At 39.9% G+C, this 128,252-nt stretch overlaps 4 protein-coding genes across 4 annotated transcripts; all 4 read right to left on the reverse strand.

Moving 5' to 3' along the window:
• Positions 1-4,565: 4,565 nt before the first annotated feature.
• Positions 4,566-20,806, reverse strand: LOC103760816 (cytosolic phospholipase A2 epsilon). Its single transcript, XM_018082230.1, has 20 exons — positions 20,720-20,806; positions 17,962-18,034; positions 16,871-17,007; positions 16,346-16,477; positions 14,844-14,884; positions 14,082-14,124; positions 13,386-13,458; positions 13,021-13,169; positions 12,800-12,880; positions 12,020-12,057; positions 11,204-11,351; positions 10,394-10,530; positions 9,754-9,976; positions 8,951-9,065; positions 8,480-8,617; positions 7,211-7,318; positions 6,464-6,655; positions 5,828-5,994; positions 5,282-5,468; positions 4,566-4,779 (listed from the first exon to the last, which is right to left on the reverse strand). Exons 1-20 carry the CDS (start codon positions 20,762-20,764, stop codon positions 4,571-4,573), a joined length of 2,436 nt encoding a protein of 811 aa, XP_017937719.1. The 5' UTR covers positions 20,765-20,806; the 3' UTR covers positions 4,566-4,570.
• A 4,377-nt stretch (positions 20,807-25,183) lies between these two features.
• Positions 25,184-58,216, reverse strand: LOC103760826 (cytosolic phospholipase A2 epsilon). The gene is made up of 21 exons (XM_008927369.3): positions 57,611-58,216; positions 56,266-56,355; positions 47,949-48,021; positions 43,373-43,509; positions 42,763-42,894; positions 41,679-41,719; positions 40,255-40,297; positions 39,405-39,462; positions 38,807-38,973; positions 38,604-38,690; positions 37,597-37,634; positions 35,612-35,759; positions 34,597-34,733; positions 33,539-33,761; positions 32,200-32,314; positions 30,962-31,099; positions 29,913-30,020; positions 28,530-28,721; positions 27,600-27,766; positions 26,148-26,334; positions 25,184-25,392 (listed from the first exon to the last, which is right to left on the reverse strand). Exons 1-21 carry the CDS (start codon positions 58,214-58,216, stop codon positions 25,184-25,186), a joined length of 3,096 nt encoding a protein of 1,031 aa, XP_008925617.3.
• Positions 58,217-66,188: 7,972 nt separating this feature from the next.
• On the reverse strand, positions 66,189-86,016 carry LOC103760129 (cytosolic phospholipase A2 epsilon). Its single transcript, XM_018082107.1, has 19 exons — positions 85,978-86,016; positions 84,663-84,824; positions 81,527-81,658; positions 80,389-80,429; positions 79,940-79,982; positions 79,201-79,264; positions 78,470-78,630; positions 78,117-78,209; positions 77,568-77,605; positions 76,792-76,927; positions 75,158-75,294; positions 74,460-74,682; positions 72,913-73,027; positions 72,254-72,391; positions 69,609-69,716; positions 68,536-68,727; positions 67,985-68,151; positions 66,620-66,806; positions 66,189-66,397 (listed from the first exon to the last, which is right to left on the reverse strand). The coding sequence occupies exons 1-19, from the start codon at positions 86,014-86,016 to the stop codon at positions 66,189-66,191; spliced, it is 2,385 nt and encodes a 794-aa protein (XP_017937596.1).
• Positions 86,017-100,337: 14,321 nt separating this feature from the next.
• LOC103760140 (cytosolic phospholipase A2 epsilon) lies at positions 100,338-125,417 on the reverse strand. The gene is made up of 20 exons (XM_018082233.1): positions 125,391-125,417; positions 123,403-123,475; positions 115,488-115,624; positions 115,010-115,141; positions 113,733-113,773; positions 112,777-112,819; positions 112,132-112,195; positions 110,619-110,779; positions 110,313-110,405; positions 109,636-109,673; positions 108,939-109,095; positions 108,336-108,472; positions 107,615-107,837; positions 106,316-106,430; positions 105,466-105,603; positions 104,515-104,622; positions 103,513-103,704; positions 102,887-103,053; positions 101,436-101,619; positions 100,338-100,576 (listed from the first exon to the last, which is right to left on the reverse strand). The coding sequence occupies exons 1-20, from the start codon at positions 125,415-125,417 to the stop codon at positions 100,338-100,340; spliced, it is 2,469 nt and encodes an 822-aa protein (XP_017937722.1).
• Between the last annotated feature and the right edge of the window lie 2,835 nt (positions 125,418-128,252).

The following is a 128,252-nucleotide window of genomic DNA, read 5'->3' on the forward strand; positions in this document are numbered from 1 at the left end:
GCTGCTAAGGTAGGAATGTTAATAAAACATTTTTATTCCATATTCAGAAAGAAACCACTTTACGTTTCATCAACGAATATGAACTGCTTTACAATGCATAGTCATATAACACATATTAAGACTGAACAGAGATCATTCTTACCAATTAGTGCCTAAAGTACAATCTAAGATTTTTGACTGTCTATGGTTCAGATATTTTAATTCTTGGGTTACCACATAACTGCAGAAAGACAAAAGAAAGTGAATATTGTGCCAATTTTCAAAAGTAGTAAGAGGAATATGGTAATGTGCCAGTAGTTTGTTTACCCTGGCTGCCATTGTCATAATGGGCCCAATATGTGACTAATTAAAAACCAGTTATCATATATTACCACTCCTGGTTCTCTTCTATTTCTCAAAATGTGGGCTGGCAGTCACACACACCAAATGCTCCATCATTCCTGAAGTAGTTAATAGCAATACTTATTTTAAGTCAAGAGTTTTTTCGAGTTGAACACATTCTTAGCATTTATGTTTCATACATTTTGTACAGCATTTGTTAATATGCATGTTTATATTACATATAGCTTTCAGCATACATAGCAATTATACACTGAAAACTGCACTCAGGGAGTATTTTCCCAAAAAAAGACTGTTGATATGTAATTACTTGGCCTTAGGCCAGTCATTAACTAGTACAATTTAATGTCTGGACAGCAGGTGGTTCCACCCAGACTAATTCCATATATGTATGTGTTATGTGTGTGTGTGTGTGTATAAAAACACCAGGGGAGATTTGAAGCAAAGATTTTATGTCTGAAACCTTTGCACGAAGGCAGAAATGAGGTACACACCTCACTTGCATATGAACTGAATGCCTAGCCATATGGTTCAGTAAAGAGCTTAATAAACATGGAAAATTTTTAAAAGAGCAGGGAAAAAGGACAGGAAAGCTGTTAGAAGTTGATATTAATAAATACAGATATAATTGTGTCTTTCTTTTTATTTTCCTTTTTTTTTTTTAATCTATTTCTATTAAGCTTTGGGAAAGTCTTACTTATATCTGGATTATGCACAGAAATTCTTCTTTACTTATCTTAGTATATGTTGTAGAGGTGATGCTAGCGTGCTGCCAAAACTGATGTGTGGTGTCCTATGAATGTACATTTCATCTTGCAAAGCAGAGTACTGAATCTGCCTCTAAGTGACCGGAGTGCAATGAAGCTGCAAAAGATGTCAAAGCAATTACAGGAAGTTCTACCAGTAAGGTGCATGGGATAGTAAAATCTTGATGCAAGGTAACTGCATGGAAAAGAAATCTTTCTGGAGTTAGCATTAGCCAGAGGTTCCCTGAAAAGTGATGAGCAATTTTGGTAAGTCCTGAACCATCTCTGGAAGCCAGTCAGTAGAAAGTAGTGTTTTTCAAGACAAAGAAGGAAATTTTGTTCTATCCTGCAATAGTAGATTTTTTTACTAATAGTCTATTGTGCAAAGATAGTAAGATTTTGTTATGCAAAGATTGAAAAGAAAGTATATATTACTAAGGTTAAGAATTTGTTTTCTAACTGATTTCAGAATTAGTTCTCAGTGAGAAACATGTCTGAAAAAAGTTTTCTTCTGAGGAATTTTTAAGAGTTTACCAGTCTCAAACTCTATCTGTTTTTGTGAGTGTTTTAGACATAAACAAGGCACTCTGACTGCCAGATTTGCAGTAGAACAAAGATTGATGGAGTAATACTGTGGACAGGGCAATTATAGAGAACGATCTGACCTGCTTGATAAACTGGCCTGATTAACCATGGTAAAATCTAATGCACTGAAGTGCAAAGTTATGATTAAAGAAACGTCAAATGTATGTTACAATTACTCCCCCTTACAAAAGAGAAGAGTGTACTGTGGAAAACACTAATTCACCAGCTTATGGAAGGCAAACAACTTGTCAGAAGTCTCTAAAGGTAAATGAGGACAACTGGATTCTGTATATAGAAACTAGTAACTCATATGTGAGAACAGAAGAATAACAAAGCAATGTTGATCTCAGTGTATAGCAGTAGTGGAAAGGGTACTGAAGTCTACAGTTGATAAAGGGACAATGAAGAGTTGAAGGGAGTGCAAAAACAGAAATATAGCTGGATATAGCAAATAAAAGGATTTTTGTAATCAGAACATGAATGGTTGAATCTACTGGTTTGACAAAAAGAAAACTGTGATATAAGGTTGGTATATTTTATAAAATTGATCCTAATGAAGAAACAGTCATTATGAGATAGCTTTTAAATTACTAGGAAAATATGTAACATATGCTAATGTCTGGGCTCTGGCTAAATTAAATGAGGATGGAAACAAGGTGCATACTTACTGCTGGCACTACAATGTACCTCCATAAAATGTGGTGACTTCACCATTTCTGATATTTGTAGAAGAAGAGGGATCCATTTTCTTCAAGATAGTCTTTGGTCAGCCACAGGTGATCAGGATTAACATTTAAGTAGCTGCATGGCAGGTAACAGGTCTGACATCTAGCAAGTCTGACAAGATGATCTGATGGTAATTCTGGACTTTATAAGTCATGGAAAGAAATAAGATACATGTATAATCTAGTGCAAATACAAAACTGCATTTGCTATTTTACTTTGTTCTTCCATGGCATAGTAGGAGCTAATCAGAGCTAAACAGTTCAAGAGCTCTGTGCTATAAAACAGACTTACTAAAGAAGTGCAAGGTGGTAGGACCATTTAGCAAGCAAGACTGGGAAAGCCCAGAAAACTGTCCCCCAACATTTTGCTAAAGGCTTATCATGTACTTGCAAACAAGGAGTGCAAAGGCAAAGGATGCAAAAACCTAAATATCACTCTAGGCTTAGTTTTAGCCTGCAAAAGCTTTGAAGGCCTTCTTCACATCTCCTAAGACCTTTCAACCTTATTTATTGCCTTATTTCAACTTGTTGAAATTCCTCTTTGGGTTTCACATGTGAAAGGTGTAAAAAGCCTCCTTCGAGCTTGTTGAATCTTGAGATAAGCCTAACTGAGCAATACCGTGCCCCAGAAAATGTCTAAAATGACACATTTTTAAAATTACCAGAGTGGTTTCAAAAAGCCTATCCATTTGGGGGGAGGGAGGGGGCGGGGAGAGTAGGATCCTAGAAGAAAAGGTAAGCACAGAACCACAGGGGAGATACCCAGCTCCCCGCTGGCATGTGAAGGGCTGAAGCATGAGTGATACTCTGCAAGGAAATTACATCTGACATGCTTGTAGTTGTAAGAACCATTCTTTGAGATGTGCACACTTACTGTGCAAAGAAAGTGAACTGGTCATGAGAAGATCAGTCCAGCCTGACTACCAGAAGATCAATTCTTAGACTTTAATTCTGGGAGAATAAATGTAAAGTAAAGAAGAGCTGAGAGCCAGAACCTGTTTGTAATCCACAAAAAATATCTTTCGAGAATCTACCCTGGATGAACCACACTGTTATATCTGCAACTTGTCAGCAGGACAGAAATAAAAGCATAACTATATCCAGAGAGCTCCCTTTCAGGAACAAGGCAGACATTTCCCAGACACCCCTCCCAACCACTGACACTTCTTCCCTGTAGTCCAAAACAGAGAGGTGCACAGAGCACTATTGTCCTTGGCTGGTGTGTCGTTGCAGAAACACTGTCCCACTCCCTCTGCCAGACTGATGATGCTATTTAAAGCTTCAGAGTGAAACGATTCAGCCAAGCACACTGTGGATATCTTCATCTTTTTGTTGGGAAAGTAGAGGTACATTTCTCCACGTTAACCTGACCCTCTGTTTTCTCTTCTTCTCTAGTCTGAACAATCCAAGTGACCTCAGCCACTTCTCATATGGCTTCCCCTCAAGACCCTTCACCCTCTTTTAGCCCTCTTTTGGACACTTTCTAATAGCTTCATATCTTTCTTACATTGTGGCGTCCAAAATTGCTCACAGTGCTCAATGTGAAGCCACCCCAGTGCACAACAGAGCAGAACAATCACCTCCATCGACTGGCTGGTAATGCTTTGCCTGATGCCCCCCAGGACATGGTTGGCCCTCCTGACTGCCAGGGCACTGCTGACTCATATTCAACTTGCTGTTGACCAGGACCCCCAGGTCCCTTTCCACAATGCTGCTCTCCATCTGGCCTGTGCCTTTCTTTCTCTAAGCATTTGCATGCAATGTGCCATGCTGTTTGTCTCACCACCACCTTGCAAACGCAAAACACAAGCCGAGTTCATAAAGTATGCATTTAATGTGGTCTGCCCTGAGCACATTAAACTTAAACATTTAAAGCTCTTCTTCAAGGCAACTAGCACCATGTTTATTATCATCTTAGCACCTTCTTCTTTGTGGCTGCCCATCCTCTGTACCGTACAATGACACATACTCCACGGTTGTCGCTGAATTGCAATGAATTACTGCAGTGAAATTCTTTGGAGAAAAAAGTTTTTCTTCAGTCTCTTTTTTGTTCATCTGAGATTACCATTTAATAAGGTTGAGCAGGAATCCTTTGCAGCCTGCTGGCTAATAGTAAGAGAGCTTCAGTCTCTCTGCAAGTTAAGGGACATAAAAGCATCCCCGCCTTGTCTGACATTACTTCTTTATCTGCCTTTTCCGTGCCACTGCTGTGCGCAAGGCCTGCATAATGAGGTCTTCATTATTCAGGATGTTGTATTCACTCAGCTGAACCAGACGGTCATACGCCTTCTCAGTGTATTGAATTGAATATGTTGAATAAGGGGAACAGCAGCCATAGAGATCAACTTTGCCATCTTCCATCTCTGACTCTGAGCGTTTCTGACCTAGGAGGAAGGAGCGAGAATCACTGCTGAGAGAAGGGAGTTACTCTGCTCATAAAAAAGTATACTCTTAACAGAGGAGGGAAAGAAGATTTCTCTCCAAAGAGAGAGTTCGCAATCTAAATTACTCATTTATGTTTAATTTAGAAAAACCCCACCAAATAATTCTTATTAAAATTGACAGTTCAGTCCCCGGATAAGGTGAATATCAGCTGCTTCACATGAGGGGAAAGAAAATGGTGATTATTACTCTTACACATGTCTACCCAAGACTTACATGGGTACATCAAAGTTATCTGCAAACTAATTACTTGCAAGCTAAATAGCTTAGGGACTGAAACAGCATAGCCCTGGCATTGAATCTGACATGGTAAAAAAAGTAACTTTTAGCAGCAGAGAGGTTTGATGTACTGAAAAGAGCCAACAGTGAAGTTCAAGAGTTGGAATATTAAATACATTCCTTTTAATAGACTGTCCATGTTTTTTAATATGTTTGATTACTTACCTGGTGCTTTGTATTTTTGGAAAGTATCATTAATTAGTGGGAAAAATAACAGTATTGGTGCTCCTGGAGTCTCAGCACCATCAAAGAGGTAACACTCCTTCAGCTTTTTCCTGTCTTCTTCACTCAAGTCCACCCTGGGAAAAAGGATTCCCTGCTCAGAGCAGTACTTGCAGGTCTGGTCCAAAGGCTGAATGAAGGAATAAAGCAGTATTAAGACTTACAATAGGATTACAGGGCTTGGAGTACAGCAACAAAGCAGACACTTTCCAAACTTGTGTGAAAGCTCTGAAACCCCTATTGGAAAGCACTGTGTAACTGGAGAGAAGGCTTTTGATTTTTCTGAGTCTTAGCACAATACAGTTGTATCATACAAGAAAAAAGAGAATATATACAGCCTATAAATGATATATCACACTGCAGCATTAGGCTAAAAATGTTGGTGGTTAAGACTTTTAGTAAGAGCAATATAGAAAGCACCTAAGTGTTAAAAAATTTTAGGTATACACATGTTGAAGAAGAAATAAGGACTGCTTCAATTACTCTCACCTGTATCTGGGATCCTGCACTATAATTTAAATGCAGGATGACGTCCACCTTTCTCTCTGGTTTTAAAAGTGGCATTATGCTTGTATTGATGAAAAATCCAGTATCCACCAGAGACAGGAATTCATCTGATTGTGTCAGCTGGTTGGGAAATGTGTCTAACACAGTATCTAAAAGGAAAGATTTTTCTTGCTGTAAGTGCAATAGTGAAAAACTAGTTAGCCTGTTTTCTACCCTTACACCATGGCCACAGAGCCCTAACTTGTTACCATCTTTGGGGAAGGGAGATTTGCCAGATCCCTTCTCTTCTGCCCTCTCAGCTCCAGTCACATGCAGTTCTGGACAGTAGCAACATTCATGAAGGAGGTTTATTATGCTTCTCCACTGAGTGCATCTTTGAACAGAGGAAAGGAGACCCACTAGCAGGACCTGGTGGCCCAGCCTGAGGAGGTGTGCCACCAGTAAACCACTGGCATGTAGCTCAACACTACACCATATTAAGTCCTGAAACATGGCCAATCACAGATTGGTCTAATAGTGATTCTGCCCAAATCTGCCCTCTAATCTTAATATCAAATTTGATGTTTTCTTTTATTCACTTTGTTTATTCTCTCTCTAGGCACACAGGTCTACATTTACCTTTCCATCTGCAGAAGTGCGTGTTGTCCAGGTAGTCATTATGGATATGGAAACCCTTTAGGAAGTTGTGCTCCTGGGAAATGCAGAGGCGGTCAGTGAGAGCACTACGAAGAGTGTTGCCGAGGGGGCCCGGAGGGGTGAACAGACGAGTCTGCAGCTCGTGCGGCTTCAGTGGTAGGAGAGGTTCCTCCTCTGCACAGGAAAAAGCTGTTAAGTTCTATCTGCCTAGAGCAAAGTCATGACTCAAGAAGTCAGGGTAAGTAATAAAACCTAGTGCTTTCTCTATTTAAAAGACCTAGGATGAAAAGAATAACAAGCACAAATGACCAAATGAAAAAGAAAATAAAAAGCTACTCTTACTACTCAAATAACTTCCTTACACAATCCAGACTTGGATAAAAAACAAGATCTGGTATCAGGCAGCAATGAAAATCTGCTCCAGACATACACACATTCGTGGAACAGAATGAATTCAGGCTTTGGAAAAGGACAACTGATGTCCTTCTTTGTACTACCACAGCTCCTACTCGAAGCAGTCAAAATCATTTTGCTTTATTAATAATTAACAGACTAATCTTATTATTTCTGAACATTTTAATAATCTACCAACATAAGTGTTGAGCCCCATCTCCAGATCACAGGGCTGGAGATTTTTAAATTTTTCAATTGTGCTTTGCAGTATGAGACATCTAACATCAAGTCCATCTAGCAATAAATACACAGTAAGGAAAAAGTATGATCATTTACCTATATTGTCAATTTGGTCCCGGGTCCACCTGTGCCAGAAATCTTCTGACGAATGGGACAAATTCCAGATATACAACACATTGAATGAAAACAAACTACTCCACATGCCTGTAAAAGGAAAGAGCTTTCTAATTCAAACATTCACATACCACGAATCTCAAAACTGTTATAGTGAATCTCAAAACTGTTACCATGAGATGAAATTTGTGAAGTTTATGCTTTTCCATAGTTTATTTTAAAAGGATGAGGTGTAATTTTTATTTGGCTGCTGATTGTTAAACCTTTTTTTTGATATCCAGATTTTGTTTTATGGTACTTAGGGCTGGAGATCTTTTTGAAATAATATATTTAAAGTTTTTAGGAAAAAAATCCAAGTATCATGAGGCTTTTATAAAAAAAAATAGATGAAAGGTTGCAATCTGAGAGATTTGATGAGAAATTATATTGATAAGGGCTAATGATCTTGTAGCCTCTAAGTTTGTAGGATTCTCTTTTTGAGAATAAGCCTGTTAACACATCGAGGCATCAGTTTTGACTGTGTATTTTTGAGCTTGAGAAGCAATTTCTTTGGTTACCCCTTAGGGTACAAGTTCTTGCTGTTTTTTGACTCAGCAAGTGCAAATGTATGCACACGCAGTACAGACTGAGGCTAAAATAGTACAGTACATACTCCTTCCTGCTAAGTGAAATGGCCAGTCAAAGAGAAGTTTGCATCTCAAATCAGTCACAAGCTGACAGCTTTTCTCTTTGACTGGAAAACACATATCCACACTCCACTTAAGTCGACAGCAGAAATGTTTTGAGTATGGCTGTGCCGTTTTCCCTCCAGTCTTGCCTGGGCAGTGTGGAAACTAGAGGCAGTGACATGCGGCCAAAAGACTCTCTGGACCAGAGGGGGCCTGGTATGCCCAAACACATCCCAATGCAGTGGAGAATCAACATGAAGGCTATGGAAAATGTCTATAGGGAGCATATGAAATACTGACTTATTGTTAGACTGGAAACAATACTTCATTATTATTCAAAACTTACTTTAAAAATGTAAATAACTATTTGACTGTCATTTTGAATTTTCTTTTTTACTGTAAACTGAATCCATTACAGTAAATATTAATTCAGCAATGAGATATTTATCCTCTCTGGTAAAACTGCCCTGTTATTCATGCACCAATATTTTATTAGTGCTTAGTTTATATAGCTCAAAAATAAAAAACAAAACCCCCCCAACAAAACAAACAATAAAATCATTTGATGTTTTTGATAGCTTACCTTCCAAGAAGCAGATCCTGGATTCAGGGACCTTCTTCATCAATCGTCCCATGAAGAACTCACTTCCAAAATCCTCAGTGCGAACAAAAACTCCATATTTTTGCAATCCCACCTCATATGGGGTGAACTCCACCCATTCTGTGAAAAAAGAACACAAAGAAGGGAGCAATGCTCTACTACAGCCCTCAAAATAATTTTTGTAGTTAATTCTAATATTTCAGATCTATAGCAATGAGTTGTAAGCAAGGTACAAATGAAAACTCACGAACCTGAAAAGGCTTTGGAATGTTTTTGAGTCTGTTGCACAGGCAGTCACATTTTACCTGACCACAAGGACATTATATGAACACGCATCAGCCAAGGTTCTGGTCTTTAAATGAGGGGGGAGGGTTTAGGCTATCTAAAAAGACAGTCTCAGGATTTATCACCTTAAATACAAAGACAAATGACTCTCAGAAGTGTCTTAATTACCTTTGAAATCCAGAGTGCTATAGTTGTTCTTGACATTGACTGCAGTATAGATTGGAAGTGGGTTCTGACCATGATCAATGGCCCGTTGCTGATCAGAGAGTCTATGGTTGTCTTTCTGTGATTCCAGAAATATGGTTAAACCGAGACAAAAATTAGCATGGGAACATTTTCTCTGCATCTAAGCTTGTAGGGCAGAAAAATTTGTGCCTCTAATGTATAATACGTGCTGGGCTTATATTCTGAAATGTTCCATATTTTTCAAAATTCCCATAAGCATCTGAAATATCTGCAGACATGCAATTTGATGACAGATTATTTGATGATTCATTAAGATGAAAGTGAAGGGAAATAATGAAGAGCAGAAAGCAATACTTTTGGTATAAAACATCTTAATTCATTATGCTGCAAGTTTATGTAAGACCTCTCACATCTTTCAAAAGTCTGCAGGTCTGTTTTTTAACACCTTTCATGGGTGTGCATAAAGTCTGCGGTTTTGTTATTTCTAAATAACTAATTTGCAGAATACGAAAAAAAATTAAATTATAATATTTTTTTCAGAATGTTAGTCTTGGAGTTTTCTCAGAAAAACACATCCAAAATCTCACAAGCAAGAATGTTGATTTCCACCGTGGGTGAGTATATAAAAGGCTGGCACCAAATGTTTTGGAAATGGCCATGCATTTGTATACACACAGTCTCGTAACGAACTACTGCTCTCAGAGGAAACAGAAAAATATCTTCTCCAGAAACAAATTTTCCAAAAATTGTAAGCCCTGTAAATGCTGCTTTATGACATACTGTACCCCATCATGCAACAAAGACTCCAGGACAAGACCCCAGAGGTCTATAAAAGTTGTTCTGCGGCCCTCTCTTTTCCGTTGGCACAGCTGCTTTTTGTAATACTTCACATACTCCAAGGAAAGGGAATTTATTTTGCATTTTGTCATATGTTTTCGAGCCTCACTGATTTGCTTGTCGAGATCCTTTTGTGACCAGTCAGCATCTCTGTACAAGTTTGACATGGTCCTAGGAAGAGGAAATACATATTGAAGAGAGGAAAAAAGCACACCAAGGTTTGAAATAAGCAGTAGCCACATTTTATGTTTCTATTTCAAGTTCTTAATTTGAAATTAAGCTTTCCTGTCTTCAGTTCCCTAAGAAACTGTCATGTTCCCTTTGAAGTTACAGTCATCATCCCTGTCAGAACAGCTTGAGTGATTTTCCATAAACTGTTCTTAGAAGAAGGCTTGTTTTTATATTTTTGCAAACTATGTGACTTTCCCCCACGATAAGACTTTAATCTGCCAATTTTGGAAGAAGATCAGAAAAGTAGGACTGGTGAGAAGATATTATAGATAGACTCCTGTACATCAGCCCCAGCCTACTTCAGCACATCGGAGTCATGAGGAAGACTCTGGCCAAGAGCTGCCCAGTCCTACTTACCATGTAGTACCAGACAAGCCAGTCAGGTACGTGGCACAGTCCAAGACACCGAGTTTCTTGAGTCCCCGCAGGCTGCCATACAGTGCTGTTAAGGACCTCATCCCTCCTCCTGTAGTCATGATGGCCACCACTGGGGTCTGTGCAACACATGGACAGAAAGGGCTAGTACAGTGATCTGCAGCTGACTGGGGCTCTCAGCAGAGACCTCATGATACATAAAGCCTGACACCACCACACATGCCCAGACACAGATTTCCTTCTAAATGATTTCTACTGAAATATAGGCTACCATTCATTTCATAAAGGAGAACAGGAATAAAAGCAATGACAATTTTTGCTGAGGTATCTGACACTTGTCTCCAATGTGTTCAACATAGATGTTTGGTAAAAAACAAACAAAAATGCATTAATTCTAACCAAAAAAGAGACAGTGAGGGAAAAAAAAAAAAAGCAGTTGAAAAGGCAGGAATTAAAAAGAAATCTCACAGGTTGAAGAGAGGAGAAGGATTATCAAAAAGGAAGACAGTCATAGGGTAGTGATGTGGAAGAGGCCATTTCTATATAAGGAATATCTAGCCAGGCTTGCAATGAAGGGGTAGAAGGAGAAGGGTTAAAATCAGGATAGCAATAGCAAGGGGCACAAACAGCAGGATGATTTCAGAGGTATGGCATTATTGAAGGTGTACATAAGTTTTAAGATGAGGAAAGACCAGGAAAAAAATTAGCTGGGAAGAAAGAGAGGTCATATTATGCCATTATGCCCTCTCTGCTAAGCACTCATCAGAGGTTTTGAATATTTGCATGACAGACCTCATGGTTCAGCAGATCCTGTTGCAGCTGCAGGACTTTCTTCAGAGCAGGAGCAACGTAATTCCACCTTTTGCATAGAAAGTCTTGTTCCTGCATGCAGAGATCAAACCCTAAACGCACATCAAGGTGGTCTGGGCTGGAGCAGAGATCAGAAAAAAGGAATATTCTGTTCTACTATTGGTAGACAAGCTCAGAGTTTCCAGTACAATAAAATAAATCAGATCCACAAAGCACCACATTTGCAGGAGAACCCTTTTCTAAATTCCAAAGCAGGTATAAAATGCAGCATGAAAGAATCACAGAAAAAGGGACTACTAAATTTCTCAGCAGCTATCAAAAGAAAACCTAAGGAAAGACATTTCTGCAGCTAATTTCTGAGACATCTGCTGTCTGTATTATCTCATATTTTAGCCTGTACTGAGAGCTGCTAGTAAAAACTTCTGATATTTGTCTTGAATTTGGCAGAAAAGTTTACATACTTCATGATCAACAGTGCTAGGTGATCAGCCATGCTCTTGCACAGTGTAGAAATGGTGAAAGACTATGCTGAGCATAACACTGGGTAGCATGATTGGCTTGTAATATTATTTTTTCTATTTTATGCATCTTTTTCATTATTCATGTCTCAGTATGGGTTATCTGCATGTATTACATTACATTACATATAGTTGCTTTCAGCTTATGTGAACATCACATCATTTGATCACATAACCTATTGTCCTACTGTGAGTTCCTCCTCCTCATTAGTAAAGAGCCAAGGGTGAGATGAGTTCAGCAAAGTACAAGTTAATCTCCAAGAGTGGCCAAGTCTCTTACCAGTCTTCTGCCTTCGCATATAAATCAAATCCTTTATCCTGGAAAGCAAGAATGTGAACAATGTGAGTGTTACAACCTGCTTTAGCACTTCACCTCTGCAGCCTCAGGAGGAATTTTAGCTTGTGCCATTCTAGCAATGCATAATTGAATAATCCAGCAGTGTATGTGAATTGACTGTAGTGTTTTACCAAAAGGGAGGCTGTTAAGTAATTCCTAATGTTTTCTAGTAAATGTAACATCTGAGGATAACTGCTGCTTACAGAGTAATGATAATACACACCTTACCCATTTTTACTAACAGTACCTCTCTTAGGCAGACAGTCAGGCTGCAGCCACAACACCATTCTACACAGCAGCATTTGCTTCTCCCTTTCTGTGGCTTGTACCCCAGAACAGCCGTGGTCCTTTCATTCTATACGGATTTTTTTTAACCATGAGTCTAAAAGTGGTTTTGCAAAGCATGGTCAGAATCAGCAGGAGACTGAAGCTACCTCAGACAGTTCAGGTGCCCCATGGGTGTGTTTTTCTCAAAACAGAGCCTCAAAATTTAGCGTGAAGTAAGATCAGGGTGTAGTAACAAGATGCCCCATATTCCCACATCCATTCAAATAGAACGAGGCACAAGCTGAACGAATTGCCAAAAGATCTACCACTGTTTGGTTGTGTCATTTTTGTCTGCAGGCTTTCATTGTCAGAATCAGCCCCCTGGTAATCATTAGGGGGCTGCAGACTTTCACATCCAGGTTTCTCAGCCTCTCCTACACAAAAGCAGGCACTCACCTCTGCTAAGATCATGTTTTCTCCACTTGGAATGGAATGAAGTTCCACGTTTGGAGAGCCTGTATCATAAACACGTGAGCACTGACAAAATACAAATACATTGAAGTTTATATTGTAAGGAATGTTACTATCTGTCCACAATGCCAATTAATGTTACTATATATGGCTCTTGATATTTTACATGCCATTATTATGTTTTATAAAGCTCAGTTGTAACATACTAAGGAGGGAGGTCGTTTCTTCCCTGGTAGTGTAACATCCAGCGTTGGCTGCTTGTATCTTGCATAGTGGAATTTGGCAGGAGAGGAGGAGCTGAAGACCAGATCAGATCCCAGCATAATGTCTTGGGTGCCCTCGTAAGAGCCTTGCACTCTAAAGGAGAATCGTTTCTCTAAGGAAGCAACATAAAAGCAGACACAGAGTAGTTTTATCATCAAAATTGGTAACAAAGATTCATGCAGAGACTATCACAAGGCTGTTATCATATTTTGGATTTATTGGGGTTTTTTTCATTCTTACATTAATCCAACTGTCTTCACAATATTAGCACATCAGCTAAAAATAGCTGCTGGAGAAATAACCTTACTTGATAAAGACTTTTTCTCCTTTTTCTTCTTCTTCTCAACCACCTGAACTTCTAAGCAGCAGATTTTACGAGACTGTAAGAGATATGAACAATAAAATACCTTATGACAGAGAATTTTCCAGTCTGACATTCTGTTTCCTAATCTAAATGGGATACAACCAGGACAAGGTAGGGGTGGCAGGGTGGATGAATATGGCTTACAGAAGGGAGAAGATAAGGGCAAAATGAAAAACAGCACTCTGAGGATCCCAACAGAGATTCAGAAGACTGATCTAGACAGAAATAATGAGGAAGCAAAGCTAATAAATGAGCAAATGTCATGGTTGGAAAGTCCTTGTGTAAGAACCACAGTTATGAAGGCAGGAAATGACGTGTGCCATCGCTTTGGCAATATGGGAATTTCAGGAAGAATTCTTCTAAGGAAGAATTCACTGCTGCACTGATGTCTCAGATCTAAACCACTTCCATGTGCCGCCCTTGCAACAGCAACGGGATGTTGGCATGGGGATCTCCCTGCTATTCCAGCCTCAGCCTCTCCAGCAGTGCCTTCCACAAGGATGTGTTGTGATGAAGTGGGAAATGGCAGTGTTTCGGTGCTGGGTTTGCTCAGTCAACGGGTATGTTGTACTATGACTGTGAGTCAAGTGAAACAAGTGTGGCAACAGGACAAGAAAGATTATGAAATACAACACTCACCACTAGTACTCCATTAGTAATGATGGTTTCAGGAGGACCTGAACTAGGAAACAGAAAAATACATTTATAATAACTCACTAAAATTGCAGTATAGTTCATGAGCCACACCCTTCTCCTGATCTTCCTCTTGTTTATTTTTAGCTGCACATTGGATTTGAAAGAAAAGTCCCAGGAGAGTCATGGTACAAATTTTCTCACTCTACTCTGTCAAGGCACAATTGTCATCCTACTGACTCATCCAGTCCTGGAGTCAAGCAAAAAAAAAAACAAAACCCCAAAGGTTCTGCAAGGCCAAACCATGTAGGGATTTTATACAAAGCCCAAGCTGAGTCCATGGATGGTTTCATGGAATCCATTTTTTTAAAAAATTACAGTTTGTGGGAGGATGGGACAGTAAAAGCTATAAATCAGAAATCCAGTGCATTATTCCATGTTGTGCTTCAAGGGAGGTGAACCCTCACGCTGATCTCAAACACAGATGCATAACAAATCAGCAATATTTTGGTCTTAAATAATATTCACTGCACTAGACAAAGAAAAGGTTTTAGGATGCTTTTCCTGTCTCCCTGAAGTTCATGGGAGGTCATCCTGGCATGCACTGATTTGTTACACAGCTCATAACACAGATTCCTTTGGAAACCATGTTCATCAACAGCATCATCAAGGAATGATGCACTGCAGACAATTAGACTAGATTATTTCATGCCTCTAAATTGTTGATTCTTTTTGCTACGGGTTATGTTGCATTTCAGGTTTACTCACATATTATCCAAGGCAAATCCCACCTCTAACTCCTCTTGTCTCTGGAAAATGAAGAAAGAAAAATGTTTTTGGCACTAGTTTACTGGAAGTCTTCATAATGCAAGTTCTCATTCTCATTGTATAGGTATGCATGCATTATATGTGACTGGTAGAGCATTTAAAATAGAAGCACCTACCACTTCACATCTGTGTGTCTTGAGCCTCAAGATTCTTTATTGATAGGAAGTTTGTGGATGGCTGTGATAGCTGTTTTTAACAAAGAAAATGTTTGGCTTGCCTGCTTCTGTGGAGCACAAGGGACAGACCTAGGCAGAGATGCTGTCTCTGAGAGAAAAAGGGGATCGGCCGAAGGGACCGATCAGTCTAGGGAAGAGAAATGGTGACATGCAAAGCAGCTATGGAAGAGGAAAATCACTTTGTTTGGCAACATGTTGAGGGCTTTGGGTCAGAGGTAAATCTGACATTAAGGCCTGAACTGTGGAGTGGTAGAAAAGAATATGATCCCTAGGGGGAAGAAAGTACAGGCAAGAGGAAAACGAAAGTGAAGGCAAAGAGATGATGAACAGTGAAGTGAGATCATACTATGGGTTACTTAGTTGCTCAAATTACCCATTGAATTAAAGACAACAAAAAGTTAATAATACAGGAAAAAAAATTTACAAAGGCTTGAAGTGTATGAGCTCTAACTGCTGTAGCTGTGTGAATACTATAACAAAAGGCTTGAATATGGCGCCTGTAACCACTTAAATAGTAATTAGGTGGGTTACAGCTAGCCAGAATTTTAACTTTACCAAGGGTTAGTGGAAGTCCACACACTACCCCTCTGGTATTTTGCAAAGAAAGAAATTCTCAAATAAGGTATTTAAAGACAATGAACTACCGGGTGGAGTTCGGGTGCACGTAGATAAGGTAATTCCTCAACTGAATGGTGCATGACACGCACAAGAGACTAGGAGAAAACTGGAAAAGGAGAATGATAGACAGAACATACCGGGAGGCGAGATGTACAACTTTCAGTCTCCCTGGACATTCAAAATAGGATTATTTCTTGCTGCCAAGCTGAGAGGCATGGCTTAGAAACCTTATTTAAACACCCATGCCACAGTCCATAATCAGGAACTAGTCTGGTTTGACACTTAGTTCTGATCACAGAGTTATTACTTCCTAATTACTAGGTTAAGTAATATGGTATGAGAAAAGCATCAAGTACTGGCATGGACACCCTCCTCAATCCTCAACTGGGGCAATCTTAGCAAAGTGAGAATTTTGCCAAGACACCTGAAATTCATGAGCCTCTGTAGCCAATATCAAACCCTTCAGTGTGCCTACAGATTCAAGTGTGAAGAGGTTTTCTCATGTCAGACTGAAAAGCAACTTCTTTTATGTGGCTGGGCAGCCCATATACAAGAAGAAAAAAAGAGAAATTTTACAAACAACATTTTAGACAGAAAAGCAGACAAACATTCTTGCCAAGCAATTCCATTTCTTATTTCAGACCTCACCTGTGAATCACACTTGAAGTGCATGAAGACTTCCTCTCCAAGGGAAAGTTTGGCTATATCAAAGTACACTGTGAAGAGATGGTCATCTTGAGTAATGACATCCTTATCATAGAGCGCCAGCTCCAGCACATTCTGGGAAAGGAAAGGAAGGACTTTAGAAATGTGTAAGGTTTTATTAGAAGCAGGAGGTCCTGGGGACAACTGTTTTAAGAGTTGTGAGGCATGAGAGGACATAAAAAGGACAAGGGAAGGAGGTGGAGAGGAGATCAACTCCATGTTGGCATCAGCCTATGAGGTGGAATGAGATGAAATCACAGACATCTCAGATGCCATATTCTACCCATGGCTGAGAGAAACAATCATCTTTCATGTCATGGAAAACCATCATAAGGACACGTCTTATTCTCACATCTTTCTGCATCCCTCCTTGCCTCTTTAGAAAATTTCTTACGTCCCCTTTGCAGAAGGACAAAACCTGGCAGTTGCTCTCTAGGTCACAGCAATAGGGAAGTCCTAGTTCAGTACCTTGACCTGACTCTGGATCCTGAAGTAGAAGGTTTCGTTCCAGACTGGATCTTTGCAATTCTTGATGGTTTTAGTCTGAAATTTGTCATTTGAAGCGGTTGGCAGCCACACGCTCACATAGCAGTCAGTCTGGCTTACTGTATGTTAAAAAACAAAAACACACCCAAAATGAGGATTTGCTCTAGAAGAAAGAACGAATTGAACCACATAAAGTTTTGTTTTCAAAGCAGGGCACTATGATACATGATGGTATATTTTTCCAACATAAACATTGAAATTCAGGTAATAGGAATGGAGAAAAAACAGAGTGACATGATTCTTCTCTGAATAAATGTGATCAGAGATATAATAAATATGTTAAAATCAAAGGGGTTTCTCCCCCTTCTATGTAATCAAGCAATCACTTTAGCCCAGAATAAAATAATCCAGGACAAACGCAACAAGGGTTAAAGAAACAAAGTGATAGTTTCTCTTTTAGTCAAACAGAATGTTAAAGAAAAAAAAAAAACAAAAACAAAAACACTATAAAAAAGCTTCCTGATTTCTGCATAAGTCAAGATACAATCTTCTCATATATTTTAGTTGCAGGCCAGCATAACAGAAGTTACAAAATATAACAACACCTGATGGGCTTTTGTCTGGGAAAGCTGGCACATGGGAAATTGTGGTATTACTTAGCACTGAGGAAGCTTTGAGGACAAACTAAATTTGAAATAAGGCTACTCAATTTTCAGTATTTACTCCATTATCCCAATTATTTTGTCTTCTTTGTTCCATAAATATACTCCAGAGGATAACATGGGAGATCTTTCTGCATTTCTTGCTTTCAAGAGACTGCAGAGCTTTCACTGCTTCCTTTAGGGACACAGAGAAATATGTGCAATAGGCACAGTTGTGACCTTATAGAGTTACTTCTGCACAGAACAAGGGCTGATGCAAAGAAGAGCTGTGTTCCTTGCTGGAACCAGCACACCAATGAGAGGACTTTCTCTGTCCATGGAAGAAATCTAGAAAGTACTTTTTATTGAAGCAGGACTAGCTAGTAGCCTGTGAAGGCGAATGGGACCCTATAGAGCACTACAGATACTTACAGACATCTGCCTGGTGGATATTTCTTGCTCGTATGACTCTTACAGTCAGTAAGTAGCACAGAGATGATTCTATCTGCAGGAACAAAACCAAACATACAAAAAACAGGAATGAATGCTAAAGGTAGGTAGCATTTAGAAAACAGAAGTGATCAAGAGAGATAAACACCCAACTCATGAACAACTTATTTGAATTTTCTACGCAGTTATGAAATGGCCAGTAGGTTTATTCCTGCTAATATCTATATCAAATACTAGACAGAAAGACTTCTCTACATCTATAGCATGATATGAGGATTTGTCTTATTAGAGAATTTATTTGCTTCTTATCTATAATCTAGCTGTATAAAGTGACAAAATTCAGACCCAGCTTGGGAGAAGATTTACTTTTGACATTTCCAGCATGGAAAAGATGCCTTAGCCTTTTTGCAAGTGATAAAATTATCATAGTGGTAATTACCTCCTATCCAATTATTACACATATTTGGTCTTCTGGGCTATGGGATATGATTTTTTCATATCCCTGCTCTTTTAAATGTACCATACTCCCAGAGTGAAATGCTGGCCTCTGATCCCCCAACTGATTTTAAGGTCAGAGAAAGAGATTGTTGCTTTGCTTTGCTTTTCCACCATGCTATGCACTGTGTATGTGTTTTTCATTTACAGTGTTATAACTGCCCTCTGGAGCTAAGGTCACCTCTGATTTTCTCTCGTGAGAAGTTTATCTCTAGTTATGAACCTCATAAACTCTTCACGTCTGGAGTTTCTTTGCACTGTTTTGCATAAGAAATGCAAACAGTGTTTTACACCTGATAGGAAACTCTTGTTTGCTCCCTTTGGCTTTCCTCTTTCATATCAGCCCATGTCTCTGACCTCATGACCTGCATGACTTCTTAGCCTCTCATATTGCTGCTCTGATCTCATATTGGAGTCCAAACATGAGTTCATATCTCTTCTCCTTTTACCATAAAATAAACAAATAAATAATTTCCACTCAACCTTTCATTTCTACTGTCACATACAGGAGGAAAGACACAACATGCTGGAATATAAATCAGCAGAAAAAATTTGCTCCAAAAGACCTAAAAGGCATTTATCACAACTACAGGACCATGCACAGGTAGTGACTCCACCTATACTCCTATACTGCAAAATTACTATAAAAGACAACTGCCTGTCCTGAAGTGGCATTAGCATGACACTGACCTCATTAGACCCATCGAGAAAGGTGTGTGACACAGGTACTGCAGGAAAGGAGAGCAGGACTTTTGCTCTAGTTGGTCTGAGCAGAGCAATTTGGTATGTACTCTGTTAATAATGTGCTAGGCTTACCATTCGTAAAAAGTGAAGAGCATCAGTGTTCATAGCCTTTGTGGAATATATGTCCATTTGATGTCTCTCAAAATGTTTAACCTAAATGTATTAACGCATGCAACTGGGGCTAATGAATATATGTTGTTGAGATTGGGGGCAGTTAGCAAGTAAACTAATGAAAAAACAGGAAAAATCAGCCTCTAGGCAACTAAAGTATTCCCTTCTAGGAAAAATCACCAATGACACTCATGCTGTTCAGCTGCACAGCAGGTCACTGTTTGTGTAAATCAAGGATGTCAAACCACTGCCAAGAGTCCAAAGAGTAGCTGTGGATCAGACCATCAAGGGCACTTGTATTCACGTCTAAAACCTAAGGCACAGAAGTGAGGCAGGTACAGAAGGTGTTCAGTAATTACAGAGCCTATAACTGATGCTGCCAGTGGCTGGCTTTGGAGAAGGCAGTTCTTGGAAAGGCTTAACTCGGTGTCATGGTTCAGATCCCTTGCACCCACCTTCATGCTATGTGATGAGTCCAAAGTGCCAAGAAGGCAGTACAGACTGAACAAAATACTCAGGCTTGTCGATGTGCCCTGTCATGACCAGGGAGCCTTAGCTTAGACATCACAGAGCTATAAATAACAAATGGCCAAAATCCCTTCAGCATTGTGAGTTTTGCCTAAAAAATTTTAGATGTTTGATGCCTTCTTCTGAACCTATGACCCCAGACGTATAGAGATTTGCATTTTAAGGTGTATTTTCTCATCTTTGGGTTTTCCATTCAACTAATGAACAGAAAGTGTTGGCTGTTCCTTAAATTGTAAGCACAGTTGCTCAGCAAATTAACTCATCACAAAACAGAACAAGGGGGAGTTCCTAGTTATTACTAAATGGCCTCGAACTAGAGAGAAGGACAAAAAACTTTTCTAGCATATCTAGTCCTCTGATTTCCTAGAGGAAAGATGTCACGTCTGAAGTCTCCTTGAAAACTACTAGTTTTTTGTGGAAGCCAGAGAAGGGATCAAATTGAGGAAATCAGCTGTTGAAAATCCACTTCAACATTCTGCCATAGTCTTTGTGAGAATAAATGGCATAATTTCCCAGCTATTACAATCTACACTGGCAGTAATTTTGCCCTTGGGCCTTAACAAGACATATGTAGAGAAAGCCTATTCAAACTCATCCTTTAAAAGATATTAGTCTTGTTAAAACAGAAGTTGTTTCCCATGTGCCAAGGACAGGAAACCGCATTATGACTTTAACATGAAGCAAGATTATGTAAGTGGAGTGATCAAAATGATAAGCAGGACTTTGTTTCATGGAGGGAACTGGATGGGTTAGAGTAGCTAATTAGACTGTTTGGCAGATGCTGAACCCTGTTTTCACCCAGACTCCACCCAGCTGGAAAGTCCCTTTTATAGTTTCCTTTTGAAATTCTCCTTTGTGGTACCTTTGTCAGAGAAGTCCACTGTTCCCCTTCAGAATTCAGCCACATAGTTCTGTCTCCTGGCCGAGAGGTTTGAGAGATCAGGTCCTGCAACCAGAAGGGCCAACGTTATCTCTGGAAAAACCATCCTGTCTCTTAATGGTAATCCTCATTGGGAATTGAGAACTTCAGAACCCCAGTGACAGGGAGCCCATGATCAGTGCTGGCTGTAGAGCCTTGGCAGGTACAGGGGTTTCCAGCAGTGCCTGGTGCCACTGCCTATGCTGTGCTTGCCCCAGTAAGCCTGAGCAGAGGCGTAGCAGCCAGCTAAGGTCCACCCTTTGCATGACACACGGGGAGGGGAAGCAGCTCCTGGCTCCGGCTGTTAAAGGAACAGCAAACCTGTCTCCCATAAACACACCCTGCCATTAATCTTTCACCTTGAAGTACACCTCCATGTTATTTAATACTTATTCTAAGGTTGCATATATTACATATCCAAAATTAAGAAAACCCCTAAATTTTCAAAATGCTCCCTTTGTAAATAAGTTCTTATTCCCCAAGGAGTTTTCACTTCCTTCCTATGGTTTACTATAATTTTTAAATTTTCAATATTGAGATCTTGAAGCACTGACTTTCTTCATCCTATGCAGAATTATTATAGTCAATGGTATCCCAAGAAAGTAGTATCATCTTTGCAGTGTAACCAGTTGAGATCCCAGATGCCTTGCTTTGCTCTGTACCTTTCTTACCTGAGACAAAAGGCCATCTTGTTCCATTGTGGTTGCAGTCACATACAAGTCCTGTGTTATCTGCAGCAATGCAATTTCACATCTCTCAGCTTCCACAGACACCAGTAGTTCAAATGTCTCATATGCAGGTGAGCAACTATTTTATAAACTGACTCAGAGCCCCACCTCTGACTGGTTTCTTAAAGCCAGTTAAACCCTCCCATTTTCTTATGGTAGGAAGATGAATCCTGTGGTCAAATAAGTAGGAAAAAATACTTTTGCCTGTATAGCGTGTGGAAGTATGGTATTTGAGTCACTTTGCTCCATACTGGTCAATGGCAGGTTTATAACTAATGGTAAGAGAAGGATGCCCTTTTATCTGAGCACTGAACTTTCAAGTGAGCAAGACCTCAAAGTCTACAGAAGTACATACTCTATAATAAGATACAGCAAAGTACATAAATTGAATTTAGGTTGTCTGTGACAGTAAGCAGATAGAATAAAACATCTAATGAAAAAAAAGAGACACAACACTATTGCTCTGAGCCTAAACAGGTTACTGCAAAAACCAGTTTAAGACTTTCTGAACCATATGCCCCTACAACCCCAGGTCTAGGCATGCAGGACAGATACACTTGCATGGTGGTTTATATCTACTCAACCTAGGTTCAGCAGGGCTGGGTCTATCCTAAAGTCACTGTATTCCTTCCCTCTTCTTTCTTATGGCATGTTATTATTACTTACATGCTTAGATGTAGAGTCCTGAAGCAATTACTTTCCTCAGCTTAGCTTCACCCCCATGAATATTTCTGCATCACTTTCCAGCTCAGACTGACTCCAGCTGCAAACTAGCTGCATTTAAGTGCCCACATCTGACCCAATGAAATCTGCCAGCCAGAGGCAAAACTCAGCACTGACCATGTGCTGCCTTCCTAAAAGTCCTCATCACACCTGTGAAACCACTGCCAGAGCAGTACACCTGCCCCTGTGAGCACCCAGCTGACTCCTATGCCACCAAAACTGGCGTGACTCCCAACTCACCAGAAGAAGATTAAAAAAGACAGCCAAATACTGTTGCATCTACAACAGGTCAAAACAGGACAAAATCTGGGGGAGGAGCTTCCTTTGTTTCCCTGCTCCCCCAGTACATCGTCTATGAGCAAAAAGTGCTCATTCTCTGAGTATTCTTCAGCTTACTGGTTAAATGCTGCCACCAGCCAGTTCCCCTTTGCATATTCCCCTGCAAAATAACATCAACAGTCATCGCAGTCAACTTGGTAGCATAAATTTTTGACATAGGCTATGGTATTTCATAACACCACAGAGGGTTGTGTCTACATATATGGCATGTTTCATTTGTGTGCCAGTTGCAATGATGTAGCTTGATGAAATGCATTTTTCATTAGGTCACAGAAAACCCTTGGCAACATCAGCATCTTTCAGTCATAGTTAAAGATGGTGCTTTATAATGACACTTCCTTGGAGGGCAAAGCTATAAACCAAACTGTCCTCCAGGACTGGGAATCTGAGGCTGTAACTCCCACAGTGCCAGGGGTCAAAAAGCTCTCATTTTCATGAATAGTGTTTGCAATCCACATTAGAGACAGCCCCTACAGGAGGGAGGGACCATGGCTCACTGTGTACCCCTGCAAACTGTCTCTGATACATTCCTTTATCCACAATGCTCACAGTAAATATTTTGTGTGCTCTTTGCAGAGATAACAACAGTTTTGTTTTCCAGGAACAAGGAACATACTGTGAACCTGGAGCACATTATTGAAATGTCTGAATATGTGGAGCAAGGCAGAATTTTCATTTTGCAAACAAGCCTTTATTGTCTGGTACTGTATACACAAAGTATTCTCGTGTAAATAACATTTCGTCTGAACTGGAGGCGGCATGAGTTTATGGCTAAAAACTGTGTTTATATTTTCACAACAGGATTTTCAAGTAAAAATGGAGGCAATTCCCAGAGTTATATGCAGAACACATAGCATCCTATTTCTGATTATGACTAGTGAAACTACCATAGAACAAAAAAGATACCAGCAGAAGTTCAGAGTCATTCAAAACCTAAAGTTTTGAACGTTAATATTTATCCTGTGATCTTTAGGCTTGTAACATTAGGCTAAAGTTGCACAAAAACATAAGGTTCGGTTTGACATCATGAATGACAAAAGTGTTGGCAAAAGTCATTGTGAACCAATTTGTAAGATAATTTTTCATTGCTTCTTGCCAAAACAAAAATCCTCAGAGAGTCATTTTGAAACAAGCCAAATATATTATTTGGCTGTAAATGAAACCTGTTCTTTTCAGGTTGGGTTCCCTGGGCTGACGAGGTAGGCAGTCTATTAAAAAGAACTTATGTTTCAAAACAAAGATGTTTTGTAAAATATCAGCATGAAATGTTTCAACTTACCTAAGCATTTTACCTGGTTTATTTTAGCCACATATTATAACATCTAGTTGATAGATTTTTTTTTTTACTGAAGAGACTCTTTATTCAAAATTTTTGCAGTTGTTGCTAGGACAACAAAGTGTATTTTTAATTTTACTTGCTCCTGGAATGCGAAAGTTATTATGGATTTATAGTTTTTACACTCTCAGCACAGTTCAGAACAGTTCAAAAAAGATACTTTCCATAAAAGGAAAGAGGAAGAAAGTTTAAAAATGCAAAACTACAACAAATATTATTTATGATCTTGTGCTAGATCCCATGGATGGTCTGTGCAGATTAAGATGGTCTTAGTTGCTGCAGACTACTGATTCACTCCCACACAGTTTGTACAGGCAGAATTGAACAAATAAGCAGTCTTGTTGATAGGCATATGTCCGAAACTGTTTGCATTGAGTAAGACAACAAAGTTTTCATTATCTATTGGAAGTAAAATATTTTCAAGCACCTTTTCTTTTTAATTTAAGAAGGGTATTTTAATATGAGATGTAATTCAACTGGGAAAAAAAATTAAGGGTGTTTTATTTTGAAAACTTTGAAATAAAATGTTGAGATTTTATATACTGTCTCGGTACAAAACAAAACTGACATAAATTCACAGGAAATTTTGATGTGCCCAAATTACACCCTTTGCTGTAAAAAAAAATTGTGTGAAAAGTGTTATGCCACTTCCTCCTAAGTTGTTCCTTCCCATCACGTATGATTCATTCACAGCCCAAGAGAGCCCAGGATGTGGATGCAATTCATAGGGCTGTCTGTGTTCACACATTCGTCCCTCCTTCCTCCTTCCAATCTCTGTGGTTGCTCTTTGGGATGCTCGCAAAACAGAGTTGACCCAGGGATCCAACGCTAGCTTCCAGTTGTGTCTCAGGTTCTCTTTGTTTTCCAGGTTGTACCTTGTGTTCCATGAAGAAGAATTGTGGGAGCAGAAGTTTATACTCCCTTCTTATGGCCTGTAGGTGTGTTGGCTGCGTTGCATAACTGCAGCACTCTGGTGGTAAAAAATTATTTTCCTTTATGTCACATGCTATAATCAGTTAGGCCTAAAACACTCTATTTTTAAAATCTAACAAGTATTTTCAATAAAGAATGTTCTACAGACAATCTTACTTCAGAGAACAAAACATATGTAAAAATTTCTCAGGCAATATCTTTGCCTATAGATGCCACTTCTTGGAATAAAAAAAACTCTCAACAAACCACTGCACCACCTGGGTAGTTTCTTTCTGTAGTGCAGAATGGCCAGTGTTGAAAAAGCTATGAAAAACCCCTCTGAGAAGATAAGGGCAGTTGGATGGGTGATCAGCACATCTTCTGCCTTCTCCTTTGCATTGCTATCTGCAAGGCCTGCATAATCATCTGAGAGTTGTTCAGGATATTGTATTCACTGAGATTCAGCAGCTTGCGGTAATTGTCATCGGTGTACCTGACCGAGAACATGCAGTAAGGGGAACAGCAGCTGGTCAAATCAAGTTGTCCTCCCTCCATCTCTGAGCAACAGCGCTTGACACCTGGAGAGAAAGAGTTGTTATTGCTGTAACATAATGTTCATCTCAGTCAGTGTCAGGCTGCCCACAAAAACTCAGAGGGGACTTTTCTCCAGAAGAAAATTTATAGGGTTTAAATGCACAAACAATGTAAGTCATGTATACCCACCCCTAGTCAAGAGAATGTTGTGGGCCTGAAGTGAGGGCAGAAGGGAGAAGTGAGGGATTGCATTGTAATGGTTATCTACAGCTTACTCCTAAACATCTGTCTCATTAAAGCCATGGATCCAGCAAGGATGTCAGCCTGAAAGGGCACTTCAAAAACCACTCCTGGTGCACTTCAGGTCTTATTCTGAGCAGCTGGGATTTCTATGAAGCTCAACTGAGGAAGAAGTTGCTAGCAAGAGAATAGAATTTAAATAAGAAAGGATCAATAGAAACATATGGAAACTTAGAGTTCCTGTGATCCCAAATGTGGTTGGATGGATGCCAGCAGGATCCATCTTTTTCTTTCCATTTCCTGTGTTGCCCGAATTCCACAAAAGCAGAATTTTAGACTTAACCTCCCTGCTGCCAAGGAACAGAACAAATGCATTCTAGTAATCCGTGCTAAAGAAGAGGAATGCAAGGCAGGTGGCCTGGAAGAAAAAGAGTGACAGGCCCCCCATTAACCCAGTCAGTAAAGATAGCCAGCAACAAAGAAAAAGGCTCCGTGTGAGTCAGGGAAGCAGGCAGTGTTGTCTTTTTTTTTTAATGCTTTGCCACTACTTGTAACTTACCAGGTGCTTTGTACTCTTGGAAAGTATCATTCACGAGGGGAAGAAAAATCACAATCGGACATCCTGGCAAATCTGAATCATGGAAGAGGTAGCACTCCTTCAGATTTTTCTTATCTTCGTCAGTCAAAGAAATTTTTGGGAATGGGATTTTCTGCTCTGAGTAGTATTTACACGCCTTATCTAGAGACTGGAGGATCACAGACATGGTCAGCAATGAAATTCAACTTTGTTGTCTAAAGGCCCCAAATTGTCATCTAGTATTAAGGTTTAGTGACTCAGATCCATTGGGTGAGCTCTTTCTTATCAAAAGTTATTCCATACATAAGTACAGAAGATAGTAACAACATTTCTAATCACAAGATGTAAACAAAACTTCAGAGTTGGAGAATTCATCAAGGACAATGCTTTTTTCAAAAAATTGAAGCAATTTGCAGACGTTTAGGGTAAAGCATGAGTTTTAGCAAATAAAAGAGCCTATGTTTAATATATTGTATAGAATTAACTAGAAAAGAAAATGACAGCAAGAAAATCTTTTAGGCATCTTATTATGTACCTGGAAGCCAGAAGATCAGAAAGTTAATTTTAAATGCGCAATTATGTCTCTGCCTGTGCAGGCACAGTGTTAATTGAGATTGACAGTTTACTGAGAAAGTCTGAAGTTCTAGGCTATACTGTATCTTTTCCCTGAAATGTTTAGTAAAATACCACGTCCTAATATGTACTGTGTTATTTACTCTGCACCATCTAATAGTGGACACTATCAAGCAGAAAAATTTTCTCCTAAAATGTTTAAAACTCTAGCAAACTTTCTTCCTAAATTTTATCTGACAATGAATGAGATTGAAATTAAACTTCATTAATTATATGTCTCATGCAACATACAGCTTATTAGGGGTAGTGCAGCTGTTCTCATTCAGAAAAAGAAATTCCATTTAGGTAGGCCAAGATGGCTAATAATGAGTTTCCAATTAACCTCAGTTTCTGACATATAAAGGCCCAAACTTCTTTACTGCAAGCCGTTATGGATAGCTAATTTACTTCATCTCCATGAAACTGGGGTTTCTGCAGGAAGATGCTTGTCACTGAATTTTACTTGTAGCATCTTCTTTGTCAGCTCAGAAATTATCTGTTTCTGATATCCATTTAACCCTTTTTATATTCTAATTTAAGTCAGAAGAAATCACTTCCTCATCTTTATGAATATTCCTGTGCAGGGTCTGGAAACCTGCTTGAGTCATGTTCTCTTGAATAATTTGATGTATTCATAAACCAGAAAGAAGGATTCCAGGAGTGACAGGAAGAAATAAGAACAACATTAATCCCTACGGTGAAAAACAGGGGAATGCAGACATCAAAAACTGAAGAGTTGAAATAACCAGCAGTTCTAAATGTTACAGGCTGGACATTTACAAGTAAAGGAAACACAACACATGGTAACAAGAATGTCCTCACCGATGTATGTGATCCAGTTGTATAACTTAGATATATGATGACATCTACTTCCCTCTGTGGCCTTAAAAGGGGTGCACTGCTGGTATTGATGAAAAATCCAGCATCTATCATGCCCAGTTGATCAGGGTTTTGCACCAGCTGGTTGGGACGTGAGTCTAGCACAGTGTCTAAAAGGAAAATATTTCTCAGAATAAGAATTGATCTGCAGGTATTTTGACTGGAAAAAAAAAAAAGTGTGAAGTGGAACTGACCATCCCAGAGGCCTGGTTCAATTTAATTGCCATACTACTGGACTGTCAAACAAGTGCAAGTAGGACTGCAAAATGCCTAAACTCCTGTTCTAAAAAATCTTCTGTGTTGAGTTTCCAGGCAATATATTCCACGAGCATGTCATACTCGTTAGTGCAAGTAAGCTACATCTAATGATTAACCTAAATCTGCCTTGCTTAATTTCAATCATTGTTTCATCTCTTATCTATCACTGATTTGGAGAACACAATATTCTCAATCCTTTGTACATTTGGATTTGTGCCTCCCCCTCAGTCCCCTCTTCTTTGGACTACGAAGTCCCATTCCTTTCTCGCTTTCTCTCGTAGGTGACATTTTCTTGGATATTCCAGTTGCATTTGAAGTTAGAGGCATAGTCTTGCCAAATTAAGCTTTCTCCCATGTTCACTCTGCTCTCTGCCACTTTAAATTTGATTCTGCCAGCCGCAAGCCTACCCTATCAGTCTGGACTGCAAAGGACTCAGCCAAGCAAATAAACACATACGTTTAAAAAGAGTGGCAACACTGAAGCCTTAGTATCTTATTTCTGTTCAGAAAATAAGCATTCTCTCAGGAGGTTCTTTTCCACTGCCAAGCCTGACAGGCTTCTTTCCTAAATTGTCCACCCTGAAATTACCCGAAAATTATGCCAGTCCCCATCACCTTTCCATTGACAAAAGTGCTCATTCTCCATGTAGTTGTTATGCAGCTGGTAGCCCTTCAGGAAATTGTGGTGCTGGGCGACGGAGAAACGATCTGTCAACGCTCCCCGTAGGGCACTGGACAAGGGGCCAGGAGGAGTGTACATGCGAGTCCTCAGCTCATGGGGCCTGGTGGGCAACACGGGGTCTTCATCTAGAGGAGGGCAGAAAAGCTGGTGAAGTGCTTGTTAAATAATGTTCATTTCTGGCTGCCCTGGTGTACAAGGTCTGTTCTGGGATGATTCACTACATACACACAACCTATTCCAAAGGAAAGGAGTGGCTGCTGAACAAAGCTCTGCTGATGGTCTTAAGCTTTGGCCTAAAGACAGTTCATCAGAAACAGTCTTTTGTCCTGGAAAAGAGACACCTTGGGAACTAAGAAATTCAGAGAATGTTCTGTCAGAAGGAAAGTTACATGTCCTCACAGGAAGGTATCAGAATCAAAGGTAAGCATGGAGAAAATGGGGCTGACGCATATGCTACTCCTCAGTCAGATGGGCAACAACAGTAACCACGGGGTCTATTGCAACAGTGACAGCTGCTACCTGATATTCACTCCGGGCAGCATGAGCATGTGCTTAATCAGCAGAGTGAGAGCAGGAAAACCTGGGGCATGCATTCATATTCAGAAACTATGTCTAATTTTTAGGGTGGGTACCTGTCGTACTTCAGCAAGAGGTGTGGTTTTTTGAAATCACAACCTGCTTTGCTGGACCAAGAGGCTGACAATGCAGCAGGAGAGACTTGGTGGTTTCTATGATTGCACAGATGTATTTCTGTATTTTTCAGGATGTCTGTAATTATAGTTACTAACATATTAAATGATTTAGCAATAAAATCATGGTTTCTATATTGCTTCGGAAAATACCCTCTGGGCCTTATTTATCTTTGTGCCGGGATGAATCCAATGCACTAATTACTCTACTGAATAATAAAATAAAAACCCAGGAAATATTATTTACCAATTGATATTCAGGTTTATTTTCTGCACAGGCAGTAAAAATAACCATATTTTCTGCCACTGGTTCTTGGTTCTGTATAGCTGAGAGTGGGCAATGCCAAAACACTTCTTGAGAAATGTCTGACCCCTCTAAAACTTCTTTTTAAGGAATCAGTAGAGCTTTAGTAAGTCTTTTGATTACAGGAGCCTTTCTCTCATTACCCCCTATTAGTCTATAAAGCATGAGGAGAAGTTGCTATCTCTTAGGAAGATCCTATGATACTAGGTTCAACATAGTTGAAACGATGATGCCAAAAGTTATCCAGAAGAGTAAATGCCAAAAGTTATCCAGAAGAGTAAATGCCTAAACGTCCATAAATGAAAGGCTTAATAATTTCTCACCAACTTCTTCTATTCTGTCTTGTGTCCATCTCTTCCAGAAGTCCTCTGAATTGTGGGAAAGTCCCCATATTTGTAACAGGTTCACAGAAAATATACTGCTCCACATACCTGTAAAAGGAATTAGTGAACACAAGGACACATTCTAACAAGAAAATGCATTTTTCCTTCTATTTTGACCTCCTGGCTTCATTTTTGAATAGGCTTAATACAAATATGTCTGAAGTTTCACACTGTTAAATTCCTCTTTCTTTGGCATTATTCCAGGTCATGCTACCATTAGCTTTGAGTCTAACCTACTGCATGGCTCTGCTACATGGTAAAGAGAGAAAAGAACGTGAGACGAGTAAAGGAGAAAAGACATGACTCACTCAAGAGACAAAATAAAAGTTTATATGACACAAACATCACAAACATATCCTTTCCATTCCTATCTTTCTTACTCCAGTTTTTTTTTTTCTTCGCATATTTTGATCACCTTCCACACACCCTGAATTTTTTCAAAGTGGAATGAACTGGGTCTTCAGATGTTTGGTTTACATGACAAGATCTCACACCGCAGTTTGTAAAGGCTCACAGATGCAGTGGACTCTAGCTCCACTGTGCACTCTTTTCTCCACCCAGGATTGCCCCTCTCTGCTTCCCCACTGGGGCACTGGTGGCTTTATTGACAAAACACAGTGCCATCATTTCATCTGTCATTTTAAATTTAAATCTGACTACCACAATTGGTCTTAAGTTGGAGTGCATTCAGAGAGGAATCAGAAGAATAACCAAAGAAGTGGGAAATATTCCTTACAAGGAAAGAATTAAGGAGCCTCATCTATTCCATCTCAAAGACACAGATATCTCATCTACCAAGACAGTGACAAGAAACTGAAATAAGACTTCAGGTTTTTTACTGTACTTTTTTGGACAGACTACTGTTCCCATTTCCTAGCAGGCAATATCATAGCAGTCCTCAGTATGTTAGAACAGAAATATCTACCCTCTGGTTAACAGCGTTGCATCCCTCCAAAGTGCTTCTGTGACAGGACAATGCAATACATTACCTTGAAGGTAGCAGATGCGGGATTCAGGGAGCTTTTTTAACAATCGTCCCATGAAGAACTCACTTCCAAAATTCTCTGTGCGAACGAATGCGCCGTACTTCAGAAGTCCCACCTCGTAGGGGGTGAACTCCACCCACTCTGTAATGCAGCCACAATGGGACACTTAGAGGGCTCCCACATGGGTGTGGAGAGAGGGGCAGCTAGGGTATAAGTTGATTACTATGCATTTACTGTGTGTTTACTATGTTGAATTTTCAAAGCCTCATTTATAAATGACCCTCTCCAGGACAGGCAGCTGAGCTCAGACACAGTGGCAATGGGGAGGCAGGAGCAGTTTACTGTTAATGATGGTGTTGCCTAAGGCAAAAAGTGCACACTGGAAGCAAGGCAAGTCTCCAGATCTTACACATTCTGTGGGTTTTCCAGCATGTACAAGGTTTTGCTCTGCCTTTCCATACACCACATCTAGCTGACAGTACTTCCACTGTTACCGATACAGTCAATTTAACTTCCTTTAAATAATTTGTTTAGGTACAAAGACAGGTACTCAGCTCTTCAGAAACTGTATTTTTATAAGAGACCAATTCTACTCTTTATGTGCTGTACCAAGGAAGAGGAAACTAGTCCTTGACTTTATTGGATATCCTCCAAATGAAGCGCAGTTGTCCGATATAACTGCAGTGTGAATGAAAACTGGGACAGAAATGGCGTAGACCATAATTTCCTTTTCATTCAGAAGTGGTTCAATTTTTCACCTCAACCATAACAAAATTTGATCTTAATTTTTGTTCTGCTTCTTCTCCTCATCTATTTCCCCTCATGGAAAAAAAAATAACCAAAACAAGGAGAGAAGAAACAGATTTAGTAGGGAGTAGGTTGGAAACCTTCCCAAACTTTATCATAACTATGTGGTCATTATTCATATTGAAACTATAACTGGGAATTAAGAAAAAACAATTCTCAGATAATTCCAATAGTCCTCATTCTAGGTAGGTCCAATAATATTTCAAAAATGGCATTTCTGGCAGAATTTCTACAGTGTATGTCTAGACAGTGAATGTTGCTCCCCAAACCCCTTGTATTAAAACTGTAAGGCATGGAAGTGAAGGTTATTTTCTCCAAAAAGCAGAAGAACACACCACAATTGTTTTCTCCAAGTGCTACCAAGCAGAGAAGAGGAAATCACAGGAACGGAGATGCCTGTTTTAGCCTCACATAGTCTGAACCACCATCCTTACCTTTGAAATCATTGGTGCTGTAACTGTCCCGGACACTGACTGCCACATAGATGGGCAGTGGGTTCTGGCCATCACAGAGTGCTTCTTGCTGCTCTGAGAGTTTGTGAGGGTCTTTCTAGTTTTGAAAGGTAAAAAAGAGGAGAGAGAAAACTATTTCTGCATACGTCTGTACATCCTAGAAAGTATTTCCCTGACAAGTAGGAGGAGAGGTAAGCTGCTCCTTAGGCTGAGGAGTGTAGTAAGCCATCCTTGTTCTCCTGAATCTGAAAGAAGCCCTTGAATATGTTGATATTTCAGTTTCCTTTCTTACTACACAACAGCAATCTCAATCCAACCTTGCAAGGGGACTGGAATTTGGCATTATTTGCATCCCACTCAGCTTCTTTTCTGAAAAAGCATATTCTCATTGAAGAGGTTTATAGAAAACATATGTCATGAACTACTGAAAAATTTAAGAGTAGCTAGTTTTGGAAGATTAGCGAGAGGTTAATGGTTACACACCTATAGTAAGCACTGTTCAAAGGGAAAAATGCTTGGCTAGATTGTGAGGGGGATCTCATCTAGCTGAGAGTAAAAGGGAGGCATCTATCTAGTTTATACTTTTGTTTGATACCAAGTGTTCCTCTCTGTATGTATTTTTCTGTTTACATATATATAATGCTATATATGTGCTTATATAAAAATAAATAAACAAACACAAATGAATGGTTGAATGACTGCAGCATTTCTGCCTCCACTGGAGGACACTACTGCCCAATCCTCAACCACTCACCTTTTTTCAATTTCCAACTGCCAAAGCACATATCTTTGAATTGTGATCCAGATAGGAAGGAGAGAGAGTGGACTGTTGTTACCGTAATGGTAGAAACCACTTCCAGTTACAGAAAAGCAAATTTGTAATTACTTCTAAAAATTAGTATCACTTAAACCATATGAATAGTGCTTCTCAGTAAAAGCAAAATATGTACTTGCCTCCAGTGTACTTGCAGATCAAGTTACCTGCCAGTGTATGCAGTTCACCAAGAACTCCAGTTGTTTCAGACTTGCATTTTGAACTCTTTCTGCACGAGTAATTTGCATCTTAGACAGACTTCCTGAAATTGCCTTCACTTCTAATTAAATATCAGCCAGAGTTCAAATGGTTGCATCCAGAACCTAATTTATTAACATATAGGATGCATTTATCCCTAGGTAAACTAATAAAGGAAATCAAAAAATCTGGTATTTGTTTAATGTGGAGAATGATACTATATTGAGGTACATTCTCTGAAATGATGGACTAGTTTCCTCTCTATTCACTAAGGGAAAAACACATGATTGAAATGAATATACATCATACCCCATCATTTAGTAAGTACTCAATCATGAGACCCCAAAGATCTATAAATGATGTCCTGTATCCCTCTTCTTTCCGCTGACAAAGCTGCTTGTTGTAGTACTTCATGCGATCCATAGAGAAACAGCCCATCTTGCATTTAGTTGCTTGTTTCTGGGCTTCACCAATATGCGAGTCCAGGTCCTTCTGTGACCAGTAGGCATCTCTGTATAAGTTGGCCATGGTCCTGGAGAAAGATAATACAGACAGCAAAAGTCAAAAGGAACAGAGGTTTACATTCAGGGATTTGCTCCTGCTTGTACATACTCTGTTTTTGCTGCTCCATCTAGCAGAATGAACATTCTAGAGTTTCTGTGACTGTTTTTAAAGATGGTCCTGAAGAATAAGGTGTGGTTTTTTATATTCTTGACCTGTTTTTTAAGTAGAACTGGCAGAAGCCACCAGCTGCTCTCTCTTGGCTTTGATTCACTTAGTGTTAATCTTATGATACCTTATGATATGGCTATCCTTTATAAACACTGTCCTCTATTTTACCAGCCTCCTTTGTATGAGATAATCACATATTAGGCAGCTGTAGGTCCTATGAGCAGGGAATAACACTGCCCAGGAGAATCTAGTCCTTTCACAAACTGGCAGGTTGCACTGATAAGTGTGCACTATCCTGCTGTTTTTTCCACATGACTAGCTAGAAGTCAGGACAAGTCTCAGAAGTTAATGGGAACCATAACAGCTGGGACATCAGTGGAGAAATGAAGAGGCATGATGCTATGGCCATCCACAGTTACACCCACGGTAACTACTTAATTAGAAAACACTTTTACAAGTGTAGTTGTCATATGCACATTTAACTGCTGCAAACATGGAGTTGATAAGTGCAGTAAAGAACTCTATAAAAACAAGAGTTCATGAAATCAAGGTAATATTTAATGGCCTGTTACTGAGAAACAGCTTGTTTCTATGACGTTTGAAGAAAATCTGATCTTGTCCACTTTTAAAGCTACTCTCTGCAGCAGTGCCACCCTCAAACGGCCTGGTCAAGCCTCCTGCTTGAGCTGGCTTACCATGTGGTGCCGGACAGCCCACTGATATATGTTACACAGTCCAAGAGATTTAATTTCTTGAGTCCCATGAGGCTGCCATACAATCCTGTCATTGACTTCAGTCCTCCACCTGTCGTGATGATAGCCACAACGGGGACCTGTTGGGCAGAGGGAGGATGGGACATTCACACTAACAGCATTCAACACTGCATCCCAAACTGCACTGAGGCCTGGTCACCACACTCCACCCAGGTCCTGATCACAGAGCCCAGATGCATTTTCAAAGGATGGACTCCAAAACCAAGCAATGACTGCTACTGCTGCTTCCCTTTGGATAAACATGGGTTCGGATATTAACCCAAATCTGGGTTCTTGCCCATCTCTAGGGCAAACAGGGGCACAGATTAATAAGAAGAAACCCTTCTGTAGAAGGAAAAATGTATTTTCTCTACATCTCCCACTCCTTCACCACTTTTTTTCTTATTTCACACATTGACTACTACTGTATGAAAATCTCCATTCCAATCCCATGAAGAAATACACTCTGTTCACAGCCACTGTTGTTAAGTTACCCTCTTCTATGTCGTTATTCTTCAGTATCATGAAGTTACTCTCAAATAAATTATATTTATTTTAAGAAATTTCAAAACTGCAAGATATAAGAAGATATAAGAAGCGCTCAGAGATGTTTGCCCTAAACTCCTACAAACTAGTGAAATTTGAACAAGGGAAGAAATCTTTGCTGTGTAATATATTCAGCCTTTCTGAACCAAGCCAGTAATAGCATAGCATGGCAGGAACGAACACACCTCAAATATGACAAATTCCAAATTGACGGTAATGAAGGATGAAATTACTGCAAGTAGTGATTCTTGCAATAACAAACCTCAGCAGCACAAGTAAAATGTACTTAAGACATACGGACAATCTGGTACCTGCATAACAGATGCATGCGGCCCATTTTGCTGATCACTCATTTAGAAGCGTACATGAAGGCACTAGGGATTCAAGTTCTACCCCCTCAACACAAACATACCTCTTGATCCTGCAGTTCCTGTGGCAGGTGAAACACAGTTTTGAGGGCACTTGCTACATATCTCTTTCTTTTCCCCAGGAAAGCCCTCTCTTCTGAACACAAGTCAAACCCAAAGCGCATGTCCAGGTCTTGGTGGCATGAACAATTGCTAAGATAAAACCAGACATATATATTAAGTATTAACACACTCACATCAATCTTAGGACTTTCACTAAAGATGGACTACATCACCCTTCTCTTCAAACAGGGTGATGCAACTTGACAGGAGTAAGAGAGATTATTCTCAATTTTTTTTTTTAATTAAGAAACTTATATCAATTAGTAAGCCTAACTAGTAACATTATACTCCGTTATTACTAAATGATGAAGAAACAATGTACAATACTTACGAATAAAACAAAATATTACAATAAATATTCTAAAACTAAAACAGTGACAAGTTTAGAAAATCTATTCCAGTGGTCAAAAGGGAGTGTATTGATTCCCATTTCACATGTTATTTTCTCATTTTAAATCTAAAATAAATCCCAGTTTTCAAATGTTGGCGTTTCCAACGCGAAGGAAAATTCTCCTTTTAAATAACCGTAGTGGGAACACTTCCCCCTCTAGCGGTGAGCATCGCTAGGAACAGTGGCTGCGGAACTTGGCTTGCTGAAGGAACCTCGGTGACATCCAGCCCTCGGATGAGCGTAGGCGGGTCACTGAGTTTAGTGGGGCAGCACTTCACCCTCGATACTCTGTTGTGTCCGCACTTGCACAAACTGTGTCACAGGTCAGTGCTGGAAGTTCTATTTCACATCAACCTTGACTCAAGGCACAATATTTCTCAGAGGAGATTTCATTGGTGTCTCTTCTGAAATTTAGTTAGTCATTCCTCAAGACCCCACTGTTGCAGTTTATTTTCCTGGGCATTTGTGCTCTTCCTCTCCTGCACCTACAAGCCATCAACGGGCAAGATATGGGGTTATGGTCAGGTCAGAGCTACCCATGGACTGCCTGGCTGGCCAGCTAGCCCTGGCCAGGCACTGTCAAATGGCAGGGGCTTTCTTTTTCTTTCAGTGACAGAATTATCACTTCTACTGTGTCCATAATTCCAATTAAACTAGTAATGAAATATATTTATGAGTTTTCTTCACCATCAGATTTGGATAAAATCAGCCAGATTATTATAACCTTATCCGTAAATGAAGACATACAAGGGGAATTGAGTTAGGTGGAGCTGCAAAAGCCTTTCTCCATTGTAAATCAAGATGCAAACAAACTGTTTTTAAAGTTCTCTGAAAGTAAAATAAATCAGCAGGAAGTGTTTTTCCTGTCCTGGAACAACACTGGTTTTCCTGTTGTCATTGATCACTTGCCTTTCTGAAACAAATGGTAGAAAACACTGTTTGAATTCAAAATTAGCTCATTTTCCCCTTTTATTTCTTAAACAGGCACACAGAGAGAAACATCCGTTTGCCCAGTTCTGTGTGTTACAAGAAATATCTTCATGTTTACTGATGAGTATTAATGAGCACATCTATAGATGTCAAATCACAATCCGTATTGTTTACCTTATCATTATATAGTATAACTGGACATAACAGAATACAAGGTTTGTTGCTACTGAATATTGACAGTTAAGCAAAAAACAATTCATAATTTTTTATCAAGTTAAATGTTTACTCATGTCTATTCTTGTTTGGGTTTTTCAGATTGCTTTGTTCTTTTTGTGAATTTCAGAGACTGACATTGACCAAAAACAATATTTTGTGGTCAGAAGGAGAGGGATAATGCTAAAATAAACACATGCTTATCAATGTTTATTGACTAACACCAAATCTTCCTAAGGCTAATTATGTATAATATATTGTGCACGTATTTTATGTTTTATTATAACCTCATTCTAGTTTTCAGACTGAGAGTGCTGGTTTCTGTCATTTCTATGTGGCTAAAACAATAACAAAATTGATGAACCAAGTCTTTAAAAATAGGAGATCTCTTACCAGGTTTGTGCTGTCACATTTAAGTCAAATCTTTTCTCCTGGAAAACAAGAGCATGTACTGTAATTTTTTAATTTTAATAAGACAGAAATTTCTTTTATCCCTTTCTGTCTTGGGGTCAGAGCTTGATTTATACCCCAGCAAGTCTGGCAATCACAAAGCTAAACGTCTGAGCTCTCGGCATATATTTCCAAAAGCATTCACTTACCCTTAGTGTAATATCCCTACCTACAAATCCCAAATCCCTCCAGGATGCAGAAACCATTAACAATCCTAGTATAGGAGGTTACCCAGACTCATGCAGAAGGTCCCATTTCATGTGTTACTCGTAAGCTTTTTGCAGCATCCCAAATTATCGTTTTTTGTGTGTTTCTTGTTCTTTATGTTTTAATACACAGCATATGTTTGACATCCTGGCCATAGTCTCACAGTGAAGAGATTGCAAGTCTGCATTTGCTTCTGCCAAGGCTTCATCCTGTCTTAAAATCATTATTGCAATCTTCATATTAACTGACAAAAAAGTGCTTTGTTCCGAGAATGTGTTTTAATGATCCTATTCAAGAATTATTCTCATTATGTTCTTTAAAATCCATGCTCTGCCTGATATTTTCAGTATATTTTAATATATTGTCATTTGAAGTACATGGTTGTCTAAGGGCAGGTTTATTGACATTTTCCTAGCTTGTGCTCAAGGAGCAGCTTTCAGTTTGGACCCTAGGCAAAAGAGCAATCAGTGAGTTTTTGGGTAAGCTGAGAGATGTACTGAACGAAGCATCTTATTTTCTGACATCCTTGTTGGTCTCCATATGCACTACTGGCACATAATGGAGAGTAGTAGAGTAGTAAAGAGTAGCCTCTGTGGAGAAAACATCTGGAGAAACAAAGCTCCTGTTTGTTCAAATTCCAAGAAAAAATCGGAATGCTCTTAGCAGCTACCTGGGACAACATTATGGGGAATGGTTTCTACTTGCATGACCTTTTATTCCCAACAGCTAGAAGTGATGCTTACCTCTGCAATGGTCGTTTTCCTTCCCATGGGCAGTGAATTCAGCATCACGACTGGGGAGCCCGTCTCTGTACTGAACTTACAGGACAACTGGAAAAACAACATGCTTTAGGACAAAACCAGTAATGAGTTTACCCTCTCTTCCCACTCCCACTTCCTTGAGAGACACTCATAATCACTCCATCACTGAGGCCACTCAAACTTACTGGGTGGTAGCGCCTCTTCTTTGGCAACATGACATCCAGTGTTGGCTCCGCATACTTGATGTAGTGGAACTTGGTGGGACATGATGGGTTGACCACTCCGTTGGGGCCCAGCGTGATATCCTGTGTCCCCTCAAAGGAGCCCTTCACAGTGAGGGAAAGTTCTTTCTCTAAAGTAGCAAAACAGGTTGTGAGAAATGTTAATATGATTTTACCAGAAAATTGTGCTGGCTTGATTAAAAGTGGGGTGCAGGTAGCAGAGCCGTAGAATTTGGACCAATTGGGAAGCCCTCTAAAGGGAATGCTGGCAGGACAGGGAAAGGAGCAAAGCAGATGTTATTTTCATAGAAAGGTGACTCTGAACGTTCTCACTGTGATATGGAACCAGTATTTCAACTTTAATGCAGATCTAATAGGCCTAATTGACATATATCTAGATGCAGTCACTGGAGTCTATAACAACTTAATGTGTTTACCTGGCATTAACTTCACTGAATGCTGTAAGTACTATTTATTCCACTAATACATTATATGAAAGGGGCATTTCCTTATCACTAAGCATGCAATTATTGGTAAATAGATAATAAAACAATAACTTTACTTGATTTTTGCTTCATCTTCTCTGCCACTTCAACTTCCAAGCAGCAAAGTTCACGACACTGTGAAAGACAGAGTGCAGGAATCTGTGAGAAAGATCACATCTCACTCTCATTATGGAGAGCTATGAATCCCTGAGCTTTTGGCCATGTCTAGTCACCTGAAATTCTTGATTTCCTGACATTTCTGGGCTTTTTTCCCATGAGCCACTAAGGAAACGGAAAAGCTTTGGAGGGAGATGTATGCATCCTCCAGTGACAAGGACACAGTGAGAGGAATTTACAAAGGAAGAAAATCAGGAGCATTTTCAGGATAGTAGCATAAATCCAATGGGTTAAACTGGGAAAAAAATGTAGAAGAAAGATGTGTTGCTGAGAGATCAAGAGTCAGTAGTAGAGGAAGGGCTTTCTGAAGAAGGATTGCTATTAATGTTTTGTGTTGGTTTCTTTTTTGTTTATGACACTCACTCTTCTTTAACATAATACAATTATGATCGGTTAATATTTAGTGCAGAATTTACCCACAGAGCTTGGTTCATCTGCAAGTGTAGGAAAGGGCAAGAGAGGTTGTCAATAAGTGGCTGCACAGCATTTTTACCATTGTTCTCTGATAGACAGCAGTACCTATTTTGAAGTACCGGCACAAGAGGAAAAGTCTGTGGTGTGTAGAAGTATACAATAAATAGGAAATAATGGAATATCACCAACAAACAGGTAAATTAAATACTCCATTCTCAAAGTATCTAAATAGGAAGAGGGAAGAAAGAAGAAGAAGGGGTTTCTCTAACCCCCACCCTGCCTTCCCCTTTATGTTCAGGAATCACTTAAGGAAAATATCTTAGGAAAGACACGTACCACCAGCACTCCGTTGGTAGCAATGGTTTCATGGGGACCAGAACTGAGAAACAAAATGAAAAACATGTATTTTTTAGATCAAACAAATTCCACTCATCCTTGCCCAGGATGTTGCCCTTTCTTCCCTCTTAGAAGAATGACAGAGGGATCCCAGTAGGTATGTAACAAGCAGGACCCCAGCAGGTGTGTAACAAGCTCCTTTCCATGCTTGCTTGGACTGACCACTGCTCTGAGGGGACTCATCTCTGTACCAAAGCTGAGCAATATGTATCATGGCTATCTTTTTGCAGTTCAATCTCATGATCACCAAACATGGAATCTGCAGTTAGGCAGTCAAATTCTTCTCATTATAACATGTAAAATAAATGTATTTCAGCTGTAACATGCTAATACACCAGCATATTCCTGATGGGAAACCAGTTATATGTATTTGCTGGTATGTAAATTATAGAATCATAGAATATACTGAGTTGGAAGGGACCCACAAGGATCACTGAGTCCAACTCCTGGCACTGCACTGCTCCAAGAATCCCACCATGTGCCTGAGTGCATTGTCCAAACACTTCTTGAATTCTGGCAGGCTTGGTGATGTGACCACTTCCTTGGGGAACTTGTTTCAAAGGGGCACAGGACAGCGGGTACCAATTATATGGGGGGGAAAAAAGCTTTCCAAATCATTCAGGTGAAGTCAGGAGATGGTGTGGAGTGACTTGACTTCTGGCCTTGGCTCTCTGCTAGTATGAGGGAGCCATGCCTTATTTATCTTGTTGTAACACAGAGACAAAAATACTCATTCAAATGGATGGCAGGCTGACCATGCTGGAGGAAGGGCCTTACACTAGAGTTTCCAACACATTGTCATTATGTTGGGCAGAAAGAAAACAGAATTACTAGGTCCCAAACAGTGCTGCAAGGGAAAATTGAAGGAATCAGAGATACACTGGAAACCTAACCGGAATGGTTCAACACTAAGAGTCTGTACTATACATAACCTGAAACAGGTAAAGAAAAATTGATAGACATTAATGCTCACACACTCAGAAAGCATTCTGTCCACAGGTAGACAAATCAAAAAATTATAGAATGGTTTGGGTTGGAAGAGACCTTAAATATCACATAGTACCAACCGCCCTGCCATGGGCAGGGACACCCACTAGACCAGGTTGCTCAAAGTTCCATCCAGCCTGGCCTTGAACACTTCTAGAGACAGGACATCCACAACCTCTCTGCGTAACTGGTAGGTGTGTCTTTGAAAGCAGCTAAGCTACAGAACAAGCTAATCAGTCAGTTGTTGGGGACTGCAGTAATGATGTAGGAGAAGGGTGGCACATTTTTACAGAAATACCACAAAGCATGACTTCTAACACTGTTTCTTTATCATATAATGATTTTTGCATTTTTAAAATAATATCTATATCACTTACGCGGGCTCCAATTTGAATTCAACCTCTAGCTCCTCCTTTGCCTGAAAGCAAGAACAAGATATTAAATGAAATAGCTACATATTGTTTTTCCTTTGTCTAAACCCAGGTCCCTGATGGGCAATATTGAAGTGATTGGTTGCAGTGCATAGCCTCTGATATATATTTCAGACTGAGTGGTCTGAATCAACATTTCAGCCAGATAGTTTAAGGATTCCTTCCTCACCTCCTTCCTTCCTTGAGGCATCATCAAAACAACCTGTAGTTCTATTTCTTAGTGTGAAGCTGCTGCAGAAAGACAATTTGTAGCTTCCTTTATATTCTGAATTCTATCTTTTTCTGCCAACTATTCCTGGCACTGTCCTGCCATGACTTACTGTACTTGCTATTATCTTGGAAATTTAAGATATTTTACACCCATCACTTTAACCTAATAAACAGAGACTGGTAATAGTGAGTGATTCAGAGTTAGTGTTGTGTAACCTCCCATAAGGCAGTGTTGAACTGCATGAGTTGGTTGTGAATGACCTAGATTGGTTACTGGAAGCAATTTGTACATGGTAGCAAGAAGTTACATGCGAAATATTTTGCTTATCTCATCCTTAGATCTCAAAGGGAATCAAGATTCTTTTCCCCATTTTATAGATGGTAAACTGAGAAACAGAGTGAATCAGCCTTTCAGTGTGGGATGCACAGCATGGCAACTTCATCTTTGCTTTTTGGGGTGAAAGTAGATACAAGAAAAGGGGCAGTGGTACTGATTATGAATTACATGGGGAAAAAAATTACAGATTATTCAGCCTTCAACAGTTGCATAGCCTTGGTCTTGCTCAGAGGTAGCTCACAGTAACAGCTCCCCTACCTACCACACTGTTTCAGTCTTATGGTCTTTAATAATTTATAAAAATATTTGGAAGAGTGTCTCAGGCTCTCATTTTTTACAACGTTTTTTGTGCTTATATTTTGAATGGCAATTCAAGTACTCATTATTGGGATAAGTCATCTATGGCAGGTTCAGAAATATTTTTAAGTGTTGTAAAAGTCTCCACTGGTTTCTTGATTGCTTTAGTTGTTTAATTGCTCTCACATTTGGGCTAGGCTTAAAGTACAGGACCACCGTTCTTTCAATCGGAAGTTTAGCTGTATCAAAGAGTGCACAGAGGAGATGGTCATCTGGAGTAGCAAAATCCTCATCATACACTGTCAGCTCCAGCACATTCTGGAAAAAGAGAGAGAAGGTTTTTTTATAGTTTCTACAGTCTGGACATCATTGGCTCTAGGTAAGAAATATTGTTGAGGATGTTCTTGAGAAGAAAGTTAAGAAATTAAGTATCATCCTCCTTTGCAAAAGTGTACTTTAAGTAGAATATTCATTCTTGCCTGGTTCATTTTAATTGCTGTACCATACTATATTGGCTATAGCTCTAAAACAACTTAGTTAACTCCTGGATTCTGAATCTATCTTGCTCTGACTCATACAAGTCTCTGGTTTCCCTAAAACTTCAGTACTGAGCTCAGTTTCTGGCCCTCCTGAGCAGAAGCATCAATCAGACATAAGAATTTGGTTATCTCTGCTGTTATACAGTTTGAAAAGTCCTTTATCATGAGTCATCCCTTAAACAATTCCTGGGAACAGTTTAGAGCATAGATACACAAAGTCTTCAGGTTGCATCAGGCAGATGACTTTAGATCCTTACCTTGACCTGACTCTGGATTCGGAAGTAGAAGGTTTCATTCCACACTGGATTGTTGGAGTTTCTCACAGTTTTAGTGCGTGACTTTTCACATGTCGCAGTTGGCAGCCACAATGAGACATAGCAATCAGCCTGGCTTACTGGATAGGGAAGAGACAAAATAGTTGGGAATGTGGCTAAGTCGGAAGTGCTGCTTGACACTGGAAAGGTTACTCTATGGTACCAACAACAAGAAAAAGTTATTTAAAGACAAAAATGCCTGTTATAACGTCACTCTTTTCAAGATTTCCTTCTGTAATGGAAAAAGTACAGACCATAAGATGACCTAGAACAGAAGGTGCTTTCTATTCTTCCTTGCGTGAGTTGCAGACAATGGTGATATTGTATATAAAAGAAAAGGGTGAGAATTTCCTCTTCTAGTCAGCCATTTCAGTTTCTCAGCCAACAAGATTTCCTGTACTCACATGTGCATGCACACACACTCCACTGCTGTCTGATAATAGGGGCCTGGGACCCTCCTCCACCTTTTGAGAGCAACTGCAAAAAGTCTCCATCTCTGCTTTGCCTCCAGTCATTTTCTTGGTGAGGGTTTGTGAAAGCAGCTGCAGAACCACCGCTGCTCTATGAGATGTCAGAGGCTTCCTCCAGAAGGAGCTCATTGAATTAGGCATTATATGGTAAATAATTGCCACGTGCAGGAAGAGAGGGACTCTCCCAAAATGCACTGATAGAGGGTTAATAAAGGATTTTACATCCCATTTCTCAAAGGCACCTAAATTAAGGTATATCTCAAACAGGTCTAGCCAAAAATGCCATGTACTCTGTGCTGGGGGAATGCAATGTTTCTTCATACAGGCTATGCAAAGTACTTCAGTGCCTTGAAAACCTCTCTTACACCGTTCTTAACAGTAATTAACGTGAAAATAAAAAAGATGATGATGATTAAGATGATGAAAAAATTATCAGATTCAAGTTGTGGAGAAATCAATATATTCCTACATAGTCAAAAAAATATTCCTCTGACGGAAAAGTTTGTTTCCAAAATATTCAGTAAGTGCTAGCCTTCTCCCTCTCCTGCCCTTTTCCACATTCCGTATCTTATTTTGGATTAAAAAAAAAAGGTTCTGACAGCAGTTTCACTTTACTTGTCTAGAGTCATATTATCTGCTTTAGTTCTACCTTCCCACCACTTTTATCTCTTGGTCTCCTTCCCTCTACTTTCTTCCTGATTGTATTAATTGAGCAGACATTTCACCTCCAGTATTCAGGTTTCCTCCTCTCCTCTTCCCCCCCCCTCATCTCCCCTCTCTTCCCCTTTCTTCTCTTCCCCTCCCTTCTCCTCCCCTCCAAACCAAGTCCCAAAAGGAAGGGAAAAGCTGCCTTCCTGCTGTGTTCAAGCCCACAGGTAGAAACAACAGAAATTGCCCCAATAGCATTTGTTATCCCTCACACAGATTGTATGGTGTGCTTTGCAGACTGATTACCTGAGAATCGTGATTCCCAGGCGTGTCTTTTCACTTCAGACACCCATGCCCACTTTGCACATAGGTCTGGGAGACACAGCCACGTTTTACCACTGCTGTGGTACAGATAAACAACAAGCAGCATCAAAAGGCCCACATTTTAAGAAGAAGGAGGTGAAAGTCCTTGAATGCATTCAGAGGAGGGCAACAAAGCTGGTGAATGGGCTGGAATGAATGTCCTGTGAGGAGCAGCTGAGGACTTGGGGATTGTCTAGTTTGGTGAAAAGGAGGTTGAGGAATGACTTCATTGCTTTCTACAGCTTTCTGCAGAGGGGACACAGAGAGGGAGGTGCTGAGCTCTTCTCCCTGGGGTCCAGGGGCAGGGTGTATGGGAATGGTCAAAAGCGGCACCAGGGGAGGTTTAGACTGGACATTAGGAAGCATTTCTTTACTGAGAGGGTGGTCAAACACCGCAGCAGGCTTCCTAGAGGGGTGGTCAATGTTCCAAGCCTGTCAGTGTTGAAGATGTATTTTGACAATGCCTCTAGTAATATGCTTTAATTTGGTCAGCCCTGAATTGGTCAGGCAGTTTGATTAGGTGATTGTTGTAGATTCCTTTCAACTGAAATAGTCTCTTCTATTCACAACAGCAAAGAAACAGTGCAATGCACAGGTGATGCATGTTGCTACAGGTTACCAGCAGGAGACTGCTAACATTGAAAACATGGTCTGCTTATACCAAACATCTCCCCAGTAAGGGTAGGTTTAGACAGCCTGACAAGTCTGGCTGCCTTACATAGTTTGCCTTGTTTAGGCACACCAGAAAGAGGAACACAGAGTCTCACTTGCACCTTCTCCCTGCAAAGGAAGTTACTTGCCTTTATGTCATTTATAGACCGAGTTGATTTAAGAACAGCATTTAAGGCTGCCCTCCTTCTGTCTTAAGAAAGCACTTGTAACTGCCTGCTACTTGTGAAATTCCAAAATTAAGTCTACACATTTCCAGGAAGCATGTCTCTCTCAAACTGGGAAGTCTCATTTGGAAGTGTTTAGCTTTTATCCAGAGATGAGACAGAAGAAAAAGAATGAGGCCTTTTCACATTTAAAAAGAAATTCTTAATCACTTCACTGCCAGGTAATAGCCCTTGTACACCTTGCTCCAGAGAAGAAAAAAAGGTAATTATAGAGCAGTACTGCACCTGATCCACCCTCCATCTTTCAGGGAGATCCTTACTTTGGTATTTCCAAACAAGAGTTTGCATTTTGAATACCATGTTTAATAACCCTTGCTAGACTTATGTTCCATGAATAATTTCTTGTTGAACATATATATTTTAACATCCACACATTCCTGTGGAGGTAAGTTCCATAGTTTCCTTGTATGTTATTTTAAACTGGCTGTTTGATACTTTCATGAGCGCTCACATTTATTCTCACATTGTGAAAAACAGGGAAAGATTGCTCCTTATTCACCTTCTTTCCCTATTTCTTTTTGAAGAAACAGCTCCCATGACCGCCTAAATAATTTTGCTTCTAGTCTTTAGGACTGTAGCCTACTTAGTCCCTCTGGATGTAAAAGTTGTTTCAGATCTGTCGTTGTATTTGGTCCCTTTCTACAGCTCCTTTTGTTACTCTATTTCCTCAAGTGTTTTTATTTATTTTTTTCAACCTGTGAAATTCCATGCAGATAACAATGCTTTGAAGAAATTTGAAACTGCAAAAATAGGTATTGGAATGTATTTGGAGAACCTAGAAGTAATGCTACTAATTTTAAAATGCATTAAAAGTAATTTTGTATAACTACCATGACTTTAGATTTATCCTTGGAGATCAATGACTGTTGCCTGCTTGGCTGGCAAAGCACTCTGTTCTACTGGTGTGATTCATCTGCTGCATCTTAATTGTACTTTGAGATACAGAGCATATCAAGCAATCCTTAATTATATGAGTAGATGCAGCCAAACTAGTCAGCTGTGTATTTAATGCAATATTGCCTCAGTTCTGCTTGCTCAATCTCTTTCTACAACCTTATTATTTGTCTTGTTGCCTGACACACAGAAGATGAGATCTTGAAGAGACCTTTCTGTGCTGTCGCTTCATCACACATGTCCCACCGCCATGGACAAGGAGGGAGGTGCAGAGACTGTGACCCAGTGATATGACCTCAGATACAGCTGATATCTCTCTTACTCGAAGCTGTGACATGGGGAAGTCCTCTGATGCATCTTTCAGAAAAACATGTGATAATCACAGGGTAAGATGGGAATGGTACTGCATAGTAAATCCGGACCTTCATCTTTCAGAAAATCTTCCTTGATTTTTCCTGTGCAAGAGACTATGGAACCAATTATTGCTGCTTACAGTGAAACAGGAGAAACAAAAGGATCAAGAGATAATTTCAGCATCCTTTCATCCAGGTGGTCACATAGTTGTATTCACTCAAACAAAACAAACAGTTAATTTGTCTATTTTGTGTAAAACCCCTCTCCGCGCAAGAGGATAGTCCATGTTCTTCAGTGGTGTTTTCCTTTCCTGCTTACTCACTTCCCACCACTTTCCTGCCATGTGACTCACAGTCTTGCTCAACTGCGAGGCTGCTGTATTAGTGTTAGAAGGAACAAAGCATCCAGGTCTCAGTCAGCACAGTTTGTTTGACTGTCATTTCAGGGTAATTAATAATGGCTTAGCCTGGTGGTAATGATTGTAGAAACCTTCTTTCTGTTCATTTCATCTTTGTCAGAACCAAGATTGAGGGGGATGAAAAGATTTTCTCCTTCCAGACACATTTCCCAAGGTGCTACAAAGCATTACCAGAATCACCTCTTGTTTTTGAAAACACACAGCGTGCTCTTTTTCATCTACCTGTAGCAGAAACTCTCCTTTCTTTGAGAGAAAGTACTTATCCTCAGAAAGACATTCAAATCTTGAAACCAGTCAGAAAGCAGACATAACACTCAAAAAGACAGCAGCAAGCAGCACAGACTGACTGGTTTGTAACAATTTGTTTACATAAACAGTAGGTTATTTCAGAAACAATAAGAAAAGGTTGCTATACAATTATAAAAAATATTATGTTGCCTGTATCCCAAGACACCACTAAGAATGGAGATACTTACAGGCATCCACTCGCTGGAGATTTCTCATCCGGATGATCCTTACGGTCAACAGGTAGCAGGGAGAGGATTCTATCTGTAGAAGAACAGTACAAAATGGAGTCTGAATAAGCCTTTGGTAGGAAAAAAGTTTCAAAAGTGCAAACTAACCGGATGCTACAATAATACAGTTAGTAAAATTTGGGTTTAGCATTTCACTATTCTGCAGAAGAAAATCTGCAACATAAGCTTCTGCTGTTAAAGAAATCAACATTTTTTATATTTCACTGTCTTTTTGCTTTGTTGTTTTGAGTGTGTATTGCTCATCAGAGCAGAAAAGAAAGGGATAAATCACTGAAAACTCATACAGCCTGTGAGATGCTTGCAAAACCTCTTGCTCTGAAACTGCTGAGTTTAGCTCCACAACATAGCTACAGTAAGTCTCCTGAACAGAGTAAATGCACTGGTAAGAACCATGGTGGAGTTGTCAAAATACTGTCAGTCTTACTCAAAGTTACAGTCAATCCTCTTAGTAACCACCCATGAGGTGCCATCGCATAGAAAAAAGTCCTGTGGAGAATATCTGTTGTCCTGGACTTCCATGGGATAAACCTGAAGTACCAGTCTTTAAGAGGTGCTTTTGCCTTCTGCTTCAAAAACATAGATTTCTTTGTTTTTCCATTTACAGTTGTAGGAGAAAATGAGTAACAATAATCTGAGCTTTTGTAAATCATAACTGTGAGATAAACCAATGGCTGAAAATCGTTTCCAGAGGATTTAGAGGGCAAAGAGTTAGGTACGGGTTGCCGTTGGGGAAAAATAAAAAACACTACCTTCCTCCAAAAAATCTTGAAGATTGAAAGTGCCTAAGTTCCTTTGTTCCCTTTGAATGTCTCAACCTTAATCTTCTATAAAACAAGTCTCTCAAAATTTTGTGATTGCAGAGATCTCTTCCTATTTATTATTGGAAGATAAATGTGATTTCCTTCTTCTAAGGAATGCGATTTCCTGCTGGCTCGTTACATAAACCTGTCTCTAGCTCAGACTTATCTGCAAAAGGCTTTTCTGACCAAGGCAATAAATAAATCAGCATTTCCCGTGGCTGTGACACACAGTCATTTCCTCACACTCCTAGAAACATTTCCACCTGCATAAGTGGTTACAACAGTCCTCCAAATCATTCTTTTTGACAACTGTTATTTTTAACAACTGATTTCCTCTCATTTAGGAGCATCCTTCTATTTCTACAGCGCTTCAGAGACTTCCTATAATGACTATAAACAAGCTGACAAAATAGATGTTAAGGCAGATAAAGATGGAAGAACCTCACTTAAAACAATATAAGTAATGTGGCCAATTTTTTTTCAAGAGAACAGAGCAAAAGGGCCTTATTTTCAGATGGAAAGACAATTATGCCTCCTTTGTGACAAAAAATTACTTTTTCAGTGTGTAATTAAAATCCTCTCTTCTCTCTAACACGTCATGTTATGCTAAAATTTCTTCGCTGAGCTCTTGAAAAGCATTCCTGCTTCTACCCATCTTATATGTGCCTCAACAGTTCTTTGGGTTTTTTTCCTTTTTCAGTGCTTCTTTATGATTCAAACTAAGAAATCCATCCACTTTTTATTTCAAGTGTTCTCAAAGGAGAAAAAGCCTAACAGAAGCTGCAAAATTTGCAAACTACTGATGAAAGGGTATGTCCTCAGAGCTACCCCATACAAGGACACTGGTTCACATTTCAGATACAGTATAGCCAATATAATACAGTTCTACACCCGGTTATTAACCCTTCTTCTCAGCTGGGTAATTAGCAAAAGTGGATCACCACACTCACATGTTAGGAATGAGCTTGGGCACCTCAGCATATGTCCTAGAAGGGACAAACTCATTGTTTCTTAGGATCTGAATAAGCACAGGGGAAATTCTTGCAGGTATTTATCTCTAGGGATTGCGCAAGGTGCTGCCAGCTCCTGGATCAGCTCCAGATATGCTTCCTCTGACAAGTGGCATTGCTTGAGTGAGAATCAATGAATTCAATATTTGCAAAGCAGTTTGAGATTCTTCGATAGGAGAAAAGGTGGGGGTTTTAAATGATTTTTACATGGTTTCTGCCATCTGATCACCTTCCTCCTAGTTCCCATGTAATGACTTTCTAATATGTTAGCCAGAGTTCCCCATCTGCCATGGGGAAATAAATTCTCAGAGATGCGGGTTTCACAAAAAGACTTGTTGAAATTTCACCAAAAAAAAAATAAATCAGTGGCTTAAATCTACAGAAATCAGGACCTGTGCTTGCACTAGGGGACAAGTACATGCCACCAGCCAGTTACCTGAGGAAAAGGCAGCAGCCAGGCAGCAGCTGTCCTGGCAGTCCTCGCATGTGCCAGTGGGAGTAGCAAAGACAACCGGGAGAGTAGAAATCACCTGGTGATCAGGCCTTGCTAGTTATTCTGCTCCCAGGAGGATTTGCTATTTTAATTAATTCCAGTAACATCTTAAACAAAAGAAATGTATTTAAATAGCAACTGTGACAAGCATAACATGATGTACTAGGATCTAGTTATAGAGACAAAGAAAATAGCAGTCGTATTTATGAAACAAAAGACAGAAGTTCTGTTATTCTGTTTACTTAACTTGTATTATGATCACTTAAAAAAAAAAAAGAAAAAAAGGCTGCTGTTGTACAATGGTATTCCACATATGGAGAGGTTTCCACCACAGCCTTTAATGGTGCTAGTCTCCAAGCAGCATCCTGCCCTCATGTGTAGTGACATACTAAAGCCATTTAGCACTGTCACATAGCAAGTTTGCTTTTCATGACTCATGTAGTCACCCTGTGACTGTTTCACTGATTCTCAATTTGTCAGCTTGTCCTCAGTTTTGTGCTTTCCAAACTGTGCTCATGTGTGTATAGCACAGCTGCACGCAGTAGAGCACTGTGCTATGCCAGTGCATGAGCAGGGTAGGCATTGTTAGTTTCTCTGAACCCCCAGGGAAATTAAGTTTTACTAGGATTTTGCAAACAGCAGCTCCAACTGACCTCGTAGTCTCCAGAGCAGACTTCCTGATCTCTTCTTCCTATTTTTCAGTGCTTCTTGTAAAAAACAAATCACTATATTGGTAAGGGATTCCTCGGTCATGTGAATTATTCCAGCTTTCTTCCACCAGATGAGTAAGAATTTGAGAACAGAATTTCTCTGTCATGAGCACTCTGGTGATGCAGGCTGTCTGCATTCCTGGCAGATTTGTGCCTCCATAGGTCTCTCTCAGCCCTCTTTAAAGTCATGCTTATATTAAGATGTAGGTATGTGTGGCATGCATCCATCTTCAGAGCCACTGCTGTAAATTACTCCACTAGTTTAGCTGTATAATATATCCTGTCACATCACAAGTGGCTTTAGAGCTCTGAAATGGCAGTACTCCTTATTGAGGCAATAGTTTATGAGACCAGAGAAAGGCTATACTTCTTCACCATTTTTTACTTGCTTTTCTCTCAGTACTTTTCTTGATTCAGCCTTTAGGGTTCTTCATCTAACAGACTCTTGAACCCTCAGATTCAGCCAACACATTCTCAGACTTGACTGTTGCTTTTAGATTGGCATTTATTTCAAAGCAATCATAAACTAGCAAAAAACAAAATAATGCAGATCATGGAATTCGTATTCAATTTGTGTGTGTGAAAACCGTATCATCATCAAAAAGCATCCAAGCAGGTGCTTTTCTACATGAAATGTGGAATGTCTTCCATCTGGTCTCATGAGTGGGTGGCCTTTGTCATGCTTGGGGAAAAATGGTGATGAGGAAGCAGAGAAAACTATGTGCCACAGTGTGCTGGTACTATTACCTATTTAAGTGCCACTGCACCACACACTACCCCACAAACCACCCTGCAAAGATCAGACAAGATTTAAAAATATCTTCAGTACAATTAGTTTACTTTTACAATGGCTGAAAAAGGCCATTTCTACAGACCAACCTGAAACAATGTGTGTTAGCTACGTAAATCACGAAAAGAACTTCCTCTCTATCCACACATTCCCGGCAATCACTGAGTAATAATGCCTCTATCTGTTTCTATGTGATCTACTAGCACAGCAACCTTTCCTGGCAAAGATAGTTCCTTGCCTTGACTAAGGTACCGCTGCATTCCTGGCCCTGAGCAGCATTCTGTTGAGATGAAATCACTCCCAGGATGTTACAGGACACTCCTTTTTTCATCTCCAGGTGCTAACTTAACTAGATGGTAGCCAGGGACCAAATCAAAAGAATGAAAATACTTCACTGCTGATGGTGCTAGAGCTGGTATCTTGAGCTGACTGAGAGTCAAGTCTCCTTAAAGAGTGTGCATCCTTAAGTTTTTTACAGTTGCAGGTGAAATGCTGCAGGCTGTGAACATCACTCAGCCAAGCCCTTCCCCAGCCTGCCAGAACCTATCTCCCACTGTTGTCGGATGTCCCAGGGGTCCCCTGTGGCATGCTGCCCAGGCTGAGCGTGGTTGGCTGCTGCATTTGGCCACGTCTCTTCCTTGTTCTTGACAGTCTCAGACTCCACAATTGCAAAGCAGATGCTCTAATTGCTTCCTTCCTTCACCTCCTCCAGGCACTGGGGCTGGGCATCTCAACAGAGGGCTGTGGGGCTGTGTGGGTGCTGGGAGTGCTGATGATCACTGCTGCCACAGTGGTAGTTTTCACAAGTTGTGTGTTTCCTGGTTTTTATTAATAATATATCTTCTAATAAGACCACCTTTTCACCAGAATTATAGGAAGTCTGGGTTGGATATTGGTGAACTAAAAACTCCCACATCTGGACAGAAAAGCCCCTTTCATGCATACAGCCACAGTAATCCTGATTGTAGCAGGGAAAATTTATCTGTGTTCACAGGAGCATGACAGGCGTATGCAAGGTCACAAGAATTTTTTTCAATTATGGATCGACACAACATGAATACTCTCAGGGCACAGTGATCCCATCAATGCAGAGATTTGAAATTAATTTATTTCTATTTAACAAATAAACAAATTATGTATTTATTATTTCTATTACTTAGTATATAAATCTGCAGAGATTTATGATTTGATTGATAATTCAGGCTAGCTGCATAGCTGTTTCAGTACTGTCAACATTGCCTTCCATCTTTTAGTGTTTACAGATGTTTAATAATCAGACTTTTTCAGGTTTTGAAAAATAGGTCTATTTAAAAACTTAGAGCATTCATCTGCATGTTCAAAATTATTTCCATATATAGAACTGTAGCCAGGGGAATATGATAGTCCATCTTAAAAAAAAAACAGTGCCCTTTTATAGTGCTTTGCCCTTCCCAAGCAGAACAAACCCAAGAGAAAGAAATTAGACTGAGCATTAACCATCTGAGGATTGAGATTCTTTACACCTAATTCCAGATAGCTTTAAAATAAGTGTTTACATCTGACACCTGTTGAGCATTTCTGGATTCTCATCCTAGGGTAAACATTACCACAGGACATGAGTCGTATTCTGAAAATGTCTATTTCAGAGAATCACCCTACTGATTCTCAAGGGTGTATAGAGGTCTATCTAAGACTCAGATGTTCTTAATTTTTTATGTCAAACCATATTTCAAACTTATGAGCTGATGGAAGTGGCCTCATTTGACTTTATGAGGTTCATTTTTTAAGTGGGAGGTGTACTGGAACATGTAATTTCAGTAGTCTGTATTTTAGGCATCTCCATACCACCACTCAGGGTGGCAGGAGAGGCACCTGGGCTCAGAACAACTTCTGCAGCTGAGCAGAGCTGCCACTGGTGTCATGTTCCTGCAAGCACCATGGGGCTGGGAGTAGCTCAGGAGATGTTGACTCTTTTCTTCCTAGTTGCTGTTGAGCTTGGAGCTGGAACTGCTCCTGACCAGAGGCTCTTGTCCTTGTGGGACCCAAGGAGCCCATGCCTGGCGCCAGCAGGGACCCAGCCCTCCTGCCTGCCTCAGCCCCTGGTTCACATTACAGAGTCTGACCTGTAGTAGAAGCAAATGTCAAAACTTGCTCCTAAACTTGCTATGCAACATGGCAGCTCCTCATTCTTCTCATGATCTCAATAACTACTTCCAGCTTCCAAAACCCAGCAGAAGCCAGAACTCCTACTTTGTACAAGGGTGAGAGCTTAACCTGCCCCTCTTCTGTTAATGGGCTGCTGTTCTCCCAGCTGCACAAACCCTGCAAAAACAAGGAGCCCTTGCCTGGCAGGGACATGAGGTATGACTTGACCTGAGATGCAGTGCATCTTACTCTTGTTAAAACATGGCTTATGCTGAATTCAGAACTAGGTATCCAATTGTTCCCCTTACCTTCCCTCACATGCCTTATTATATGAGACCTCCTGCAATCCTTATGTATTTTAATATAAACACTGATTTTGGATATACCAGAGCTGGCCTTGCCTGCTGCTTTTATCATGGGGCAAAGTACCAGCCAAGGCCCGAATAATTCAGATTTCTTAATGTAGATAAAAATCAGCATGTTGGCAGAAAGGCACATGGAGTTGCTGGAATATGTTGTCATACATTTCTAACAGGCAATCCCTTTTAGCAGGCAGAGACCTTCATATTTAAGTCTTCTAGAAGTTTCAGTGATGAAAAATTTGCATTTGAGAAAAACAGAGCAGAAAAGTGTGTATGTGTTCTTCACATGAACATATGATACATTGCAGTAATCAAGTAATGATCATGCATGTGCATAGGATAGATCCCAATATTCTGCTCAAGGATGAAAACACAAGGTCTCTGTAACCAGATGCAAGAACAACAATTCAGTCCCTCACCAATGCATTCTCATGAATTTTTGGGATTTTGAAATGGAAAAACTAATCTGACAGTGTGAGACAGGGGCAATATAGTGGTCCAGAAGAATGTTATGGTCCCACACTCATCAGAAGATTCTTTTGGTCCACTACTGTCACCCCTGCCCCCTCGAAATTTCATGACCCTTAAATGTCTTTGATCTAAATCTATATCCTGAGCACATAATGGAAAAACAAACACATTGCTGTGTGGGATTAAGAAATGGAGACAAGAAGTTACTTGTCATAAGTATAATTATGATAAATAATTATAACCCAGGAGTTCAAAACTTTTTTCTTTCTCTCATCATGATTTTAGGTTCCTTACCCCTTGTAAGGAGCAGACATTAAACCAAAAACTGATCAATAATTTTTTTTCAGTTTTTACTGCCTACAAAATTCTTCATCCTATACGTGGTCCAGAATTTCAGTATCCTACCAAGCTGAAGATACCAGATATCGTAACCTAAATACTTGCAGGATGAAATGCCACAAAGACCCCAGACTAATAGAGTATATCCTGTGAAAATACAGTATAATCTTTTAGTAACAGTGGTTTTTATTTTATTAATAATAATCCTAATATTGGGCAAACACAAAAGCTAAACTTTGAAACGTGCACATGAAAAAACCAAAAATACTGTGAATATGAATTCGTTTAAATTTCTTGGTGCCTGAATTCTACCAGGACTACCTGGTAAGCAACTTATCACAAAGCTCACGTCTGCCTGTTCACACTATTACTTCAGTTTTCAGATAAAGCTCCTTTTCATCTTGATTTTGGCTCAGCAGAACTTGTCTGCATGAATTATAGTTCAAATTGCACAGAATTATCTGCTTCGGAAGCAGATATTTTGTGGGACAACATTGTAATACCAATCACACTTAAACTTCTCTGATCTTGACATATAGGAAACAAAGCTTATATTTACTGCACAAACAACAAAGTAGCAGAATGAGAACCCCAATCAAAATCAGTAATGTCTAACAAAAATAAATCTATGACTGATACTCGAGCACAAGAAATAGCCCTACCACATTCAAGCATCATTCCTTTTACAGAATCACTTGTTAGTTTTTTCCTGATGGAGCAAGGAAGTGCTGAAGCCTTTACAGCAGAACATGCATCACAGTTACTTTTTACTCTTTCAATTACAAAACATATTGTGGAACAGAAAGCTTATCAATGGATTTCTTTTACAAGTAACTGAGGGATTAAGTAGTAGATATTCTGCCTGCTCCAAATAAAATGTAACAGAGAAATACAACAAGTAATTATGAAAACTGAGCCACCTGGTCTGGTTGAAGGTGTCCCTGCTCATTGCAGGGATTTGGAACTACATGACCTTTAAAGGTCCCTTTCAACCCAAGCCATTCTATGATTCTATGAAAATCATAAATATAAGTAGAATAAAATGATACAACTATAGACTTAAGGGTGTTTCGCTTGTAACACACAAACTACTGTCATCATTATTTGTCTACCTGAGCCTTTTCCCCATTTGGTTCTAAATTCTCTTTTTTATAATACCTTGAAATCACCTTTGTCTGGCACAGAAGTTTCATCTTTCTGTTCTTGAGGTCCACCATCTCTCAAAGAACCGAAGTCTGAGTCTTCATCCTGAAGAAAGAAAGAAATTATAAGCAATAGCGTTAAAACAACAGCAGAAGTATTATCAGGGTAGATAATTAATTTCTACTTGCAATAATTTATGCTGAAACCTCGATTAGAACACCTGTTGGTTACACCCAGTTGAGTTACTGCTCTCAGATTAATGAACAAACCACCACATAGTTTGGCACACACTGGCACAAAATCTGTATCAGGGGTACCCTTTCAACAAGTCAATGAAGGAAGAGCCATCACAGCTGTGAGATAACCTAAACGTGTCTCTGTAATTATTCTGTGAATAAAGGTTTGCTTTTTGTTTCGAATATTATCTTTTGGCAATCTGCTCCTGCTCTTAGCTGTGTTAAACCTCAGTTTGAAATATCCCAGAACATATTCTCTGGGTTCAAACACAGAGTGTGAAACTTGTTGCAGTTGCAAAATTTTAAATTTAATGTTTCTGTTTTTTTCAGGAAATGAAAGTTCAAAAATAATTCTACAGTGTAGGGTGCCTCCTTTTGAAACACTTTGTAGAACACTATTAAAGGACAGTTCCTACCAAAAAATTTTGAAAATATTCTGTTTCTGTTTCCAGAGTACTTCCTGAAGTGATGTGCCTCCATTCAGTCAGGGAGCAAACAGAACAATGCATAATGTACTACTAGTTTAAACTAAAGGCAGATCTTGAAATGATGAAGAGAATGCAAAGCAAAATGGAAAAGTCAGAACTAAAAAGGGAATGTGTAAATAAAATTCAGTTCTCTATTCCTGGTCTCTATCCTGTCCTTATCCCATTTTTAATAACAAAAAATATGGGTTGGAGACATTATTATACATGTAAAAATTTTGTTATTGATACACAAATATGAAGTTTTTAATAAAAGTAGCATTCAATTACAAAAGAAAAAAGGCATTTTAAGTCTGGGTCTGGGTTCAGGCTGGTAATTCAGCCCCTAAAGAATGTTTCCTTCCCTGTTCATTTTTTCCACTTTCTCATCTTTTAATGTCCCCTTAAGACCCTGACTTCTCTCATTTTTTCTATGAAGATGAGTTTTTTGGTTCCTGTGGATTCAGGAGGACTTTTGCCGCTGAGAGCCTTTCAGGGAATATTTCACCTTAAATTCCTTAAGGCAGAGACATTGCTGCCTAGTCCCATCAGACAGCAACTTTGTACACTAGTTTGAATACAAACATGCTCACAAAGCAGGATTTTGTTTTCTGTCAAATGCAGAGGACCTGAAGCAAATTTTTGAAGCCATTTTCTTACCTCTAGTCCTTTTGTCTTTGATGACATCATGGTCTTCCCTGGATTCATGTAATAGAGTGTTTCTGGCACCTCTATGGGCAGCAATTCTTGGGACACATTTTCAGCATTTACTTCTGGCACCTCTACAGGTAGGAATTCTTTAGACAAGTTTTCAGGATTTACTTCTGTCACCTCTACGGATAGGAATTCTTTAGACATATTTTCAGGATATACTCCTGGCATCTCCATAGGCAGCAGTTCTAGGGACATCTTTTCAGGATATACTCCTGATATCTCCATAGGCAGTAGTTCTAGAGATGCCTTTTCAGGATATACTCCTGGCAACTCCAAGGGCAGCGGTTCTAGAGATGTCTTTTCAGAATATACTCCTGGCAACTCCACGGGCAGCGGTTCTAGAGATGTCTTTTCAGGATATACTCCTGGCAACTCCATGGGCAGCGGTTCTAGAGACGTCTTTTCAGGATATACCCCTGGCAACTCCATGGGCAGCGGTTCTACAGACATCTTTTCGGGATATACTCCTGGCAACTCCATGGGCAGCGGTTCTAGAGACAGGTTTTCAGGATCTACTCCTGGCACCTCCACAGGCAGCACTTCCCAAGACATGTTTGCAGGATGTACTCCTGTGGGAGTCAATGACAAGTTATTTTATAAAATGACCTGAGGCCCCACCCATCTCATCTCTATAAGTAAAGGACTCCCCTCCCACTGCCGAAGACAGTGGAGTGCCAAGGATAGACTGCTCCAGGGAAGGACCTTGCAGCACAAGCACAACAGCCAAAAGGAACATGGTATCTTCCTCTGGCTGGGAACCTCTCCCAACCTGTGCCTGCCCCATGGGTCCTGCACTGCTGCCATCCTTTTGCTGTGGTTAGCAGAGTCATGGGCTGTCCTGCCAAGCAGGGGAGAAGCACAGAGAGCACCACCTCTGAGACCTGCTCCTTCAAAGCCATTTCTTCCCCACTGTGGCGTAGGGACTGTCCTGAGCAGAGACAGCTCCTGTATGGGGGACATTGAACCCTGAAAAAGGCCTCTGAGTGTAAATAGCTACCACTGACTTACCTGTGTGCAGGCACACGCCTGTGCACTTTAGTCAAACCTCCCCATAGGTGGGGGGACCTGAAAAGAGATCCTGCTGCCTGGAAAGAGGCATTGCCCTCTGCCACACAGTAACCCCCTGGAAGAGGGCCACCCCCACTGCCTGACAGATCACTGCATGGACCTGCACCTCCCAGCTCCTCCTGGGCTGCTCCCATTTCTTCTTCCCAGGGGAGCAAGGCTAGGGTGTGGGCACAGGGCTGGGTCAGTTTGCAGAGGTGAGCTATAGGTAGAGGAGGTGAGTGAGGAGCATGGAGTAGCAGTATCAGATTGCGTGTGATAGGACAGTGGGGGAGAAGGTGTTAACAAAGGTCTTAAAGTCATGCAAGCATGAGCCTGGATTACTGCTTCATCTGGCAGTACCTTAAATACAACCAAAAAAAGCAAGGAAATCTGTAATAGCTGTGAAAAGCTGGTAGAAGTTATGCTTTCATAAATTTTCCAGAGAAAGGCAATTGAACTTCACATGACAACTGCAGAAAATCTCTGTCAAGATGAATGGAATATATTATCCAGTGGTTAAGTTCTATTAGTTTTATTTTTACAGAGATTTTGTTCAACTAAAGAGCATGAACGAACAAAAGAGCACATGAACATCTCCAGGCATACCCAGTGAAAATTATCATCTTCAAAGACAGAAAAACAAATAAATAACAAACTAGCAGCTCCAGTAACTGTAGGTTGTGTCATAGCATCTGCATTTGCAGCATGAAAAGTAGTTCTGCCCACACTGGAAGTTCAAGAGCATCTTTTGGCCTCAGGTCATGGACACACTCTGCTGCATCCTGGAGAACTCCTTTTGCAGCTTAATTTAAAGAACAGCAATCATCTTTTTTTTTTTTTTTTAACCTGATCAGAAAAGACCTGGTTGACCTTGGAAGACCTGTCATGGGACACTAAAAATACCATGATACTGTTATTAGAGCAGGCCAACTTTGCCCAGGTTGATTAGTTCAGAGAATCATTAGCATAAGTGATGTAACAGAAACCCCTCTAAAACTGATGAACCTTACAAAAGTTGAGATTCCTTGTCCTCAAGAAAACCTGTGGAGAAGAAAGATGGATTTTGTGTAGAGGCTTCCATATCTGCAGAGTGAATTCCTCATAATACGCATGCTTAGCTATCTAGAATGATCTTGCGACCTTCAGCTAAATCAAGTGCTGAAGTCACTACTCTGAGTGACTCCACAGGCAATGCCATAAAGAAAGAAAACTCCAAGGCTCTCATGAACAACTGAATGAGTGTTATCTCATTTAAAATCTGAATTTACAAAGCTGGATGGTTTCAACTTGTAGAATGAAAAGCAGAGTCTTCAAGTGGAATGATTTTATTCATTCACATTTCATATTTCAGTAATTTAAGGATAGATTAAGCAAAATAACCCACCTGTTTCAAAGATTTAAGTGTAGTTGCCCTGGCAGCAAACCACACACTACTCCTTTAGTGTAGTACTTATCACAGTTTTATCTTGCTTATCACACAGAATGTGCCAAAACCAGTACAACCTTGTACATCCTCTACTGCTTAGTTTTCTTACTCGCACTACAATGCAGTTTGTAGAAGCATCACTAACTTGGCAGAGATACCTATATTACATCTGACTGCAGAGACAAGCTGTGGAGAAACGGTAGCTCCATGACAAACATGTTTTTCAACATGTTCAGATGTAGCTTTGTGATTTCTTTTGTCATAGTCTTGGACTAGTTTGAAACTGCTGATAGCCAGGTCCCCCTAAATGCCTTTCAACAGTATATGCTTGCCTAGCTTTCAAACAGGCCAGGCAAAGTGAGCCTGAGGTTATTCTGACAAGGTGGAAACACAACCAAGACTGGCTGTGACCATCTCACTATTCTCTGACATATAGATATTTCTGCACTGGAGAGCAGAGTCAGATGGACATTCTGGCTCAGCTACATGCTCTTTCTGCAGGAGGAGTGGTGTCTTAGGCCATCAGTTTAGCAGTTAGCGAAGGAAGGAGATGTGGAGCAGGAGAGAAAATTCGCAGGATACAGGGGCACTACTGCTGTTTGTTATCTTAGCCATGTAACAAGTAAGACAGAATCTTCTGGAAAATTATTTTAAAGTAAGTTTAAAAGTGCTGGAATATATCCTAGTTAAGAGACAGTGACCATACTGAGAAAAGCATGGCACTTTATATCCATTATACAAATGCAGCAGCATTTGTATACATGGAGCATATAACTAGAACACAGCTTCGATACTGAGAGTTATTACTTTCCCAGTAGAGATACTAACACCATTAATGACTTTGTACATCACTGCACTCTCAGTTAAATAGTCTTTATGTTTCTTTCATGCTACAGTTACTGATGCACTGAATAAAGCCCAGAACTTACCATACCAGTCTTAGAGCTGCCTAATTGAAGTGTAAATTTATGCTCCATTTTATCTCTCTCAGTTTTTATGCATGGTGCATATCTACAGTCCTCAATGGTTACCTGTACAGTGAGAAAGTCCTCTGCACCTGGAGTTCTCTCACTGTGGGATGTTTTTCTATACTTGGAGAAAGTTTCCCAGGACTGCAGTAAACTAGATGAGCAGTTCCCAAAGTTTTTTGAATCACTGTTGACTCTCAACATTTCTGCAGGCTTACATGCAAGTTTATCATATCCTCATGAGATGGAAACCAGCAATATGACCAGTATAATGCTTCCTCCCACTGTGGGTTACAGACCATCAGTTCCTGCACCTGCAGAGATCATGGACTAGAGATTAAGAGTGACCAGGAATATGAAGGATTTTCTGAATACTTATCTGTATGTGGGAACAAAAGATTTAACCTTTAACAAATTCTAGGATATCTCAAAACCAAATTACGTCATATTTGGGTTAGTAGATACTAAGCCAAAAGAAATGCAGCTTGAGGAGGAATTCGGAGTATGATTTTCTTTTAAGACTGGGTGACATCCAATTGAATAGCAGAAATTGCAAAATTAAAGAAACAACTGTCAATTGCACAAGATTTAGAAGCACATATTAACTTATGTAGAAACTTGCAGCTCCTTACCTGATAGTTATCAGCCTCTGAGGATACTCCATTACCTCAGCAGAAGAAAGGAAATAGGAGGGGAGAAAACTAATTTACAGATTATTAGCTGAGGGAGAGAAGGGTGGAATAAGCAGCAGCTGGCAGGAAAAGTCAGTCTGCTAGAGGGCAAGGCACCATCTTTTCCCAGTGTTTAAAGGCAGAAAAAAAGAAGAGAGAGCTGGGAGCTAGGAAGCGCTCACAGTGTGCGTATCAGGTGTCTGTAAAACCAAATGATCAGAACCCCAGCAGTGAGATTTAATGCTATGACATTTTCTGGATTAGAGATTTTAGTTGCTATTCTTTTTAAAGGACCAGTCTACCAAGACTGCTTTGAAGAAACTAGAGTATCTCCATTTAAAATGTTTGTCTTCACCACCTTTTGTTCCTGATTTCCTCTTTTGTTTCTTCTTTCCATTCCTTGACACCTTTTCTTTACCATTGACTTCTTAGATTTCCAAAATATATATTTCCTTCCTTTGTCCATCTCAATACCACATAGCTATAATTCAATTTTTCACTTTTTCTTGAGTATTATAGGTTTTTTCCTTTCTCTCCTTTCTCCTTCCTTGCTTTTTATACCCTCTGTTTTCTTAATCTTTCCCCTTTGTCTCACATGTCTCCTACATACTGTAATTGTACCTCTGTAAGCTTCAAGTTTAAATGATGAAGGTTTGGTCATATTTGGAATAAGCATGAATACTACAAGAATTGGGGCAGCTGGAATCAGACTGTGACATCTGGATAAGCAATAGTGGGTTGAAGTGAATATAAAGGAGACCTCAGGGCCCCGGGAGGAAGCAACTGAAGACATGACAGGACATCCTAGAGTTTTGATATCATCGGATAGAGGGGTGAGAGAAGTGCTTTATGAACACTGGGCTTCAACTGGAACCCTGCAAGGGACAGACTTTCAGGAGGAACTCAAAGGTACAAAATTTGAATGGCATGAAGGACACACAGCTGTCAGCCATTGCTAACTGCTGACCAGCATACCATGGCCAGGTATGGTATGCATGAGGTATGGTATTCTTCCATGAGGAAATGAGGCCCTGATGGCCTCCTCTGCAGCATTACCACTCTAGAAGACAGTGAGATATTGTACACACATAGCAGAGCTATACATGTAAACAAGTTTTGGCACAGGGTTTCTCAGAAGGGAGTCCTTTACCATCCATGTTCTCCTTTATCTGCTGTGGCAAACACATTTCCCATCACTCATGTGGTGCAACCCGTAGTCACAAATGAATAGATCACTTCACTTAGAATGTTTGCAGTAGTCTCATTTGATCACTTTTTGTGTTACAGAACAGTGTAAAATGCTTCTGCTTCCTAAGTGGCGCTCACCCAATAAGACTGTTCAAATTCTCACATGCCTTGTGAGGGGTTAAAGAATCCCACTGCTGCTTTCCTTAGGTTCCTATGGTCTGAGTCACCCCACCGAGCTGCCCAGTTCTTCATGCACCTTAGTGACAATTGGAAGGGCTGGGGCAAATGTGCAATTGCATGCTAATCCCTTCACTTACTTGTAGATAATGAATAGGTAAGAAGGAAAAGCCAGACACAGAAAAGATGCAAAACATATTAATTACAAGTAAGGAGGTCAGCGTGTTAGTTTGTAGTTCCTATTACCACATCTACCAAGAGTTTTATCTTCTAAAACATTTAGGAAAAAAAAAGTTAACTCCTCCTGATGCTAACACCATGATACAGCGTGGGCTTAGATTTTTGCATTGCTTCTCTCCCCTCTATTGTATTTCCTCTCTTGAAGGGATAATTCCATGAAGACACTCCTTTTTCCTGTAAAAGGGGACACTCCCAACCTGCAAAACCCAAAAGGGCTTTTAAATGCCCACATTTACAGCTGTTACCTACATTCTTTCAGTGCCTCAGTACAGCCCAGAGACAGAGCACAGGAAACGTACCCCATTAGCAGCTGAACCAGAACAAAAAATGCCAGCAGACAAAGCCACACTGGCCATGCTGGCCTGAAAGAACAGATTTCTGCAAGTGTTCTGTGCAATTAGTTAATAAATGCAATGATAAAAAGCAAGCTGAACCCACCAAATTAACCAACTCTCTAAGTCACAAACAAAGCACATCTACTAAACATGGACCGGGAGTGCTGATAGATGGTAGTCAGGAGAACAGGCCACTGCTGAGGAGCAATCACCTGGAGACACTTCTACAGTATCTCAGAGAAGAAGAAAACAACTGTAGATGACATGACGGGGCTGGTGTCTTTCCCCTCTGCTCAAGGGGTTGCTACGTATCGCTGGGTGAAGGCACCTGGTGCCCCAGGAAAAGGCTGTCTGGGTGCAGGCTTGAGCCAGACCTTTTTAAGGGTCTAGCAATGCAGGAAATGAAGGTATTTTCAGGGTAACAAGCAAAGGCTTTGCTTGTAACTCAGGTGACTGTGGGTTTATCTGAAAGAAGAAAGGCATGGATGTTTCAGGATTGCAGGGGGGAGAATTGACAAGAAGATCCAGTTATGGTCTAAGAGCTTTTCCCACACTGTGAGCATCACTAGGAGCTATCATGTGGGCCTAGTCAAACTGCTGGGAGGTGGGACAGACTTAGGCACTGGCAGGTGCAGCAGTGGCACACTGGGAATAAATGGGACCTCCCTCTTTTAAACTAGCTGTTGCTGGTTTAACAGAAGACATCAAGGGAAGCAAAAGGGTATAGTTAAATGCAGAGATGGGAAGAGAGAAGCAGGCTTCTTGAAATTTGATGTCATCAAAGGACTTGGATGTTCAGGGCAGGAACTTCATTTGCAGACCTTTAGGATGCCCGAAACCTCAGCTCCAAGATGGGCTGCTGAGAGAAGTAACAAACACATGTGTCACACCAAATGGGTTTGTCATAATGATACTCACGGAAGCCTGGAAGGGAGTTAGAGCTGGGACAGAGGAGAGGCGATGCCCAGAGGGACCAGATGACTCAGCAACAGAGATCACAAAGTGGGGAGCCCTTGATGAGCACGAGCAAGTAAACAGCCATTTCAGCACACTAGAGGTTTGAACCAGGACTGCAAATTGGACAGAGGTGTGAGGGCCTGGAAAATCAGCTGGGGTAAGGACACAGCACACCCAAGGGTCTGAGGTCATCAGAGGTGAGACTAAAGTCAACAAAGGCTAGAGGAAGACACGGCATAAAGGAATGCTTGAAGGAAGAGAGACAGATTAGGACAGCAAGAGGGAAGAGAAATTTTCAGCCTTTTTGAATAAAAAATTTACTTTCTATTTTGGTTAAGATACAAGATATTCATAGCTCTGTGTTTGCCATTACATGTTACTTCAGCACAGACAAGTTGCTGCATTTCATTTAAATTTTAAGTAATTAAGGGCTGACTGCAGCATGAAATTCTTTTTTTTATTAGGTTAGTATCTGTTCTAATGAAACAGGTTTACATAGCATTTTTGTTACTAAAATCCTTCATAAAGCAAATAATTATTTTGGTTTTCACTTAAAAAATAAGCCGTTTCAACAAATTACCTTGTGTTATTTATAGTAGTTGCACAGATCCTGTGTTGCTTGTAGACAGTCAGGGATTGACAATGTCATTACCCATGAATTACCCATGGATATCAGTGTAAAGCATTTAACTTGCCTTCTGACCACAAAATCTGTCTCTCAGTTTTTGATGTTTTAATTCTCACAGCATCCCATCCCATAATAACAAGAAATACTACAAAAACTCTTGAAATTAATGGGATGTGGATACTGGGCTGAATCTTCTAAATACCACGACTATTCAGTGAAAAGCAGAACCCTGGATTAGGCACTTACGCCTGCACTAGAAGAGCTGATCCTGACTCACAGTACAGTTTGAAACAGTAATTCCAAGAGATTTTCAAAAACTAAATACTGCTGATATAATAAAGCTTCTACATTTAGAAGTATAGAAAATCTGAAATCTCACATTATGTTTAGCTTGCACATTATTTCTAACAAAATTTCTTACTGACACTATGGAAAATATAGTTTTCATGTTCTTTGAAATTGTCCAAATGTATTATGTATTTTTCTGTTGCGCTAGATTTGTAATAAATTAAATATCTGTAGCTAATTTGTTTTCACTTTGCACATAACTTCTGGCAGTGTAGCGAATTTTGAAAGAATTTGTACTGCTGTCCCAGATTCATGCATTTAAAAAGTTGCCAATAAACCCTATATTTCCTAATCTTTAATTTACTGCATATACACATATATGCATGGAAAAAAAGTTCACCAGCAGTGAAATCCAAGATAAATAAAGCACAAGCCTAATCATTGTTTTGTTTGGTTTATCTAGGATTGCCATGTGGTAGAGAGAAACCACAAGTCTGTAAGTTTCCAAAGTTTATTGTGCTCATTCACAGACAGGTCTTGATTCTTTTGCAAGAAGAAAAAAAATCATGCAGATATTTTTGTGGAACTCAGGAGAGTGTTTATTTTTTGCGCTGTCGTTTCTGCTCTATGGCGGAATTCAAAGCCTGAAGGATCAGGTGTTGGTTGTTCCGAATATTGTAGCTGGTCAGTTCTATCAGCTTGTCAAAGTCCTCCCCTGTGTAGGTAAAGCTGTTTAAGCAGTATGGGGAAAAAATGGTAGAAACATCGACGTTGCCCTGTGCCATCTCAGCAGGGCTGCGCTCCACACCTAACAAATAAAGAAAGGTTGTCAGTGGGGTAGAGATTTGGGCCCACCTCCCACTTTCCAGGTGGAGCACAAGTTACTCTTCGCTGCCTTGACAATTGCATTTCTCTCCCATGGGAAGGACAGCAGGGGAGGGAGGAGACCACACTAGACCATGTGCCCCATCCCAACACAGCCAAAGGGCAGGCAGGTGGTGGGAGGACCACCTCTGTCCCATTTGCTTACCTGGCTCTTTGTATTTTCTGAAAGAGTCATTCACCAGTGGGAAAAACACCACTGTCGGTGCCTCTGGGGTCTCTGTGTCTTCAAAGATGTAGCACTCCTTTAGATTTTTCTTTTCTTCTTCACTCATATGGATTTTGGGAAATGGGATTCCCTGTTTTTGGAAGTACTTGGAGGCTTCTTCCAAAGGCTGAATTCAGAAAAAAAAAAGAAAAGGTCAGAAATTCTGCCACACCCCACCACTTTTCCTAGTGCACAATGCATCCATCAAAAGATTTTCAAAAAGATATAGAAGCAGGGTTTGCTGTCATTATTTCTTCTGTCCTTGTCTCTTACGTGAGATATTAAGTACCAGTTATTAACAGAACAACAGTTCAAGGCTCAGCCTCCAGCTTGCACTCCTGATGGTTGTTCTACCTCACCCTCCTCAACAGCCTTAACCTACAACATAGGTAAGATGTTCAAGGCTGTGGGAAGGGTGGCCTAGAAGCTTAGGACACAGAAACACACCTCTCTTGGAGAAAATCCTAAAATGAGTAGAACGGACAGGAATCTGAAATAGCATGGGTTTTAAACGCAGATTCAGAGAAACACAAACACTTTTTTGACTCAGTATAAAAATATTTAAAAGCCTCTGTCTTAGATGCCTTAGGATAGTTCTGAAAAGTGATGTAAGCAAAGAGTGATCTGGGAACAAATACCATCTAAATGTTAATCTTGCAGTAATTTTTGAAAATAGGATTCTTGTTTCTGAGTCTGGTTGGCATGTATGAAAATTTTAATCTTCAAGAACTTCTGTCTTATCCATATTTAGTAACAGGAATTATATACCAGATTATTAGCTGGTATTTGAAACAGCAGATATGGTGTCAAAGGACAATTCTTTCCCATAATTTAGAATAACAACAAAAAAATCAGTTACTGTTCTAAAGACAACTGGACAAATTACTTCTAATTATACTGTATGTGGATAACTTCAGATGAATATCACAAGACAACCAAAATGAGTTAATCAGTGGTGGTACTAGTACCAGATAAGCACTCCATGTGAAGTTTTGTCTTGATAGACATATCAAGATCACAGGAGCACACACATTTAGGAGATAGCATTTAGCTATTAGAGGGTTAATTCAAATGAAATATTTAGAAGAACTGATACCACTTCTGTTCTCTTTAGGAGATTTTCCATGTTTTACCAGCACCACTTGAGACACCTAAGCATCTGCATAATGGAATCTGCAGACCAAGAATCCTTCTCTCCCATCAGTTTATTCTACGTAAATTATTCTGAATTCTCAGAACATAAGGAGGGCTAAGAGGACTAAAAGGCAGCAGTCATTATAAAAAAAAATAGAGTGGTCATCGCACCAATGTCTGTGATCCAGAAGAATAGTTTAAGTGCAGGACAACATCCACTTTCCTCTCCGACCTCATGAGTGGTGGATAGCTAATATCGATGTATCCTGCCGTGTCTGCCAGGCACATGAACTCTGCTGTTTCTGTCAGCTGGTTGGGGAAATGCTCTAGTACAGTATCTAAAAGGAAATATTTTTTACAATGAGCGATTCACTGAAGTAATATCTCTGTTGTTTGACTAATAAGGGAGGAAAAATTACTCTTGACTCCCCACTACATTTTCTTTCCAAGATCCTGGCACACTACAGAAGCTCAAACTTGACACAGAAAAGAGAGACCTGTTCAAGGTAAAAAGACAAGGCTCTTTCAATTCTCTTGTTGCTCTTCTTTCACTCCGATGAGCAGTAATTTCCTGGAATCAAGGGAATTCCTGAAGCTGATTTAGCTGGATGAAATTTAAATAGTTATCTTGAAATATTTGTTTTCAAATGTTCATCCTCTGCCTTCCCTGATGAAGACACCAACCATTTAAGAAGGTAATAAATAAATTCAGGGGTGTTTACCTTTCCACATACAGAAGTTTTTGCTTTGAAGGTATGCATTGTGCACTTGGAACCCCTTCAGGAAGTTGTAGAACTTTGAAAAAATCACCCGCTCTGTCAGCAGCCGCCGAATAATGCCCATGATGCCACATTCAGGGGTCACTAAGTAAGTCTCCAACTCATGACTCCCATCTGGTGGAGAGGGTTCATCTTCTGAAGGGTAGAGAAGATGAACAAATTGTTGTTTTGATACAGTTCTTTGCAACACTTAAAATATCAGAAGGCATTTAATACTTGCTAGAGAAAAGAAGATCCTAATAAGACACGGCAACATACAATTAAATAAATGTAAAGTAGGAACAAGAAGGAAATCAATCTTCAGTAAAGCATATTCCATGAAAAACAGAGTCAAAATGGCAACAAACTTGCTAAAGCTGGAAAAAGTGATCTACTGTTTGACAGAACCCATGAGCTGATTCCCTGCGTGAAGCTCAGGGTAGGCTGAGAATCTGGACCCATTTCTTTCAAAATTGATACAAACTGACTTTGCAAAAAAGTGTCAGGAAACTTAGACATCCAGAAAAGAGCATAGAAAAAGGGTTGTGCTAAATGGCACCTTATCAGATTGGGAAAGAGGGCCTTTCTATCACAGGTATTTATTGAGCTCAGGATTCTGCAACACTTCCCTGGAGAAACTGATGAAAAGTCTGTAAACCAAACTCACTAACCACATCTGGACAAAAGGACAGTCAACACCTCTAAGGAAAACACAGGTTTACAACAAGATCAAAGAAAATTGGAATGGAGCTTCACATAATTGCTATATCAAAGTCTTCAACAACAACATAACAGCGCCATCTGCTGAGGCAGAGAACACAGCACTGGGATGTTTGTTAGAACGTGAAGGTTCACTGAAGGGCCCCTGGCAAAGACTGTTTATAAACTTCAATAGTTTCATATTTGCATAAATTCAGTTCAAAGGAGACTAATGGAAATAATATTGCTATGAAAGAATTCAGAGGGTAAACCTAGTTAGATGTAGCTGGCAACATGAAATCTTGGAATTTATGAGATAAAACAGAAATGTTACTAACCAACATCAACAACCCTGTGTTGGGTACACCTCAGTGAGCGTCTTTCTGTAGGATCTGATGAATGCAAGGCATCCAAAAGATTGTAGGAAAAGACATTGCTCCATAGACCTGTGCAATGGTAGAGAACAGGGAAACTTCTTCAGAAACATTTTAATGGGAAATATCCTCCCCCCCAAAAAAAAAAAAAATAACCTCTCAGCTTTGCAAGGGGTATTGGAAAGCCTCAAGGTTTTCAAATTATCACCAAAATCTGTATGAAGTTCTTTTCAGCAACTAGCATTCTGTCCTCAAAGAGGATTCTAAATAGTTTAAAACACTGTGCAAGGCCTTTAGCCACTATAATTCATTGCCACATAAAAACTAACATTTTCCATCCTATAAGCAATTGTCATCAGAGAGAAAACCCACATCATTTCCTATAAAATAAGTGTCTGGTCTACAAAGTATGTCATACACAAGTGGATACTCAGTTAAAGTTTGGAAGCTGCTCCTGGACTGCCAACAGTCAAATGGTTAGAGCACAATTTGGGATTGTCTTTAATAAAAGACATCTTCATTGTCCCTTGTAAGATTTCTCTTGTGAATGAGATTTCTCTTCCTCTCCTCGTTATTCTCATCCCCATAGTGCTTCTTCCACTTTTTCTCTCCCACTTAAAAAACATATAAAAATATCTCCACAGTGCAGAAATCTCCAAAAGTCTCTTGAATCTTGGAAAGTATTTCTTCCTCCACAACTCTGCCACAGGCCCTGAGAGGAAGGAGGCAGTGCTGCGCTTTGCCTTGAAAAATCTCCAGCAGTGAAAGCTTTGCAAAAGCCATACATTGCAAAGGATGCAATAATTTGAGTTGTACAATACAATAATATTCATTCCATGAATTAGTAACAGATATAAAATTCCCTTTTAAACCTTGTTTGTTCATGAAGTGGGACAGGAAGCCAAGGGTGTGCTTCTAGGAAGTCCTTGTAAGACTAGGACTGACATAAGAAAAGTTAAAAATGCAAAATTAAGAAATCACATTAGGGCTCTCTGGCTATACACTTAGAGGTGGCAACCAGAGTTCATTTGCATATAATTACTGGCTAGTTTCTGTCAAGACAACCTCCTCTCTGCAGCTTGAGAAGCTTCTGTTCAGCCCTGCTGTGAGAAGGCAACTCCTCTGGTTTCTCCTGTCTTCTCTTGGTGTCTTTTCACTCCATAACTCTTCTGGCTCCCTCAGTCCTGGGACACTATTTCTGCATTTTAATGTCTTTCAAACATTGCTATCTCTCCAGAATTTGGTTATAATTATGTAGCAATGTTGCCCTAATCTCTTGCACTGAATTTTCTTGGTACTTATATTTGCTGAAGTAAGAACTGTGGAGAGAGACAGTATCTTTTACTAGGCTGGCAGAGTTGAAAAGAGCAGACAAGCTCTCATATACACCAAGCATTCTTCTTGAAACCTGAGGGTCCTGTATCCCCATAAGCTCATCCAGTCTTTCCAGATCTAGCCACTGTTCTTATGAAAGGTCTTTTCTCTTTCTGCAAATGACACCTTGCTTTTATCCTTAAACAATCATGCTATCACTAGTAGTACATTTTATCCATAACCCAAGAGGGCACTGCATGTGGTATCTCTAGATGGCAACATTGCTTTAACTCTCCACCTTATCCTTTATAAAGATACACCTGTGGCTATGGGGTCACCTGCCTCAGGTGCTAAGGTTGAGAAGAAAGCTCTGCCCAGGTTGGATGTGTTGTGTGTGCTTGCTATCTGGACACCTCAGGTATGAATACACTACCCCACTGTTATTGAGAAACTGCAATGGATGAACACCAAATAAGGAATACTACCTGGTGTTGCTGATTGCATGGATTTTTCATTTTAAAAGTAAACCATTTCTTGCCAGTATCTTTGCTGTTCTGTTGGGTGATGTGCTTATTTACATGTAAAATATCTGTTGTTAAAGGGTTTAAGAGTAGACAGACTTGTCTACAGACAACTGCACCCCAGAGAACGAATGTACAAAGGGGGGCAGTAGAGATTTCCAGTATTAGCTAAAATTAAAAGAATTCCCTAAAAGCCGCAAAGCTGTTTTTCATACATTGCTGGATGCTATCTACTTTACTGAAATAGGAATAATAAAACTCACTGATTTATCATGATAGCAAAATTGCAAAGAATTTAGACTACTATTAAACTTGAAAAAATATCAGTAACAGTTCAGAAAACTACTAAAAATTGCCATATTTTATAATAAACTCAGTAACAATCTTGATTTTTGTTATAAGATCATGCCATTCATAGCCAAAATTGATTTTAAGATTACAGTTTCAAAATACAAAGGTTTTTTGTGGAACTCTGCTGCTGACTGGTTCAAAATGAGCCTAACCTTTTCAAGCAGCCCTGAAGCTTCAGGGCGTGATGGTCACTGTTCAAGACAAAAGCAACAGTGAACAATGTGATTTGAAATTTTCTCTAAGTATTTTTTAGCTCATCTCCAGTGTTTAAGGAATTCAGTCAGAGGTGAGAACAACATGCTGTACAATTGGTTTCAGTCCTGCACGATGCCGGGCGCTGGTTGCAATATTGCAGGGTTTGCATTATTTTAAAAATAAAGGACATTTTTATGCAATTCAAACTTTTGCAATGGAGCACATCACCTTTCATGAAACAAATGCGGGATTCTGGGAGCTTCTTCATAAGGCGACCCATGAAGAACTCACTGCCAAAATCCTCTGCACGAATGAAGGCACCATATTTTAAGAACCCGACCTCATAAGGAGTGAACTCCACCCATTCTGCAGAGACATGAAACAAGCTTTAAAATCTCATTCCTATCCCTACTTCCCTGCAGGAAGGGCTCTGAAATGGTAAAAAAGCAGCTGCAGGACAAACCCTATTGTCAAGGCAACCACAGCCCGGCCCTCCTTAGGGCTAGGAAGTATCATTCAACAGGTTTCAGCTGCTCACTCAGTAATCTTTCCCAATCTTGTTCATTCAGAACTTTCCAATGACCCTCTCCACAAAGAACATAAGTGAAGTTTATACCAAAAGGGGTCAGCCTGTTACCCCACATGTGGAGCTAAGGTTTGTAAGTACCTTGGCTGTCCTTAAACACCTCCCCAAGATTTCTCATGTCCGCTAGAAGATTAATTCCTCCCAGAGCCTAGACACAAAGTTTAGAAATTGAAAAAGAAGTTAAGGAGGAAAAGAAACTGTTTATAAAAGCTATGGTTCAGCAGTACAAGAGGTTGTGGCACATGCAGTAACCGATAATGTAGATCATTTAAACACCGAACGAGCCCAGGTTTGCCATCACCTTTGAACTCTGAAAGGCTGTAGTCTTCCTTGATATTGAGGATCATGTAGATAGGTAGGGGATTTTGACCCTGATTCAATGCCTGTCGCTCATCTGAGAGTTTGTGGTTATTTTTCTGTAAATTGATGAGAGACAAAGGGCAAAATCAAGGGACTTTCATGTCTATGGGCTTGCAAGATTACAGTAAAATAAATATCTGTTTCCCTCTTAATTTCCTTATCCTCTATACTCATTTTGTGTCCAAACATTTTTTAACCAAGGAGTGATCTAAACATTTACACATCCACATCAGCTTATTTAGTTACAGGTAGAGCTGTAGGACACTTTTTGAAAAAATGGTCTCCTGTTCTTCCTGTTCTTCTTCCATTTTACATGGATATTTAAGTTTTCACAAGGAGGAACAGAGGAAAAGAAACCAAGTAAGAACTCTGCATTTAGGTGCTCAGATACTCCTACTTGTAGAAGGAGACACAGGTTTTCTGCCCTACAAAATACCCTCTCAGCTGCTAATTATGCGTTAAGAGATATGTGGAGAAAAAACTCTCAGCAAGTTTACAGATGACACTAAGTTGGTTGGGAGTGTTGATCAGCTGGAGGGTAGGAAGGCTCTAGAGTGGGATCTGGACAGGCTGGATCAGGGGTCCAAGGTCAATTGTATGAGATTCAACAAGGTGAAGGGCCAGGTCCTGCAACTGGGTTACAGCAACCCCATGCAGCCCTACAGGCTGGGGGAAGAGTGGCTGGAAAGCTGCCCATCAGAAAAGGACCTGGGGGTGCTGTTTGACAGCTGGCTGAACACAAGCCAGCAGTGTGCCCAGGTGGCAAAGAAGGCCAATGGCATTCTGGCCTGTATCAGAAATAGTGTGGCCAGCAGGACCAGGGCAGTGATTGTCCCCCTGTACTCAGCACTTGTGAGGCTGCACCTCGAGTACTATGCTTAGTTTTGGGTCTCTCACTACAAGAAAGACACTGAGGTGCTGGCGCACGTCCAGAGATGGGCAATAAAGATCATGAAGGGTCTAGATAAAAAGTCTTATGAGGAGTGGCTGAGGGAGTGGGGGCTTGTTTAGCCTGGAGAAAAGGGGGCTCAGAGGAGACCTTATCACTCTCTGCGACTGCCTGAAATGAGGCTGTAGACAACTGGAGATTGGTTTCTTCTTCTAAGTAACAAGTGATAAGACAAAAGGAAATGGACTCTAAGTTTTGCTGAGAAAGGTTTAGATTGGATATTAGGAAAAATTTCTTCACTGGAAGGCTGGAACAGGTTCCCCAGGGAAGTGATGGAATTACCATCTGTGAAAGTGTTCAAAACGTATGTACATGTCCCACCTGGGGACACAGTTGAGCAGTGAACGTGACAGTGACAGGATAACAGTTGGACTTGATGTTCTCAGAGGTCTTTTCCAACCTCAACAATTCTGAAACCCCTTTGTTATTCCACAGAAATCATCTGCTGGATAATGCTGGCATGCTCTCAGGCTAACAGCTGTCCCTGGAGCTTCATATTCTATACAACAGTATTCAGTAGCTGTTAGGGAAAACGCTACCTCATCACTTAATGCTTTTTCCAGAAGAAGCCCCCAGAAATCAACACTAGAGATCTGGTAACCCTCTTGCTTCCGCAGTTTTAGCTCCTTGGCATAGTATTTCAAGCTTTCCAGGGAAAAACAGCTTAGCTTGCATTTGGTCATATGTCTGCGGACTTCACCAATCGGTCTGGATAGATCCTTATGTGACCACGCAGTGCTCTGATACAAATGTGACAAAGTCCTGCAGAAAAGAAAGGAAGTACATTGTCATATGCTTGCAACCCATTCCACTTTTTAGACTTAGATTTAAGGTCCACATCAAATGAAATTGCTGAGGTTCATTAAAAACACCTTTTGGGCTCAGTTTATTATTGAAGAGAAAAGATTTTTTGAGTTAGAGGACTCTCCCAAATCACTGGTGAAACCTGAGGACTTGCAAAAAACCCCTCCTTGCTATCAAGGTTTATGCACAAGGCTGTGATTTGCACCAGAGTGACTCAGCAGGAAAGATCCTAGAGCTGAAATAAAAAGTCAAGGAAATTGTTGTTACCTGGAAGCAGTGCCTACACTGGCTCAGGCAATGTGCTCCTAATGCAGCAATGAAAAAAGCTTGAGATTGAACCAGTAAACCTTCTTTACCAAAATGAAGAGGATAAATAACTTACACAGCAGGCTACAGAAGTGATGAATGATGTCTATGTTCAGGATCTCCTTACCATGTGGAACCAGATGACCCAGTGATGTATGAAATAGCATCCAAGAGACCCAGCTTTTGAAGACCCAACAGGTTGCCTAGCAGAGATGTCAATGCCCGGGCGCCACCTCCTGTTGTCATGACTGCTACAACTGGTACCTGTTTAAACATCAACACAGCAGTGGTAAGCAACACCTTTTTTACCAGCACATGTGATCAGAGCTGAGTAAATTGTAACCTTTATGTCCCACAAGAAATTCCAACAGTTCACCATTTCCTCAAGTCGGAGGTAAAAAGATGAAAATTGGGTATTTTGCACAGAAAAAAAAAATGTAAATAGCTGATTTTGAGGATTTTGATTAAAATCAATAATTTTTTATTCTAAATTTTTGCATGCTGGCTTATCAAAACAGCTCAAAACTTATGGTTTCCAGGCATCTCAATATTAGACTGAATTTTCCTTAGCAAAATATCATCACATGAGAGCTGTATTTTGAGAACAAGCAGAGCTCATCCTCTCTTGTAAGTAAAATATAACGGCTAGATTACATTTCCTATAAAGTACCTAGAGTATATAATTACAGTGATGAAGCCTAATTGCATGGAAATCTCAATTGTGTAACAGGAAGACAAATTCCTCCAAGGAACCCACTGAGAGAAAATGAGCCAATTGACATTTCCTACACACATTTCCAGGCAATTGCATCAAAGAAATGCTCAACTGTTTCCTGATTCAAATCAAACATTTCAGGTCAAAGCAAAGAATTCTGATTTGGGTTTATCTGACTATAAGGAAATATTCACTTGCTGGAAAATCTGGAATTAGTAGTTAGAACTACTTCCCCCTAAAAAATTCTTATACTTAGGAAGCTGGTTTTTTCCACTGAAATTAGTGTGCCAGTGAGAAACAATATGATCAGTTTGTGCGCAGGGGCATCATCTATGGTGTCCAAAGTGACGCTGTCATGCATTGCCTAACATGTCTTTAGTCTACCTGTCCTGGACAAAGGGAAAAACACAGATGAAAGAAAAGCAGTCTCAAAATGAAAATTTCTTTATTTCTGAAGTTCCTGCTCACAGATCTTGTTCCCACCCTGAAGCTCCAACCATCCCCATGCCAGCATGGGCCGAAATAATACAAACAGTGACTCAGACAAGCAGATCAGAGAAAAATGTTGTGTTCAGTGTCTTGTGTTGTTTGAGGAACTACAGCTGAGATGATGATCACCAGAGAAGAGAGTCTGTGATAAGAAGCCTCATCAGCCAGTGTTATGCATCACTTTAACTGACAGATTTTCTCCCTCCAAAAATCCAATAATATAAAATACATTATGCAGCCTTCGTGACTGAATGGTCAGCTAAAAGAGTAGGACTATTCAGGTCTATAATTCACAGATGAAAAATAAATAAAGCAAAAGAAAAAGCCAAAAAATGCTGTTTTATGGCATTCTATTTTCTGGATAAATATGTACTAAGAGGGTTTGATACTACCCTGGCTCTCACATTGCTTCATTTAAACATTTCTCAATGCCTTATGTGAATGTAATGTGGGCAGTGAATGTATCAGGGATAGTTAAGGAATAATATGTGAATGGCTACAAGAATAACACATTCCTGTTACACAGCATGTTACAATCCCTATGGTCCTCCCCATACCTCATGATCTTGAAGGTCTTGCTCTAAATGAAGTGTTTTTTTCAGAGCAGAAGCCACAAACTTCTTCCTTTTCTGTAGGAAATTTTTCTCTTCCTTACACAGATCAAACTCCAAACGAACATCTAAGTTTCGTGACCTCAAACAAAGTCCAGAGTTGAATAGGGTGTGCATGATCACTAAAAATTAATGTCTGTACCCATGCTTACAAGTCATGACTGTATTATTAGGCTTAGAAAAGCTGCTACTGTGGCCCAACAAAAGATATCACAGATAGTATAAATAAGGTAGAGACAAGGCTGAGAAAGTGTAAAAAGTAGCAAAATCTTACAGAAAGCAACAAGTGTTCTTTCTTACTACACTGATTTTCAAGAAGTATCTAACATAAATACTGCAACTCATATATGGATACTGTAAACAATGGGATATTTAGAATTTGTTGCCTCGGGAACTCCGGATTTTATAAATACAAATACTCTGGATTTTTTACAAGTAAGGAAAGTGAAGTATAAACATGTTTTTCTAAACTCATAACTCTACAGATTTTGCAGGTAGAAAACATTCTCCCCAACCAAACTGAACTTCTCTACAGTAGCATAACAGGAAAATTCACCCAGCACAGTTAACCACCTTCTGGACATGGGTAATGAACTTGGGGTAAGTAGGTAAAAATAATCATTGACTGAATGCTTTCTCCCTTAGAGAAAGAGGTAATAAGGCAAAAAACTGTGCAATATCTTTTTTTCACAACCACAAAACCCAAAGGCAGAATTTCTTACCAGTCATTTGATTTCATATGTAAATTGATTGTCTCATCCTAGGAAAAAAGCAAAACCACAATATAAGCACTGGACGTTATTTTATGTTCTTTCCTTTCAGTCAACTCTGAAGCCCTTCCCTTTTTCTAAAGCCGTGTTGAGCCACAAAGCCATAACAATCAGAAAATCCATCTAATTTTTAAGACTCCTCCAAATCCACTCCATTTTATTTATATTGCTTTATACTAAAGATAAAAAGAGCAATCTACAGTAGAAACCAACACCAGCTCTGCCAATGTGTTCCATTCTGCATCACCATTTGCACTTGCTCTGATCTGCATTAGTCCCCCAGCTAGTCACAGAAATCCCTCTGTCAAATATTTGGCTGGGATTTTTGGTTCTACTTGGTTCTTATGAAAATGTACAGGTCCATAACCCTCTCTGTTAGGAATCTAAGGGCACTTGTAGCTATGTATCTAGACCCCTACTTCACACTGATCTAATTAACTCACACCTATTAATCTTTGGTCCATAACTTCACATTTATTCTAAGAAGTGGATATCAATCACCTTTGCTACTGCCACTTTTTCATTGAAAGGAAGTGAATCCAGAGGAATAGTGAGGGACGCTTGGCAGTCTTTTTTCTTCTCACCTGAAGTACACTGAAAAATAAATCATGATGTAGAAAAATATTTAACGTACACACCATAAAAAATGTACTGTCTCCAACTTTTTATATGAGTTCCTCATTCAGTTTTCAAGTTAGTATCTAATATTTAGATGTCTTAGGGGTTACAGTGCTCTTCCAGACGTGAATTTCATGAAACATGGCTCTTAATTAAAAATACATCTTTCCATTTGCCTCGGTTGAGTGTAGAAAACCATGAATTTACTGTGCTTACTCAAGCTAATGATCACATACCGAGTAGAAAGGAGGCTTCTCTGCCAAAGCCATGCGCAGCTCTGACAGGTTGTACTTAATGTAATGGAAGTCCAGGGGCTTCATGGGTTGCCAGAAAGAGCCCAGAGATAGCATCTGGGTCTCTTCGTAGGATCCCTTCACTGAAAACAAGAACTCTTTTTCTAAAAAAAAAATCATGAAAAGCATACAGGGAAATTAATGACTATGATCCTAGAAACGAAACTTTAAATGGTCATTCAGAAGTTGTCATTTTATATGTATACATATATATATATGTATACCCTTCAACAATGCTTAAAAGCCTCCAAACTATTTATCCATCAAAGGAACATTGCAAGAAGAAGGAGGAGAAGAAAACAGACAAACAAATAAAAACAAAAGATAAAACATGAAAGAGTTTATAAACCAGCAGTAACTGTTAAAAACTGAGACATACAGGGAATTGGGCAAAATGTAACTTGAGATAGAAATATATATTTACTGCTATTTTACAGCACCTCTATGATCCATTATCTCTCTAATCATTCCCTTTAATTTCAAAGTCCAGTTTTTATAATTAGTTAGCACAGACATGCTGTAATTGTTGTATCTGTGAACCTGTCTACAGACAGTTCATCCAGTTCTTGTGCTCCATTTTAAGAACAAAGTAGGAAAATTACTGGATAAGAAAATAACAACAACAACAACAAAAGATAATTTTTCAGTTTTTTGTTTCTAGTTTGAAGTCTAACCTGAAGTTTCTTTCTTCGTCCATCTGTTGTCCACCAGGACTTGCAAGCAGGAAATTTCACGAGCCTGTAGCAGGGATGAACAATGAGATAATTAAGTATAGAAAACATGCCATCTCTGACCCACTTCACTGCTACCTGCCTTTGGTCACCTGGCTCCCTGGAGTCTGGAAAACTTCACCCTGTGTTTGTTAGGCTGATAAGAGAAAGACTTTGGCACTCTGAAAATGCATCAAGTTTCAGCTGAACGAAAAATTGTTGTGGTGCTTTGTTCATCCAAGCACCATCCCAAGGACGGGAAGAGAGGGAAAATAACAGGAGAGGGAATAGGAATGTGCTGAGGCCTCCTTTAAATAGTGAGTTAGGGGTAGCTGAGGAAGCAACTTCCATATCATCCTATGGAAGCTGGGTAAACAGGATGGCCATGAGGGAGTCACAAAGGAAGTCCCCAGAAGGAATAACAGAGGCAGTAAGTCACTGAAAGAGCATTTCAGGCTTCGTAAAGAGGCTTGATATCAGCTGGTGGTGGTGAACAGATCTCTCGGTATCACAAATGACTGTGTACATTCCTTCCTAATATATCCTCCCACAGGGAGCAGCACAACAGGATGGATGCCTGTCTGACCCCCATCTCCCTCCCCTTCAGCCTTGCCTGCAGAGAGGTGTTGGGACACCGGCCAGATTCACCACATCCCATCACTATTATGAAAACAAAGATAGAAAAGCAATAGTTTAAAATTACCACTAATACACCATTAGTGACAAGCTTTTCAGGAGGGACTGGACTGAAAGAGAAAAAAGAATGCAATTAGAACTAATATGACCTAAATACATCCTTACATGAACACCAAAGAATAATACATTCCTTAAAGTTTTTCTTGGCCAGCATAGTCTCAAACATGTCACTGTTTTTTAATTTTGGGAGACATCTGAAATGTGTATTCCTTATTTTTAAGTGACTGAACTTCTCATTACCATTCTCCCTCTTCCAGAAAATAATGGGATAAATTAATAACCAGGATGATTCTTGGTAGATAAGGAACACGGAGTTTTAGCCAATATGCAACTAACTTGATCAATACCAGCTGTTACTGTGATGCTAAGCATTTTAAACTATATTATACTAAATGTTAACATGTGTTTGACTGCTTGCAAAGGACAGGTTTTTGGTTCCATATGGATTTTACTCACATGCTCTCCAATGTAAACTCAACCTCTAGCGTCTCCTGTGTCTGTAAAAGATCAATTTATTATAAGCATCTGAATTAAATTTTCGTTCTCACTAGCTGGTTGTTAATGATTATTCTGGCTCTTGAAACAGTTCTTCAATCAAATCAAACTTTCCTGCAGCTCTAGGGTATACTAAGATGAGTGAAAGCAATCGAGTTAAAGTGATTTTGAAAAGTGTTCTCCCTCCTGTGTTAACCATCAATCCCCAGGCCAACTGCTCTTTTCCATTTGGTGGTGAGGTACAATAAAATGGCAGACAGTCCTAAACCTGCAATACTGTTGGCTTAAAAATGTATAAAGCCTTGGGTTTTTTCTATGTAATGTTATCAAAAGACTGATACTGTTGTATAGAAGAGGGTATTCTTAATTCTTCTGATCAAAAGAACTCCTATAACACGGACAATGGGAGTGCCAGTCACCAGACAAGTTAAGGTAGACAGCCTTCTGAAATCACTGTAGAGCTGAATACCCATACATACCCTATAAGAAAAGTCAGTGAAACAGCAAATCTATAGTCATATCTAAATGGAATACCCGTATCCCATGTTAAAGTCATCACATATGTGTTCAGGCACACTGAAATAATGAGATAGTTTGAGCAATTGGCCATCAACAGATTTTAGCACCTCAGTATGGATATCTGTGTTATATTCAGGTATATACAAAAGAATTACAGGGCAGGGTATCAGTTTAAGTGAATACATCTGTGCCAGAATATGACCAAACTCACAAGTGCTGGTACAAGGAAAAGAAATTCTAACAGAGGAATTTTGTTGAAGGTGATGAAGTTTTGTATTTCCAACGAAACCTATTTGAGCAACGGAGTCAAGAAAGAGGAGGGAAGAGGGAACTGTGGTGTCAAAAAAAAAGCTGCTTAAGAGGCTTGAGGAGCTAGTAAAAGCCTTCAGGATTATGTTCAAGGTAAGGAGGCAAACTTTGTCTACTTTGCTGAGTAAGGTTCAGAAGGTACTTTCAGGATGTATGAAGTGCAAACCAATAGGAAATAAACCCTCCCACCTACAATTGCTTCAAAATATCTTAGAAGGTAATATCAAAAAATGTATTTCCTTCCTGTGACCAAGGCAGTTTTATCCCTCACCTTTGGATTCAGCTGAAAAGTCAAGCGAACAGTTTCTCCAAGTTGGATTTTAGCAATATCAAAGAGAACAGTGAAGAGGAGGTCATCTTTAGTGGCTGCATTTTCATCATAGACTTTCATCTCAAGAATATTCTGCAAATAGAGGCACAGAATTAGGATCTTAATTTGAGACTTTACAGAGGCATAAGGTGATGTGCTCAGCATGTTAGGGAAGACAGAGAAAGGATGGGGAAAAGTGAGAGATCACGTGCAACTTTTACATCCACACAAAGAAAAATATTCTGAACTTAAGACAGAGTTGGGTTTGTTGCTGATTTCCCCTGCAGAGTAATTTAAATGACAAAGGCTAGCAGAATCACTGAATATTAAGCTTCCATATTGAAAAACATGTTTGGCCTCTAATTTGGTCTGAGGTCACCACTTTACCCTAAATTGTAGGAAACCAGCCAGCAGTCAAGACTTTATTGCTATGGGTGGAACAAAAAAATCCATGGATATAAGCAGCAATTAAAATTTCTTAAGGATGTACCGTCTGACTACTGCATAATTGCATAATTTTATCCTCTAAATTATTAAACAGATCGCATGCAGATAATTATCATGGAATCTACAGAAACTGATATATTTTTGTTAAATTACCCAAATCCCACTTTATGAATCTCCTCCTCTCCCCCCACTGTCATCTGCCTCTTTGGATGGACAGGAGAGGGTAACAACCACCCCTGTGCCTAGTTGGTATCTGGACATGGGCTGGCTCAGGAGTTCCTCCCAGAGCACTGAGCAAATGAACATTAACTGCTGTTTTCCCAGTGGGGCAATAATTGAGACCTCTCTCAATATATTCAGCAGCTCATTTTCATATAAATTACAGGGAGTGCTTATCTCAGATTTTTATTTGTGCACCAGATTTAACTGAAACTTGCTAAGAGGTTTGATGCTTATTAAAGACACAAAGGTAGACACATGATCTTATACACAAACATAGACAAAAAAGAGTGAGTATGTGAACTCTGTTACTTTAGAAGTTCATAAGTATCACAGAAAGGTCCACACCAAAATCTAAATAAGTGATTGAGGGATTATGCTTTGAAGCAATACTTTACAGCTAGTAGAAGACAGGCTTGCACTAAGGAGCAGATCAGTTTTCATAGTTGTGATATTGCGATAGACAATCCGTACTTGACTAAAATGACTGACTTATTTTCTTAATGACCAACTGATTTGAGTCCCTCAGTTACTCCCAGCTAGCCAGGAGGGACATGCGTAGGGTGCTGGATGGCTAAGGGGGATCTCCCTCTGCACCACTGCGATGCTCTGTGGGAAGCAGCCAGGGGGGTCTGGGCAGTTGACTGTTTCTATCTGCTCCTGACAGGGCATCGTTGGGAGCCAGGCAATGAGCAGAGCCAGCTGGCAGGGCTGTGTGCCACAAACTCTGGAAAGGGTTATCCTCCTGGAGCATCATGCGCACAGCAGAAGCCTCAGAAGCCCTTTCTAGCTGACTGTCAGACATTCATCAAAACAGATGCCCTTCGGTAAACACCGCTGTTCCTGCTGAGAACCAGCAGAACATACACAAACCAGTTTTTCTCTTCCACAGTGGTAGTGTATTATGTAGTTTTACTGAGCTCTGGCTACCGTGATTTGGGAAGTTGAATACCTCAACAAAACACATTACAGGAAAGGAAAAAATAACCAGATTAGCAGACTCTGGTTCTGCTCAGAGGGTAACAAGCAGAGCAATTGCAGTGTATACAGAGAAACCTGCAAGACCCTTAACTTAGTCTGCTGAGCCCAGACAGCAGTGAGACAGCAGTGACGGATGTGCCAGAGTGCTCTGGCTATCCCAAATGCTCAGGACACATCTTGTGCACCCTACACTGAAGCCACAGCCACCACCACCACCATGCTGCTGTTGCCACACACTGAAAATTACCGGGTCTAATGTCAGATGTCTTATCTCCTGCTGCAAACTTACTGTAAAGTAAATGTAAGGTCTTCCCAAATGCTACTACCTAAAGGACTAGTTCAAGCAGCTTCCTGTGACTAAGATACTTTTCTAACTCCTCTGTGTGGTAATGCAGTTTTGAAAAACCTGTCAGCATGAGCAGGTGCTGTGGTGCAAGAGCAACAGATCAGTGGGTGTTTGTTCCCATGCAATGTTTTTCCCTTGCCTTTCGCCTTCCTGATAAACCTGCAGCACACTGTGAAATTGTGTCTCATCAGAATTTTGAAAGGAGTTGGAATTTTTTTAGGTCGGCAGGGAAAGCACTGGCTGTGTACAGATGAACAGCTATACCAAACAGGACCAGTACCATCCAACCTCTGTGAAAGCAAGCCTGAGAACATGTATCATGGGCAACTTCTGCAGTTATAGGCAAGAGGGATTGTTCACTGGAATGTAGCAACAGTTCGAGCTATTCTGAATACTCTTTTGGAGGAGTTTATCAATGTTCGAGAGAGCCAGGGGACTGGCCTGCTGATTTGGCACTTGAGAGAGTCCTGATCTACCACCAGTACTGGGAAATGAACAGTGTAGGCTGTTAAACAGAGATGGATTGGTCCAGATATGAAGTAAGCTTGGTTTACTTGGCCTACCACTGATCTTTGTGAATTGCTAGACCCTGATGTTGAGGCTGTCCTTCTGAGGGAGTAGACAATAGGACTTGCAAATCTTCTAAAGCTTTAACATTTATCATCATAATAAAAGTTCAGCTAGTTTTCTTTTACAAACTTCAACTATTTATTTTGTAACTTTTTTATTGCAAGTCATTACAAAGGAATAGTAAAAAAGTACAGCCCTGTGATGCTTCCTCTGCCAAGTTCGTTTGTGTTTTACGTTACTGAATTTACTCTAAAATTTTCACTTTTACTCTTGAAAAGCAGTGGTTAAAAAAAATGGGAAAAAAAAGAAGAAAAATTAAAAGTATAGAACATTGTATGAATGGTTGTGAAATATTGTGGTTATTTTTTTACATATCGGAAAATCAAATTGGATTTTACTGCTGCAGTCTACTCCAAATCTCCTTACCTATATCCTTGTAGTCCCTCACATGTATTTATTTTTATTTTACCCTACATATTTATCACTGAATGACATCTCTGCCCCAAAGAAAAACAAATGCACTCAGCATCTTACTTTTACTTGGCTCTGGATCCTGAAGCAAAATGTTTCATTCCACACTGGATCTTTGCAGTTCATGACGGTTTTGGTCCGGACAGTCTCAGGGGAAGCAGTGGGCAAGGTCAGGCTTACATAGCAATCAGTCTGACTAACTGTATTGGAAAAGATATATTGTAACTAACAAATTACTACAAATATCTTAAAGCACAGCCTTATAGCACTGTATATATAGTACGCTGCAAAAAGGAGATACTGCTTCTATTAGTTTTCTGACAGCTGCTTATTCAATAGCATTTACTCGATTTGTTCCCTCCTGCAGGTAGGAACTCTTGTCATTATGGAAATGCAGAGAAACTACTGCAATAGAGACAACTGGTAAGAAAAACGTACACATAGCTACTTAACAAACACATTACTGGTATATCCACTGTGGGTTGCAAATCAAGAGGTTTCTGTGATAGAAAAGAAAAAGGCCTACATTTTAAGAGAACCTATTTAAAGGGTAAAATACTTATTTAACTTTTTGAGCATTTAGACAAGAGTCTGACTTTTTTCTTTACTTTTGAGAGGGAAACAGAAGAGTTCAAGAGGGTCTGGGTACAAAGAATCTTCCCTATCTGGTCTGCTGCCCCCACACAGTTGTAACCCAGCCCATGTATTGAGCTGACTGTCTTACCCAACATGTGATCACAACCCTTCACCATCAAAAAGTACATAAAAATACCAGTGCACTTTCATATTGCTGATTTAAACTCTGAGCCTTGATAGTGGAGAAAATTCTAATTTCTGAGGAAGGTGGTAATGTAACAGAAAGTTGCACAGGTAGCTACAAACACGACATTAAATCTTCATAATACATGGGGATTGCTTTGAAGTGGGCTCCCAGGAACCACTCCCAGACAAGCTGGGGCAAGTAGCCTCCTGACTGGACAAGCACAACTATCGCAGAATCGTAGAATGGCCTGGGTTGGAAGGGATTTTAAAGCTCATCTAGTTCCAACCCCCTGCCCTGGTCAGGGACAACTTTCACTCGACCAGATTGCTCTACATGCTGGGCACTGCCACAGGGTGTTGATGAGTTGCCTCTTGTGGGTTGCCAGAGCTTTTGAGGGAGAGGTAGGCTGGGTGCAACTAACTTTTCTTTTGTGTATTAGCCTGGTGTATGTAGAATATTTGTTAGTGGTTAGGATTCTCTCTGTTACTGCTAAGAAGGGGTTTTTAGCAAGGAGCAGTGCAGGGCATCTGCTCCTAAGAGCATAAAAGAGCTGATGCCTCATGAACCTGTGGTAACAGAGACCCTGACAATACAGTGAAGAATGATGGGACTCACTCGCTCTACCCTGTTAGTCAGCCTTCCCAGCACACCCATTTTGAGCAAATCTGCTGTCCTTCGTAGACAATGGACATATCTTTTGTCTGCCGGACAACTGCAGCTGTTTCTAATGCCTCCAGCTCTAAGAACTTGTTGTGTATTCACAGAAACAGGTCAGATTGGGTATAACAGGCAGTGTGGTACTGTGGGATACATACTGAGAGGAAGCATGACCAATTGGATAACCTGCTGGAGAAGTCTCATGACACGTTTGCTGCAGTCCCAGCTCTGCTCCAGACTGCTAAGTCACTTGGGGTAATTGCTTCCACTTATATTGCTTCTCTATCTGCATTTCCCCACCAACAAAACAGTGATAACTATCCTTTCCTCTTTTGTAATCTGCTCGGAACATCTGATGATTAAAAAAAATAAAAAATAATTCCTGTTATTAATATTCCCACATGACCCACAGAAAGACAGTGCCTTATCAGTAATTATATTATTCTTTCTCTACCAGTCTCTTGGCTCTCATTCCACATTTTCTTTAAACTTGTGGTATAAACCATGTTGCAATAAATAGGTGTTGCTTAAAGCAATTTGTGCAATCAGGTTATGTATGATTTATCTTTCAAGTCTTCTGATACTGTCCAAACAAGAAACATCTTCCAGTTTTTCAGCATGCATTTGATGTCCATAGGAGGTAAGAAATTGCTTTAACATTGCAAATGCAGATGTCTCTAATTCTTGTGTGTAATATTAGGATATTTTTAGACTTATTATTTCAATCTTAAAATGCAATATACCCATTGGTAACAATTTATTGGTAAAGGAGGTATTAAAATATTTTCTTTAGCTCTCTCCCACACAATATTTTCTACAATTCTTCTATTGATTTTTAACATTTTAAAAAGATAATATTAACTTTGCATAGTTACTTCTTCAGATGGTGCCTGAGAAGCAGGCTATCTGTCAGTTATGCACTAATGATGTATGTGTGTTTTAGAGAATTTGTTCATTTATGGTCTGGGATATCTCTTTGTTGTACATACTAGCTATGACTCCCAATTAAGAAGAAAGGTTTTCGATATTGTCAGAGTATCAAAGAAGCACTACACTTGAGACTTATACTCTTCTATCTAGATAGAGCTGTGGCGTAGATCTCTGTTTTCCCTCTTATTAAGGGTGAACAGCCTTGCTAAAGACTAGACTATCTTCTCAGGTTGGCTATGGGTGTATTGTATTTAGAGAGGATGAAGGACTGAATAAAGTCCCGCAACCTGATGATCCACGTTTAAACACCAACTCAGCAACTAATCACTAATTACAGATATCAGTCACACTGGGTAATGCATAACTGGCTGAACTGTCTTGAGGAAACCAGAACAACCAGGAGAGATTTTGAGGTGTATAAGAAAATCTGTTGGGATCCAATGAACAAAAATGCATTTAAATGTATTTTTCACCTTAAAATAATGAAGATAAGAAGTTGCACCTTTTCCCCATCAAAGGAACACCTCAAAAAATCCTGAAACAGTTGCTGCAATAATTAAATACCTGTTATCAATCTTCATGTGATTTATTAATTCTTTGAATGTCCAAATAACAACTAACAGTACTGTCAACACAGATCTGCTGATATTCAATTTGTGGTTAGTGTTTAATGTCAAGCAAAATCTCTTTTGATCTTAAACTCAACACACAATTGTGCAACAGTAATCAGGATTAGAATAAAATATGGTCCTTATCAAGGATGATCAAAAATTCCAAGGTACAATAATTTCAAAGAAGATGTGGGAGACTGTAAGCATGGAAAAAGGCAATGGTCAGCTCAATTTCTTAAATGGTGAAAAGGTCTTACACAAGTCAGCCCAAGGAAATTTGTAAATATGGAAATCCTACTCAGGAATCAAAGCACATGCTTCATCATAGTTGTCTGTTTTCTGAGTGCAAACTAGAAAGTCATTCCCTGATTGGAGTCTGCTACTGCTTTTTAACTCTGCAAGCCAAATGACAGAGGAGGAGTGAAGGATCTTGAATCACCACATGGACCTGTGTCCTCTCAAAGCACTGTGTGGTTTCACATTTCTGCCATCATCACCTACTCATTCCAGTCTCTCTTCTCCACCCAAGCTTCCACCCTTCGTTCATTTCTTTTGTCTCCACTCTTTTCAAACCTGTTTTAAAACAGGGTTTGATATTTTAAAATATTATAAAACATTCTGAAAGCTGTTTCAATCACTTGCTAACTAGAAGCCTCCACTAAACAAGAGAATAATGAAGTCTACTAGAAACATGTAATACCATCACAAAAGGCTTTAAAGTTTATACTTGTTCAATGAAGGATAAGAACTTCAATGCCACCTGCACTGGTAGAGTATTAGAGAGCACAGTAACTGCTCTCACCTTTGCCTTTGAGACAGAGATGAGCCAAACATTTACCTAAGGTTCTTTACTTCTTTTATCAGTATCTCAGCTGGTAATCGGGTCAACCTCCTAGTACCCTTACTGAAGTCCCTGCATTGGAAATGAGGAACTAAGGTTTTGAGAAACTCATTGTCTTCAAGGTTACACCAAGAATCTAAAGGAAGTCATGGGGGAACATCACACATAATACCTTTAACCACCAGATCAGCTTTCTGTTCTTACACACAGAAGTCCACATGGCTGCAAGAAGATGCATGTATACCTACATACAATCCATTGATATCTAGCAGTAGAGATGTAATTATTTCCACAGCTGTAAGGAGGTACCCTGACCAAGAACCCTAAACAAATAGAACAGTAATGATTCTTTGATTATGCACAGCATTGTACTTTTTAGTGGAAGCTTATGCTGCTATCACGGCACAGAGGAGGGGTTTTGTCTCCACGCTACTTATTATGAATACAGTACCATAAAATTGCATACAATACAATATACACTACACTCTATACACTACACTCCATTGTGGCCATCAAAGGCTTGAGAAAGGGAAAAAAATAGAAATAATCTTTTAGATTAGAGAACACAAAATGGGTAACCTGAGGGAAACTAGGTTTTTGTATGTAGCATATTGTAAGTAGCAATGAATGGAAGAAGAGAGTGAGAAGACTTGGTTAGCATGAGTAAATGAAACCAAAAAGAAGACTGAATAGAAAGAAATAGAGGCTGTTAAGAACTGCAGCTGTGAAACTAATTCACATAATATTCACTGAGATTATCCCTTTATTTATTGCTCATATTAGTAACTGTGGTTACGACTTTATTATAAATCTCAGTCAAGACCAGGACTCCATTTCAACAGGTACTTCAGTAGTTATGTAATTAGTTCTTATCTTGATCTAATCAGCTTATGATTACAGTAAGAAAAGGCCTGCATCATGATATGACATAACAGGGAGGATCTTCTTGTGATTAGCAGCAGTTCTTATACCTGTTTCAGTTTCTTAACCAGTTAAGAAACCCTTATTTACAGGCCTTTTTGCAAGTTGGTAGTTATCCACATAATGAGTTCTCTGTTCTTGTTCATATTCCTCTTGCCCAGCATTTGTCCTGGTCTGCTTTTAGGATTTCTCTCTGTTAAGGCAAAAGCAGCCTGTCTGAGCAGCCAGTGACATCAGGAACTTACGTGAGACCCCCTGAAAAGACATCAATGCTCTTTTTCAAAGGACCATGTCCCAGAATGACTCTTAACCACAGCAAGCATCAGTGACCATGGGAAGCAATTTCACCCTAAAGCAAGCACGCCATTAGCACTGGCCAACCCAGGCATCTGCCTGTTGGCACTATCCATGTCTGCCCTCTTTGCACAAATGCTGCTACTGCCCCCTCATGCCATTGCTACAGTCAGAGATAAAGGTAAAGAAGTATACACAGCACTTTGCAAGCATGTCTTCAATCAATCCTTGTCTCACACAATAGTTTCCTTTGGAGAGCATGGCACTGAAAGGGATTTTGTTATTATGATGGTGTTACACAGGTTGGTGTTACAAGTTGCCTTCCAACTTTTAAAACCAATAGGCAGTATAGCATTGGGAGTTTGTTATTAAATTGCATAGCAACAGGCCCAGATTTAAAACTATAGCTAAAGAAAAGCCTAAGGCTTTATCTAATGAGAATGCTGATTGAGATTAGCTTGTCATATTAAAGAGAAAAAACCACCAACAAACCAACAAAAGTAACCATAGGCCATTTTGTGAAAAGCTTTCTGCAGTCTCGGACTTTGCTAAATACCAAGCAGGACAAGCTACTATTTATAAAGACATTTTTTGTCTCCTGAATGGAATATTTTTGTGAAATACATGTATGTAGAAGCGGTTAACATTATATTTTATTTGTAGCCCAGAAAAAAACAGATTTCTCTCCCATATGTATAAATTTGCTGTGTAGAAGTTATTTATTTTCCCTTCTGGAAGATCAGTGAGTACTGCCACCAAGAAAAGGGCCATGAAAAACCAGATTTGCCAGCTGTGCGAGACCGCCCATGCCCTGCTGTGACTGCAGTGGCAATCTCTGAGATCAGTGAGTGCGGGGTGTGCTCAAATGGGACTGTGCACAAGGCAGGTCTGGACAGCCATGCTGAAAACAAGATCTGCTCTGGGGAATTTACACAGCACAGCTGGGATTTGGATTAGGGTCTAGTTCTTGCTTTTAGCACCACACAGGGGGTGAAATGCAGTGGTACTTGGCCAGCTGAGAAGTCTCTCCAGGAAGTAACTGTGCCGTGGTTAAACTGTGGAAATGTAGAGCCCTGCATAAAGTTAGCTTGAAGAAACTGGGAGGGAAGACTTGAAAATGAAAGCTATACCCTCTTCCAGTGATCTTGTCTGGTGGACAAGCCTTTGGAAAACAAGAGTTTTGCAACAACCAGTCCATCCCTACCTGTGGGAAACCTTCTGAAAGTCAATCTCCATTACATTAGCTGACGTGGGAAGTCACTGGATGACAGAACAAATTCAAGGCCTTTCAGAACTGAAGGCAAAACAGATTTTTGCCACTACACAGGTGAGGCTTTGAATTGCAGCAAAGGTTTTTGTGAGATGGAAACCAGAGGCTGGACAAAGACTGTTGCTGATGCATAGAGTCTGTGTAGGTTCGAGAGTAGACTAGAGGTGTTGCTGCATTCACACAGAAAAATTGTATTTCACCTGGGAAGTAACTAACTCTGAAGTGATAAAAGGCTGTGGGAGCACACCATACAGAGTGCCCTGTATACATTCCCTTCACTCTCAAGTGCCCCAGGCACCTGCCTTTCACCACCCTCAAACACAGGGCAGGAGAGACCTTGGACTGATCCAGCACAGCTGTTCTTGTGTCCCTGTGCACTGCAATGGGGGTGCAGGAATATGAAGAGCCCAGGCACCTCAGCTTGTGACTTTTGCGGCTGATGCTGGCACTGGCTCCCAGTGTTGCTGGTGCTGCAAACTAGCCCTGTTGGACAGCTTCCTCCAGGCTGATTTTGCAGAAATGGTGGGTACATTTATGAAGATTTGTGACCACCATGAAACTTTCTCAGTTTTAAAGCCAGAGATAGAGGCAGCCATATAGCTATTAATGATAAGTATTCCACTATATTTGGAATAAATACTAGGGGGAGGTTGTCTTGGTATAAGAGCTAACCTATTTAATATGCATAAAAGGGCTTTTCGCCCCAGCCTGAAAAGGATCAGTTTTTCCGAAGTAGGCATTTCTGCTGCCCGTGCAAGGAAAGAAGAGAAAAAAATAAATGTCTGTAACTATTTAATTAGCAATATAATTATATAGACCCCCCCAAAGAATAACATCTTGAAACTGGGCACAGTGTTTTCCTGTGACACTGAAAAAGAGTATCTGGATTCCTGTTCAGTGCAAACTGAGATGAAAGGTATCAAAGTAAGATCTCTTAGTGGCTTCCAGGAGCCAATAATTTGGGGTATGACAATTAAATGTAAACACTACTTTTGACTCAAGAGCCGGATCTCTAAGCCACAGACCTCATGAACCACAGATCTCTTGGGAGAGTGGGCCAGCTAAAAGCATGGTTCAGCATTTGTCCTACCCAAAAGCATTTATTATAAGCCAGTTCTGGGGACATATTTTTGATCCACATGAAATTTTGGACTGGTCTGATATCACCATTCTTACAAATTTTCACAAGAAAAATTTAGTCAAACTCAGACATTCTTAGAAATTGCAACAGCTATGTCTTAGGAATGATATATATACTACTCAGATTGTAGTTACCTGATAACCTATATAACGTGGGAGCAAATCCTTTGGTTTGTGAGTAAGCCTTATTCCTAACAGACTTAAGCGTATAAGAGTAGCCTAGTACTTATTCTTACACCATGTACAAATACAACTGTTTGTCTGACACAAACAGAAAAGGTTAAGAGATCGTGATTATGGATGATTGCCACAGCTAACCTATAATAAAAAGTCAAGTCCTATGTTACATGACATGTGCAAGATCTAAGGAGACATGGACGCTGTGGGTAGCAGTCCTCTGCACAAGGAAGACACGCTGCCTGTCCAGTGCCACAGCTAAAGAAAAGCAAAACATACTCATCTTTGACAGTCAGTCTTCCAAAAAACAGCTTGCTCTAATCAGACTCTGACTCCAACAAAGCACCAATGGCTCTTTGCAATTGGAATTATTTCTGGGCCATCTTTGAACTCTCTGTTGTCATTTCTGCCTCTCTTAACAATTTCAAATTACACAGAAATAGTGATTAAAACAATAAATATGAGTGGGAAATATAATCTTTTCCCAAAATATTTTGAGCCAAATATATTTTAAAAATTTGCAAATATTTTAACAAACCCATTAATTACATGACAAATACATTCCCACAGAAATATATTTAAAAAGTCAATCTCCACGGAGGCAAATATCCTTGGTACTTATTTATCCTGAAAAGTCTACTTCAAATACATTCCAGTAAAGTTTTGACAGAAAAAAAAATTGTTTGACAATAGGCTATATAATGCTCCTTTTATCCTTTTTAAAAAAAAAAACAAAAAAACAAAACAACAAAAAACCAAAAGGAAATTCAAAAACTGCAACTGAAAATTAACACTTGAATTTTTTCATCAAAACTTGCCCTGAACCTTGTTAGTTAAGGTACTTCACAGTACACCTTTGCTATTTCCACTAACAACATTCTAGTAACATTCTATAAACCAACAGATACTGTCTATACAAAACTGTACTCTAAGCACAGTCCACATTTAATTACGCATCAATATTTGAAACCATGGTGTCACTTCATACACAGATACCAGTTACAGTGCTTGCTTATGAACTGCAAAGAAAGACTATAATACTCACACAGATCTTTTTTTCTCAGATTTTTCATTCTTACAATTTTCACAAATAATGAACAGCATGGGCATTCTTCGCTCTGCAGAAAAGTGACAAAGTTATTACCTGCATTAATACTAAATTGCTTATGCTTTATATAACATGCTCTCCCATAAGTGCCTTTTGCAATTTTCAAAGCCGAGCAGCAAAGTTGGAAGATAAACTGTTTGCATTGCTTTGGACGTTAAAACCATGTCTATGTAGAGTTAAAAAAAATTAGGAAATATTCACCTGTGTATATATATGTCATAGAGAGAAGAAATAACAGTAAAATGGATAACATAGTGAAATGGTTTTAAATAAATGCTTGATTTACATGACAGAACACATTAATTTAAAAGAAATCTTTATCAACAATTAATCTGGAAAAATAAGCCAACAGAGAGTGAATGTGCATGAGAAGCACAACCATCAAACATTTGTAGATAAAGATAAAATAAATTTAATTCTCTTAAACAGTTGTTATTTCACATGGAAAATATACTTTCTTCAGATAATTTTATTTAGTAAAAATTCCAAGTTTCCATTTAAAATCTTTATCAGGAATATTTCCCAGAAATGGTGAAGAGAAAATAGATTAAAGGTTGTGAGGAGTTCAGCTATTGTGACTAGGAAGAGGAAAACAAGGGATACAAAAGACTGCACAGAGACAATCTGTGGTAAAACATATAATCATGATGCAGCTGACTTATCTATATTCATAAGCATCATGACCTCAGAAGAAAAAGGCACTGTTAGGTGAGTGAGGTAGCACCAGCACAAACACAGCAAAACTTATATGAAAGAAAACAGCTTTGAAAGAGATGCTAATGAAACGTCCCCACCCAAACCAGGTGGTGGATATTTGCAATAAGTATCATTAGCTGAAACATCAAGCACAGAAGGAAGGACAAATAACCAGACATGACTCAAACAAATTATTAATTCTTGTAGATTTTAGTACCTGAAACTTTAGTTGTTGCTTCACTGAAAGTATTACCTAATTCTTCTCCCATTCTCTGCTAGCAATATGATTCCAGTAAATCCCTTAAGGGGCATTGGGTCACTCCTTTTTCCAGTTAGGAATTGATCCATCTGAGAAGCTGGATGCAAACCCTCCTATCATTCTTGAATTATGGTAAGGTGACCTTGGTCTGTATTTTGGGTCTAACTCCAAAACAGAAGGGCATGTTTTAATGTCTTCTATCTGGATTCAGGTTCTGGATGAAATAAATGTCCTGTCTCTCCCCTCACCATTCTTTTTATTCTCTCTCATGATGCTGTTTCAGTCGTTAAGGGCAGGGGAAAGAACAGAGAGGACAGTCTCCTTCCTTGTTTTCTATGCATACTTTCCCTGCAAAGACAGGCTCTGTTCAAAAGGATGAACTTGTAGATCCTTAGTGTTTCTTTAACCAGTTTGGTTAAGCATTCACATGTGTTATTTCTTAAGCCAAGGGGATCCCACATTTGAGGTCTTCAAGCATCAGTGCACATTTATGTTAACACACCTCCATGTTATGGAGAGAAACTCTATAATCTCCATTTTACAACCAGGGGGCACAGCATGGTTAAATAACTTTCTCATAGACAAACGAGAGGTTTATTTCAGAGCTGAGAAGGGAACAGAGTATGTTCACTCCCTGGAACCCAATGGACCATTTTAGGGCTTTTCCTCCTGGCTTTGTTCCACGCAAAAACCAACCCCCTCCCCCAAAAAAAAAACCAAACCAAACAAACCAAGCCAAAACAAAAAAAACCCAACCCCTCCCTTCCCCCCCCCCACCAAAAAGCCCTTCTCAGACATTATGGACAAAGACAGACCAAGATTTTTTCATGTATCAGTCATGCACAAATATTAAACTAGAATCATCTTTGTTTCCATAATTAATCACTGTTTTTAGGCAGTAATCTTCCTGCGTACTGGCTGCTAGCACAGTTACCTGGACATCGCATGTGTTTATACTCTTAGCTGGCAGATGCTGGGCTGTGAAAGAGCCAAACTTGCCTAATGCTTGAATCAAACCACAGATTCAGCCCAATCTACAGTAGGTTCCTGTGAGGCACCTCAGACTGCTTCCCTGACTCCACGTGAATCACCCACTGTGGCTGAAGTTCAGTACCAAAAGTACCTCCACAGGGCAGCCGATATCAACAAAGGTGTCAGCCATCCTGATATAAATAAGTAAATACATACATGAAATAGGACTAAAAGCTCACTAATAATTGGACTAAAAGCTCACAAATCCTCTTCTAGGCACCACAATCCCAGCCAAAAACCCACCTCTGGCCATCTTCAGCTCTCAAGAGCTTTTGTATTCTTACCTCACGAGCACTCCAGTATGAGCCCATCCTGCTCCCAGCTGCATATAAGTCAGATACAGATGTCAGTTCACTGTTAGAGGCAACAGGTGGCAATGATTCACGAAGTACCTCTGCAAACTTCAAGGAGGCACCTGCTGAGGAGCAAGTAGTTTATCCATGCTCCGCCTTCCTCATTGCCTGAAAGGGAAAGTATGAAGAGAGAAGAGGAGGGAATTTGCTGCGTTTATTTCATAGCTAAATATGAGAGGTGTGTGTTTGGGGAAGGCTGTACACACCAAGGTGCCAAGAGTTATCAGCAGTTCAAGATAAGGGAGTGATGACACATAACTTATGCATGGATACCTATGACTTGGCAGCCTAAGCAATGAATGAACCAGAGAAGATAATAGTAGCTACATGTAGGCTGGAGGAAACCAGTTCTACAGCACCCCAATCAGCAAACAAAAATATCGTGGATGAAATAATATTTTAAGACCTTTTGTTCAACAAAAGTTTATTTATTTACCTTTTCTTGGAGGTAGAGAGGCTTGAGTTGTTTGCTAGTAGATGTTTCCCCAATCTAATACATATATTTGTCAGTGGGATATACATTTTCCTGCTTTCAGAAGCCTTCCACAAACACGAAACTTCTGAGAAACCAAGACAAAGCCCCAAAAATTCTCCTGCAAATTAAAGCATATATTGATTCATCTTAAATATTAACATCTTGATATTTTAAGTACAATGCAGTGTCATCCAATTAGGACACAAAAATGACACCAAACTCTTCATATTTCTGGCAGAGAACTATGCAGCAGCAGATATGCACATGAACAGCCCTTGCACAAGTCCTGCTACTAACTTGCCCAGATGTCTGAAATGAAACTATCACTTCAGAACTACAGGAGGTGATACCGTACGCTCACAGTACCCACAACCTGTCTTTCCCTTCCACACACACAGACATCAGGAAAAAACAAAATAAAAATAAAAAACAAAATAAAGACAACTGACAACTTTACATTGAATGAAAATTACTTTAGTCATCAACTATTTTAGGATTAGAAATCTAACCTCAATACCCTTTCAATTAAAGAAATGTCAAAGCTTCAAAACAAGCTTGGCCAGCAGACTGGGAGAGGTAATTCTCCTCCTCTACTCTACTCATGTGAGACCCCACCTGGAGCGCATCCACCTCTGGGGCCCCGACACTGGAAAGGTGTGGACCTGTTGGAGCAAGTCCATAGGAGGTCCACGAATATGAGGAGAGGGCAAAAGCACCTATTTTATTAGTCTGTTCTGCAGCAGCTGAACTGATGTTTCCTGAGCCATTCCCCTGAGAAAGTCTAACTGGGGGATGAAGGGCTGCAGTAGCACTGAGACTCTGGAAGATGACGTTTTTCCCATAGGTAAAAAACCAAAAAAACCCCAACAACCTCCCCCCCCAACAAAAAAAATAAAACCAACAAAACAAACACACACACAAAATTGCACCAACAACAAAAAAAGCATACAAAGCAAACAAAAAACTCCCACAACCAAAAGCAAAACAAAACAGAACTAAACCCAAGAACTCTAATAAACACAACTGAGAAGTTGTGGTGCTCACCAAAACATCTTTATCACACCCCCTTTTCAGCTGGACAATGGAGAGAAAACAATGAAAACTTGATGAAAGGCTCGTGGGTTGAGATAAGGTGAGGAAGAGATCATTCACCAACTACCATCATGGGCAAAACAGACTCAATATGGGGAAATTAACTTGATTTATTACCAATCCGATCAGAGTAGGATAATGAGAAATAAAACTTAAATCATAAAACACCTTTCCCCCACCCCTCTCTTCTTCACAGGTTTAGCTTTACTCCTGATTTTCTCTACCTCCTCTACTCTAGCAGTTCAGGGGGACAGGAAATGAGAGCTGTGGTTAGGTCATGACACATGACCTCTGCAGCTCCTTCAGTGGAAGGACCCCTCACACTGTTCCCCTTCCCCAGTATGGGGTCTCTCCCATGGGAGATAGTCCTCTATGAACTTCTCCAACTTGAGTCCTTCTCACAGGCCGCAGTTCTTTGCAAACTGCTCCTGGGGTGCAGTCCTTCAGAAACAGACGGCTCCAGCATGGGTTCCTGCCAGCAAACTTGCTCCGGTGTAGGCTCCTCCCTCTATGGGAGGTCTTTCCAAGGACCTGCTCTAGCACAGGCTTCCTACAGTGTCACAGCCTCCTTCAGGCATCCAGCTTGGAGCATGTGAATATCTGCTTGCATGTGAATATCTGCTCCGCCATGGACCTCCATGGGCCAGAGGGGGACAGCCTGACTCTCCATGGTCATTTAACAGCTGGTTAAATAGTTAACAACTGTTCAGCACAGGCATCAGGTGAACCTCAGGTCCAAAGCCTTGAGCACCTCCTCCCCCTCCTTCTTCACTAACCTTCATATCTACAGGGCTGTTTCTCACATTTCTCACTCCTCTCTCTGACTGCAATTGCTATTGCACAGCATTTTTTCCCGTTCTTAAACACCTTATCCCAGAGGCACTACAGCTGTCACTGATGGGCTCAGCTTTGGCCAGCAGTGAGTCAACCTTGGAGCCAGATGGCATTGGCTCTGTCAGACATGGGGAAAGCTTCTGGCTGCTCCTCACAGAAGCTACAGGGGCTGCCTGCCTACCAAAACCTGCCCATGTAAGCCAAATACAGGAGTGTTCAGCTGAGGTAGGGAATGACCGTATCACTCCAAAACAGCTGAGAAACAACCACTTCTGGGATAACTCAAGGAAAGAAAATGGAGGACCAATCTCCAGACCTCTGTCACCTCTCCTAACCAAGGGGTAGGCTCTGTGGGAGTTTCCTCCACAGTACGTGCTGGAGGAAGCATGGAGCTGGAGGAAGCCCATCCCAGACACTGGCTGTCAAGTGCCTCTCCTTGAAGAGAATCTACTAGCAGTCCCAAATCAGGACTTGGGACAAAACATCTAGTGTGAACATATGAAATGCCACATCAGCTGCTGAGAAGATACTCTTTCTGGTTTAGTTCAAATTACCTGAGATTTTAGGGTGCATCACAAATTCTGAAAAGTGACGTACAGAAGGTGGAGCAGGCTGTACAAGGAATCCTCAGAGAACTGTTTTCATTGTCTCAATAATACATGTTTTCTGACCAGTCTGAGGCTGGTAAAACCAGGAATGAGCAGGAATGCTCGCCATTCACAATCAAAAAGTCCACAAGCAAAGTCAAGCAGAGTATCTAATCCTGACAAAATATCCCCAACAGGTAAAAACAGCTGAAAAGTGAAATTGCACCAGAGTACCTCAGGGAGCCTGAAGACTTGGCAAAGTGGATGGAATACCTAGATCTTAACAATAACAGGAGAACTTTGATAAATATGACGATATCCTCCATGGCAGGCATTAAGGAGTCAGTCACTATGCCCATTTTGGCAGTTCAGGTACCTTACTTTGAGCTCATGAGTGGTGGATCAGATAAAACAGTGAATGGAATTTTAGAAGATAAGGTTGAAATTGTCTATGTACCTTGTTGGAAAATTTGTGGAGAAAAGAGACTTCTGTAGCTCTTACCTACTTGTTTTAGGCCAGGATCTACAAAGGAGTTGAGGTACTCCTGTAAGTCTCATCTTGGCTGACCTTTGACAAACTCCCAAATGCCAGCATCTACCTTTCTTTCACAATGGTTCTGTAGGACTATTATCAAGAAGTCAGCAAAAAATAACTTCTTAATCAGCTCCAGCTCTAGAAAAGAACACCTCTCTTTTTCGAGTTACCTCCGAGGAATAATTCACACTAGAAACAGAAGCTAAACATCTCTCTCTACCATACTTTCTTGGTCCTTAGTGTTTTTGTGTGATGCACTGGGATGAAGTGAACAGAATATTGGTATCCTACTGCATTTCTCCAGTATGGTTCTCTTGTGTAATTACCATACACTCTGCAATCCCTTTTACATACTATCCATTTTGGTAATAGTTCAATTCACTATATTGAACAAGCTCCAGATGATGCTAAAGCAAAATTGCATTTTAAGAAGATAACTGCAGAACACACATGTGATCTGGGACAGAACACAGTTGATTGTGACAGGAAATGGCAATGGTCCTTCAAGACAAACCTGTAAGTTTGATTTAATTGATAAGAACACATGTCACCAAAGACCTAAACGGCCATGGATCTGTACCTCCATTATCTAATACAAATTGGAAAAAATCAAATATCCTTCATAAGATATTTATTTCACAACAGTTCATGACAAAAAGCACCTGGAAAACAAAATTCTTTAAAGGCAGAAGACCATTTAATTCAAGTTATTAAAACCAAGTAAAATTATTTCAATTGATACTTCATGGTCACCACCTTCTGTGTCTGAGGAGGGCTTTATGGACTTGCTACCAATAGTCTCAATGAAGTGCCGGAATATTTTGCATATGCAAAAATATTAGCAACTAGCCACCAAGACAATAGGAGGTTGCAGACAGAGAATGCTAAGCTATTTCCCTATCACACACAGCTGAATTTTTGCCTCTTGAACATCACAGTGAGATGGGGTTAACAACATAGAGTGCTGTGTTTGATACTACAGCTCTGAATCAGAAAGCAAGTACTGCTTAGTAAATTAAACTACATGGCTTGGAAACAAACACTTCCAAGTTTTCATTTTTGAGAAGTTTACTTAGAAGGAGATGGCCCCTGTCAAGCACAGTGAAGTAGCTATCACATGTACTATCACAGTAAATATTTAGGAAGGGACAGGAAAATGCTATTCAAGCAGAGGGCTGTGCTTGTGATACTGGCTGGCTAAGGGCTTGTTTCTTCCGTGCCACAGCCATGCGCAAGGCCTGAAGAATCATGTTCTCATTATTCATGATGTTGTAATTAGTCAGCTTCAGGAGCTTGTTAAAATCTTCTGCTTTCAGTGAGACCTCTCTGGTTGAGTATGGAGAGCAGAAACTGGAGATATCAACCTTGCCCTGTTCCATTTCAGCAGCAGTGCGTGACATGCCTGTCAAAGGAAAAAAGGAATGTGTTTGTACAGTCCCACAGAAATACCATACTCTGATAGAATACATCAAGAATAACTAGGAGAGATCACAGGTGCGATTACTATGATGACAAGTGCAGTGCTATGCTCTAAAAAATCTACTTCTGAACAAAGCCTATTGGAATGGAAAACACAAACAGTGGTGTCACTAAACGTCATTCCATTGCAATCAGCACCTTCTACTGGTCAGTTCATGGCACATCATTTTATGTGGTCACTAGTGCTCACATCTTATGCTGCACATTCTTGAGTACAGTACAAACTAAAAGGAATAAAGAGATACACAGGACAGGAGGAAGCAGAATATTAGTAGCCTTGGAAATCGTCATAAAAGCAACGTCTCAAATACTCACCCAGAAGGACACAGTACATATCACTTTATGTACTATTGCTTTGATTTTCCAGCATAGTCAACCAACACATTAAATGGCCTAAATAGAAAGCACAGTGGTACTCCACAGAACCATTCTATACTGTGATTCTCCCCTAGATCTGACTGTTATAAAAATACATAATCTGAAAAATATGCTTTGTTCTACACATTAACGTAAACATTTGGAAATTACAAGGAAAAAGTAGTTTCCATTCCTCTAATTGAGGAACACGTTCCTTCTTTTACTGAATTACATCAAGACTCAAACTAAAATTATGCACAAGATTTCACCAGATTTTGCAAACAGTTTGAATCATCACATTTTGCAGTATAATCGCTAGTAGGAACAAGCAAACAAAGGAGTTTTGTATTGGGATGAGGAAAAAGCACCCAGAGAGTGAGAAAGCTCACTGAATCATTAAAATTATCTGTGTACTGTTAACTTACCAGGTGCTACATATCTTTGAAAGGTATCATTCACTAATGGAAAATAAAGCAGCAGAGGAGCTCCTGGGGTGTCTGCACCATCAAACATGTAACACTCTTTCAGGTTCTTCTCGTCATCCTTCAGTCCAATGCAGGGAAATGGAATTCCCTGCTCTGCGAAGTACGTGCAAGCCTGCTCCAGGGGCTGGTTGTGGCCCAACAGCAGCAGCATAAGGAACAGAGAAGATACCCAAGATCAGACTGGTGCCAAAGCCTAGTAATTCATGCCAAATTGCACAAAAACCAGACTGAGAGCACTGGACAACCAGCAATAATGTGAGCACCTGTAGCCCCAGGGACTGCTTTTCTGTTGCCTGAGGAGACATTTGGAAATAGTCTTAACCAAATTTGCAGTCCAAGACAGTAAGATTCACGGTCACATTATCTGTTTATATAGCAGTATAACTTGTCCATTGACCTCAATAGGTTTTAGTAGGGTTTTGAGACCAACCTACCCATTTCTATAACCCTGAATTTCAGAAATGAGATTTCAAGCTAACATATTTTAGACCTCAAAATATAGCACTAAAAACATTCATCAGAAAGCTCATTTGTGATGACCAATTTTGTTAAATTATCTAACAAAATACTATCACCTCAGTTGGAATTAAATATTTCCAAAAGAATTCTGAGTACAAGAAAAAAACATAGTGCAATATATTTTTTTTTCAGCTGCAGTACAGAGACTATTATTTTTTATGTGGCTTCACAGTGTAAGAGCACCATTAAAGTCTCTTCCACTCAAAAAAATGACAGAACCTTAACCAGTGAAATTCGTGTTTTCAGTGGTGTCCCTCAGGGTCAGTTTACAATTACAAGTCTACATTTTGAAGTCTAAATCTGTCTGTTTATGTGTGGAATATCACTTTCAAAATCTATGTAACCATTTTAACCAAATCAGATTCCTGCAAACATAGTAAATGCATTTGATATCTTGTTTAAAGTCCACTATTCAAGAAGAAAAACTGTATTTGTTAAAAGAAAAAGATGAGGAAATTCTTCACTTGCTGGGTTGTTCCTGGACAGCTAGTAAATCACATAAAAAGACAAATAAAATTTTACATGCTTAAGCAAAGTACAGATTAAATTCAGCATCCAAATCACTAAGTTTTTCCGGCTATATTTGCGTTATTAAATCTTACATATAACTATAATAGAAGTTGCAGCTTGACCTTCATAACTTCACTATGCTGCTCTATATTTCACTTGTGAAACACTTAGGGCTATTTCAAAAGTAGCTTGAGAAAAATAGAGAGATTTTCTTCTCTATAAATTTCCATTCCTGTTTTGAGATTTACAACAGCATGTTACTAAATTCCACTAAGTTCCACGTTTTGTAGACACCTGTCTAAAAGTTGTGAAAAGCAAAGGAAAAGCTGTTACTAAACAAAAACAGTTTTGAGACTTCTCACCAAAGTCTGTGATCCCCCTGTGTAATTTAAGTGTATGATGACATCCACTTTCCGCTCTGGTCTCATAAGGGGTGGGTAACTGGTTTCAAAGAAGAAAGCTGCATCCACCAGCTCCAAGTGTTCTGAGTTGCCTCTCAGGTCATTAGGACAGGTGTCTAGCAAAGTGTCTAAAGAGTAGAAGATTCAGAGCTATTAGCAAACTGCAGAGATATCTGTCAAGTTAGAAAGCAAAAGGAAGGTGAGCTTCCCTCCCATCCAGAATCTTCCTTTACTTTAGGGTAGCATGCAGCAATCCTAAAGCTCCTTCACCCTCTCCACTCAAATTTTGTTAGTGTTTCTAAACCCACGAACTGCACCAAACTCTAGGCAGATGTTGCCTATGTCCAGAGCCCCACCCTAGCATTTTTCTTCCCAGTGAGGACTTCGAGTACCAAAATGACCCAAAAACTGAACAGTTGTATTATTGAAAGTGAAAGGTGTGAGGAGTTACTCAGTTCTCCCTCCTGTCAGTAAACATAAAACTCATTCAATTCTCTTCAGGACATACAAACGTCTCTCGCTAGTTCCCAGCCCCTGAGCCTGCCACAATGACTGCTGAGACATGTAGGCAGGAGAGCTGACCACACCTTTCCATTTTGTGAAATGTTCATGCTGGATATACTCATTGTGCATCTGGAGGCCTCTTAGGAAGTTGTGGTACTTGGAGACAGCAGGGCGATCTGTCAGGATATCCCGGAGAGTTGTGGAGAGGCCGCTCGTAGGAGTGAAAACGCATGTGGCCATCTCATATGGCTTCTCAGGCAAGTCTGGTTGTTCCTCTAGAGGTACATGGCATAAATGACATGCAACTGAATTATAACCACAAATAAGAAGAGGCTAGACACAGAGAGGAGAACAAGTCTTCTGTACCAATAGTAATCATGTGTTCCCAGCTCTTGGCATTGTGATAGTTCTAGTTGGTTCAGGTGTGGACACCTGAATTCAACAGAAAATTGCAAATTATTTATATAAATCCGAGCATAAAGTTTGGAGGTTTCTTTTTCTGAAAACATGGTCCACAGGAATGGTACATAAGTGTGTTCACTGGCTTTGCTTGAATTTTAACATGAAGATGCTCATGAGTATTTTCAAGAAATGGTCTTTAAGTATGGAGCTGCCTCTCTCAGCTGATGTAACAGAGCTCCACTACATTTACTTCATTTGACCTCTACTAAGTCTTTCGGTTTAGTTAGATTTTGAGAGAGGGTTATGCTGTGTAGGGCAAATAGATGTTGAAACAGGAACACTCAAGCTTCTCTCTGGCTGAAAAATAGGCTTTGACAGAAGGCTTTGACATGAGGCTTTGACAGAAGTATTTCTTTCAAACCTTTTAAACACAACGCTTTAGGGACCACCTGATGTATCCATCACTATCTCCAAGGCCTGTCTGATGGTGCCTTTCCTTCTTATCACAGTCTCACTATTTATGCAAAGCACCAACTATTCAGTAAAATCAAATCACTTGAGTTTTCTGGTGTGTCCCATACCCAGAGACTGAGAGCAACAGGATGACAGAAAAACTCAAAAAATGAGAAATGTGAGTGCCGTTAGCCTGTTAGAGGGGCCTAGAGGAGGGTACTTTTATTTACCTATTTCAGTCACTTTGTCTTGGGTCCACCTGTGCCAGAAGTCCTCTGAATTGTCAGCTGCGTGCCAGGCATCCAAGAGGTTTTTGGAGAAGATACTACTCCACATTCCTAGAAAGTGGAAGAGGCATAATAAGTAGTGTTGAGGTAAACACAATTAAGTTCTTTTAAAAACTGCCTTCTGTTCCTTCTGCAGCTCTTCTGTAACTTTTTCATATTTCTACGCAATTTTTGCACAAGTCCAGACACCTATTTCAGTGATAGATCAAACTCCAAAGGTAAACTTATTTCAGAAATAAATTCAAAATCTTTTCCCTCCCACTATGTTTTATCTGGAACATTTTTTTTTTAATTTTACATCGTCATTTTCCTGTTTTCATTTCCTTTTTCTGTTGATAAAGGAATATTTTCAGCTAGCTCCTTCTCTGATTACCCTCTTTCTTGCTCCATTTTTTTCTTTTTAACTTTTCCATTAGCTTCCACAAAATTTCATAGATTTCCAACTTCGAAAATTTTTTGCAAGTTATGGGAAATAGTGATGCCTCAAAAGCACTCACAAAGGTACATGACAACTTATTTGTTATTTTAGTTTCATTTTATCATAGTCCAAATGATAAAACCACCTTTGCTAGCAAGGGTAGTTGAATGAATCTCAGGAAACATAGAATTATGGAATATCCTGAGTTGGAAGGGATCCACAAAGATCATGAAATCCAACTCCTGGCCCTGCACAGGACAACCCTAAAAATTACACCATGTGCCTGAGAGCATTGGTCAAACTCATCTTGAACCCTGTTGGGCTTGGTGCTGTGACCACTTCCCTGAGGAGTCTGTCAGCTGACTGACCCGGTACCTGTGCTTCCACATGCATAACAACAGGTTTCTGGGGACTGATTTCCCGAATTACTGGTGTTTGTATTAAAATCTTGCCAATCCCCCAGGCTGGTGAGTCACCTTGCATGAAACAGATTCGGGACTCAGGGAGCTTCTTCATCAGGCGCCCCATGAAGAACTCACTGCCAAAATCCTCTGCACGAATGAAGGCGCCATACTTCAGGAAGCCCACCTCGTATGGTGTGAACTCCACCCACTCTGCCAATACATGCACAAACAACATTAGCTCCACTACTGAAAAGAGTGCAGTTGCCAGTCTTGGAATAAACTTTTCAGGTGTCAGCTCTTGCGGGTAAGCTGGCTTAGCACACATCCTGAGTAAACCCTACTGACAGCCACTTAACCAACTATCTCACTGTCTATGAGTTTGTGAAACAGCAATGTCAGAACTAAGGGAAAATTTTAATTCTTCTTTCTTTTTATCTAGTGAGTGCAAATGTTTCTCATGAAGGGTGGACTAGAACACAGATTGATTTCTATTGCTTTTATTGCCTTTAGCCAAGCATTAAAAACATAGAATCATAGAATGCTTAGATTGGAAGGGACCTTAAAGATCATCTAATTTCAACCCTCCTGCCATGGACAAGAACATACATTAAGCAAATATAAAGGTCCAGTGAATCCCTTTCTTTAAGAATTCTTAGCAGTCCTGAGATTGTGTCATAGAATTATGTTGTGTTATTAGTCTGAAATTAATATCTGAATATGCACAATCACATGCCAAGAGAGTTTACAAAACACTGAACTGTCACTGTCTATCCTGTGGCTGCCCAGTTACTCTTTACATTTCGGAACAGCACTTCTAGTGGCTTTGAATGAGAATTTAAAACAATTCATCATGATTTACAGTATCCCCACAGTGTATCTCCCTAGTTGAAAATATAGCTCTTTTTCAGATTTGAAACATTACCTCTAAAATCTTTGGTGGCAACTTTGTCCTTGACATTCAGGGCGAGGTAGATGGGCAGAGGGTTCTGACCTTGATTCACTGCCTGACGTTGATCAGAAAGTCTATGGTGGCTTTTCTGGATTTAGAAAAAACCTGAAGAGTTAGCTGATGATCAGTTCTTTAAAGACATCAGCTTATAAAATCTGACATATGATTTTCCTAAATTTCCTCCTGAATTTAATTCCATGTGCTTGAATAACAGAGGACAAGAAAATCATGTTAGCAGGAATAATTTCTGCTAAGATAACCATTCATGTTTTGCATTCTGTATACATTGACAGCAATGAGTTGCTTCACATGCTTCTAGCTTTACATTTTTAAATGTAAGTCAACAAACAGGGCAGATCTGAGTAATTCAGCTGTTACCATATACTTCATCTGTTAATCATAAGGGTTCTTCAAGGCAGCATGTTAACGATCCTTCTAATCTTTTTTTTTTTAAATACTATATTGAAAGTTAACATCCACAGAGCAAAAATCCTTGAGCTGTCCAATACTAAAAATTTATACATGAAATGGAGATTTTGAGTATACTCCAACCAAATTAAATTCTAGAAAGTTTTGCTATGCAACACTGAGGTTTGAAATACAGTGTGAAATATGATATGAAATGAGATTATTTCATTTTATCTGTTTCCTCTAGACAAAACATAAACCATGTTTACAGGATTTAAAAATAAAATAGCTTTTTCTCCAGCTATTTTCAGGCTTCTAGTTTATACGGAAGGTTTTGCTTGTGTCATTATAACAAAATTAGAAACTGGAGGTCCAGAGAGGTCAAATTCAAAGTGGCTGAAAGGCACCTGCAAAATCATAGTTTTGGCAGTTAAGATGTCTCAGGAGCTCTGGATCTATATAGTTTCTTATCACTAAATCCCAAAGTTCCATACATATGAGGTACATCTGCAGTACATTCAGGTTACGAGTGCAGCTAGTGTAAATATTGCAGCAATGGAGAGATAAAAACATGGGGCCATAAAAAGCACCTAAGAAACTTAAAATTTTCTTGGACAGATACAGTGTTAATTAGCTGGTTACTTTAGAGCTAGTCTGAGCATTTCTATGTTACATTCTATGACACTTTAGGCTCCAGTGTAGACATAATCTATCTCCAAGTTATTAATGTAAATAAGTGGTGTTCTGCCTGCATACCGACTACAGTGTTATTGAGCAGGTTCTCTTCCTAGGGCTTTAATTTCTTATAATGGTCATAAATATTAAGTCAACAACTTTATGAGAAGAAAGATGTATAGACATTACCCCATCATTCAACATGGATTCAATCATGAGCCCCCACAGATCAATAAAAGAGGTTTTATGTCCTGCTTGGGTCCTTTGGCTCAGCTCTCTGTAATAATTCCTTAGACTTTTCAAGCAAAAAGCCCCCATCTTGCACTTGGCTGCTTGCTTCCGTGCTTCAATAATTATTTCTCCGAGATCCTTACGTGACCAATCAGCATCTTCATATAGCTTTGTCATTGTCCTGCAGGTAGGAAACATGATGGAAAGCAGGGGAAAATGAACAAGATCCTTTTGAAGCTCAGAGAATACACTTTGCAGAGCTTTGGGCACTTACTGTTTTATCTTTTAGTTACTCTCCTCTTTGAACTTACTTTGAGCAGAAATGCAAGTCTAAAGGCAACTAGTCAAAAATCACTTGATCTGGGATCCAACACAAGCATCTACACGAGCTGTCTATGCTGTTTCTGTCCAACAATAAATAATCATAAAGCATCATTTTTGCATAGGATTAAGGATGTTCGCCCTTCCAATAAAGTCTACTCTTTTGGTTAGGGATAAGTTACTTCAGTGACACTAAGTGTATGATGTACAATAGTCCTTTCATAGATGACCTTGGCATTAATAGCCCAAAGATGGAAGCAATAATTCAATTCACCACCTTTACCCTGAGACCAAGTCAAAGCATGAGTTTTTCTTAACACAACAAACTCCAAGCAACAGTATCAAAATGTCTCCTCACCATGTTGTGCCAGATGAGCCACTGATGTACGAAATACAATCCAGAACACGCAACTTTTGAAGGCCCAAAATGCTGCCATACATGCCAGTAAGTGCTCTTATCCCACATCCTGCTGTGGTCACAGCCACTATAGGCACCTGTTCAAGACAAAAAAAAAAAAAAGAGAAGAAAACATAGATGGAAAAGTGGCATTAAGAAACAAACAATGTCAAAAGATTACAGAAATGCAAAAGTAACATCCAAACACTAGTAAAATAAACACATACATTAGAGATAAAGCAACACTGCTCTATAAAGCTGCAGGGCATCCCTGTGGAATATATTAGATCTTGGCACTTCAGGAAGGATTTTTATGAAACACAGGCCAAACCTATTGGTTTGAAGCTCCTTCAAGTGAGTCAGTTGAAAGCCAACTAGAAACAGAAGCTCTGGTCATCCAAACAGACAGCTGAACTGTCCAGTTGAGATCATTCTGGTGGCAAACAGCACCCCGGAGGAGAAGCTCCTTTCACTCATTCAGATGGAGGTAAAAAATCACTTCTTATCTCCAGGTCTGAGAGAAAGGAGAGAGAAAAATCCACCAACAGTACCCTTCCTGATTACCTCATGCTCTTGCAGATCTTCCTCCAAATGAAGAACATCCTTTAGTGCAGCAGCAACCACCTTCCTCCGGTTTTGCAGGAAATTCTGTTCATCAGTGCAGAGGTCGAACCCCAAGCGGGCATCTAGGTTTCTTGGCCAGAAACACAGACCCTGAGTCCTGTGACCAGGGCAAAAATGTTCTTATTGTGGACATCTCCAGCTGTGCTTGTGTGTGTTTACAGACCAGATTGTGGACAGTATAACATAATAAATGAGAAAGAACAACACACTTCTGGTTTTATTTGCTCATATAATTATTTTTTCAAGTTTCAATAGTTGCTGCCATACCTGCCTATAACTAGGCAACCACTGTCAACAGGCACTGCAGTTGAATAGGGAAACAGCTACCATGCCTTGAAGTCACTTGTATAATTCAGAAAAATCATTTCTTTGCAAAGCTGCTCTATCCATCTGTGGGCACAGTAGTGCACACAAATCAAGATCTATTACTGAGATGCACTAGCAGTTTGGAAATTTGGAGGAAAAGGGACTCCTGATTTAATTCACCATCAATGTGAAAAGGAAAACCTGGCAAATAATGAACTCACCTATCTGCTTAGAACTGGACTTGCACAGCCCCCTCTGATTTCAAATGAGCTTTGTGTAGGAGCAAATGTCTCCTAGTTAGTGGACCAGGTCTTGCTGGAGACTCACTTACCATTCATTTGCCTTTGTGTACAAGTCAATTGTCCTGTCCTGAAAATCACAATACAGACAGTGTAAGCAGTGTAACCTGTGCCTTCCTTCCCTATTCCATCTAGGGCCTGAGTTTCCCTGTCTTGGAAGTATGAAACATAGCTGGAGAATCTGGCCAGCAATGGTCTGGGCTGTGAGGGACATTAACAAGCTCCAGCACTGCCTGAGTTGAGTAGAAATGGGCCATTCACAGAAGCCAGGTGGGCTTAGGGCTCCTCAGCTTCTCATAGTTTAACCTTCATTTTCTGGGAGGGTCATTGAAAGCTGGACATCTGAACCACACACATATGGATGTTCTCTGTTTGATCTTCTGTTTCAAGCATCCCCTTTGCAAATGTATATCTTACTTGTCATATCCATTACTGTTAGTTCACATACTATGTTGATGAACATACATATTAGACATGTCCCGAGGAAGTTAGTTTAAACTCAGAACAGGATTACACAGGGTATGACTGGAACCACGTGCAGAATAAAAGAAAAAATAAATATTGCATAATTGCAGAGTGACTGTCTTTCACACCTTATACTGTAGCATGCTTCATGTCTCACAGGAACTGAATCACTGAACTGTAAGACTAATCATTCATCAAACTCATGGTGTTGGGCTACTTCGTGTTAGGAAAGATTTGTTCTCACCTCTGCTATTGTTATTTTCTCTTGTATAGGAAGTGAGTTTAGCGGTAGAGTCACAGACTCGTTCATATCCCTTTCATTTTGACTTGATGTAGACTGGAAAAATGGATGAGAGAAAAAATAAACAAGACAGTTACCTATTATACAAAAAAAGGAGGAAAAAAGTAAAAGCAGTCTCCCCTGTCTCACTTGCATGCATGCACTTATCAATTCCCTACATACACAGATTTGCACAAGCATTCAGATCTTAGTGGTCCCCAAAGAAATACACAGCAAATAGCCAGCTACGTGTTAGTGGCAATTACGTACCCTGCTGAGATGCCTCCGCCGTGGTAGAGCCACAGTGAGCGCCGACTGACTGTACTTGATGTAGTGGAACCTGGCCGGGGAGGTCGGGCAGAGACAGGAGCTCAGTGTGTGGGTCTGGGTTCCTTCATATGACCCGTCTACGGTTAACGCAAACTTTCTCTCTGAAGCAAAGGTGTTTCAAACTTAAGTTCTTCAAAAAATTGGGGTAATTTCTTTGCACAGTAATGTAACATATGTTTTTCTTGAGTAATTACTTCATTTTGACACCCAAATTATAGGAAAAATAAATAGACTGACTCATCTGAGGGTTTCAGCTTTCGAGCTGGTGTGCAGAACGTGCCATATAGCTTTAGCAGTACTGCACTTACATATATATGTGATTGCTGAGACTACTGCTGTATTCATTAGGTAAGGACTCACAGCTGATAAGAGTTTTGGGGGAAAATCACACTCTCTTCTGAAATTTTCAAAATACCTTAGTATTATACCAGAAAAACATTTTAGTATTGCATACTGTCTTATTGCTGAGATGTTTTGAAAATTCTAGACTTGGTGGAAAAGCATGGGGTTTTGTAGCAGAGAAAAACTCTCTCTGGAATCAGTAAAATCTCAGTCCCTCTATTATGTTTTCCTTTCCTTCAACCTGTAATATTTCTTTTGAAATATTTCTAGCACTTACAAAAATAGTGTCTGGTGGTTTTCTGTCTTCATGCAGTAAGCCTCAGATATGTCTGTTCAAGTAATTAAAAATGGTCTTTACATAGAATATCAGCCTAAGTTCAAGGTGAAATATACTCTGTAAATCCACACACTCCAAAGTATATAATCAGCCTTCAAAAGAATTATCCCACTCAAGCATCTTCAGTCACATCTATCAAACTTTTTCACTGCGACAGCTGAGTTCAACTGGATCACCCACGTGCTTAAGCAGTGTGCTGAATTGAGGTCATAAGGAGATGTCAGAATGAGATGTTTGAAAAGTTGCGTAGGAGGTACACAATTCCACAGGTCTGGACTTGACATGGTAGTGATACACTGCTTGAAATGTGCAACAAATGTCTCTGCTAATATACTGTGAGTCTTGTGATTCAGTAGTGGCATGTTTAATATTGTTATACCTAAAAAATTTTACTAAGTTAAATGGTAAAAGAGGCCTAATCCTCTTTCTGCCCATTTCCTTTTTCTCAGAATCCAGAAACAACAGGAGTTAGCTTGAGTGTAGGACTCAAAAAAATTCAATCCCTTGCACAAACACTTTGGAAAATTGCAAGCATCTGGCAAGATGTTACTGCAGAGGAAAATATTTTGTGGGGAAATTAGACCACATGCTCATCACACCACATTCTGGAATAATCTGTATATTTTTGATCAACCACAACCCCCTCCACAGGCCACTGGCATTTTGTCTGGCACCTTAAATAATTTTAAACTTGGATGTTCAAGTATAAAACACTAAGTGCTTTCACCATAAAGTGGCAACCAGATTTCCTCATTAAGTCAGTGAAAGGCTCACCCATAGTGTCCTTCCTCATCCTCCCACCGTTCACCTGCACCTCCAAACAGGAAACTTCACGGGACTGTAAGAGACAACCAGGGCAAGAGATAAAGGCATTTGCTATCAGTAGGGCTCTGCCTCCTCCAATCCCTTGGACCATAGGTCTCAGGGCATGCACCTCAAGGGAGAGGTAATGTAAGACTGTAATCCCCCTACCAGGTCTAGGGAGATGGGATCAGGCTTCCACATGGGAAATAACAGATCACGTAGAGATGAGGAAAGAGAAAGGATATACTTGCTTCTGCCTGGAGGAGCAGCCCTGCAAGGGCCTGGGAGAGGACTGGCCACAGGAGAAGACTCTCCAAACAATGCTCAGCCAAGCTGTCCCTGGGCAGATGGAGGGATGTCACACACCTGAGCCCAGCTCAGTTTAGGCAAAGGCAAGCGCTGGCAGCAGCTCACAGTTTTCGCAGCTTCAGCCTCTCCCAGCATGAATCACTATCTGGGACCGCGTGGGAAAGCCAGAGCTAACACCACCTTTAGCCTGCCTCTTGGTCAATGCCTTCATGCCACCATATGGAGCAACTGCCTGGTACCTTTAATACTAGCTTTGCAATAAACATTCATATATGGCAGGGAAAAAGATTATGAAATAAAAATTACCACTAAAACTCCATTAGTAACAATGTTTTCAGGAGGATCTGGACTGAAAGACAAAATGGAAAACAACCAATTCAAAACCAACACACTCTTCTTTTTCTTTTTTTCTTTTTTTTTTAACTCTTCTTTAATGGTTATTTCATTATCTCTGTCTTTAAAAGTCCATCTTCGGACAGGCAGCATGGACAAACAGTATCAGAAATTCTACCTGCACATTCAATCCATTTTGCCTCTCACAGGTTTGAGTCTGAACTTCAAACAATTTATGGACAAGTGCTGAACAGAGGAGCTCCTCACTGTATCAGGCAGGATTGTGTCCTGACACACCGAAGAAAATTTACACAGGGATGGCATATTTACAGGTATAATTACACTATTGCCCCATATTGTTCAGTTCAAATCTGTGGAATCAGAGCTAAAAAGCTGGTGAATTCATCCAACATTCCATTAAAAAAAGAAAAAAATACCATCAAATGATGGTACCTTAAAAATCAACAGCAGCACTAAGACTGATCTATATCATTCTCTCCATTAACTACACAGTCAGCACAGAAACACAGTAAAAAAAAATTTTAATCTATTCCTAAAACAAATTCCAAGTATCATTTTCCTGTAATCTTATGACAAAGAAAATATCTGGGATCCCACAATTAAGGAGAAAGAAGGGTTTTAAACTTATAACTTCCTTCTCTCATCAGAGACATCTCTATGCCCCCATCAGCACTTGTGCTCGCTTTTCTCTATGTCTGGATGCCCAGTGTAGAAGCATGCACATCATGCATGGTCATGCACCCCTTCTCCATTAAATGCTCTACAAGGTGTTTCCTGAACACCCAAATCTACCCTCTGCTTTATTTAGATGGTGACAGTGTTAGGGGTCTGCATGTGTAAACTTATGCTTTCTATCAGTAACCTCATGTCTCTGCCTTACATTTTGTTGCCTGTTTCACCTCACGCACCTGCTCTCCATTGTGAATTCAACCTCCAGCTCCTCTTTTCCCTGCAAAAGAAAACGAAGACAGTCACAGCAGGTTGGTCTCCCTGCAAAGAGAGATACCCTACAGGAATCTGTGCTCTTCAGAGTTCTTTATAAGCCAGTGTCCACCTCTTGTTACTGCATATGCCACAATTTTATTCATGTTGTATTTGGATACTTCTAGTATCACATACTTCTAGCATCATATCCATTAATTTAGCAAACTCCTAGTTTAGACCTTTGCAGGACACATGTAATACGTACTACAGGGCCTCTTGGTGGCTGTTCCCCCTTTCTGCAGTCTTGGGTTCCCACCTCCCACCTGCATTATTTCACAGGCCACTTACATTTTCCCTTTTCTTTCTCCTCACATGGGTTCTCACCCTCCCCACTGATTCTTAGCACGTGTGAAAGTGGATTTCTCCAGTTCATACAAATCATTCTGACCCTCTCCCAGCCCTCACTCACTCATGCAGATGGGCCTGGTGGCACATTAACATGGTGGCACACTTGGCTGTATGAAGCCCAGGGTGTTCTGGAGGGTGCACTTTGGTTTAGTGGAGTCTGTACACATAGACTCTTTGTGTGCTCATCTTTATCTTTTGTAATTGCTTGTCCCTGAGATTTTCTTTCTCATTAGAGGTTTTCATGCAATTCCCATGATCTTCTTGCCCTCCCAGTGTAAGCACTAAGGAGAACATGGCACGGAGAGCCAGCCTTTCCAAAAGAGGTATCAAATCAAATCAACATTCACTCAAGTCCTTCCAGGCCTAAACGTTGCCCTCGAAACTTTACTATGAAGTTGTCCCAACCACACGAAATTGAGATCTGATGAAAAACACAATTTTTTAAATAATTCAGTTCTGCAAGTGTTATGTTCATTTTCTAAATTAGCTAAAAGCCATACTGGGGTTGGGTTTACGACTGCAGATCATTACTTTTGTATTAGCAAAACATAACACAGAGCTCAAAACCACCAGCTGCAACTGCAAAACTAGTGGGGTAAACTCATTTTGACATCAAGGACAGTAAACAGACAATTAGGTCCAATTACATTGGCCAGCTCTTTCTGTAGAAGCACCGTCCAAAATTTGCCATAATTACAGAAACAACTGTAGGTATGAACCCCTGCAACACACAGACATACTCAGGTATGGACAGTAAGAAAAGCTTGTATAGGACACATAAAAGGAAAGCTGAGATACTCATATTCTCACCTGACTCCACCCCCTTTTCTTTGTCCTTGAAATTTATCCATACCTGTGGATTCAACTGGAAACTTAGCTGAATGTTTTCCCCAAGCTGGATTTTGGAGACATCAAAGAATACAGTGAGGAGATGGTCATCTTGAGTTACATTGTCCTCATCACAAACTTTTAGTTCCAGAATGTTCTGGAATAAAAATTAATTAATTATTTAATTAATTAATTAAATATTAAAGGTTTAACAGACATAACATGCTATAGATATTTTATTTTAGCTGAACAAAGTTGAGAAAGAATTTCAAGAATGAAAAAAATATAAACATTGCAGTTGCTCTCTACATACTTTATTGGCTATGCGGGCAGATACAGTCTTACCCAGCCATCAAAAGCTAAATAGGCACAGCAAGAGAGTGTGAATACAGTAAGAGAGTGTGAATACTTCTCAAGGGAACTCAGAAAGACCCACAGAATGGAAGGGCTATATGGTGTGTTTGATATCTGGTAAGAATAGCTGGAGGTATCTGCACTCTTACCTTAACCTGGCTCTGAATTGTGAAGTGGAAGGTTTCATTCCATGTTGGATTCTTGCTGTTCTGGACTGTCTTGGTGCGGAAATGCTGCACTGAAGCTGTTGGCAGGCTCAGGCTCACATAGCAATCAGACTGAGTTACTGTTGAAGAGAAGGAAAGTAGGAAAACAACGGATCAATGAAACAATCTAGTACCCCATAAGGTGGTGCACTGTGCGAATTTTTAAGCTCAGTACATAAAGCAATACACAGAATGCAGACCAACAAGTTAACTGGGGTACCATCAGGCCACTGCTAGACAACTGTCTTGCTTTACTATTGTGAAAGCCTGGCAGTGTGCTTTCTTGAGAATTACTTTTTCTAAATTCCTGGAAAAATAACAAATGCTCAAAATATGCAATTGTGTGGCTGAAAAGCCATCCATATGGATATGGGTCCGTACACACAGCAGTATCACAGGGCTGGGCACTGTGGACCTTAGCAGCTGTGATAGGGGCTACCAAATGGACAGAGCCCATCTTCTATATACTGGGCTTCCACAGGTAGGCATGAACATGCCTTAGTATGTCTAGAGTAGCTCTAGATTTATGTTTTGTCTCTTCTACCTTCTGGAGCATCCTTCCTTTTTTCTGAGACCTCTGGCTGCCAATGCAGCAGGGATAGGTGCTCATTGCATTGAAGGTTCCCATGAAGCCCCACTGCTGTCACAGAAGACACGTCTTCCACCAAGGTACCTGCTCTCAGTCTGTTTTCTTCCCTTTTTGGAAATTTAAAGAAAGGGGAACACAGTGCACCACAGACTTCAACAGCACAGATTTTCAAGACAAAAAAATTCAAGAAAAAAATTCAAGAGCTGTGGAGATGAGAGGAACTGAATTCAATCTTCTGTAAGTGGTTTAGAATGAGCACGGATAAGAAAAGCATTGAAAAGTTGAACAGTTTGATGACTAACATTTGCTTTGAGAAGCAACTGTCCTGAGGCAGGGTTTCACCAGTAAAACTGTATAAAAATATATATTGCTTAATGTCACTATTTTCACCTGCATATCTGTGCCTCAGCCAGCACAGTAAAGGTATTTGCAACACTAAATGTGCAGGTGAAAGCTCGTCTGTGTTTCACCGCAAGGAGAGAGCTGACGTGGCTTCTCTGCATGAAATTGCATTGCTTTTGCCTCCACTAGAGGCGAGTTCAGGTCATAAAGTTCCCCTACCAATTTTAATGTTCCCAGATGTAGTGAGGACAGCTTTAGTCTTTTTATTTTCCTTTCTCAGCTGAAGAGGCCAGTTGTAGGGTTGAGCTTCCCACCTGAGCTCCATCATAAGTGATGGACGTTAAGGGCCAAAGTTTTGGTATGAAACAGTCGTTAGGAGAAGTCTGCAGTGCTTATATCATCAAGCACTTTCATTCTAAGATCAGAATAATCTACCTGCTAATATATTTTGTCATCATTATTAGGAAATAAAAGACAAATGTGAATAATGAGATTAACAATCCCGTGGACCCACACTCAGAAGTCAGGGATGATTACCCTATAGAACACAATCTTTTGGTTAGGGATGACAACATATACAAGTGGCAAAGACAGCATGAGGAGTATTGCCCATAAGTGCCAATTCCATTATTAGAATTGCATTTCCTCTATTTGTAATGCCATGTACTCAGCATTCTTGCTGTTGCATAGCAAACAAACCTGAATGGTAGTGGAATAGGCTTAAGTCTTGTCACACTTAGTTTTACTGGTAGACCTGATTTGGGGAAACAGAATAATTGTCTTGGCCCTTTATTGTCTCCCCATCTGCAACTCAAGGGTTAACAAGGCCAGCCTTTTTCTGACCCCCATCTCCCCTGAGGCTTAAGTCATCTTTATTTCTTTTTTAGTAACTCTAAATGTAAAAACAGCTACTCTGACTGATGAAAGTAGTTGTATACTCTAAGATATATGAATTCTACAAAAATATCAAAATGCATAGACATCACCTGAGCTTCTAACAATTCTAATAGCTCTCAAAATTCTGTGTGTATACAGGAAATGTCCATATGAAAATCTTTTTTGGCTCTTAGGAAATCCAGACTGACATTAGAACAGATCGCTGGTGGCTCTTGTCCCCACTAGAAGGACCAGAAGGACCCAAATGGATAAGGCTATTGGTGAACCAAAGTTTATTTCCTTGACACTTCCCAAATAGCAACACATTCTCTGACTACTCTGTTGCAAAGAAAAAAAGTACTATTTTGAAAGTCCATCAATTATTTTTTTTCTGTAATTGATCACTCTCTGCTACAACACTGTGTCATACACCTGTAAGAAATAACTACCTGTCAGACAGCAGAGCTCTGACTTCTCATTTAGATCTCCGACTTTCTCTAGGGCACTTCTGACCCAGTCACTATACAAGCATGCTTCCCTCTGCCCATCTGCCAAATGCGTTTGGTGATGTGTTTTGTAGTTCAGAAGTGTCCTCTGAAACCTAATTACTTCTTGTTTGTGACATATTTTCCAGATGTGATGAGGGAGGCACTTAAAACACCCAGGAACCTTTTTTTATACATCTCTGATACCTCAGATCCATATTCTGCCTGACCAGTTCCAGGTACAAGCAGATGTGAGAAATGGCAAACCACAGCATATCCTGTGCCTAAACTGGTTGGTCACTCCACAATATCCCATTGCCTTTCCACGTACACGCACAAGGCTCCCACTGCCAGCCACATGCAAGAAAATCATTGTCACCCTGGTATGTAAGCCTAACCACACCTAACTACAACAATTACACTCACACAGTATACAGACAACAAAGCATCACAACAGTGACCTGTTGTGTCCCTCCCCTCAGCCATGACACATGAACAGCCATCAGACATGCTTGGGGCAGCAGCTGTGGTATCACTGTGGGGCAATATCCTGCCAAAAGCAGGTGTGGCAGCAGGTATTTATGAAAGCATGGTCTCTTCATCCAGTTATTATGCTAAGTGTCTAATTATCTTCCAGTTTAATAGCAGGACTGGATCTTAATTATGCTTTACCATTAGAAAGCATTACAGCAATATGACACATGCTAAAAAACACCATAGCCCCAGCATCATGCTGTGTCCCAAGCAGTAGGGCACCAGCAATTCTGGCTCAAGATGAAATCTCACCTGTCTCAGAGAGAGGTCAAATTCAAGCAGGGCTAAACAAAGAAAAAATTATTCATTCCACCTCCTTTTTCGATCCGATATCCAGCCCACCTGTAACTTGGGCAGAAGCCTCAAGCATCTTCTCCTCTTGGACTACCTTTAGCTGTTCACTATTTCTAGGGAGTAGATTTTTCATTACTGTCATGGTATAGTTTTTTTCTTATTGTAGTGAAAGAATCTGAATCAAAACTGTGGTCTCAAACACTGTTTGCCCTGATCATCATCTTGATCAGGTCTCCCTGGATTTGGATCTATCCAAGTCATAAAATACAAAATATCATCACCAGCTGAGAGAAGCATTTTTCTTCTTCACATACTGTGTAGGTGACTAGATACCTGGCTGAAGGCAAGTGGACAGGCCAGGATTGCTGTTTCCTGGAGCACAGAATATTAGATAATTTACATAATTAAAACTTTTTTATATTCTTTTTTTAAATAAAAATGTGAGTTACTTCCATGAAAGTAAACGTCGTCCTTCTCAAGGCCCCTTACAGTCAGACTATCAGAATTCATTCTGTCCTGGGAGATCAGTTCCTGTCTCCAGGGAGCATTCAATATTAATCTTCTAATAGCTAAATTTCAACAGAAAGCTTCCACACTTTCTCCCACCCTGCCCTTCACACTGGGTGGAGCACATTATAAATATCCCTAAAGTAGTATCAGTAGTCTCATTTACACCCCTCCTTAAAACACCCCTTTGCTGAGATGTTGCTAAACAACCTTACTGTTTCTTTCCCGGTTTTTCCCTTGTTGGGCTTTATCAGTCCACATCCTCTGATTTTATAAATGTATTTCATGCAGCACCTAGAACAATAGGCTGTTGGTGCGTAATTGTAAGTGCTTAAATGGTGAAGTAAGTAATAAATAACAACGAAACAATAAGAACAGCACAAGAACAGAACACCAGAGGAAGTCTGCAGGTTCCTGCAATAAGTATCACATTGGACCGCAGTCCCTCAAACACTAATGTATTTCACTGATTGTATTTCTTTTCAGGATCTCAAGGGCCTTTGCAGAAACTGATCTGTGGCAGAACTGCTACTACAATCCTGTGAAAAAAATGTTTTTATAAAAATGTAAAATATACTTAATAATATTACAAAATATAGTATCAAATTAATGTCTTATATTAAAACATCTAAAACTTTAAATTTCCAAAATTGAAAAGTATAATTAAAAAAAAAATCCGTAAAAGCTTCAAAAATATAATTTTCTTACTAAGAAAATGCTGAAGAATATTTTTAACACCAGTCAAGGTTCCTTTAGTCTAGGGCCCACAGGCAGTGGCCACTGAGGGATCTTGGATGTTTTCAGGAAGCAGGAAATGATGGCTTAAAATTGCTCAGCTCACTATCCCCATCCAGTTGCCTGCTTTTACTTTATTTATACCCTTAATACTGTGTTTTCTTTTCTTCTGCATTTGTTAATTTCACTTAATGATTTAGTTTCTCTGTGGTATCTTGTTCTTTAGTCCCTTTGACTTCTTTTTTTTTTAGGGAAGGACCTTTGGTCTTGTTAAGGTTAGCCACCAGTGCCAGAAGTAAATATATCCCACATTTAGTGATGGGTGTCTAAGGAAGAGTATAAGAGGGCAAACATCATATAATGCTCACTCAGCCCTCACAATTTAAGATTCAGACACTTCACGAGCCAATCTTCACTGGATTTTTTTCTTCTATGGACTTGTCCAGTTTCCACCTGAAACTCACATAAACTTCTGGCATTTGTCATCTCCTACCAAGGGGAGTTCCCAAACCATGTCCTTCTATTTGTTCTGGAACTGTGGTGGTTGTCCAAGGTCTGTGAGAGGCTGAGTTTGAAATCTGAAGTTCTCTGCAGAGAAAGCTGTGTTTTTAAGGGTGGGTTGGATTGGTGCACATCGAAGTCTCACCCCAGTAGGGAGTTAGGATGCACAGGGGACACACACCCAAATCTGGGAACTGGCAAGTGTTCACAGGTCCAGGAATATCAAGAGGCCTAATGAGCCTGATGGGGATGTGGGTGTGCTCAGTGAGAGACAGGAATGTGGAGAACATAAACAAATTAACTAAATTAACAGGTGTTATCAATGATATCAGCTATGCATCAATACACAAGTGGAAATTACTATTATAAATTACACACTGAGGGATGAGTGGGAAGAAAACACAGAATAGTGCAATGGTGCATTAAAAAGTCAGGGTTTAAAAGGAGGAATGAAACAATTTAAGTTGTCTTAGATAAAAATATTCTCTTATGCACTGAACTTCCACTAGAAGTCTTCTGTTATCTATTCCATAGGAACGTTAGTGAGGTTATGAGATTCTCTTGTAATGGATTAATTTCCCCATCTCCATTATTTGGAAAATGGAGAAGATAGACCAATAGTCAAGTCAAACTTCAACACCAGGTTGGGAGACTACTTAGACACTATATGAGTATTAAACAAAGTGATCCAAAAACTCTACAGAAATCTAGTGCAAGGTTGGGCACAACTGGCAAGAGATAGAAGAAGCAGTTTAAAACATCAAAAATCAGTAAGGTGCCTGAAAAAATAGGTGACACTTGACAACCTGTTCTATCTACAAAATTTTGCAGGAAAAGGAAAGTAACAAAAAGAAAGAGCTGGGAAAAGAAAGAATTAGAAAAAAAAAAATCAGTGTTAGGAAAATGGTACTGTAAAGAAGTCCACTTCACTTGTGATGGAGGGCCACATGCTTCTGAGTTTCATAGGGCTGTGTCAAGCTCATCTCTATAGAACTGTAAAGATGAATGAATCAACCCAACAATATTCCCCCAGTTTTACAAACAAACCAGGAAAATTTTGCACATTTTTTTTTATCTCAAGACTCTCATTTTGCTGCTTCTCAGTGAAAGTCCTATAAAGTTATAAATATGTAACTTGTACTAGTTTTTACATTGTCCATAAAATTAGGCAGAGATTAAATTAGTTCATTAAAACTTTTGAAATATAGGCTTATTTTATATGATAAAGAGACTATCAATGAAATATACGACTTCTACAAGCCTGGCTGCACAGAAAAACATGTTCTTAAACTGCTTTAAAGGAAATCTTTCTGGTAAATACTGCTCACAAATTTTATGCTCAATAAAATCAAATGTTATTGGAATTAAGCAGCTGTCAGTCAAAATTAGATTCAGCATTTAAACATAAGCAAGGCAGTGTGCCCTGACTGGTATGGTTTTCTTTTCCCACAGGATGAATGTCCACAACAAGCAAAGCATTCACCTTTTGCAAGCATTTTTTCTGTTTTCTTTCTTCAAACTGTTTTTTCTCCTCAATATTTTGACTGATACTTCCATTTCAAAGAGAGGATAGCTTGCCAATGTTGGTGGTGAATGTTGTTCTGTTTTGTGGGCAACATCCAGTATATGCTTCACACTGTCAGGTTACAGCCTCAGCCTGGAAAGCCCATGCTCTGGCTTTACTGTTGCTTCAGATGCTGTGCTGCACTACAAAATCATGTCTGTCATTCTAACTGCTCCTTTAAAAAGCTTTGTGGGCTGGTGGGACATGACTTGGACTGGGAAGCAGAAATGCCTGAGCATTTCAGTACCTGTCCTATGTCCTAGAAGCTTTCTGATATTGTAAAGGACAGCATCAAAACATAGTAAACTCCATTCAGAATAAAAAATAGTTTCAAGAAGCATTGATCTAGATGAGAAAAAGGTGGAGAGGAAGTTTGGTAAGTTCATTATCATGCAGATGCTTAATAGAACATGATTATCTGGGGAGATACCTAAGGGCTGTAGTTTTCCACAGCTCACTCTTTCAGTTCAGTGTGCATATTTGAACATTCAGATACGTTTTAGCTGTAGCAGGGGATTTCTCTCAAGACTATAACTGAGCTTCAAATCTCCTTTCTAGGCTGTAGAAGTAGTCCAGTGGGAAGGTTCATACAGATTCCTCTTCCCCATACATTCAGCATCAACAAAGTATCTTACTACTCTTCAATAAATACTGGAGCGAGAAACTCTTCTTCACATGGTCTCTAGAGAAATTGTCACAGAACTTGAAGCAAATCACATTAGAAAGGCATAAAAATATATCTTGTCTTGCATCTTTTTAACTGAAAAACTTTACTTTTGTCCTGTTCCTATACAAACTTTCTGGATTCAGACCTTTTTATCTGCATAAATGAACAGATGCAAGACAAAATCAGTCACCTCCTCAGACTGGAGGTGATTGTCATTCACACTTTTTTTTCTAGTGCTTTGCAGTTCAGGCATTTACGGACCATTAATAAACACTTATGTAACTATATTCCTGGGCATTTTGTAAAAATAATTAAGAATAGAAAAAGCTAACTGTGAGCCCTCAATTAAGTTGTGAAACATGGCTGTGCCTATGGCTGAATCAAATTTGACAGTCCATAAGCTGTGATAGGCCCAGGGTTACACAGGCTAGATATTACAGTAAGAAGGAACCATAGAATGGAAGTTCTTATTGCAGTCTTTCCTGTGAACAAAAGAAAATTTATTTGCAGATCCAGATGTGAAATATTTTATCCATTCTATGTAAACATGTTCTGCATTACAACTGGTGGATAGACTTCAGTGTTGTATTGGCAAGTATGTAAGAATAAATAGTATCTTCTGACTGTGCTACCTCATCTTCAGCATACCATGATCACACATCTGATGTCTCTTTCCTTTTATAAATAGTCTGTAGTGTTTGTGACACTTGGTAATATTCAGAGTAGTTTTACAAGCACAAGGATGCTCCTCCAAAGATACTCACACAAGTCTGCTTTCCTGGCATTTTTCATCTGTATGACTTTTACAGTAAGCAAGTTGCATGGAGAGGGTTCTGTCTGTTGAAAAGTACAAAATGCATAGGATGAGCAGGCAGAAAGGAAGAACAGAAGCATAATCAAGGACAACACTGAATTAAGTTTTCAGTTCCAATCAACAAAACATTTCTAAACCGAGGTCCCTCCTTGAGTATTATCTTCTTCTTCCCAGAAGGTTTGTAACCAGGTATGGCCACAGACACGAAATGTACAATAACAGACCAAACCTCTGATGTTGTCCACTTTCCAATCTGAGAAAACTTGTGGTAACCCTTAGTTTGACGTGTCTGACTCTTACAACCAATCTCAGAGAAATGTGTAATAGAGAACCTTGCTGTGTTAATAATACAGCTGACACACATCTTGATCTGTGAAAATTCACAGAATGTCATATATACCCACTATATTACACAACGAACAGCAAACAATCTGGCAGGGCAGGAATTAGTAACGATATCATGGTGTAACAATGCTGCTCATAAGTTGATTTATAGCTACATAATACCAATCTTGATGTAGAACAGTGCTGGGTTTTAAACAATGAGGACCTGAAAAGTGCCTTTTAGAGACCCATCCCAAACTTCTCAGAAGGGCTGAGAGCCCCAACTCTGTAGTTATTTCTCTCTGAATAATTCGGTTCACCCAATCTTCTTCTAAGCAAAACTCTCAGGAAAGTATCAAAGGAAATATTTACAGCCTTCCTGTAGTTAAAGGGGGTTATAAAAAAGAGGGAGAGTGCATTTTTACACAGATAGTGATAGGATGAGGGGCAACAGACTTAAACCAAAAAAGAAGAGATTTGGGTTAGATATTAGGAAGAAATCCTTTACCCAGAGGGTGCTGAGGCACTGGGACAGGTTGCCCAGAGAAGTTGTGGATGCCCCATCCCTGGAAGTGTTCAAGGCCAGACAAGATGGGGCCCTGAGCAACCTGGTCTTGTGGGTGGCATCCCTGCCCATGGTGAGGGGGGTGGACCTAAATGATTTTTAAGGTTCCTTCCAACCCAAGCCATTATATGATTCTAATTTTGGGAAACCACCTAAACCTAAGTAGTTATCAAAAGACATTTAAAAAACCTGCAAGGAAACTGGTTTGTTTTTGTCATCCTCTCTCAGTCTAAGCAAAGATCAGACAAAAAGGGTACTTAATGAGTATATAGGAGCTGAAGGTGAGGTACTTTTTTCCCTAGATAAGTATCCTTCTTAAAGGAATAAAAGGAGGAAAAACTGCACATTTAATGATGTAAATGACAAAAAACTCCCAAAACAATAACAACAACAAACACACTCACACATAAAATCCAAACAACAAACAAACAAACCCTAAAAAAACTCCAACAAAACTACACCAAAAAACAAGGGGAGCAAAGAGGAAAGAGAAAAACTAAGTAGTGAAGCAACAAACACATATAAGAGACATTTCATGCATACTACCTACAGAACAGGGGGTATCACAGCAACAAATACATAGATAAATATATAAAAATGTGCAATGTCTTACCATTCATTCCCTTATGCCCCAAAACTGACACAAATTTGAGAGAACTACATTTAACACCTCACGTCATATTAGTTTCCTGACTTTACCTATGCACTCATTGACATTAATGATAACTACTTATTTTTCCTCAGTGAGTTGTTTTGCCTAGCCTCATTCAGTGGAAGCAAAGAGGTATCTTTTTTTTTCTTTCTAATTGGGGATTTTCAAAATAGATAAATTACTGCATCATTAAAGTCTTTGCATTTCTGAAGGCCAAAACACAAAGTAGTCACAAAACCCAGACAGCAGCCCTGCTTTGCTCTCAGCTTTGGTGCTGAAGAAGAATTCTCAGAGCAAATTGCAAGTGGCAGAACACCACCTCCTTCAGCAGGTCCCATCTGCCGCCAATGGACAGCCAGCTCAGCTCATTGCAGAGCCTCCTCTTGCCTTTTCTTACCTCACTTTTGCTGTAGAACAGTCCCATTGTGGTCTTTTCTGCCTCTGAGCCAGGTGTGAAAGGTGTAGATGGATGGGTAGAGAGGAACTTCTTGTGCTTTAGGCTGCCGGGAGCAGGCAGGCAGGTGAGTTAGTGCTTGACTCAGCGCAGCCTGACCCCGCCACCACCACTTGAGCAATTCCCGACTCCTCCTCTCCCTCCTCCTCCTACTCCTTGCTGCCCGGAATGTGAGTGCACGCTGCACACCTGCACAAAAGCACAGACACCCAGCCTCTGGCACTGCAGAAGGATGGTCTTTGCTGCTGTAGTTACAGAGAAATTGAGACTGAAAAGGGATCTTCTCTTCACAGTTATAGGCACTGAGCAAATGTTACTTTTCAGCATCCTCACCACTTTCTGGCACACAGGAGAGCTTGTCAAACTGCAGCCTCTTGTGGGAAGGTGACTGGAACCAGCCAGGTTCCATCTGGTTGCCCAGGAACGGGCAACAAGGACTTCTTTAGCCAAGAACATCTGAACAAACCAATGGTCGAACAAAAGACTTTTTGTAGTTTTTACAGACTATAGGGGGGTAGGTAGGTTTTTGCTTAAAGACATACCTGAAAGAATTTTTATTGTCCCCGTCTCACATTCCGTTCTTCTAAACTCAAGCAGTAAACTGTCTGTCAACCAAACAGATATTGCAGTGACAAATATCACGTGAAACAATTCCCAAGTCACCTGTTGAAACTGTAATAGAATTTTCTTTATAAAGAAAAAGCTTTAAAAGCTCACTCACTTTCTCAAAAATTTTGTTATTTTTTGCATGCAAATTAAGGTGTTTCGGTGATCTCCAAGAGGATACATTTGTGAGAGTGAAATTAATGTTGAAATTAATGTTAATTATTCTTCATATTCTCATGTATTCTTTATGTCTTCACATTTATAAGGCTTCACTGTGCAGGACACTACATCATGTGAGGTGGTTCCTGCCTCAGTGAGGGAATACATGAAGTGAGCACACAAGAAGAAAAATGGGAGTTTTAGGGTTGTTTTTTAAATAATCCTTGCTATTATGAAAATTAACAGAGGAATCGATTTCAAAATAATTTCATTTCATTTTGCAATGAATTGAGAACTGATGGATAAAGGCAATTTCACGGACATGAAAGAATTTTAATTTCCTAGAACATTTGGTACTTTGTGACATTCTAACTTAAGAATTAGATCCAACAAGTGTCACCCAGATAAACTTTGAACACATTAAGGAAGGCTAAATAACAGATTACAAAAAGCAGTAGTCAAAGGAAGGAAAATATTCCTAGAGATTTGGCAAAAGCTCAGTTATAAGCCTAAATGTTTTTATGGATGATCTTGAAATTAAAAATATATATAAAAAAGTCAGTAGCACTCTGTTTCAAAAAGAAGATATTGAAACACTGGGAAACTGAAGAGCTGTAGAATCATCTGGAGAGCAAGAGGAACTCTCTCAGAGAGGGAAAGGCAGGTTTCATATCAGACAGCTGGACACAATGAAAAGTCATGTTAATCAGGCTCAGGCTGCATTCTACACCTGCCTGGCTTTTTTCCATCCTGTGGTTCAGTAAGTTTCCCCTGTGAAACAGACTGAAATATCCTCCATTCTGCTCTGTTTCATTTCCAGCAAAAAGTTCTCGGTAACCATGACACTAATCTCAAATATATCTCTATAAAGGACACAGAGGGATCACATGAGTTGATAATCTAGTGTATTGGAGCAGAACCACAATTACATCTGCCTCACACATGGAGGGATAATAACTAGATTTAAACATACAATACTGTACCTAAAAACAGGGTTACACCATGCCCCTTCAAGTTTTTTCAGGAGCACGAACACAATGAACATGCTCATAAGTGAAAAACATTGCCCACTCATCCTCTTCCACCACCCGATTTTTTCTAAGATGCACTGTCAGGTGGGTTTTTTTCATAGGAAGGAATCTTTTTCCCCCATCCATTACCTAGAACTTCATTCCATAAAAACAAATTTGTCACTTTTGAGCACAGTCAAGACTCTTCTGATCTCAGCACTAATTCTGCCCTGATGACTCTGTCTGAAGTTCATTGCAACAATGGGAGCCTTTTATTAACAAAAGAAAGATAATCCAAAACATTTTCCGAGTTGCTGTGAATAATCTCTTCATGAATCACAGCTCCGCAGTGCAAGGTTGCTGTTGTGAAAGACTGAGCTTGTGATCTGTCTGTTGCAGAACTGTGAGAGTCCACCTTCCCCAAGAAACTCTAGGATTTTTGATGATGAGAAACCACTCTTTCAGGACAATCCCTGCAAAGACCATTTGCCCATAAGTGTTGAACAGATGTAAAAAATATGTCTGGAAGGGATCTCAAAAGGTTCTCCTGCATTGCCTTCCTCTATGCAAACAGCTGACAGCCACTTCCCACCTCATGAAACACTGGAAGAAATTGCAAGGTCATCCTTTAGGAGCAGTCAAGGCAAGTAAAGATGAGTGAGATAGGACAGTCAGAGTCCAGGAGAAAACTGAAGTAAAATTGGGCAATATGTCTACTGCTTAGGCTGAATATAAGTGGTTCTGTGAATAGCAGCTCAGTTGTTTATCTCCTGAAAAAAAATGACCTAATCCAGGGGTATTTTTTGTTGGTGGTGAAAACTTTATAGATTTTACAATAGTGATAATAACTTAAGAAAGACAGCTAAATAAAAACCTCATAGTGGACAGACAATCAAATCAGAGATGACAACCTTCAATAATGAAGATAAGCAGGACCAGTACAATGGATTAGTTATTTACCAAAGAAATTCCAGTTTGAGGGATTGCTGTTCTGCCAAATGGAAAACTCACCATGTAAATACTGTTTTGA

Source organism: Manacus vitellinus, unplaced genomic scaffold (genome assembly GCF_001715985.3).
Source record: "Manacus vitellinus isolate BGI_N305 unplaced genomic scaffold, ASM171598v3 scaffold_6_pilon, whole genome shotgun sequence".
Taxonomy (NCBI): Eukaryota; Metazoa; Chordata; class Aves; order Passeriformes; family Pipridae; genus Manacus; species Manacus vitellinus.

Bases quoted from the DNA above. Each gene is read 5' to 3' on its own strand.
- LOC103760816 (XM_018082230.1), bottom strand. From the start codon at position 20,764: ATGTGGCTGAATTCTGAAGGGGAACAGTGGACTTCTCTGACAAAG. The intron at 6,656-7,210 runs GTAAATGATCAT...TTTCCTGTGCAG, and splicing joins GGACCAAATTGACAATATAG to AGGAGGAACCTCTCCTACCA. The intron at 5,469-5,827 runs GTGAGAGTAATT...TCCTTCATTCAG, and splicing joins GTGCAGGATCCCAGATACAG to CCTTTGGACCAGACCTGCAA.
- LOC103760826 (XM_008927369.3), bottom strand. From the start codon at position 58,216: ATGTCTTGGGAAGTGCTGCCTGTGGAGGTGCCAGGAGTAGATCCTGAA. The intron at 43,510-47,948 runs GTAAGTATCTCC...TTCCCTATCCAG, and splicing joins TCTCCAGCGAGTGGATGCCT to TAAGCCAGGCTGATTGCTAT. The intron at 27,767-28,529 runs GTGATGGGGACT...TTTTCCTTTTAG, and splicing joins GCACTTTTGTCAATGGAAAG to ACACTGTGCTAGACTCACGT.
- LOC103760129 (XM_018082107.1), bottom strand. From the start codon at position 86,016: ATGGGTGTGCTGGGAAGGCTGACTAACAGGGTAGAGCGA. The intron at 84,825-85,977 runs GTGAGTCCCATC...GTAATTTGTTAG, and splicing joins TGACTAACAGGGTAGAGCGA to TTACAATATATCTTTTCCAA. The intron at 78,631-79,200 runs GTTAGACTTCAA...TTTTTTTTTTAG, and splicing joins GACGAAGAAAGAAACTTCAG to AAAAAGAGTTCTTGTTTTCA.
- LOC103760140 (XM_018082233.1), bottom strand. From the start codon at position 125,417: ATGGGACTGTTCTACAGCAAAAGTGAG. The intron at 107,838-108,335 runs GTGAGGAGACAT...TCCTACCTGCAG, and splicing joins GGCTCATCTGGCACAACATG to GACAATGACAAAGCTATATG. The intron at 104,623-105,465 runs GTGACTCACCAG...TCCACTTTCTAG, and splicing joins CCGAATCTGTTTCATGCAAG to GAATGTGGAGTAGTATCTTC.